Source organism: Rana temporaria, chromosome 4 (assembly GCF_905171775.1).
Source record: "Rana temporaria chromosome 4, aRanTem1.1, whole genome shotgun sequence".
Classification (NCBI taxonomy): domain Eukaryota; kingdom Metazoa; phylum Chordata; class Amphibia; order Anura; family Ranidae; genus Rana; species Rana temporaria.
The window spans coordinates 398748187-398892365 of record NC_053492.1 but is presented as its reverse complement, the minus strand read 5'-3'; the positions used below and the strand labels follow the sequence as shown (position 1 = coordinate 398892365).

General features: G+C 41.0%; 1 protein-coding gene across 1 annotated transcript; it reads left to right on the top strand.

The window, feature by feature from the left end:
• Window positions 1–38671: 38671 nt before the first annotated feature.
• LOC120937731 (bifunctional protein GlmU-like) lies at window positions 38672–117363 on the top strand. The gene is made up of 4 exons (XM_040351177.1): window positions 38672–38776; window positions 44768–44827; window positions 108714–108896; window positions 116494–117363. Exons 1-4 carry the CDS (start codon window positions 38774–38776, stop codon window positions 116752–116754), a joined length of 507 nt encoding a protein of 168 aa, XP_040207111.1. The 5' UTR covers window positions 38672–38773; the 3' UTR covers window positions 116755–117363.
• The last annotated feature ends 26816 nt before the right edge of the window (window positions 117364–144179 follow it).

Below are 144179 nucleotides of genomic sequence, written 5' to 3'. Positions count from 1 at the left end.
AATACTATATAAACTAATAGTTTTTTGAAATTATCGATGCTTCCCGCTGAGACCACCACCTGTGGAATTCCACATCCTAACTGCTCTTAGAGTAAAGAACCCTCTATGCCAGGGGTGCCCAACCAGTGGCTCACGGAGCCCGCTGATGTGGCCCGTGACCTCCTGCACAGGGATTGGTGGTTTGGCAAGCCCAGATCGCAGGTTGCTGACCCGTCATCCCAGAGCATCAGTGTTGTGAATGAAGTGATAGAAAGAGAAAGAGAAAGCAAGCAGCTGCAGAGCAGAGCCATATAAGCTGATGTTTCCTGTATAGTGCCAGCTCCTGTCACAATCTATACCAAATGCACTCTGCCTGAGACAGCAACAGCCGGGGAAAACTGAATGGAAGATTGTTATTAAAAGGTAAGTTTATTACTGAAATCAGTGCAGTTAGCCATAGACTTCTGTTATTACCTGTGGGTTTGGTGAGCTTTCAGAAATTGCACCACACCTGCAGGATATAATAGAAGTCTATGGCAAAGTGTAGCTAACCTACAGGAAAGCCACAGGTGCATGTGGTGAATCTGTGTGAAAGCAGCCTTTGGACCCAATTGGATCCTCCATTCACATTGACTTCTATGTCCATTTACCCCCACTTGCCTCAAATCGGCAAAAAAAATAAAAAAACAGAAGGGGATCTGTCCCCTTACGTCTGGGTGGATTGAATTGGAGGGCCTATAGAGTAGCGTGGACTGTGTCTGTGTCCGTTCAGCATATGCAGCGTGGATTCAGACCTATCATCCACCCATTCCACCCGTTCCACAACCGGATACCAAGTCTCTTCAGTTTCCCTCGCTCTTCAAAAGATTGGGCACCCCTGCTCTACGCAGTTTAAGGTAAACTGCTTTTCTTCTAATTTTAGTGAATGGCCACGTGTCCAATTAAATTCCCTTTTGCGGAAAAGTTTTATCCCTATTGTGAGGTCACCAGAACGGTATTTGTACATTGAAATCATATCCCCTCTCAAGCGCCTCTTCTCCAGAGAGAATATGTTCAGTGCTCACAACCCTTCCTCATAACTAAGGTCCTAGTTCATTTATTAGTTTTGTTGTCCTTCTCTGGACTCTCTCCAGTTCCAACACATTCTTCCTGAGGACTGGTGCCCAGAACTGGACAGCATACTCCAGGTGCGGCTGGACCAGAGTCTTGTAGAGTGGGAGAATATTGTTTTATCTCTGGAGTTAATCTCCTTTTTAATGCATGCCAGTATTCTGTTTGCTTTGTTAGCAGCAGCTTGACATTGCATGCCATTGCTGAGCCTGTCATCTACAAAAACACCCAGGTCCTTTTCCATCCTAGATTCCCCCAGAGGTTCCCCCCCTAGTGAGTATATTGCATTCATATTTTTGCCACTCATTTGTTCAAATCTTCTTGCAAGGTTTCCACATTCTGCGGAGAAGTTATTGCCCTGCTTTGCTAGTATCGTCCACAAATACAGCGATTGAGCTGTTTACTCCATCCTCCAGGTCGTTTAAGAATAAACTAAATAGGACTGGTCCCAGGAAAAGAACCCAGGGGGACTACACTTTTCACCCCAGACCATTCCGAGTACTTCCAGTTTATCATTGCCCTCTGAACTCACCCTTGTAGCCACTTTTCAAGGAAAGTATATTATTTTTACTTGTTTTAAACTACCGTATTTTTCGCCGTATAAGACGCACCGGAATATAAGACGCACCCAATTTTAAAGGAGGAAAATCTAGAAAAAAAAGATTCTGAACAAATACTGTAGTAAAATATTTGCCCCCACTCGTCATCACCATCACACCACCCCCACATTAGTAATACTCAGTAACATTGCCCCCACATAATAATAGCCAGTAACATTGCCCCCACATAATAATAGCCAGTAACATTGCCCCCACATAATAATAGCCAGTAACAGTGCCCCCACATAATAATAGCCAGTAACATTGCCCCCACATAATAGCCAGTAACAGTGCCCCCACATAATAGCCAGTAACAGTGCCCCCACATAATAATAGCCAGTAACATTGCCCCCACATAATAATAGCCAGTAACATTGCCCCCACATAATAGCCAGTAACATTGACCCACATAATAGCCAGTAACAGTGCCCCCACATAATAGCCAGTAACATTGCCCCCACATAATAGCCAGTAACATTGCCCCCACATAATAGCCAGTAACATTGCCCCCACATAATAGCCAGTAACATTGCCCCCACATAATAGCCAGTAACATTGCCCCCACATAGTAGCCAGTAACATTGCCCCCACATAGTAGCCAGTAACATTGCCCCCACATAGTAGCCAGTTACATTGCCCCCACATAGTAGCCAGTAACATTACCCCCACATAATAACCAGTAACATTGCCCCCACATAGTAGTCAGTAACATTGCCCCCACATAGTAGCCAGTAACATTGCCCCCACATAGTAGCCAGTAACATTGCCCCCACATAGTAGCCAGTAACATTGCCCCCACATAGTAGCCAGTAACATTGCCCCCAACTCACTGTTGCAGATCGCTCTGGTAGGAATAGAAGATCCCACGCCAGCCCTCTGCTCTGCTCAGCGCGCACCGCCGCCGCCGCCGGGTGTACCAAGATGGCCGACAGCTCCGGAGCTAGGCCAAAGCCGCGGCCTTTCCTAAGACTGCAGCGGCGGTGCGCTCCGCGGATCGGATCGGTCTGATCGGTGAGTCAAAAAAGGTATATTCGTCGTATAAGACGCACCAACTTTTCCCCCCCAGTTTTGGGGAAGAAAAAGTGCGTCTTATAAGACGAAAAATATGGTATATTTTTTTTACATTTCTTTAGTTATTTCCTGGATTCCAGGCCTAGGCAAATAATGCAATAAACAAACAAAGAGGGCATTCCAGCATAGTGCATTATCCCACAGCAGTTATTTAAGATCAACAAGAATAAAGGCCTGTACACACGATCAGATTTTACGACAATAATTGTCTGATAATCCGACCGTGTGTATGCTCCATCAGACAATTGTTGGTGGAATTAACGACAACAAATGTTGGCTGTTCATGCTCACCAACTGTCTGACAATAAATCGGTTATGTCTGATTATTCGATCGTGTGTACACAAGTCCGTCGGACTAAAATCCAAAGTACAAACACGCATGCTCCGAACTAATGCTAAACATCAGATAACAATAGCAGAAGTTGCCCAAAGAGCTGAAAAACAACAAAGTTTGGTGTGTGTTGGCTGAAAATGTTCTGCCGTGTATAAGCAGAACAAGTTCACGGACAATGCCCTTCAGACAAAAATCCAAGGATTTGAAGTCCGATCATGTGTACGAGGCTTTATACTCAGAAGAATGTGAATTACACATCGCTAATCAAGCTGCTCATCTATAGCCCAGTGGTCCTAGACTTGGCACACTCCAGAGTGCAGGGGGACCTCACTGGGATCCTTAATGGCCTATAAGTTTAGAAGGAAACCCCTTCTTCATAAAAGATCTTGGAAAGCATTCCTTCTAAACATGTTAGCCATTAGGATCCGGGTGAGGTCTCCATGCACTGGAGTGTGCCAAGTCGAGGACCACTGGGTTATAGATGAGTTTTTATTCGTGCAAAGAGAGATCGCACAAATACTTATAAGTATAACATTTGTTAAAGATAATAACAGATACAGATAAAGATAAAGAAAATATGACAAGAATACTTAACTAAAGATGCTGTTTCCGCCATGGCATGGCACCATAGATCAGAACCAGACACAAGCCGGATGGCAGTTCTGAGTGGGACCAAACCTACCAGTTCTAGCTAGGGTATATAGGTCATTGTGTGTAGGAAATGGTCAAGCCCACTCTCAGAACAGTATAACCTTCTAAGGAAAATGGCACAGTGAGTTGGCATGTCCATTTTGTCAGCTTACATTTACATTCCTATCACATGAGTCATTCAAAGTAATCAGGCAAACTAAGATATTAGAGGCTTTCTAATGTCTTGTATGGCCCATTAACTAAGTTTAGAATTCATTAGTAGATATAGTGAGCCATAGAAAATATAACATTTCCCTATCAGCTGGTGGGCCTTCTTTTGTTTTTTGTAGTGGCTTCAAAACATCCCCAGCCCCAGAGGGCAGCAAGGCTTGAAGCATTCCCCAGCGATGTGGTGCCATATTTTACACCTGTACCAGGCTATCACACTTATGCACAGGAGACACTCTGTCATTCTAGGCAAATAATGTCATACATCCCAGGAGTCTTCAGGAGGGGAGGAGGGGTTTTCTTAGCGAAGCACACCCTCTGGCCTGCATGCCTGAACAAAGGATAGATGGATTCCATGGAAGTAAATGCTACGTGAATCATCGTCAATCATGCCCCAGGGGAAGTCATCTAAGACGAAACATGAAGGGCTGTGCTGCATGCTGATGTCATTACGTTTACACCGATCCTGGAAGCACGAGTGTATTGTTTTCCAGCAAGATAGACTGTACAGTTGACATATATATCTCTTATTGGATGTAAGTGCACTTTTTAATTTTTTTTAATAAACTATTAAACAATTTTAAACTATTGGAGCATCTCTTTCCCTTTATACGTCCGTCCATGGGAATTGACGTGGCTGGTCTGGAGTTGAGGAGAGACAGTCCAAGGTCCATAAAGATACAACATCTCACCGATGGTGATAATTATGGCTCGCTTGACCTTTCTGGAGATAGAAAGTCAATAGGATCTAGTAAGCGCCCTTATTATCAGAGATGGTTGTATTCACATACTTTTTCACTTGAGGTGCTGGAGCTTTGAATGAACTTTTAAAGATTTATTTAATATTTGTTCACTATTTTGCGTGGACTGTATTTGATATATTGCATTTTTTAAACACATTTAGCTAGATTCAGGTACAATGGAATAAAGTTACGGCGGCGTAGCTTAGCGTGTTTAGGCTACGCCGCCGTAAGTTAGCTAGGCAAGTAATGATTCTCAATGTACTTGCCTGCTAATATACGGTGGCGTAGCCTAAAGTGGGCAGGCGTAAGGGCGCCGAATTCAAATGTGTGTTAGGGGGCCGTGTTTAATGGTAATAAGGCTTGACCTTACGTGTTTGACGTTTTTTTGTTACTGCGCATGCTCCGGGCGCCTACATTTCCCAGTGTGCATTGCGGCTAAGTACGCCGCACGGGCCTATTGATTTTGACGTGGACGGAAACGACGTAAATCCCGATTCGCGGACGACTTACGCAAACGACGTAAAAAATTAAAATTTCGATGCGGGAACGGCGGCCATACTTGACATTACTATTCCAACTAGGGCCCAGCTCTAACTTTACGTGGCATATCTCTTAGGTAAACGGCGTAAAAGTACTGCGTCGGCCGGGCGTACATTCGTGAATCGGCGTATCTCCTCATTTACATATTCTACGCCGACCGCAATGGAAGCGCCACCTAGCGGCCATCAGAAATATTGCAATCTAAGATAGGACGGCGCAAGCCGTCCTATCTTAAGATATGTTTAAGCGTATCTCTGTTTGAGCATACGCTTAAACATAGGTTGGCGTAGATTCTGAGTTAGGTCGACTTATATATATGTAACGTGACTTTGTTGATTTATGCATGAATCATTTGTCCTTACTCAACATGACCACAGCCATAAATGATAGCGTTTTTCAAAGAGATTTTTTAGCACAATCAAGCATGGAGACATGGATGGCTGGATGAGTTTGCTTTGAATATAAAAAAATGAATTAAATAACATTTTTGAATTGTGGTGCTCAGATACAGTGTAGTTCTGCTTTAAGTAGTGGAGTTGCATAGATTATTTTGGAGTTCAACAAATAAATTTAGTGTCACTTTAATGATTTGATTAGTGACTGATAATATTTATACACTTTTATCTCTGTGTGGTCATTGACACAACTGATATCTAAATCTATGAATGTGTGACCAGCATTACTTAACCTAGCCTCAATAATGCATTCCCTCTCACTTTATCAGTTTGAAGGTTATCTTTCCCTGCTCTATTTTCAGTCATTTGCCAACTAGTATGTATCCGAGCCGCACAGAAAAATCGAAGTTATCATCTTCACTTTATTCTAAACGCACCATACTTGAAATCACAGGAAATGATACAATGAGTTCTTGCCACGGGTAATATAGTTGATTGTGGTTTCTCTTCTCCTTTGCTATACAAAGCAAGCATGCTATCATCTCTGGAAATAACTAGGTAACAATTCAGCAGCAATTGCCCAACTTTCTGCACTGAAAAGAAGAGAAAAATGTATTGTTATGTGCTGATGGAGCTTTTACCGTGTAATGTGATCAGATGACAACCTGTTTATGTCTCACAATAAAAAGCTGGTACTTATAGAGGAAATTCTATGTAAAATATAAAGTATTTACATGTTTTACATTGAATTAGATATTATTTTGTTAAGCTCAAGTCCAGCCTTTTCCAACCTCTTTACCCTGAAGGAATCCTTTATATCTAGGAAAGGGGAACCCCTGCTAGAACCAATTCATTTGGTAGTTAGTGGGAAAAAGGTACCTTATAATAGTGGCCATTTTAAAAAATGCTACCTCCGCCCCCTTCTCTTTCAGCGGTGGTCAGAATGCCACCTTTACAGACCGCCAGAAAGATCATTGTTTTCATGCTACTAAAGCCTCGTACACACGACCGAGGAACTCGACGGGCGAAACACATCGTTTTCCTCGTCGAGTTTCTTGTTAGGCTGTCGAGGAACTCGACAAGGCAAGTTTCTCCATTCCCGTCGAGGAAATAGAGAAACTTGCTCTCTTTTTGGCTTGTCGAGTTTCTCAACAGTTTCCTCGATGAAAATGTACACACGACCGGTTTCCTCTGCAAAAAAATATCCCCCAGCAAGTTTCTTGCTGTTTTTTGCCGAGAAACTCGGTCGTGTGTACGAGGCTTCACTCTTTCAAGTGGCATTGGCCATGGAACTTTGCCAGCACTATTGAATTGTAGGTCATCTTGCCACTGCTCAAAGAACCCCCTAGCAAATTTTGGAGGAACCCAAGGTTCCATAAACCTTTGTTGGGATTTGCTGCCCTGGTGACTAAACTGGATATATATGTTTCAGGATTCTTAGCTGTCATTACTGCACAATATGGAAACCAGGAAAATGTAGTTCATACGGCATACAGCTTGGGGAGCAATGAGGCAGTAAAAAGAGTCAGGTTATTTTTAAATATATATAGTCAACCTTTTATTTTTATTTTGGATAGAGTAGAGGAGGGTTCAAACGGCTGCCCCCCCCCCCATTTTCCAATCTCATTATAGAGATTTCCCTTTAATTCCTGTCCTCTAGACTCAACAGGGAGTGCAAGTTTTTTTTACAATGTAATAGAACAGGTGTCACCATTGGAAGATTCTCCATCTATTCCTGGTCCGATGACAACCAAAAATGTATACCCTCACTTTCATATCAGGTGACAATCAGGACAATTCAGCTACAGTATGTCTTTTTTTGCGCTGTACTTACCGTTTAATCGTCCAGTTTCGTTTCAGACTCCCGCGGGGAGTAGGCGTTCTTATGAAGAGGGGAACATGATTGACTACGGCTATGGCGTGTCACGCGTTCCGAAAATATCCGGAGTAGGACTCGGCTCTTCACAGCGCTATACGGCGCCTGCGCACAGACTAGGAGCTGACTGCGCAGGCGCCGTATATATCCGAGTCCTATTTCGGCTATTTTCGGAACGCGTGACGCGCCATAGCCGGACGTCAATCATGTTCCCCTCTTCATAGGAATGCCTATTTCCCCGCCGGAGTCTGAAACAAAACTGGACGATTAAACGGTAAGTACAGCGCAAAAAAAAAAAAAAAGGCATACTGTAGCTGACGCTAGTATGCTGGATAAGATGGTAGATAAAGAAAACATTTTTTTAGGGTGAACCCCCGCTTTAAGTACATAAGGTGTTATTTTGTTTTTATGTATTATTAAGAAAAACTAATCATTTTCTGTTTTTACCAATGGTAGGTTTAAAACAACTAGAGCTGTAGATGAAAAGTCCAAAAATATTCTGTAGTTTGTTCCATTAAGCATGCCACTAAAATGATACTACGGATACAAATCATAGTAAAGTTATGTATAAAGGATATATAGTACTCCTTAAAAAATATAAACTGAAGTTCAGCTTTTTTAATTTGTTAGTCAACTTCAACAAAATTTGCTAGTGCAAAAAGGAACACAAGACCCAAATAAGTGCAGCATCAATGAGTGTTTAATCAGATTAAAATGGCAAGTGCAAACTTGCAAGGATAAAAATAGTAAGAAATTATCTGCAGCCATATCAAATATGTTGGTACCTGTCCGCCTGGGAGGACCGCATATAGCATTTATAACAGTTGGAGAGCCAAGTCCTCTGGTCCTGGAAAGTCAAAAGAACTGGAAGAACCACAATGGAACGCAGAAGCGGATGTGACATGCTGTGGGTGAACTGGTTGCTATAGTTATGCGTTGGCTCCTTTTTCAAACCAATGGCCACTTTTTTCAAACGTCGCTGGCTATTATATGTGGTCCTCCAAGGTGGACAGGTTAGGCCTTTTCTATTTTTCTATTTGTGAGTTTGCACTTGCCATTTTAATCTGATTAAACACTCAATGATGTTGAACTTGTGTTCCTTTTTGCGATTTCAGAGATTTGTTCTTGTTGCAGGTGGAGCTGCCTACTGAAGTACAACACCTAATGGGATTTCATGAACTTTTTATGTCTCAGGTGGACTCTCACTCAACTCAAGCTAAGAAGTCATAGGAACAGACTGTTGTATGTTCTCTCCCATTGGTAACTTTTTTAGCCTTTACAGATTTTTAGGGGGGTTGTATGTGGTCAGTGTCTACACCATTTCGCGGCATAATTTCATATTTCGTGTCTAAATTTAATGGGGCATGGGGCATGTAACACTATACTTTGGAGACACCCTAAGCAAGAAAGTGCATTGCTGGCAAGATCACCAGGTGAAAATAAAGGGAAAAAAAGCCTTAAATAAGAGAAATAATGCAACCACCGTATTAAAAGTGGGGTTCCACCCGTTTTTTGAACTTGGAATCAATTGAATGCCCATCCTCATTTATATTTAAAATGGCAAATAGTTTATATATTTTTTTAGTTACCCTTTTTTCTTATTGTATGGAGCACTTCTGGCCCTGGCAAAATGTAACTAGGCGATTCCCATAGACTCCTGGGATATCGGCGTCATCTAGCCCAGGAATCCATGGGAACCACCTGAAAAAAGCGCTGTGATACGTACAAATCTCAAAGCTGAAACTAAAATAAAAATAAAAAATAAAAATAGTCCTTCTGTATTAGTCAAAAAACCCACAAAAAGACCAATAATCCAACTCAATAGGTGCGAGAATATTCAGCCAATATAAGGAATGAAGGCTTACAGGAATCATTGGCTACACAATTAAGTGCAGCAAACACACATTGATTATGTCAATCGTGTGGGGTTGGTGTGTCCTCTCCTTTATCCTTATTAGTAAAACTAATAGTATGTGAGAAAAAACGAAAAAACATATATGGTGTAATATTGTTACAATTTCAATAATTACACCCAAGTGAATATCACTCTATGCAAAATAGATGTACAAACACCGATCACCAGCCTTCACCAGCTTTCACCCCTATGCAATGCGTACTCACCAATCAAACAATCAATGAAATTACGTGAACCGGAGGAGTTAGGTGCCATTTTCAAGGACGAGTATCTATAGGAAGGAAGTGGAACCTCTCTGCCCAGGATTTTCTTTGATTGACAGGTTGCTATAGCAATGGGATGGGAACTTCCGCAGTCATTCCTATAGCAATGTGTCAGGACGAAATAGCAATGCGCAGAGGCATTACTGTGCAGACGCAAGATCAAAAGATGCATACTGGGTAGCCAGCTACACCGAATCCTGGAAATGAATACAAGAGGTCTTCAGATGCCCACAGCAGAGGTGGACCCTGCCTGCTTCTGAGATCAGGTTAGATTAAAATGCTTTAAACATTAAATAAGAGGACAACATTAATTCCATTTTCTAAGGCTGAGTTCACACTGATGTGTATTGGATGTGGGTTTCCCCGCATCGGATTCGCATGACAGGAGAGTGTGACCGGCTGTCAATGGAGCCAGTTCACACAGTTCTGGGGCGGCCGTGGACCGCATTGAAAAAGGGTCCTTTGCGTCTTCTGGTCCGATTCAGGTGGGAATTTGGACCTGATTTGCACCTGAATCGGTGAACAGGGATGCACCAGACCCCATGCTGAGGGCCGCAGCATGTGTGAACAGAGCCTAAATGTTGCATTTGAAGTGGACACACGACGGAGTATTTAAGAAAAATTAATAGGGGGTTGTAAACCCTTTACCTGTAGATACCGTGAATTTCTCCTAAACTTGAACATGCGCACTGAAGAAACGGCTCGTACGTGACAGTTCTTCAGCTGCTGTGCCGTGACCGGTGGCTCCCGCGTGAATGCGAATTAGCCAGAGACGTCATCCCGGCTCTGACTAATCACAGCACCGAAGCCCGTGAACCTGGAAGTAACATTCTGGAGACATGTTACCCATCACAGCGGTGTGCAGGGACCGCTGCATACTAGCTCATTATGCCTTTGTGTTGCAGGTTGTTGTTTTTTTTTTGCAGCTTTTACAACCACTTTAGGAATCGGTAAGCATTTTGTTTTTGGCTTTGGATTAAGTTTAATGATAGGACCAGTTTAATTACATAAACGAGACACAAAAAAAGTTAAAGGTAGAGTGTAGGCACATACCATTGGATTTATTTTTCGGATAGTACTGTTGTGGCAGAATAGAATCACAATTAATCCTCAACACTTTGCAGTATAGAACAGCTCAAGCTATTAACAGTGACGTATATGGGGCCCTCTGATTCCTCCTGTTTGAGTTGTATTGTAACTGTACTGTCTGCCCTCAAGTTTTAAAGCACTGTTGGCGCTATATAAATCCTGAATAATAATAATAGGATGTGGCATTTGTATTTCTCTGTAGATGACACAACATTGATATAGACTACTTGCCAACTGCTCCAATGAAGAAAGTGAATGTGTTGTCTTCTGTCTGAGTACATAGGAATGACAGACACATGATATAAGCCCAGCATCTGATATTTGTCTATAATAAAAATGTAAAATGCTTTACATAAGCTTTACTGTGTATTGTGACATGCAATATGTTTCTATAGACTAAAATAATCCATGTAAAGAGTGCCAATAGTAGAGCAGCTGTGAATGACGTGATATAATTCATATACAGTATTAGAAAGAAAAAAAAAACGCTGTTGACTACTATAGCTGTAATTACGCTGTAATCATCATCTCATCATTTCACACACTAATTATGTTAATTATGTGCCAAATTTGTTAATTTTTTTAATGTGCTTTGCAATGGCCACTGACATAGCTGAATACAATGATTGTAGATAACATCGTGATTCTAACTGTAGCAATGAAAGCATTTGTTAACAAGCTATAATTATATTGAATCATTTTGTGTTTACACCAGGTAAACGACTACTCTCTGCTGCAGTTGTGGCTGCCTGTGTATCTGTCTCTAATTGTCTTTGAATCAATATTGACACCATACAAATTTTTCTCCTCCATTCATTCACCCTTTAGTGCCCAATCTAATCCAGCCAGAAGATGGCAGTATAGACCATGGTATGGACACTGCATTACATACTTTATATGTGTTATATCTGTCTGTTGCTCAATAAAATGCATTAACAAGTGCTAGTTTTCATGTAACATATCTAATACACTAAAGTATAATCTAAGCCAAAAAAATAAAAAATCTAAGCCCAATTACCAAAATGTTATATAATCGTCAAATCGGTTCTAGGCAGATTTCAAATACACAAATGAATGCAGGTCTATACATTTTAAAATAGTTCTGAAGTCTCAAGGTTTTTCACCTTAACCACTTAAGCCCCGGACCAAAATGCAGGTAAAGGACCGGACCCCTTTTTGCGTCGCTTTAACTGACAATTGCGCGGTCGTGCAACGTGGCTCCCAAACAAAATTAGCGTCCTTTTTTTCCCACAACTAGAGCTTTCTTTTGGTGGTATTTGATCACCTCTGCGGTTTTTATTTTTTGTGCTATAAACAAAAATAGAGCGCCAATTTTGAAAAAAATGCAATATTTTTTACTTTTTGCTATAATAAATATCCCCCAAAAGTATATATACATTTTTTTTCCCCTCAGTTTAGGCCGATACGTGTTCTTCTACATATTTTTGGTAAAAAAAATTGCAATAAGCGTTTATCGGTTGGTTTGCGCAAAATTTATAGCGTTTACAAAATAGGGGATAGTTTTATTGCATTTTTATTATTTTTTTTTTTTTTTTTACTACTAATGGCGGCGATCAGCAATTTCTTTCGTGACTGCGACATTATGGCGGACACTTCGCACAATTTTGACACATTTTTGGGACCATTGTAATTTTCACAGCAAAAAATGCATTTAGAATGCATTTTTAATTGTGGAAATGACAATTGCAGTTTGGGAGTTAACCACAGGGGGCGCTGAAGGGGTTATGTTTCACCTAGTGTGTGTTTACAACTGTAGGGAGGTGTGGCTGTAGGATTTATGTCATCGATTGTGTCTCCCTATAAAGGGGATGACACGATCGATGCAGCCGCCACAGTGAAGCACGGGGAAGCCGTGTTTACATGCGGCTCTCTCCGTTCTTCAGTTCTGAGGACCGATCGCGGGACCCCAGCGGCGATCGGGTCCATGGGTCCCGCGGTCCTGGAGCTTCGGACCGGGTCGCGGGCGCGCACCGCGGGCGTGTGCCCGCAACCCACGGCTGGGTAGATGGACAGGACGTGCCGGTACGTCCATCTGCCCAGCCGTGCCATTCTGCCAACGTATATGTACAGGCGGCGGTCCTTAAGTGGTTAATGCATTCTATGTATTAAGGTGAAAAACATGCTGTGGTGCATCAGCCCCCCAGAGCCCCCTTTTTACTTACCTGAACCCGACGATTCCAGAGTCGAGGAACGAGCAGAGCAGCTCCAGACGCTGTTTCATTGGCTCCCGCTGCTGTCAATCCAGTGACATAGAAGCCAGGGGGCAGGGCCGAGTCTTGCTGTCTGTGTCAATGGACGCAGCAGCAGAACTCGGGAGCACACCTGCATAAGTGCCCCCATGAAATGCGGCTCTCAGTGGGGGCCCTCGAAGAGGAAGAGAAGCCAGGAGTGCCACCAGGGGACCCAAGAAGAGGAAGATTGGGGGCCACTCTGTGCAAAACCCTTGCGCAGAGCAGGTAGGTATAACATGTTATTTAAAAAACAAACAAAAAAAAACTTTACAATCACTAAATGTATTTTAACCTGCCTAGCGGTATTCCCGAGTCTGGCTCGGGGTGGAATTCCAGTAGCGGTATCCCCGAGCCAGACTCGGTATCGCATTGCAGGATCCAGGCAAAGTTACTTACCTTGTCCCCTGGATCCTGCGATGTCTCCCCACTGTGTGTCTCCTCGCTCGATTTACACAGTGCCCGAGTGCCGCCGAGTTCAGCACCAAGTTCAAAAAAGTAAAAACACACAATACATACAGTATACTGTAATCTTACAGATTACAGTACTGTATAAAATAATTACACATCCCCTTTGTCCCTGGTGGTCTGTCCAGTGTTCTGCATGCAGTTTTATATTATAAATACAGTTTTTTCTGCCTGGAAACTAGAGATTGTCCATAGCAACCAAAAAGTATCCCTTTATGTCAAAAGTGCTTTTAGACCAGCTAGAAAACAGCGATAATAAATTAGAATCACTTGGTGAATTGAGCGAAAGCGTTTTGTGGGGAAATTCGTCTTCAGACACTGAAAGTAATGACAGCGACAATTCTGCAACTGAGCAAATTTCAGTCTTTTTGATTTGATTACAGTATTGAATAATTTGTATTATTATTATTATATTATTATTTGTTACAATTATTTATAGTTATTTATTATATTATCATTTATGATTTTGTGTTTCAAAATGTATCATACCCGGGATGTCTACTAGACTCTTGTTTGGACAGATTTAAGTGAGTTATTGCTAAGAATTACAGGCCTACAATACAAAACGCCAAATTTCCATGCAAAATAAGGGAGGTTAATATACAAGCAACGTAAGTATCAGATACTGTCCTGGTTTCAGCCCTGTGCATCAGGCCTGGAGTGTACTTGTGCTGAAAATAGGCATGCTGAGGAGAGAACAGAGTGACATAGAGATGAGCTCATCACTGTGCTGCTTCTTTCACTTTCCAATCACAGGCTGGGGTGGGCTCGGAGGAAGTGGGTTGAATGATGCTTAGCCATTAAACCGAGGACATCCAGCAAAACAAAAAAGCACTGCAAGGGAGTTTTTTGCAATGAAAGTGAATGTTTTTGGTACGTTATCTTTTAATGGTCTATTTTTTTTTATCTTATTATTGGATGGAGTTCTGCTTTAACATTTTAAATCAAACCTGGTATTGCTGACATGAAGGTCGTTGTTCATACTCTTCCTGTTTTGGAACAGCAAGACTTTGTTATCTGCCATCATCACTATCAGAACACAAGCCTTGAGCAATACATGAAGCCCCCACTGAGGCACATCATGCATGTTGTCAGGAAGGGGCAGAAATAGATGAGCAGCACTAACTTAGTGTTAGAGTATTTTGCTATATATTTGTTATCTTCTTGCCACTTCAATGATAGAATAATAAAAATTCTGCTGTAACCAATTTTGAATCATCAGTTTTGTCTTTATTTTGGGTGAGGTTTTGAAGTAAGGTAGGGGAAAAAACAAGGGCATATTTGAAGTCATCCCAGACTATTTGACTACTATGGGTCCACAAGCACATGCAGAGTTATCTGGCCACACAGTGTTTTATAACGCAATAGCATCTAGCAAACATTTGGATAAAATTAATGTAAATTAAATTTGTCAACCACTATACAACTGCTATTAAAACAATGATTATTCTGTAGCTCTAAAGTTGGGGTCTGCAAGCAGTCGATGGGTAGAGATCGTGAACACAGCCCTGCTTTCCACCAGCTTTCACTGCTCATTTTCACTGAAGAGTGGAGATCGAGAGGCAGCACAGTAATGGATATAGGGGGAGGGGGAGCTGCCTTTGTTAACCTGTTACGTTAACCAGCATGATGATGGGTTGCTAGGATGCTGTGTGGCCCTAGAAACCAATCACCAGCTTGTTAATATGAAAAATTAATTCCAGCAGCTCCTGCTACCACCCTTTGTCCAGTAGTGAGCTGCCTCCCGCATTCTGCTCTACTGTACACATTGTGTCAGGTAGAAGAGTCCTACCTACACAGTGCTGTCTGTTTGTGTGTGGTGGGGAGGATGATGTGAAGGGGACAGAGGACACTTTTGGAGGGGGGGACAGAGGACATTGCTTTGGGGGGCAGAGGACACTACAGTGACGGTGGAAGGGGGTGATGTGAAGGTGACAAAGGACACTGCTTTAGGGGGGCAGAGGACACCACTTTCAGTGGGCAAAACGGCAGAGGACACTTTGGGTGGACAGGACACTGCTACAGGGGGGCATAAGATGCTATAGTGTGGGGGGGGGTGATGTGAAGGGGGACAGAGGACACTACTTTGGGGGGCACAAGACACTATTGTGGGCGTGGGGGGCAGAGGACACTGCTATGAGGAGCAGAGAACACTACACTGGGGAGGGGGAAGTGTGAAGGGAGCAGAGGACACTGCTATGAGGGGGCAGAGGACACTACTGTGGGGAGCAGAAGAAACTGCTATGAGGGGCAAAGGACACAGGACACGACTGTATGGGAGGAGGCAAAGAACATTACTGTGTGTGGGGGGGAGTCAGAAGGACAAAGGATACTACTATAGGAGGGCAGAGTACATTACTGTGGGGGATGATGTGAAAGGGGGCAGGAGAATCTACTGTAGGGGGACAGAAGGGCAGATGATACTACTGTAGGAGGGCAGAGTACATTACTGTGGGGGATCATGTGAAAGGGAGTAGGGGACTCTACTGTAGGAGGGGCACAGGACACTGCTGCGGTGCTGATGTGATGTGAAGGGGGGTAGAGGATACTACTATGGGGGGGGGGAGTCATGTGAAGGGGGCAGAAGACACTACTATGAAACACTATGGGGGTTATTTACGAAAGGCAAATCCACTTTGCACTACAAGTGCACTTGGAAGTGCAGTCGCTGTAAATCTGAGGGGTAGATCTTAAGTGAGGGGAAGCTCTGCTGATTTTATTATCCAATCATGTGCAAGCTAAAATGTTGTTTTTTATGTTCCTTGCATGTCCCCCTCAGATCTACAGCGACTGTACTTCCAAGTGCACTTGTAGTGCAAAGTGGATTTGCCTTTAGTAAATAACCCCCTATGTGTTCTGCATGCCGTCTTTTTATTAGGAGCTTGATATTAGCCAGCCAGTTAATAAACAATATGTCATAAATATTGTTATACCAGGTGTTTATATAGCGCTAACCATTTAAGCAGTGCTTTACATACTGTACATTTACATCGATCCTTGCCACAAAGGAGCTTAAAATCTAAGGTCCCTGTCTCACAAACATACATACACGTACATTTTAGAGACAATTTGGATGGGAGTGAATTGACTCTCTAGTAAGTCTTTGGAGAATACCCACACAAGCATTGCAAACTCAATGCACATAGCGTCATGACTGGGATTTGAAGCAGGGGCCTTAGTGCTGCAAGGAAGAATCACTTACATGGTTTATTTGTACTTATTACTAATTTCAATAAATATATTTGATTGAATTAAATATAACATATGCTTAGGTATTTACAGTCTATATGCTAAGGCCACAATTTAGTGCACTCAAAACAAAATTCAAGATGTTTCGGATAAATTCTGGTGTCTCTTTCGCAGACTTTGGATATTGGGCTTTGGGTGTTGGTGGTGCCTTCACACCATAACCCTATAGGGGTACTTTTGATGAAAGCAAGAATTGTCCTTGCTGTCAAAAATTGCAATGATATGCAGGGCCATCTTAATAACATCATGGGCCCCTGGGCAAAGTAATGCTCTGGGGCCCCTACAATGATGACAGTGCAGGCAAACAGACATCAAGTAGGTAGGAGGCAGACTGCCTCCCCTGTGTATCTATCACTCTCAGTGCTATCATGGGGCCTCCAATTAAAGGGCAGCGTGGGCTCAAGGACCAGCTGCTTTGGGGAAAGTGCAGGGGCCCGCCATGCAGCTAGGGCCCCTGGGCAGTGCCCGGGTGTGCCCTCTCATTAAGACAGCCCTGATGATATGCACCTGTCAAACAGGTGTTGAAAAACTGGTCTTTCGTTTCATTTTTTTATTTTATTTTTTCGTTATTCAGGTCATTTGTTATGATCCAAATTCGTTATGTCGAATAAATTCCGAAAAAACGGAATGTGTTATGTTGTATTCATTTAGATGCGGTATTGGAAAATACGAATATCTGAATATCTGAAATAATAACTAAGTAATAATAACTAACTATTAAATTATAGGTATTGGAATTTCCTTTCAAATTTGGCTTCAGTGTTGTCACATGAAAAGATATAATAAAATACGTAACAAATACAAATTTATCCGAAGCCTAGACAGTCTTTTCGAGATTCGAGATCCAGAAAGCACTTAATCAGCAACATCAACATCAGGGGCTTGATAGCTGCTGCTAATCCAGGACTGATTCATTGTGATAAATTTCAGCCGACCCACGGAGTCTGTGGACAGACCCTCTCTCTTATCTGTCACAAAACTTTAGGCAGCACTAAATGCCTGTTTGGAAAGCAAGCAGCTCTATTGCATACTGGGCAAGTTCTGACCAGTGGTCTATTTTCATGACCCAGTAACCCAGTGGATCATCAACTGGGAAGCTCTCCATATCTGTTTAACCCCTATATAATCTCCCACCATATGATGAAAATGCTGCCAATGGAATGTGGAAGCTGACAGCCCTGGGCACTGAGGACTAAAACATTTTTGAAAGGCATCAGTGAGGCAACCCCCTCCTCCACAGCTCATCTCTTGACTCTTGATGTTTTCCACCAGACTGTAACCTACCAGAGCCAGGAAAGGCGTTACATAAATTCCTCTTTAAGGTGTCCTCAAGAGATTTCATCTTCTGCTCCCTCTGTGGGGGCGGAATGAGTTCCAAGACTTTCCCTTTGTAACGGTGGTCCCGGAAGGTTGCCAACCAATAGTGATCCTTCTCCTTCCAACTCCTCCATGCCTGATGCTGGGGCTATGGCAGGAGTACCTGTGGATAAAGAGGCAGAATAAGCATCTGCAGTGTACTGCGCACTAGTCTCTGCTTAAGCGACAGAGGATGAGGAGGATGATGATGACTTTGCTACAATGTAAATTAGTGAGTGTACAGCTTGTATAACAGTGTACATTTTCTGTCCCCTCAAAATAACTCAACACACAATCATTAATGTCTAAACCGCTGGCAACAAAAGTGAGTGCACCCCTAAAAGGAAATGTCAAAATTGGGCCCAATTAGTAAGTTTCCCTCCTCGGCGTCATGTTTCTTGTTAGTGTTACAAGGTTTCAAGTGTGAATGGGTAGCATGCGTGTTAAATTTGGTGTTATCGCTCTCACTCTCTAATACTGGTAACTGGAAGTTCAACATGGCATCTCATGGCAAAGAACTCTCTGAGGATCTGAAAAAAATAATTGTTCCACTACATAAAGATGGCCTAGGCTATACGAAGATTGCCAAGACAATGAAACTGAGCTGCAGCACGGTGGCCAAGACCATACAGTGGTTTAACAGGACAGGTTCCACTCATAACAGGCCTAGCCATGCTCGACCAAAGAAGTTGAGTGCACGTGCTCATCTTCATATCCAGTGGTTGTCTTTGGGAAATAGACGTATGAGTGCTGCCAGCATTGCTGCTGAGGTTGAAGGGGTGGGGGGGTCAGCCTATCAGTGCTCAGACAACACGCTACACACTGCATCAAATTGGTCTGCATGGCTGTCGTCCCAGAAGGAAGCCTCTTCTAAAGATGATGTACAAAAAAGCCTGCAAACAGTTTGCTGAAGACAAGCAGACTAAGGACAGGGATTACTGGAACCATGTCCTGTGTTCTGATGAGACCAAGATAAACTTATTTGGTTCAGATGGTTTTAAGCGTGTGTGATGGCAACGAGGTGAGGAGTACAAAGACAAGTGTGTCATAGGGCAGTAATTCACATAATAACGACCCCAAACACACTTCCAAGACGACAACTGCCCTGTTAAAGAAGCTGAGGGTAAAGGTGATGGTCTGGCCAAGCATGTCTCCTGGCCTAAACCCGATTGAACATCTGTGGGGTATCCTCAAACAGAAGGTGCAGGAGCGCAAGGTCTAAGGGACTAAGAGCAATGAGCCATGACTGGATAGAGTAATCATTACTTTCTCCAATCATGTCTCTGACAGTGCTCTGTGCTCTGATTGGGCAACGTTTTCATTGCTTTCATTGCTTCAGCCAATCAGGGCTTCCAATGCACCATGCGGTGGAGCAGTGAATTGTGGTAGTTCGGTGGGCCGAAAAAATGGTCGAACGCCCTAATAATTTGAGTATTCATCGAACGGGCAAACAGCCAATGATCGGCCAAAACTCATGGCCGAAACCGCTTTCCCAATTCTACTAATAAATAACCTAGGCATGTAAGGATCACCTGTCACCATTTTTTGTGTAAAATAAACAAGACTGTTTCAATAGTATCCGTATATATAGAACAATCTCTAAAGGAAATATTTTAATAAAAAAAAATACGTAGAAATAATATCTAACACTTGCCTGTAACATTTCCAAAAAATTTTTCACAAGTTAAAAGAGCCCGAAAGAGTGTTCAACATGCGCTAATGTTAAATAAAAATTTAAATGGCACTGCACATTTAAGCACATTAGCTGCTATATTCATGAGCACTAACATTTCATGTTGCCTATGCTGTCCTAGGGTTCTTGCTGAGATCTTTGGGTATTTATTGTGTGAGTTTTAGGACATTATTTATTCCATAATGATATCTGTTGAAAATCCATCACTTTCAACAACTTCACATACCGCTAAACCACCATGTCAGCAATCTAACAACAAAAGTCCCCATTTATTTATTTATTTTATGGCGTACTGTAATGAATGACCACATACTGTGAAAAGGGCATAGGAGCAGGGAAAGAAGAAGCAAGAGATGAAAACAAACAAAATATATTCCTGTCTGTTTTTGCTGATATTAAGAAATATGAGATCTAATAAGTTTATTTCTGAGTTGCCAGGGCTTAAACCTACAGAGAAAAATAGGAGCTAGGAACCTTTTGTTTTTCTTTGTACTTTAAACACAGATCTGGAAATATATATTTATCTGTATGTACAGCTCTGGTGTGTGGAGTTATACAGCTGAGAATGGTTTGATAATTTGACACCAACAAAAATGAAAGAAAATAACCAAACCAGCTCCTAATTTTTAAAATGGAATCAACATTTTCATGGGTTTTGTTTGCCTCAAAGGGATGTATAGATTTTAATTGGCCATACATTAAGATTGCGGATGCTGGCTCAAATTTTTTAGCAGCGGGAAACTGGTTGGGTATCCAGTAGTTGTAACTGTTGTTTTTACTAAATAACCTTGGAGTTCAGCATTTGCTCACAGATAGGCATGCTTGCATGTATTTGAACCTAGTTTTGATGTCTATGGACAAATCCGTTAAAAATAAAATATCTCAGCCATTTAATACAAAGGCTTTCTTAAGGTAAATATACAGTATGCACAATCTATGAAAATTCAGGTATTGACATATTCATATGAAGTCATAATTGACCTGTCTAGCTGTAGGCACTTTGGTGCAATTCATCCTCAAAGTTTGCAGCTGAAACATTGTTTAAGTCATTCTTCCAGTAGCTCAGCTCACCTGCCTGCTCCATTCTCCCAGCACTAACTCAGCCACCTTCCAGTCTTTTAATCCCTAAATTTACCATGGAACAAGTGCTCTGGAAGAGAACAGCAGAGTTAACTGAGCTGCTAAGAGGAAGATTTGAAATTTCTGTTTCTGCTGTGAACTTTGAGGACTAATTGCTCTACACTGCTTGCAGCTACACGAGTAAAATAGGGCTTCATTTACTGCTTGTTATGAACATGCAAATACTCGAATGCCCATAGCCTGGCCAAAGGTTTACTTAGTGCCTGTTCTCACATTTAGCAGATTCCCTGTAAACCTGATGTTCCGTTGTGGGGTAGATATTGAGGATTCCCCCCAATCCCCAGTTGCTGAAGCTGGCAACTCAAGCACCAATAGCTTGATTGTGAGAGGCATGTGTTTAAGAAAATTTGTTTAATTAAGGGTGCTCATGCTCATGCTGCTGTGTGACACTGGGCAAAATACATTTGTAAAGCTGCTTGTAGGATGCAGGTCCAATGACATGGCAGTGATGATGTAATTGAATTGTGTGAGCTGCAGTTATATAATAGTGTTCAATATGTCCCTGTCATCATATATATCAACAGGGTGACATTCATTTTTGTTTTTGCTGTACAGTAGATCCTGAGATTTGTGGGTTTTTAGTTAATGTACGGGCATGGTGTGGTGTTTAGATAGATTTAGATGTATATTTATTTACCATTTACTTTTTTGTGAATAATGAGTAGTGGTGCTGAATACTCCTTTTGCCTTTTAATTGCGTGGGGGGGGGGGGTAGGGACCCAGGGGTGCCCTTACCAACAGACCCTCACAGCCACTGGGCAAAGGTTATGGGCAAGAGGCCCTTGTCTTGTATCAATATCACTGAATGGCTGCTGAGGAAAAATATCCAATATACCTTGACCTGACTGCTGGCACCCTCGGTCTGGGGTGGGACCGACACCCCAGACAATGATAGTGGTTTCCCACAGTACAGCCATAGCTGGAACAGAGGCCCCAAATTTGGCAAAACAATCCAGTCAGAGGTAGCTACATCTCTGACTACCCTCTAAATTCAAAGCAGGGCCAGCTAAGAAAAGTAGCAAGCCGCTACACACTTCCCCCACTAAATTAGACACTGTCCCCAGTGTCAGAACTATGGTGTCTCAAAAAGGGGAGAAGAGAAAAGTATAAAATATTACAATTGTCATCACATCACAGTGTTTGTACAAGTTTACATTAATATTCCTATATATATAGGCTGCCCCATTCTCCGGCAGTCTGTATAGAAGGTCAACTGGACCTAAAAAATAAAATAGAAAACACACACATAATATCAACAATATACATTCTACAAGGCAGAGCGAATCTGCATCTTCTTTAAAAATGGAGCTTCCTCCTAGTCCTACCTCCCTAAGAGCATTTTAAATCCTAAGTGCGGAGCAAGTTATGAGATAGAGAGAGAAAAACTCAAAGTCTCTCAAAAAGTTACGGAACACTGCCCTCTAGCAGCAACGTTCCTAATCAGATTGCACACCAAATTCTGCCAACGAGTATATTCTTTTCTCTTTTCTTTTCTTGACCACAAAGTCCTCATAGGCCCTAATCTAAATTGGTTAGGTTCTTATCCCCCCTAGAGTCAAACACACCTAAAAAAAAATGGTGAGGAAAAGCATAGTTCCTGGATGGACTTCTTGAAAAGGGAAAAACCCAGGGAAAGAAAAAACAAACCCTGCAAGCAAGTTCTGCCGATTCTACTTTCCTGTCTCACAAGTAGAACCTGGGTTCGGGCAAGTTAGGGTTTTTTTTCCTTGGTTGTCTACAGTGGTGATCGAGTAGGTCCAGTCATCCTTCCCAGGCTGTTTAATGACTACCCGATCACTGTAGATGTGCTGACCGTAACTCCAAGACTCCTGACAACCTTCAAACCGGTGAGTTAAAATGAAAGACAAGTTAAAGTCCCGGGACGGCTTTGGCACTTTGAGGTAGTCCCAGGTGGCTTCACAGTACCATCCTTCACGGTTCTCCTCTATCTCCTTCATGGTGGCCTCAGTAACATAGGGGAACTCCCACCCATAGTCCAGTCCTACCCTTTTCATCAAAATTCTCTGTAGGTGGGCAAGTTTGGGTAGCGTGCGGGAGTGTCACAATCCCGGCATCACACAGGCCTCAGGAGACCTTTTCAGAACAGGGGTCATAGTTGGAGGCACATCCTTCCCTCCGGTGACGACACCCTTGTCAAAAACCTCCCAGTTTGTCTTTGGGATATCCGCCCGTGGCATTGTATCCCCAGAATTTATCGGTGAGGATCTCCCTGAACTGCAGGTAGGAGCTGCACAAAATCCTTTTCCCCATGTTAGTTCAGGTAGCTTCGGCTCAAACCAGTGATCATCCCCCACATCAGAGGAGGAGTCCAACTCAGAGCTTGCGTACTCCTCAGCGGGCAAACAAGTGCGCACAACTTTAGGTATATTGTCCACAGCCTGCTTACCAGTTCCCTTCTTGGCCTCGACGAGGGCAACATCCTCCTCAGAGTCCGGTCCCGATATATATGCTGGGGTAGGCCTCGACCACGAGCCGTGGGAGGCCTTCACATAGCCCACCTTTTTGGCAGCGAGACGGGCAGGAACCATCGCCATACATGTGGTCTCCGTAGCAGCATCCACACTCGGTCCAGGAACACTCCCCTCACTCTTATCACAGTCACTCACAGTAAGGGATGCAGCAGCCAAAGTAGTAGCGGGCCATAGAGTAACTTCCTCCACAGTAATGGTCCTGGTGACCCAGTCTACCCGGTAGGCACGGGGCGACTCTGTGGGTTGATCAACATACTTGCGCACAATCCTCTCTCCAGGATGGGCAAAGTCACACTGTCCTTTGACGCCAGACTCACTCACATCTCACGCAGGGCTGGGTAACTCCTCCCACTTTCTGTTCTTTTCCGGGAACGCCACTTGAACACGTCACTCCGCTGCACGTGCGGCCAACACCCTTAGCCAAACGACCTGACCTTAACCCCTTCTTCACGAGCACAGTCCAACACAGTTTATCAGGGATCTGATGGCATTTTCTGGTAGTTATAGATCCAGTTGTGTAGTGCAGAATAGATAGGGTGACTCTGACTTCCAGTGTCACACCACAACTTCTGCTGGCAAAAAAGCTGCATTTCAGGCTGGTTAGACAATGGCTGGAGGGTCTCCTCATCTGATCTTGTCTTCAGGTCTCTAACACCAAGATGAATGTTGCATTGTGATCATCCTCAAGAGCCTTGAACTGGACTGTGCTGCAATATTCTTCTGGAGGTATTAATAATTATATATACCTGGGTGCAAGGGCACAATTTCACCAGGTTTATTGTTGAGCCCTTTGCTAATAATACATTTTTTACACTGCATATACAGTATGTACTATAAATAATGATTTCTTATATAAAGCATCTATTATTACCATACTGGTGTGCCTCTATATACTAATGTTAATAGTAATTACCAGGAAGGGTTCCCAGAGGCCCTGTGCTGGGTGGAGTCACTGTCGGCTTTATTATAAAACCCACTCTATCACTTAACAAAGGTTTTGGTTCTCTCATTTACCTACAGGTTTAATGCAGTATCGTGTCTGGGGAGGGCCATTGGTCATACCCCCTTCCCAAAAAAAGGATACAAGTACATAAAGTCAAAAGTTTTTATTTTTTTTGATAGAGGGGTCTGTTTTTTTTATTGTTCTCTGTGTCTTTTTAAAGAAAGTTTACTTTGATTTGTCCACTGTCTAAAAAGGAATTTCCCTGAATATGGAGATAATTCCCTTTACTTCTTGTTCTGCCTACAGGACAGGATGTGAAAGAAAATCTCTGCGATTAAAGTAAACACAGGCTTAAGACTGGCCCTAAAAAAATAATAAAAAAGGCAAATTATGCTCTTTATCTTTTGTTTGTCCTGTTTACCGTTATCATCGAAAGTCAAAGTGGAAGAAATTCACAAAATTTGGGTTGTCCTCAAAACAGTCATAGAGGAGAAATCTTCCAATGGGGTCAGTAGTTCTGGTGACCCTGGTGGCAACCAAGGATTCCCTCAATTTGCTTCATTCCCTCTTACTTCTCTTGGGTAAGGGATAGTAAATAAAGGGAAATCTCCCCAATGGAACTCACATGGCAAAAATAACCTCCCTTACTCTATTCAAAATGCCTTTAGTTTTTGTGCTGTTCCAATGTTTTATGGAATGACTGTTCTAGTTTTGTATATCTACATGTACCTTTGTTTGTTACCATATGTGTCAATAAACATCCTTTTTGAGAAAAAAAATGCCTTTAGTTCTGTTTTAACTTTGAACATCACTTACAATTATTAATCCTGATAGGCTGGGGGGTGATATCACGCAACTCATTGGGTTTATTTACCAAAGGCAAATAGGCTGTTTACTTTGGAAGTGAATTAGGTGGAGCTCTACAAACTGAACAGCCTACAGTAGTTGCCTTTAGTAAATCAAACCTCTTGTCTCTGGGATGCATTTTATTACAGAGGTGAATTTTCCATCTTTTCGTGGACCATGGCAATTCCTTTGCCTATTCAATAAAATTCATTAAGTAATATACACATTTATATTTTCTTAAAATTATCTAAAAGAAGAATTATGTTTGCATTTAAAATAGGAATATAACACCTTAATAAACAGCCCTATCTAAATCATGTATCAGAGGTATTTGGGCTAGTTTGAATGTTTGAGTCCCCCCTGTAACTCAAAGCGGTTGAGTCTCTAAAACAGTTTGTTTTGTTAACAGACTGTTGTTTTGTGAAAGTGAATATTCGCTGAGTTTAGAAATGCTGTGTTCATGTGAATCATCTAATCATGTGAGAGTAAAAATTTATTTTCTCTTGCACATGATTGGGGGAATAAGCAAAAAAATTTGTTTTTTTTATGCGTTCTAGGAACATTCACTTTGCTAATTAAACATTTTCTTCATCCAAGTAAAGAAACTCCAATTGCCTATAAACTTTTTGGTAACATATCCTTTTCTATTTCAGAAAGTTAGGTATTCATTTTGGAGAAGAACATGAAATGGTTGGACTTGAGCTGGGCATTCATATTACGATTTTCATTCTATTATTTGTAGAAAAATAGTTTGTGGAAAAATCATTCATCAGAACATTTGTTCCTGTCATCATGTCAAGTAATTTAGTTTGAAAGCCCCTTCAATTTTTTACAGACCTACTATTTGAAAGGAATCCCAGACATAATAAAAATGTTTCATTAATGTATTCATTCATTAATTAACTCCACTAACTAATAGAAAGTTAGACAACACTACAAAAACATTTTTTTTAAGGAAATCCTGCTTGTGTCCTGCTTGTGTTTTGCCAGCTTTACAGATAGACTACAGCAATCTCTAATGCCTTGTACACAGGATCGGAATTTCCGATGGGGTAAAATCCGATGGAATTTTCTGTCGGAATTCCGTTCAAGCTGTCTTGCATGCATACTGTCAGACCAAATTCCGACCGTCCAAAATGTGGTGAAGTAAAATACTACGACGAGCCAAGAAAAATGAAGTTCAATGCTTCTGAGCATGCGTCGACTCGATTCTGAGCATGCGTGTTTTTATCTCCGTTGGAGTTCCACACAGACGATCATAATTTACGATAGGATTTTTTTTCATTGGGAAAAAATAAAACATGTTCTATTTCTACACACTGATGGAAAAAAGTCCGATGGGGCCCACACAAGGTCGGAATATCCAATAAAAAAAATCTGTCTTTTTTAATCGAAAATTCCGATCGTGTGTACAATGCATAAGACACGTTACAAGAGGATGTGTCTAGAGAATACAAGGCTGCAGTATAACTAGAAAACAGCTCACTTCCTTGTGTTCAGACTGACCCTTAGTGCATGGTGCTCAGCAGGAGAGTAGCCATTAAGGAAAACGATAGCACTGAAGAACAGTTTTAGAAATGCCCTGTTCACACTTGTGTATTCTTGGTGCAGTTAAATTAATTGACTGCATTTTGCATTCAGCTTCACGTTCATTAAATAACACCAAAAACAAGCAAGAGCTTTACTCTGTCCGCTCAGCTATTTCTGATCTCTGAGCTTTGCTCTGCAGCTGCTAAAAAACATTTTCAGCTCCACAGATTTCTGTCAGGTGTAGCTCACCCATTAGTGTTTACTTTATTAAGTATGTGGTTAACCTGCCTGGCAGTATTCCTGAGTGTGGCTCGGGGTGAGATTTCAGTGCTATTATCGGTAGCCTCGAGTCACACTTGGGATTGCCTCACTGGATCCTGGAAGAGGTTACTTACTTTGTCCTCGGGATCCAGCGATGTATTTTCGCAGTGCACAGCGGCCGGATCTTCCACCCGATGCACTGAGTGTTCCCCTAAATTCCCTTCCCTGCGAGTGTCGCGATGCAGGGGGGCGGAACGGCAGCAAATTCAAACAGTATAAAGTGAAAACACACTGATACAATGTAATCCTATTGGATTACAATAATAAATAAATAAAGTGACCTTAGATTGCCCCCCCAGTGCTTTCTCCAGTGCCCTTGTCTGCAATTTTACTGTACTTTGTGACTGAAAACTGCACAGTGACCATGGCATCAAAAAAGCGCGCCTCCACCTCAAAATTGCTATGTGACCTGCTGGAAAACAGCGACAGTGATACAAAATCGCTTGCAGAGGATTTGAGTGACAGCGACTCGTGGAGAAGTTCGTCATCGGATGCAGAAAGCGATTTCAGCGATGATCCTGTGACTGTGCCCAGGGATGTGCGGACTTGGTGCTCAAATGATTGCGGTACGGAGCACGTAGTTCCCCCAAAATTTACTTTTACAGGAGCACCTGGGATCAAAGTGGATGTTGAGGATGACAACCCCTTGGCATACCTCCAACTCTTTTTGACTGATGAAGTTATCGCCAAAATAGTTTTGGTGACGAATCGCTACCAGGAGCAACAATCTGCTACCCATCAGTGATTTTCAAGAAGCAGAAAATGGGAACCAGTAACCAGAGAGGACATCAGGAAGTTTCTTGGCTTTATAATTTTACAGGGAGTGGTGGGGAAACCCCTGCAGAAATGGTACTGAACAACCAACAAATTACTGGCCACTCTTTTTTTTGCACCGTTATGTCGGAATATACATTTTTGCTCATAATGAAATATTTGCATTTTGCAAATAATGAAGACTTTGATGAGAGTTCTCATCCAGCTCCAAAACTGAATTTTTTTTTCCAGAGAGAGACATAACTATTGACGAAAGTCTTATGGCCTACAAAGGTAGGCTTAGCTGGATACAGTTTATTGCATCAAAGCGCGCTCGATATGGCATAAAGTCAATTATGCTATGTGAATTCAGCTCTGGGTACATCTGGAATTTAGTCCTGTACACCGGGAAAGGGACCAAATTATGCCATCGATTCAGCAGTTTTGGAATGGCAACCGCTTCAGTTCTTTCTTTGATTAAGCCATTGCTGAACCAGGGCTACTGTGTCACCACAGACAATTTTCATACGTCCCCAGAACTCTATGAGTTCCTTCTCCTGAACAAGACGGAACGCATATGGGACTGTGAGGCCTAACCGACGTGACATGCTGCCAACCTTTGCCAATAAAAAGCTCGGGGCAGGAGAATTAGTTGCCTGGTAGAAAGGGAAAATGATGGCACTGAAGTGGCGGGACAAAAAAGACGTGTGCCTTATGAGTACCATTTATAACACCTCGACCACACCAAGTTGGAAAGGGGGTGTGGACAGAGCTGGCCAGGCCATGACCTTTTATCCAGCCATGAGAAAGCAACAAAAAAAATATTATAAAAAAATCTTCAGCCATCTTCTGGAACAGTAGCTGTGGAATGCCTTCATTCTTCTGAAAAAAGGCCTATGGTCCATGCAGACTTTGTGTGGAAGGTTGCCAAACTCATCTTTCTAAAGCACCAGACGCCAACGGTGATAAACCGATCCGGACGTCGGGCTGCTGGTGTTGTGAACCCTGAACGACTAACTGGTCGTCACTTTATGGACCACATTCCACCCACTGAAAAGAAGACAGCACCCCAAGGATGTGTGTGGTTTGCTGCTTCAAACATGACGACAGCAGAAGAAAAATCCGAAAAGAAACCCGTTTCTATTGTCCCGACGTTGGACTTTGTGCTGTACCTTGTTTTAAAATTTTCCATACCCGAGACGTTTACTGAAGCAATATGACTACTAATATTGCACCCTTGTTTGACCAAAAAAAAAAATCTGTGTTTTTGATTATATTATTTACTAAAATGTATTGAATAAAAAGTATTGTTATTATTAAATTATTATTTGTTATTATTTATTATATTATAATTTATGATTTTGTGTTTCAAACTTTATCATTTCCGAGATGTCTACTATAGACTCTGATTTGGACAGATTTAGGTGAGTTATTCCTAAGAATTACAGGCCTGCAATGTAAAACGCCAAATTTCCATGCAAAATAATGGTACTGCTTTCAGCACCTAATATCTGAAAGAATCATACCACCAGAGAGGTTAAGGTTCCTACCTAAATCTGGCCACACCCTCAAAATCCCATTACACAACAAAGTAAACAATTGTAAATAATAGGCAGAAAGTGCAGAAACAAAATTACCTTGACTTACAATATCAACAACTTCGAACATATATTCAATCATTAGTAAAAAAGGGGAATATTAGATAGACCGATTACGGAATTTGAGCAGTTATTAATACGGGAGCAAAAACCAGCACATGCATTATCTGTAATATATCAATACCTTCTCCCAAAAAATATCCGGGGGTCTGAGGGCCTTGGCCCCATCTCAATTTGGTTAGAAGAAGAATTCATATTTATAACCAGATGGGAGGAAGAACTGGAAAGGATCATCCCCAGATCGGAATGGGAAAGAGCTTTCCTTATAGCACACAAGCTATCAATATCTAGTAGATACCAGGAAAGAATCTACAGAATTTTAACAAGATGGTATAGATGCCCAGTAGATATGGATAAAATGAATAGTGAAAATGATGAGATATTCTGGAGATGTCACAATGCAAATGGCACAATGTCTTATATATGGTACTACTGTCCGGAAGCGTTGATATTCTGGACTAAGATTTACAATATACATCATAAAATCACGGGGATTAATATTCAACCAGAGATACTAGTCTCTCTCCTGTCTATAATTCCAGGATCCATAAAAACTATAAAAAGGGACATTCTAAGACATATTTTGGTAGCAGTATGTACAATTATAGCCCGGAACTGGAAAAAAAACTGGAAAATTCTCAATTGGAGAATGGATGTGCGAAATGAGCGAGATGCATACTCCGGAGACGACTATAGAATCAGAAGCGGGCTTTAAAGAACAAACTTTAAAGACATGGCAGCAATGTCAGGGAACTCCCCCTCCATTTCCCTTGCCCCCCTCTCCTTCCCCCTTTTTTTCTTTTTCGTCTTGTTGTGTAGTCGTTATGTCAGGATATAGGGAATTACGAGTGGAGGATATGTATTGGGATGGGTGTGATAAATTATAAGGGGACTTTTTAACCACTTGCTTACTGGGCACATATACCCCCCTCCTGCCCAGGTGAAATTTCAGCTTTCGGCACTGCATCGCTTTAACTAACAATTGCGCGGTCGTGCGACGTGGCTCCCAAACAAAATTGACGTCCTTTTTTCCCCACAAGTAGAGCTTTCTTTTGGTGGTATTTAATCGCCTGTGCGGTTTTTATTTTTTGCGCTATAAACAAAAAAGTGAGACAATTTTGAAAAAAATACAATATTTTTTACTTCTTGCTATAATAAATATCCCAATTTAAAAAAAAAATAACATTTTTTTTTCTCAGTTTAGGCCGATACGTATTCTTCTACATATTTTTGGTAAACAAAAAAAAAAAAAAAATCGCAATAAGCGACTGGTTTGCGCAAAAGTTATAGCGCTTACAAAATAGGGGACAGAATTATTTTTTTTTAATTATTTTTTTTACTAGAAATGGCGGCGATCTGCGATTTTTAATGGACTGCGACGTTATGGCGGACACATCGGACACATTTTTGGCGCCATTCACATTTATACTGCGATCAGTGCTATAAATATGCACTAATTACAGTATAAATGTGACTGGCATTGAAGGGGTTAACACTAGGGGGTGAGGAAGGGGTTAAATGTATCCCTGCTTAGTGTTCTAACTGTAGGTGGAGGGGGGGTGACTGGGGGGGTGACCGATCTATGTCTCTATGTACAAGAGACACAGATCGGTCTCCTCTCCAGAGACAGCACCGCTGTCTCTGTGTAAAACGGCAATGAGAGATGATCTCATATGTTTACATATGAGATCCTCTCTCATTGGCCGCACAGATCGCCTCGCGAACGGCCACTCTGATTGGCCGTTCGCGGCGATCTGTAATTGGCTGTGTCCGAGGGACACGGCCAACACAGATTTTCCCCGCAGCGCGCTCTGGAGCGCGCGCGGGGAACGCCCAAAGGGGCGGCCGTCAATTGACGGCGGTTTGGCTTTTGGGATCCGCACTGTAGCCGTCAATTGACGGCAGGCGGATCCCAAGTGGTTAATTAGCGGTTATGTAACTAGATAAGACCAGATTTATACATGTATTAAAATGATAAATGGGTGGGTAATGGGTTATGTTAGATGTTGTAATATTTGTATTGTTTTGAGTAAAATGAAAAATGTATAAATAAAAATTATAAACAAAATTACCTTGACCTTTAGTAATTCTGCGGCTGCGACGCTGACGCTAATTAAAAACCATAAATGCAGTGGTGGTACGAGCCCAGGACCTCATCCTTCAGCAAGCTCCTGCTTAAATCAATATAGCTGTGTGCATGAGGCCTAATGCAATGCGATTCCTAAAAATTGGAGAGACATTCACTGTAGCACAAGGAACTTCTTTGCAGAGAGCAGGTGGCACTTACTACACAGCAGTCAACTCACCTTAGTCCTCTTCAGCAGTCACATAGTTGCCAACTGATCCTGATTTTGAAGGACTGTCCCTCCTTCCTTCTCATGTGTCCCTTATTTTGTTCTGATCTATATAGTTGTGTATAAAATTTACTTTTTATCTTTCAAAAAGTGCTAAACCTTTCATCCAATCTCTAAATTGCTGCATTTGTAATATTCAACAGTCAGTATAAAGGAATAGTAGTGGTAAAATAAGCACTTGTGTGTTTAACATTTTTTTTTTTTTATTGTATAAGTCTTATTTAACCACTTAAGGACCAGGCCTATTTTTCAAACTTGTTGTTTACAAGTTAAAATCAGTTTTTTTTTTGCTAGAAAATTACTTAGAACCCCCAAACATTATATATATATATATTTATTCTAACACCCTAGAGAATAATGATTGTTGCAATACTTTCTGTCACACCATATTTGCGCAGAGGTCTTACAAGCGCACTTTTTTTGGGAAAAAATACACTTTTTTGAATGAAAAAATAAGACAACAGTAAAGTTAGCCCAATTTTTTTATATTGTGAAAGATGATATTACGCCGAGTAAATTGATACCCAACATGTCATGCTTCAAAATTGCACCTGCTCATGGAATGAAGACAAACTTTTACCCTTAAAAATCTCCATAGACGACATTTAAAAAAATTCTACAGGTTGCATGTTTTGAGTTACAGAGGAGGTCCAGAGGTCTAGGTTAGAATTATTGCTCTCGCTCTAACAATCGTGGTGATACCTCACATGTGTGGTTTGAACACCGTTTTCATATGCGGGCGCTACTCACGTATGCGTTCGCTTCTGCACGCAAGCTCAGCGGGACAGGGCACGTTAACATTTTTTTTCTTATTTATTTTTTATTTTTCCACTTCAAAGAGCTGCCGTATAAGATGTCGGACGATCCGTAAGTGGTTAAAGTGGTTGTAAACCCTTACACACCCCTTTTACCTACCGGCTAACCTATTTAAAGGCTTACCTATAGGTACCGTGAATATCTCCTAAACTTGCACCTTTTAGGAGATATTCATTGTATCAGCATGTGCCAACGTTATCGGCACATGCGCACTGAAGAAAAAGCTTGCTTGTGCCATTTCTTCAGCTGCTGTGCCATTACCGGTGGCTCCTGCGTGCATTTGCGGGAGTGATGTCATCGCACCTCCGGCCAATCACATCGCTGAAGCCCGTGATACCCGGAAATAACTCTGGGAGATATGTCGCCGGCCACAACGGTGTGCCAGGCCACTCCGGGGGCTTCGATCTAAGGTAAGTGTTTCATAATGAGCTAGTATGCTATGCATACTAGCTCATTATGCCTTTGTCTTGAAGATTTTTTTTCATGGGTTTACAACCACTTTAACCCCCTTGGCGGTAAACCCGAGCGTGACTCGGGGTTGGTTTTCCATGTTAGGATCGGTATCCCCGAGTCACGCTCGGGGTGGACGTGCAGAGTGTGCAGCGGCGCGGCTTGCCTTCTCGCTGGATCCACAGGCAAGTTACTTACCTTGTCCCTGGATCCAGCGATGCCTCCCCGCTGTGTGAGCGAGCGGGTCCTCCTCGCTCGATTCACAGTGTCCCCGTGTGCCGCCGATCTCCGTTCCCTGCGACGTTACGACGCACGGGAGCGGAGATCGGCGCCAAATTCAAAAAAGTAAACAAACACTTTACATACAGTATACTGTAATCTTATAGATTACAGTACTGTATGTAAAAAATACACACCCCCCTTGTCCCTAGTGGTCTGTCCAGTGCCCTGCATGTACTTTTATAAAATAAAAAATGTCATTTCTGCCTAAAAACTGTAGATTGTCCAAAAGTGTCCCTTTATGTCAAAAATGGTTTTAGATCAGCTAGAAAACAGCGATAATAAATTATAATCACTTGCAGAAATGTGCGATAGCGATTTGTGGGGAAATTCGTCATAAAAAAAAAAAAAATAATGACAGCGACAATTCTGCAACTGAGCAAATTTCAGTGATTTTGAGTTGATTACATTATTGAATAATTTTTATTAGAATTATATTATTATTTGTTATAATTATTTATAATTATTTATTATATTATAATTTATAATTTTGTTTTAAAAAAAAAATCATACCCGGGATGCCTACTAGACTCTTGTTTGGTCAGATTTAAGTGAGTTATTCCTAAAAATTACAGGCCTACAGTATAAAACGCCAAATTTCCTTGCAAAATAATTGTACCATTTTTGGTACGTAATTCCAGACAGAATCATACCGCCAGGGAGGTTAAGGGGCATGGCATGGGGTGTGTCCTATGCTTACATACTTTTGTTTTTAGGTGTCTCTCGTTCTCATCTCAAAAAGTTGGGAGGTATGCAGTCAGAAGAAACAGGTGGAAACCTCTTTAATTTCTTTGCAATGTGCAATTTGCAACCCGACTGAAGGTTGCCACAGGATTCTCAGCTGCCTTCTTCCAGAAATCTCTTTCCCTCTCTTCCCTCCCTGACATCACATTCACACTCTAAGCTGACACATTGGGGTACATTTAATAAAACTGGAGCACTCAGAATCTGGTGCAGCTCTGCATTTTGGCCAATCAGCCTCTAACCTCAGCTTGTTCAGTTAAGTTTTGGCAATAAAATCTGGAAGCTGATTGGTTTCTATGCAGAAGTGAGCCTCATTTTGCACTCTCCAGCTTTAGTAAATAAACCCCATCCTGTCTGTAAAATATTGAATTAAAGTGGAGTTCCACCCATAAATATAACATTACATCAGTAGTTTTAAAAAAAAATCATTAGTCCTTTAAGAATTTTTTTTTTTTTTTTAGATGCCTTCAAAGTGTTGTTGCTAGGCAGAATAGTTAATCTTCCCTCTTCCTGCACCTAGGTGCTTAAGCTTCCTAACCTACACCGCACAGACTCCTGGGAATGTAGTCGGTGTAACTTTCCAGGAGTCTGTGCACTCCCCAGTCTCGAAGAATCATGTGACTTGGACAGTACAGGTGCTGAAACCTGATCTGAAACCTATTACACTGCTTGTGCAGCACTGAGCATGTGCGAGATCTGCAAGGCTGAAATCCAGGAAGTCATACAGTCTGGCTTCATGATTAAGATGGCCCCAGTCAATTTCTATTTTATAAAGTGTCTAAATGCTGTAACAACCTAACAAAACGGACCTTAGTTTACAGACTAACTTTACTAGAATACATTAAGCTTGTGTATTACAGGGGTATTTATATTTAAAAAGTGAAATTGTGGCCGGAACTCCGCTTTAAATTAAATTGTGCCAGCCATTTTGGATAGTCTGAATTACATTGGGCTACATTGTTAGCAAGCTGTCAATAACAATGATCTCTAATGGCAAGAAACATCTGTGTGAATACAATTGCTGCCACATAAATGTCAGTTTGCAAAGTAAAACAGTTCAGTTGAACATCTATACAACAAGTAGCAATGCAAATGTCTCTGAGCTGGGTGCACAGAATTTGTTAGACAACTGCCCTGGAAGCAGAAGTGTGCTGTTTTGGCACCTTGCCTGGTGAAGATTAAGGATGAGCTTCAAAAAGGCAAAGTAAATAGCAAGATTTGTTCAGTTTGCTCACTTGCCCGTCCAAACATTTGGCTGCTGCAGCTGCAAGTCATTCATTTATCTGCAGAATCTCGATAGCCACTAAATGACAACTTCCAGCTGTCTACTCACTGCCTTGTTTCATATTTCATTTTTGGTCAAAGACAACAGCCAGCATCCCGACCCGTTTGTTGACATTTAGCTGCTGGCCAAGAAGCTGTCATATGTGGAAAGAGCCTGGAAACGTGTTTGTGTTGGAGGTTGTTGGGGCATTTTGTTCATTTTGATTGACGTGGATGATGTCATTGATGATGGATCTATATTTTGGGACACAAAGGAAAGTTTACGCCAAGCACAATGTGACCCCACCAACCTAGTTGCTCAGGGTAAAAAGAAGTGGAAATGATACAAAGTGCGGTTTAAAGCAAAGAAAAGTCCATGAAATTCTTTAAAAGCAACTTTTGAAGGCAGCCCAGTGGAAGAATAAGAAGGGTCTTCTGAGGTAGCTGGAAATGAAGCACAAGCGCCATTCTAAGTGCAGTATGTTGATAAAAAATGTTTTCATTTCACACATAGATAGGGTACTCACAAAAGTACGATCATAACAGGCATGTAGGCATAGGAGCCACCCCAGATGATGCAAACTATTGCGAAACGCGTCGGGACTCTGCTGCTGCCATGCGCTACTTTTTATTGATGCCCTTTGTTTTCATCAGAACTGTAAGTGTTTTTAACCGCTAATAATTTTTCACTAATATTACGGTATTACACTATGAGACTTCGTTTTCTTTTATGTGCTTTGGATACGGTTTGATCTCTTGGGAGTTACCATCAAGACGCTGCCACCCCCCCTGCTCTGGTCTAAAGTGATGCTTTCAAGCCATCGTTTTCTCTGTGTATCCAGATCCGATTGATGTGGTTCCACCAACTCACATACAGTCTATATTGACCCTCTAGGCATATGCTTATCAGGGTTCAATATCTCTGGTAAACCTCCCCTCCTGGTGATGGTCATCTCTTCACATATTTATCCATTTCACCGTGGTGTTCATAATTGTCCATTATAGGAGATTATTCATCGGCGGTGCATCTTTTCAGCGACCCACTGCCTTTGGATATATTATATATGGACTTTTTATTGGTTCACACTGTTATAAGATTCAGTTTGTCATAATATTTTTTACATTATCATCTTTTAGCGCCACTTAATTGTTTTTGTATATTGTATCACTTTCTTGTTTCACTAGATTGTTTGTGGCAGCTTTTCACACAGATAGCGCAGATTTATGCTTGTTTTTTTTTATAGGAGCCGAATGTCCGTGAAGGCTGTACATCCATAGGCTGATGGCTGCGGTCTCTGTGTGCAGGCTGCACCGGTGGTTTCTGACACTTCCTGGAGTTTCTGGAGTGCACGCAGATGGATCCATTGGAATGTCGTCACTTCTGGGTAGCGGGGGACCAATAGGCGGCACGTTTACGGCGCTCCTTCTTCAGACCTAACGGTGGCCATTTATGCACAGGGAAAAGGCGCTGCTGGGTCCTAGTGTCTCTTGACTTATATTCAATTACGTTTGTATTAGTCATTAGTAGCATTATAAATGAAAATACAATTCAACTTATAAACAGTATGGCTGTTGGAGCATAAACAATTAATACAACAGCAGTAATGCATGCCCTACAATAGCAATGCATACTTTAAAAAAAAAACATTAAAAGCATCAGCAGTATTGCACAGTACAAAATGAGACATGCACCCAATTACACACACACACACACACATCCATCACACGTGGAAAAAAGATTTGTCTCCTTTACACTTCAAAGGGGTTTGGGTGCTAAGTTTGTGGTTTGCTGATTTTAGGCTGTGTTTGCGGATCCTCCAGGGAAATAAAGCAAAGTGAGTTTGTTCATCACTAGTGAAGATACTTAGATAGAATTCACATGTGCATGTATTTTTGAGACATGTCCATTGGCCGTGGCAAATACTTTTATTTATTGATAATCTACTATGGGAAAGTTAGAAATAGAGGGTTCTTAGGGACTAAGCGATTCATTAAAATAACAATACTTATTACAAAATTAGGTTAAATTATTATATCCATATAAAATGCATTGTTATGACCCATTTTTTTATATTCCTTTAGTCCATAGCGGTATTATTGTGGTGAATCCCAACATGTTTTGCCCGCTGGACTTCTTCAGGGATTTTACCGTCCGCTAAGGGGTCATGGCACTAAACAAAGACAAAATATAAATATACATGGGTCTCACAATAAATGTGTACATATATTCAGAAATGCTGATCCAACATGCTTACCCCATAACTATATCCAAATATAATACTTAGGGTATAGTTATGGGGAAAGCACGTTGGATCAACATTTCGGAATATATGTACACATTTGTTGTGAGATCGATGTAAATTAATATTCTGTTGTTATTTGATTTAGTGCCATGACCCCCTAGCGAGGAGGCCCAGTGAGCAAAACGTGTTGGAATTCATCACCATAATACCGCTTTGGACTAAAGGAATACAGGAAATGAGTCATGAATGTATTCGATTTTATATGGATATATTGTTTTAACCTAATTGTGTAATAATATTTTTATTTTAATGAATTGTTTAGTACTAGTGTTGCACCTTAAAAGTCCCTAGAAACCCTCTGCTTCTACCTTTTTCAATTTAGGGGATGTGGTGCTTTACTTAAATTACGACACACCCACACTAATCCATATCGTACTATGGGAAAGTACATTATTGCTGTGGTCGAAAATTAAAGATCCAAGAAAGTAGTAAAAAACTGCACTGGGTGGAAAATCGGAACATGCAGTGTTCAGGAGACTAGTAGCCACATTTGGGCACTTGGGGTTATTTCTGACACCTGCAAAGGGCCCTCAGCTCAGAGTTCTGACAGTGTTCACTCTGTATATTGACCCGTGCTTGCCAAATTAAGTTGCTGGTCCAAATATTGCACACAAAATTCTGTCTGCTCCATCCTTTCTGCTTCTGCATGCAGGACTTGTGAAGAAGCCTCAAAAACTTTCTCTTCCAACTTCTATAGGTTGGTTGAAAGTGCTATGATTTGCTAGGGAAATTGGTTAATTAGGAGGGATTATTAGGTGGTTTATCACTGTAAGTAGGACACAAGTTTTAGGTCTGTTTAGTAATAAAAACGGTCTGAGATCAATTTGGCAAATTTTGATCCTTTCAGAATGTAAGGGAAATATAGTGAGTCAAGATGAAGAAACCAATCCTTACCATCTTGCTGGTTAAATAATAATCAGTTTTCCTCCAGCAGAGGGCGCATGAAATCATTTATTAAAGAAGCCATCCTGTGACCTGGAATATATCACGTCACTCGTGACCTTTAGACCACAACTAATGGTCTTTTATAAGAAAACAGTGCAGCTACAAGTGTGTGTCATCCTAAAGAAAACTCTGGGCGCTGTTCATTAGTCATGGTGAGTTTAACTTGTGTGCATGTGTTGTAAGTGGAACTAACCAGCTAAACAATAAATTGTGTATTCCATGGTATAAAAATCTAATCGCTTCATGAGTTTAATATAAAATGATATGTACTTTTAGCAGCATTTTATGCATTTTATTTCCCTATTCAAACTTTGCTGTAAAAAAATAGATTTTTAATGTGTGCCTCTAAAATCAGCAATGTATGTTGCTTTTTGCTTAATAAGCAGAAGGCTGCATGGATTTTGAAGTTTGTTAAAAAAAAAAAAAAAAAAAAAAAATTAACCTACATACAGGGGGCAGGGCATAGGCTATCATTTGCCTGCCTCCTGGCCGATATATGGGACGCTATTTGGTGATCCCCGCCTCTCTCTCCTGCGGGTTCCTCCTAGACATGCTTCTGATGAAGCGGCCTTCGCCGCGAAACTAGTAAAGTCTAATGTCGTGACCTTCAACCCATCATTTTTCCCTCCTTGGGATCATTGTATTGGTGTCATGTATGGTCGTCACCGGTTTTAATTTATATTGTGCTTGTTGATTTAATAAAATTCTCTATTTTTTTCATATTTTAATCGCAATTTTATTACCCTAGTTTATCTGTACCGCAATAGTCCTATTGGCCCACCCCCTCCTGGTTCTCTGGTTTGGGGACCTTAGACCCAATCTGTTTATAACAACACTGTCTTTAGAAAATACTAGGGCTGTGGAAATTAACTATTAATTCATTGATTAATCTTTAATTTTTTTGATCGATCGATTTTTTTTTGATCGATCAAAATTATTTTGATTGGTACTCACATCTCTGCTGGCTTCCGGGCCTTCAGGGAGTTCCGTCGGAGATCTGGTGACGTCACAGACACCGGCGGGGCTTGCTGTGTCCATCTGAAGCGCTCCTTTGCTGTGCCTTCATATCTGCATGCCGGCGGGACCTTACTATCTGCCACACGCAAGGGCTGTTACACTTCCCTCTATCAATTTGGGATTCTACAACTATCCACTGGGAGTTGTGATAGTTCCCTTCACGGGACAACTACATGCCGACGGACTGATGTTAACCTCTCCTCATCTGGATTCAGCAGTGGCATCGTTGTACACATTTTTATACCAGTATCATACTTAGCTACATGTTTTTATGACTGCTTTTGCTACCGTTTGGTATTACTCGCACCATTTTTACAATTTATGTAGCTACATCGATTTTATTGTTACCCACTTGAAGACTATAAAAGTTTTAATGCTATTCCCATTGAGCGCTGCCTTTGTGTGTTTTTTGTATCCTGCTATGCATTTTTCCAGTGGTTGGTAGCTGCACTGGGAATCGGCCTGCAAGGAGGAGATCTGTATGTGCGTTATAATAAATCAAAATTAGTCGATTAATCGATTAAAAAAAATATCGATTAATCGAACACAAAAATTTTGATCAGTAACAGCCCTAGAAAATACAGTAAAATCTCATAGCTCTCCTACTGACCAGTTCTAATTTTGACGTCAGATTTCGATTTAGTTTTAGTCATAGTCTTTTGACTAAAATGCAATTACCGTATTTATTAGTATAAGCCAAATTTTTCAGCCCTTTTTTTGGGCTGAAAATGACCCCCTCGGCTTATACTCGAGTCAGTACCTGCCAGTTCATTGCCACCTGACCTCACATTGCCCATTGCAGAATCCGACCTGTGTACCTGAGTCTGTGACATATTCAGGCGGCGGCCGTGCAGTTTTAAAAACTCGCGCTCTTCCTTGTGCTGTTTCGTGATAGGCGGAACACTCGGTTTCCCAGCAAACACTGTGTTCAGTGTTTGCTGGGAAATAACGATCGCCCTCTCGTCCTCTCGTCTATCATGAACGAGAGGGCGATCGTGATAGGCGGAACACTGAACACAGTGTTTGCTGGGAAACCGAGTGTTCCGCCTGTGTTCAGTGTTCCGCCTATCACGATCGCCCTCTCGTTCATGATAGACGAGAGGACGAGAGGGCGATGAACACAGTGTTTGCTGGGAAACCGGGTGTTTCGCCTATCACAAGGAGGAGCGCAAGTTTTTAAAACTGCAGGGCCGCCGTCTATGTCACAGACTCGGGTACACAGATCGGATTCTGCAATGGGCACGGTGAGATCAGGCTGCAATGGGCACAGTGAGATCAGGCTGCAATGGGCACAGTGAGGTCAGGTTGCAATGGGCACAGTGAGGTCAGGCTGCAATGGGCACAGTGAAGCTGCAAATGGGCACTGTTGACCCTCTTTTCCGCTTACAGTAGCTGCTGCATTCTCACCCTCGGCTTATACTCTTGTCAATAAGTTTTCCCATTTTTTTGTGGTAAAATTAGGTTCTCTGCTTATTCTCGGGTCGGCTTATACGGTAGTCGTATTTTAGTTAACTAAAATCTCCAGTATATTTTTGTTGACTAAAATCCAATGCGTTTCGTTAAATTGTAATGCATTATTTAAGCATTTCTGAGGAGGCCTGTAATGGCTTTCACAGTGCTCTGGACAGTGGTCTAAGAAGGCTTGTAATGGCGCAAACAGTGTTCGGGATTGTCATCAGTCTGTGTCTCCCTCACATTTTCATTCTGTTTTCGTTCATTGGAATCGATTTTTGGCATAAATGAAAAGTAATATACCGCTCCAGGTAGCAGGTCCAAAATCTCACCTTGCCTGCACAGGCTGGGTGCTGGCTCTGTGTGTGTGGAGCACATGCAAATGAGAAAGTCCGGACAGCCATACTCCAATCAAAATATCTTTATTTAATAAAACTCAGTCCATACAGCATAAGGAGACAGTGGAATCAAAACCCTGACGCGTTTCACATCCCTTACTGGTAGCTTAGTCAGGGTTGCTGTTTTTGATTCCACTGTCTCTGTATGCTACTGACCTTCTGTGTAGCTGTATATGTTCTATGCCACAGAGGATTACATCAACTAAAAGAAAAACATATTTAGTAAACTTTATGACTATAGTATATATGCAGCTTTTCATTGGATAGCATTGGTAGCTTACTCAGTTACCTAGAATTAAGTTATAGCACTGCTTTTTTGTCTGGGCACTCCAGATAATTTGCCAAAAACTTTCTGAAATGGCCATTTTACCGAAAAAATTATTGGCTGAATGCTTAGACAAGGTGTGGGCCTAATCTAGATCTGCAAATGAGGGCAAAAAGGCTGTTGCCTTCAGAAGCTAAACACCACATTGGGATGCAGCATACAGTAACTTAGTACTTGGTGGAGAAACCCTTGTTGGCAAGCACAAAGGAAAGACTATTCTTGTAGTTGGTTACCAGGTTTGCACACATCTCAGGAGGGATTTTGGTCCGCTCTTCTTTACAGATCTTCTCTAAATCCTTATGGTTTCTTGGCTGGGTTGACATTCAGTCTCTCTCATTTAAAATACACCTATGATAACAATTATAGGCCCTTAATTTCTTTGTAAATTGGCAAACTTACAAAATCTGCAGGGGATCAAATAATTATTTCCCCACTGTACTTGTGACTATCTTTATAGACAATGGGGCAGATCCACAAAGAGAGTACGCCGGCGTATCTACTGATACGCCGGCGTACTTTCAAATTTCCCACGTCGTATCTTTGTTTTGAATCTTCAAAACAAGATACGACGGCATCTGGGTTAGATCCGACAGGCGTACGTCTTCGTACGCCTTCGGATCTAAGATGCAATTCTTCGGCGTCCTCTGGGTGGCGTTCACATTGTTTTCCGCGTCGAGTATGCAAATTAGCTATTTCCGACGATCCACGAACGTACGAGCGTCCGTCGCATTTTTTTACGTCGTCTCTAGTCGGCTTTTTTCGGCTTATAGTTAAAGCTGCTATTTGGTGGCATACTCAATGTTAAGTATGGCCGTCGTTCCCGCGTATAATTTTAAAATTTTTATTTTATTTGCGTAAGTCGTCCGTGAATCGGGCCGGATGTAATTTACATCCACGTCACAAAAAATGACGTCCTTGCGACGTCATTTACCGCAATGCACGGCGGGAAATTTAGGAACGGAGCATGCGCAGTTCTTTCGGCGCGGGGACGCGCTTCATTTAAATGAAACACGCCCCCTACTCGCCGATTTGAATTACGCGCCGTTACGCCGCGAGAGATAGACTTACGGCGCGTAACTTACGGCGCGAAATCTTTATGGATTTGAACCAAACTGCAGTAAGGTACGGCGGCGTAGCGTATCTCAGATACGCTGCGCCGGGGCAGATCTTTGTGGATCTGCCCCAATGTCCCTCGCAATGAATTCCAGAGTAGCTCTGGTAACACAGACATACAGCTGGAGGGATCCAAACCCCATGGACAAAGGGTCACTCCAGTGGAACTAGAGTACAGGGGTTTTGGAAAAGCTGCATATAATTAGGCTCTGGTCTGACTGCCCACACACCAGTTAAGACAGTAGAAAGTCGCTCACCTGGCTGCAGATAACTTGTATGTTTGTCTCATCTGAGATGCTAAGGGAGGGAAGCAGAAAAACATCTTCACGGGGAGTGCTGACACTGATAAACAGGCTGCATGTAGAGGGACATTACAGTAAGTATTGCAATGTTTTGTGAACTGCAGGGCTGTCTAAACAGGCACTGGATTTAGAAGGGCATCCAATAACATGGTGAGTTATCTGATTTGTGCACTCTTGGGCCCCGTACACACGATAGAATCCATCCGCTGAAAAATCCCAGCGAATGGGTTTCAGCGGATAGATCCTATGGTGTGTACACTCCAGCGGATCTGTTTCCGCGAATATTTCTCCCCTGGGATGGATTCCAGCAGATCGAATATTCGCTGACATGCAGAACAAATCCATCTGCTGGAGTCCATCCCAACGGATGGATCCGCTGGTCTGTATAGACTCACCGGATCCATCCGTCCGAAGGGATCCCCCGCATGCGTCGTAATGATTCGACGCATGCGTGGAATTCCTTATATGACAGCGTCGCGCACGTCGCCGCGTCATAATCGCGGCGACGGCGCGACACGTCATCGCCAGAGGATTTCGGCGCGGATTTCAATGCGATGGTGTGTACACTCCATCGCATGAAAATCCGCCAAAATGCTCGAGAGGATTTATCCGCGGAAACGGTCCGCTGGACCGTATTCGCGGATAAATTCTATCGTGTGTATGGGGCCTTGGGCTTGTACACAGAGGCGCTAGATGCAGAAGCACATCCACTCTTGTTATATTTAATTACCATTTTAATCTGCGGGTTTCCTGTTTAGGAGAAGCAGTTTTAAAGGAACCATCACGTTCACTATGTAAATTATATACATACAGGCATACCCCACTTTTAAGCACACAATGTTTTTTTTTTTTTTTACTAACGCTGGAAAGTGGAAAATCAGGCTCACTTCTGCATAGAAACCAATGAGCTTCTAACCCCAGCTTGTTTGATTAATCCTGATAATAAAACCTGGAAGCTCATTGGTTTCTGTGCAGAAGTGAGCCTGATTTTGCACTTTCCAGCTTTAGTAAATAAACCCCATTGTGTACTTAAAAGTGGGATATGCCTGTACAGTATATAGGAGCGCTACACAATTTTTTACAAAAGTTTATTCTTGATTTGAATAGATCCTAAAAAGTATTTTTTATTATAAAAAAAATTTGGTGAATCATTTTGAATGAAAGGTCTCAACACCTCTGAAAGTCCCGTTGCTTCTTTTTTTTTTTTTTTTTAATTACTGAATTACAGCTGTTTAGTATATGTCTTTGTTTTTAGTTTTCTTTAATTTAAATTGTTGTTCTTTAAGAGCTGTTTATTAAAGAAAGCTGATGTGTATATCATACAATCACCAAATCAGATTGAGGGGAATTATTTTCTACTGCACCTAACCGTATGATACATAAACAGGTCCTCTGGCCCTATGTTTTAACTCACCCTATAAATGTGCAGCAAAGATAGTAAAGCGTTTACACGTACAATATTTGAGTTAGAAGTATACATTCAGTATGAAAACTTTTTACATTTAAAGGTGGTAAACCTTTCTTTTTTTTTTGCAGTCTCCTGTTCAGTGCTTCGGGTTGTTACTGATGACAACGTGCGCATTTGCCTATATTCAGGTACGTCTTCCAAATAAATGTTTTCAGCCTACTTAATTGTCAGATGGTTCCCTATTAGGTGCTCCTTAGGGATGGATGAACTTTGAGGTTTTCCTATCCTTGAAATTTCAGTAAAAACATGAGATTTTAGCTAAATTTTGGTGAACTGATGGTAGTCAATAGAGAGGGCAAAATAAGGTTGTTTTTGAGGGTGAAACAGGCTTTAAATGGCTCCTTTAAAAGCTAATTTCAATTATCCGTAATCTGTTCTTGAGCCAAAAACTCATGGAGAGGTGAGAATGCCTCAAAACACTGTCCTGCCTTTGCATGCACCACAAGTGACACGGACATGGTCACGGAGGAAATCCCTATTGTCATGGCTGTACTTCTAAGTTTCATATGCCAACTCAAGGTATCTTCAGCAGTGTTGATGTCTGGGTCTCATCAATCTCCCTTTGCATGTGGTCTGCATCCATCCATACCCCTTTCATTAAGCCACTTTTGTAAGTGCATTTTAATTGGTTTAATACATTTACATGGTTTTAATATTTACTACACTACTTCCGGAATTTCTGCGCTGTTTTTTCCTTCTTCGTTTAAACCAACATACAACCTCATTATTTTACCTTAAAAAAAAAAAAATGTAACAAAAAATAGGTTTTTGGCTATTGTAAAGGTACCTCATTCATCTTAACCATTATCTACATAAAACCTATAATAATCAGACTTTACTGGTACCAGAGAGGAACGACCACACAAAATCATATAAAAATCTAGGGGCAGATCCACAGAGATCTGCACCCGCGCAGCGTATCAGAGATACACTACGCCGCAGTACCTTACCTGGCTTTATTTCGAATCCAGGAAGATTTTGCGCCGTAAGTTACGGCGGCATAGTCTATCTCTGGCGGCGGAATTCAAATCGGCGATTAGGGGGCGTGTTTCATTTAAATGAAGTGCGTCCCCGCGCCGAATGAACTGCGCATGCGCCGTCCCGAAATTTCCCCCCGTGCATTGCGCTTTTTTAACATAGACGTGACTTATGTACATTCCGATTCACGGACGACTTACGCAAAAAAAATAATAATAATTCAAATTAAACGCGGGAACGACGGCCATACTTAACATGGCAAGTCTAACTATACGCCGCAAAACACCAGCTTTAACTATACGCCGGAAAAAGCCGACTAGAGACGACGTAAGAGAATGCGACGGCCGCGCGTACGTTCGTGGATCGTCGGAAATAGCTAATTTGCATACCCGACGTGGAAAACGACGCGAACTCCACCCAGCGGACGCCGAAGTATTGCATCTAAGATCCGAAGGCGTACGAAGCCGTACGCCTGTCGGATCTAACCCAGATGCCGTTGTATCTTGAAAATGGAAGAGTGGGTATTACCGCGCTATCAAGGGGGGGTGGGGTAGGGGAGGGGGTTACAGCTGCGGCACTGAAAGGTGTGTCAGACCATAGGATAATAATAAGGAGAGGATAGTGCTGCGCTGTGAGCGGGGGATGGGAAAGGTAAAAAAAGGAAGTGAAGGGTGGTCTGTCTGTGGTAGGGAACAGTACAAACAAAATGGCATCGAAATGATCAGTGAACTGACTAACAAAAGTATGGCAATTCTATGTAAATGTGCTAATACATAACTTCATAAAAGCTTCTTGATATAATGCAATAAGTGATAAAAGGTGCAAATAAAGATATACAATGTGTGTCACACAACACCCAAATAACTGTGATAAGCTCAGCAGTAAGCTTGTGATGAAAGGTCCATAGAGCAGAGCTTAAATAGTATGAACGGAAATCTGAATAATAAACAAAAATCCAAAGATAAAAAGTGCTGGTGTAGATCCAAACATATAATGTGAAGAAAAGATGGATATCCAGTGATCCTTTTAAGGTGAGTGAGGATGTCCCCTTACCTTACTACTGTAAGGTAACAGCATATAGATCCAACCGCAATTTCCAATCGTATCTGTATGGGTGGTCATCCAAATAGACTCTAGTTCAAGGAAACACAGATCCCTCTTGGGAGTCGCGTCCCAGGATGGCCAATAGCTCGCACCCAGAGGGATAAAATACCAATAGTGTGATACCGTTTTAAAAATTTTAATCAGCAGAAAAAATACACAAAGGTACTCACATGGTTTAAAATAAAATCAGGCATGTAAAAAGAGGGGCAGTAGTTCGCCAACGTCACCTCCGGTACCTCTCAGTGGACTCTTACGCGTATTCGTCACTACACGTGACTTCCTCAGGACTTCCGTTGTATCTTGGTTTGAGGATTTCAACTAAAGATACGACGCGGGAAATTTGAAAGTAGGCCGGCGTATCAGTAGATACGCCGGCGTACTCTCTCTGTGGATCTGCCCTATACATTTTATTTCAAAACAATAAAAATATTGTTGGTAAAACCATCAAATACAATTTCCTGTGCAATGTTGACCATACTTAGAAACCGTCATTAATTAGCTTTGCAAAGATGATCCAAGAGGTCAACGCTTAAAAAAATAAAGGCAATGAAAAAGAAGTACGTTGTAAAATATAAAAAATAAAGCAACAGTACACAACTAACAATCAAATACACTCAAAAGAAACAAAAACATTGAGACAAAGAACATTAAATGAAATAAACTACCTTAAGGTTGGGTTCACACCTATGCAAAATGGATGCGAGTTTCCCTGCATCCAATTAGCATAGCTGACGATTGTGACGCATCACTGCAGTGGCTCTGGTGCGAATTGCACAGGAGCCCTGTGCGTCTTTTGGTCCATTTCTGGTCCGAATTCAGCCCAAAATTCAGGCTGAAATTGAACCTGAACCTGTAAATGGAGATGCAACCGGATTCCTGCTGTGAGACGCTGTGTGTTCTAGTGTGAACCCAGCCTAAATATTTCCCTCACAAGAAACTCACCCTTTAAATAAAGAAAAAATTTAGAGTTTTTACTTTTGCAAAATTTCACTAAAATCACTACGCTCATTCCTAGTGCCCCTACTAAGTTATGTGATCTTTCATGATAACATATTATCAACAGAAATACCATAAGAAGACCAATTAGATAGCAACTTTTATTTATTTTTATTTTATTTAAGCACTGGTCCTGATGTATAACTGCAGAGATTTGCTTTAGTAAATTATTTAGACAAATAATCCTTGTACAAGCCAGTATTTAATGTTTTAAAATATAGGTTTTGGTCTATTCTCTATATACAGTGTTTTATGATACTTTTTAATTTTGCTCAGCAGTTTATTAGAACAAACACATTTCCTTAATATGATTTTTTTCCATATATGTTGTACTATGTATAAAGAAACATGAGAGTATTAGGAGGAGTTGCTTTATACACATGGCCGTTGTTTTCCAACTTTAGTTCTTGTAACCTGGATTTTTACAAAATGCATTGCTTTCATGGATTACTTTTTTTCAGTCGGTTGGAGTTATATAGATTGGAATTATTTCATCCACACTGTTTTTATTTTTCTTATTCAGGTTATTATTATTATTATTATTATTATTATTATTATATACATTAAAAATAATAATAATAATAATAATAATAATAAAAATCTTTTTTATATTACTGGCATCTTCTAGAGGTCTGTGCAAGTCATATACAAACAACAATGAAATCCAACCCTTAACAAAAAAAAAATATTACTCCATGTAAATAGTGTGTTTTGTTCTCCTAAACTCATTATTTAAAATTAACCCAACATACTCAGTTTCATATTCCCATACTTAGCATCATGTTCCCATTAGGTATTTTACAGTGTGATTTTCACTTTAGGAGCTGCCATGTTGAAGTGAGCAGATGCAGAGTAGTGCTACAATGTCTATCTTCAAGCAGCTTTTCTGCGAAGGTGGTAAAAATTTCAAATAGGCACCAAAATCAAACATCAAACCCCTGTATGTACATGCAAATTCTAGATTTTCTTAGTATACATTATAGCTCTGTATTTTTACACATAGGGTAGCTATGCAGGGCTTAAATGTTTTTAATAAATTGTTATAGGTAGAACAGGACTGTATTCAAGGGTATGATATTTCATATTGACAGGCTCATGCTTTTATTTATCCTTCAATATTTAGTTAATATAATGTTGTCATTTATTTATTTATTTTTAACTGAAAAAAATATTAATTTAAAATGTTTATTTTGATAATTTCATATATATTTGGGGGCAAGCATCTAAGTTTAATTTAAAAGATACATGCAATGTTCTGTGACGTTTTTTGTGAATTTTAGATTTCTGCAAAAAACAAATTGGTTGTTAAATGAGGAGTTACAAGAAATCAATATTTTAAGCATTCTTAACTATTGTACTCAACTGTATTGTGAAAAAAGTGTCTAAACACAAAACTCCAGCTCAAATACATTGTTTTAATTTGCATAAGTACAGAATACAAATAAAAACTCTGTACTGTACTGTACAATACAAAGATGTACAGTGCGTCGTTCAGGTGGGGAGAGCTGGTCGTAAGTCTGAACAGTGGTTAAACAGGTAAGTCGTTAAATGACAAGCATAGCCAATTTTCATTTGTATTCTGTATTTCTGAAAGAGAATAGCCAATTATTTTCTATGTTAACTACTCAGCATTGGCAAAAAAACAAAAACAAATACAAAAACATTTTTTATGCTGTGCAATTCTGTAATTTTGCCTTATATATCAGATGTCCTTTAAAAAGAAAGAGCGTGTACTACCTGCAACTACAGATTAGGCGCAAAGAAATTGGCTATATTAGCAAAGTAAAATATTTTTATGGATTAAAGTTTCAGAATAATACTTTTTTACTCTAATGCCGCGTACACACGATCATTTTTCGGGTTGTAAAAAACTAAGTTTTTCAGGCTCTAGAAAAAACGATTTTTTTTTCAACTTGATCATTAAAACGGCCTTGCCTACACACGATCGTGAAAAAAAAAATACTCTAGCAAAGCGCGGTGACGTACAACACGTAAGACGGCACTATAAAGGGGAAGTTCCATGTGGTTGGCACCACCCTTGGGGCTGCTTTAGCTGTTTTGTGTTAGTAAAAGACGATTCGCGCTTTTCAGTCTGTTACAGCGTGATGAATGTGCTTACTCCATTACGAAAGGTAGTTTTACCAGAACGAGCGCTCCCGTCTCATAACTTGCTTCTGAGCATGCGCAGATTTTTCACATCGTTAAAGCCCACACACAACCATTTTTTACAACCCGAAAAACGACAACGTTAAAAACGTGAAAAAATAGAGCATGTTCGAATTTTTTTTGGGCAGTTTTTCAGAACCCGAAAAATGCTCTGAAGCCCACACACAATCGTTTAAAAAAAAAAAAAACATAATTTTTTACAACCCGAAAAATGATCGTGTGTACGCGGCATAAGAGCCAGTATACGGAATATACTGTACATCTGCTGGGACAGTCCCCAAATGTCAAACCACTTTTACAGGTTAAATACATACATATATTTTTTAATCTAATCCTGTAATTTCAAATGTTCCAGGTAAAATGTTATCATTTGAGAAAAAAATCTTATTTATAATAAAAATAAATCGGCTACAGTCTTTGCTGCCTGGAATGTATCTCCTCAATAGAAATAATGTTTTCCCAGAGGTCTCTTTTTTTCCTCCAAACCATATCAGTGTCTTTCATATGAAGAAATGTGATCTGCATCCTTTCATATTCTGTATTTAAAAAAAAAGAAAAATGCTATCTTCTCACATATTAAAACTCCAGACAATGCTACATGGGGTTCAGTTATCAACATTGATTTTTTTTTCTTCTTTGCTATGAAAGCAAGATTTCTTTTCTATATGTATGTTTTGTTATGAACTTTTAATTATTTGTGCATTTTCCAGAAGAATTGGAAAGTTGCACTGATGAAAGATTAAAAGCCTAGAGTAACTTCAAGGCAAGAAATGGAAGAAGGAAAATCAATTTTCCCAGCCACTGAGATTTATATAGCGCTCTTTGTTATTTAGAATCAATAGTGCAGTCTCTGTGAATAGCTGAATAATCACTTTTTGTATAGTGTTGGTATACATGTAGACTGAGTCACTGAACCTTCAGTTGCAACACTTTTTGATCATTAACAGATTTTTACTCTTATCCTGATTTCTCTACATCTGTGAATTTCACTTACTGCCTAGAGCAGAGCAATTATTCCACGCTGTGTGTCCATCGTGCCTTGCTAAAATAAATTGATTCTTCAAATACACATTTCCAGTAAATAGAACATGAAATGTAAAGCACAATAGATCTCGTAAAATGAGCGTGAACCCCCCGGTAAGATGTCCTGGAGTAAAAGGCGTTTTGTGACGTGATTATATTCACAGGGGATCCCAGTGATCTTTGCTTTTATGGATGCCGCTATCACCACAATTTAACTTTGAACTGACATTTTCAACTTTAATCAGGCAGTGTTGGGAATTTTTTCTTTATTCCTGCTTAGAATGCACTGTCTTGCAGGATTTTTTTCAATCAATTGCCTTTTTGCTGCTACCAAACAAGTTTGTGGTCTGCTAGGTGGTGGTGGTGGTTTTTGGCGTTCTGCAAGAGATAAGGGACGGTCGGGCTATACAAGGCGGCACACATGTGATGGAATTTTTGGCAGAGCTGTATTTATTGATTGTGTGCCAGGAACATCGAAATGATGATGCCTCTTTGTATAGGCTCCACCCTTTGTGTCATGTGATTATTGGAGTGAAAAATGTTGCTTAAGTGTACTATTGGAGGCAACTAGCCATCTGCTTCAGATGTAGAGATCCTTTTCGATTGTATAACCACCAATCAAGAGTAAAAATGATTTAATGTTTCCTGAAATATAAGGAGTGCATTGTGTTAACATATTGGAGTGCATTAAAAAAAAGGTATGGGCAGTACTCAAGTGTTTCTGTCACAAGTGCACTATACGACTACAGTCACCTCCAGCAAAAAAAAAGAACACACAGGGCCGGATTCAGATACATTGGTGTATCTTTCCTGGTGGCGTAACGTATCTCAAATACGGTACGCCGCCGTAAATTAGGGCGCAAGTTCCGTATTCAGAAAGAACTTGCGCCCTTACGTATGTGTGTCGGCGTAAGCCCGTCTAATTCAAATGTGGATGATGTGGGCGTGTTTTATTTTCAAATTCACTGTGACCCCACGTATTTGGCGTATTTTACGAACGACGCATGCGCCGTTCGTGAAAAAATCCCAGTGCGCATGCTCGAAATTACGCCGCAAGTCGTCATTGCTTTCGACGTGAACGTAACTTATGTACAGCCCTATTCGCGAACGACTTACACAAACGACATAACATTTTCAAAACTCGACACGGGAACGACGTCCATACTTACCATTGGCTACGCCTCATATAGCAGGGGTAACTTTACGCCGAAAAAAGCCTAACGTAAACGACGTAAAAAAATGCACCGAGCGGACGTACGTTTCTGAATCGGCGTATCTACCTAATTAGCATATTCATTGCGTAAATATACAGAAGCGCCACCTAGCGGCCAGCGTAAATATGCAGCCTAAGATACGCCGGTCGGATCTTAGGGAAATCTATGCGTAACTGATTCTATGAATCAGTCGCATAGTTACGACCCTGCACACTCAGAGATACGACGGCGTATCCGGAGATACGCCAATGTATCTCCTTTCTGAATCCGGGCCACAGTATTTTTCTAAAACAAGGCACCACAGTGCAGAGTAGTGCTATTTCATATGTTGTGGTGTTAGTCGGCAGCAGTAGTGTATTTAGGTTTTGTGCTGTCCTAGATTCGTGCACCCCCTAAAGTAAATATGAACCCACCCCTTCCTGTCAAGGCCACATCCCTTTCTGTTTAAGACCCATCCTGAAATTTTCAAGTAGGGACACTAGTTCTTAGGGCCTGGGGGGGCAATGGATTCCCTTAATTTTAGAGCTGTTACTGATTAAAATTTTCGTGTTCGATTAATCGTTTTTTTTTTTATCAATTAATCGATTCATTCTAATGCACATACATTTTTCGGATCACCACCATATATAGTCCCCACTGTAATATCCACAGACATCTCCCCCACTGTAATATCCACATACATCTCCCCCACTGTAATATGGTCCACATCTCCCCCACTGTATAGGAAGATTAGTGCTTGCTTAGTCTTACCAGAGAAGCCGGCTGAACATGATCAGTTGAGGCCGGGTGATGACATCAGCGCGCCGCTCTAGGCTCACCTAAGCCACCGTCGGGTGGACCAAGAAGGCCACCGCTCTGGGAGCTAGCCATTCCTATGGTCGAGGCGGCAGCGGAGCGCTGCGGATCACGTGGTGTGCAGATCCGCATATGGTGACCCGTTCGGATCACGGATCATTTACGATCCGTTGCACCACTAGTACCGATCAAAAGAATTTTAATCGAGGAATTAATCTTTAATTTCCACATCCCTACTTAATTTGCATATATTTCCTCTCACTTCCTGTTTGGCTATGGGGCAGGAAGTGAAGGGAAATCTCTGCAATGGGACAGGGATGGTAAAAAAATAAACTGACAGGGGTTATATCCCTCCCTTTGCTCTATACAAAATGAAAAAAAAGTGTTGCCTTTAGTTCTACTTTAAGCACAAATTTCTGATAATTTTATGGAGAGGACTAAGACGATATAACCATGCTAATGGTACAGCAGAAAACATATAGCACAGTGAGGAAGGTTTGTGGTCCAGGCCGATAGGACAGTCAAAATTAGAAGCAGCTTGCGTTACACTAACAGTGTAGCAAAAGACGGCGGGGACTCTTTCCATGCTGTCCCCTTGCAAAGTGCTGCCCTAGGCCTGGGCCTTGTTGGCCTAGGCCAGGATACAGCGTTGGTCGGCAGGGCTTTTTTTCTCAAACAATAGGTGCTGGAACTCAACCACGACCACCCAATCCCCTCCCCCCACACATACCCTCCAAATCACATTAAACAGTGGGTATGGTCAGATTTCACAAACAGTAGGAGGTCTTAAAGGGGCATTATATGCCATGATTGCATTACATACAGAGTGCAGAGTTCGGGGGGGGGGGGGTTACACACAGAGTGCAGAGCTGGACATCTGTGTTTACAAGTGATTGTGGTGAGCAGGCACCAAAGGGTCTGAGCCAGAGGTGGTGGTTCCACCAAATTCCACCTGAAAAAAAGCCCTGTTTGTCAGAGATACATGGCCCTAGCATGTTGGGGTACCATCAAAATTGAATTGCACCATAAGATGGTAATGCTTGTAACACGTCTGTTAGCTTGTGTGTTATGGCAGTGTATCACAACTGTGAGGTGTGAATGTACCCTAAAGTGTATAGATCACCAGAGTATCTTAAAATAAATGGATTTTACCACAAAGGTCCTGAAGATACTTATTGCTCAATGAGAAAAAAATCGAAGTTTTTCTTTATTTAGAGAGTGTTGGTGTGTTCTGCAGGCTGTATTTATTGTCATTTACTTTATTTCATTTAGTATTGTTTGTATTTGTGTTAATATTAATATTTGATTGTTATTTGTATAAAACCGCATTAACGTTTTCCGCTTTTTGTTTTATTTATTTATTAAAAAAACTGTTTAAAATAGTGAGAAAATGAGGGGCCATTGTTTTAGCATAGGAACACGTCTAGAATAGTTAAAAGGTACTTCGGTAACCATCAGAAACCATATATACTAATATACTATATTACCAAAAGTATTGGGACGCTTGCCTTTACACGCACATGAACTGTAAAAGCATCCCAGTCTTAGTCCATAGGGTTCCTTTGCAGCTATAAGAGCTTCAACTCTTCTGGGAAGGCTGTCCACAATGTTTAGGAGTGTGTCTATGTTCGACCATTCTTCCAGAAGCACATTTGTGAGGTCAGGCACTAATGGCTCACAGCTCCCACTCTAATTCATCCCAAAGGTTTTCTATCGTGTTGAGGTCAGAACTCTGTGTAGGCCAATCAAGTTCCTCCACCCCAAACTCGCTCATCCATGTCTTTATAGACCTTGATTTCTGCACTGGACCGAATCAATTGGTAGAAGTGGATTATGGTGTGGGGTTTGTTTTTCAGGGGTTGTGCTTGGCCCCTTAGTTCCAGTGAAGCGAACGCTTAAGGCGTTAGCATTCCAAGACATTTTGGACAATTTCATGCTCCCAACTTTGTAGGAACAGTTTGGGGATGGCCCCTTGCTGCTCCAGCATGACTGCGCACCAGCGTACAAAGCAAGGTCCATAAAGACATGGATGAGCAAGTTTGGGGTGGAGAAACTTGACTGGCCTGCACAGAGTCCTGACCTCAACCCAAGAGAACACCTTTTGGGTGAATTAGAGCAGAGACTGCGAGTCAAGCCTTCTTGTCCACATCAGTGCTTGACCTTACAAATGCGCTTTTGGAAGAATAGTCAGACATTTCCATAGACACACTCCTAAACCTTGTGGACAGTCTTCCCAGAACAGTTGAAGCTGTTATAGCTGCAAAGGGTAGGCCAACTCAATATTGAACCCTACGGACTAAGACTGGGATGCTATTAAAGTTCATATGTGTGTAAAGGCAAGCTTCCCCAAACTTTTGGTAATAGTGTATATTAGTAGCTTTCTTAGACTATATACTGTGTGTGTGTGTGTATATATATATATATATATATATATATATATATATATATATATATATATATATATATATATATATATATATATATATACACACACAAACACATAGGGTTTGTATAAATAGAAGCTTCCAGTTAAGACAATTTAAATGCATACTCACCTTACTTGGTTGTTTTACTACTCAGTAATGACCCCTTTTACCTACACAAGTCTCAGAGCAGGTTCCACTTGGAGTGTCCTGAGAAATATCAGGAATTTCATTCTTCCTGGGCAAATACCACAAAAAAATATTATTAATAGTATGGGCAACAGCATATGTTCCTTGTGTGAAAGTTCTTATATGTATATCCTCTAATGAATGTGTTCATTGCGTATTCTGGGCCACCAGCCTTGTCATTCCCCTGGTTGCTGCCTTTCTTGGCCATCCCTTGCCCTCCTCTGCAGTTCCTGATAATTGGGTAATCCCCTGTGATAACTATTTGGTGTGATTAGAAATGTCCATGTTCAACAACATTAAACTCATTGGTCACAGGCCACATCTTGGCTTTCAAGTGTTAATCACTTTTGTGTCATTGTGTCCCCTGACTCTGGGTAAAGCTCAGAGCCCCTGTCAGAGCTGTCAGTAATGTCCCCTACCTCGTAATTGAAGACAGAATCATGCAGAATATTGGTGCGTGTGTTGATGTTCATTGCATACATGTACAAGTTAGGTTCGAATATGGCAATTAGAGAGAGAAGAGAGCACCTGATTTCCACATTGGCTTGGATCGTATTCAGGGTGTTCAGGATGAGACTTGTCAATCATGTCTTACTGAGGGATACATTTGTTTTAGACTCTCCTCTGGGATGGCATTTATTGATGGAACATCCAATTATTTTCACTGAAAAACTTCTGCTATGTATCTCTCAAGCTCAGTCTGCAGAATGCAATGTAGTTGAGCTTGTAATATAACAACTGTGTTCACAATTGTTACAATTATTTCTGAAATGTGGTTTATCATTATAAGAGTCTGCTTGACCAAACTTGTGTCTTATGCCTTGTACACACGATCAGAATTTCCGCCGAAAAAAGGCTGACGGAATTTTTTCATCGGATATTCCGACCGTGTGTGGGCCCCATGAGACTTTTTTCCGGCGGAGTTTAGAAATAGAACATGTTTTATTTTTTTTCCTATAGATCGTCTGTGTGGAACTCCGACAGAGAAAAAAACATGCATTCTCAGAATCAAGTCGATGTATGCTCGGAAGCATTAAACTTCATTTTTCTCGGCTCGTCGTAGTGTTTTACGTCACCGTGTTTTGGACGGTTGGAATTTGGTCTGACAGTGTGTATGCAAGACAGCTTAACCACTTGACACCCGCCCGCTGTCAAATGACGGTGGGCGGAATGCTCTATTGTTCTGACAGGACGTCATGTGATGTCCTGTTATTTAAAGCCTTTAGGGCGCGCGCGCACCCGTCGCGTCACTGGGAACACAGTGCGCGCGCCCGGAGGCCGCGATGGCCGCCGGGCACCCGCGATTGCCCAGTAACTGAGCAGGGACGTGGACCTTTGTGTGTAAACACAGAGCTCCACGTCCTGTCAGTGAGAGAGGAGACCGATCTGTGTCTCTTGTACATAGGGATACAGATCGGTCACCTCCCCCAGTCACCCCCCTCCACACACAGTTAGAACACACCCAGGATACACATTTAACCCCTTCCCCGCCCCCTAGTGGTTAACCCCTTCCCTGCCAGTCACATTTATATAGTAATCAATGCATATTTATAGTACTGTTCACTATATAAATGTGAATGGTCCCAAAAATGTGTCAAAAGTGTCCGATGTGTCCGCTATAATGTCGCAGTCCCGAAAAAAATGCAGATCGTCGCCATTCCTAGTAAAAAAAAAAAAAAAAAATCATTATGTCCCCTATTTTGTAGGCAATATAACTTTTGCGCAAACCAGGTTATTGCAAATTTTTTTTTTTACCAAAAATATGTAGAATAATACGTATCGGCCTAAACTGAGAATTTTTTTTTTTTAAATGGAATATTTATTATAGCAAAAAGTAAAAATAATTGTGTTTTTTTTCAAAATTGACGCTCGTTTATAGCCCAAAAAATAAAAACCGCACAGGCGATCAAATACCACCAAAAGAAAGCTCTATTTGTGGGGGAAAAAGGACGTCAATTTTGTTTGGGAGCCACTTCGCACAACCGCGCAATTGTCAGTTAAAGTGACGCAGTGGCGGAAGCTAAAATCTTGTCTGGGCAGGAACGGGGTGTATGTGCACAGTAGGCAAGTGGTTAAACGGAATCGTGTGTACAGGGCATAAGGCTTGAAAGTGAACCTAACTTTAAACATTTAAAATTAAACGTTCTGTTTAGAAAGTACCTGCTAGGGATTTTACTAAACTTTGTTGCAGAGTCTTACCTGTTTCTGGTCTGAAATAATGGGAGTGCCTTATTCATTATAAGCAGCTGGTGCACTTTCAGAATCTTGATGGAAACAAAGTTGCAGTGTCCGCATCCCTTTAGAAGTGATAAACCCTTAGGGAGCATGTCATTTTTGGTGAGATATTCCCTAAGGGTTAACTACTTGTAAAGGAATGCAGATATTGCAATTTTTCTCATCAGAGTACAGACATTGCACTAGCTGAACCACCTGAAAGTGCACTCTAGCACGAAATAATGCCTCCAGGTTGTTGCCATATTGCACTAAATTTGATAGAAAACAGTAATAGAGGGGGAAAACATCTAATGGGGACATTAGTGACACCGCAGGATTCCCTCACTTTGGAGGCATTTTCTCACACTTCCTGTTTAGGCTATAGGACAAGACGTGAAGGGAAATATTTTGTAATGGGACACGGGTGGAAAAGATCAACTGACAGGGGTTATAACCCCCTTCCAAATAATAAAAATAAAAAAATCCAAAATGAAAAAAAAGCTTTGCCCTTATTAACACTTTAAAGTGGTTGTAAATTCCTGACATAAAATGAGAAAAAAGCATATCCCTCTATAGTGTGTACTTATCTCAACCCAGAGCAGTATGTGTCTTTTCTCTCTGCTGCCTTATTCCTCTGCTATCTGCCTGAGTCACGTCTGACAAGTTTTCATGACACCAAGAGAAAAAGATGACAGGGGAGGGACACTCCAGCACATAGCCTGTGATTGGCAGCCTCAGCTCTGTTCCTGTGTGCTGTGTGAAGGGGGTGTGTCCCTTCCCTCCAATGAGCTCTCATTAATCTCTGCAGAGTGTAACTTCAACTCCCTGCCCCCTGCTTTCTGAGCTCATAAATGCTGTGCAAATTCTGGACTTTTAACGGCTGTACAGAAGGAATGGCTGCAGACGAACAGGTACAACTTATGTTGGAGGTTTTGTGTCATGTCTGTGTATCACCCAAGGCTAGTCACTTCACTGGGTATATGTAAAGGTTTACAACCACTTTAAATTAAAATTGGCTTGTGTAGCAATTGTATATGCTATACTATTATTTTATTTGCTTTTTTTCCCAAAAGTTAAGTTACTCTTTAAAGTGTATCTAAAGTATTTTTTTACATTTCGATACAGTGTCAAGGAGTTAGAACCCTTGTCTGGGTTTTATTTCTGCCTGTATCCCCGCTGCGGATATTCACTCTCTTTGTTTGTTTCTAAAGACCACTGTTCCCAGGATCCCAACATTTTTAGTACTAGAACAGGAAAATAGGGGACACAATGGGGAGCCTTTTTTTGTCAAAACTGTCTATAAGAGGATTTTTCCTACTTTATTTTTACAGGAAGCAAAAGGAAATCTTCCCATTGGGACAGACATGACACAAAATAAAATAAAAAAATATCGGGGTTTGTACCCATTAATAAGTATGGGCCAGATCCACATACAAATAGATTGGCGCAGCGTATCAGAGATATGCTACGCCGCCGTATCTTACCTGGCTTTAAATCGAATCCTGGAAGATTTTGCGCCGTAAGTTACGGCGGCGTAGTGTATCTCTGGCGGCGGAATTCAAATTGGCGATTAGGGGGCGTGATTCATTTAAATGAAGCGCGTCCCACGCCGAATGAACTGCGCATGCTCCATTTCTAAATTTCCCGCCGTGCATTGTGCTAAATGACGTTGCAACAACGTAATTTTTTTAACTTAGACGTGATTTACGTCCATCCCGATTCACGGACGACTTACGCAAAAAAAAAAATTAAAATTTGACGTGGGAAAGACGGCCATACTTAACATGGCAAGTCTAACTATACGCGACGAAATAGCAGCTTTAACTATACGCCGGAAAAAGCCCACTACAGACGACGTAAAAAAATGCGCCGGCCGTTTGTGGATCGTCGGAAATAGCTAATTTGCATACCCGACGTGGAAAATGCCGCCCAGCGGACGCCGAAGAATTGCATCTTAGATCCGAAGGCGTACGAAGACGTACACCTGTCGGATCTAACCCAGAAGCCGTCGTATCTTGTTTTGAGGATTCAAAACAACGATACGACGCAGGAAATTTGAAAGTACGCCGGCGTATCAGTAGATACATCGGCGTACTCGCTCTGTGGATCTACCCCTATGTCTTTACTGTCATCATACAGTGGAAGGGCAGTTGGCAGGGCTCAATCAGAGGCAGTCAGGCCCCAGTAACAAAATATAATTGAATCAGAGAGGGCACAGAAGAAGCCTTCTGTTTTTAGAAGAAAATTTGTGTCAAAACTTTAATATGGCATGTAATTTGTATATGTTTTCCTTATTAGTTATGGTGAGATCTAAAAAAAATCTATTTTTTTTAGTCAAGTAAATCTAAAAAGGTTGCATAGGAATAATATGTTGTCTTTTATCAAATCCCATCAGCTCAAGGCTCCTTTTTCTTACTACCTGTTCTAAAAATCCTAATGTTAACAGGGATCATTATCTCTAAAATCTACAGTAAAATCTACAAGCATAGGTAAAAACATGTTTTGCGAAGGGGTCAAATACTTATTTCAGTAATTAAAATGCAAATCAATTTATAACTTTTTTGAAAAGCGTTTTTCTGGATATTTTAGTTTATTCTGTCCCTCACTGTTAAAATAAACCTACCATTAAAATTATAGACTGATCATTTCTTTGTCAATGGGCAAAAACACAAAATCAGCAGAGGATCAAATACTTGTTTCCCATCCCTGTATATATATATATATATATATATATATATATATATATATATATATATATATATATATATATATATATATATATATATATATATATATATATATATATATATATATATATATATACACAGTATATAGGCACACATGTGTTTGAGCTTTGGTGTGCACATCCTAATGCAATAGGCTGCACCCACTTATGGCTCTGAATTAAGAGAGAAGGCAGAGACACTCTCTTAACCTTATCATTCTTATCATTTGCAAAGTCTGCAAGTCTATACCTGCAATATGGACTAGAATTCCCAAATGTAAAATATTTGTTTGCTCACCTGGTAAATTTATACATGCTGATCCAAAACCCAGGAACACAGTTGTCTTTTTTTGTTTTTTTGCTAAAGCCAAACTTTTATAAGGCTTTATTATTGTATTAATTCTAATTTGTATTTTACCAACGCTTGACACAGGGACATATTTGCCTCATTTAATTATGATAATATTTTGTTACGTAGTGTGTCAGTGTTATAATTTTCTTAACATGTAAATTGTAGGGCAAATCATCCAGTAAAAAGGGTCATTTGAAAGTATAAATTGCTTTCAGAATAAAAATAATTAGATGGCCTTCACACTGACTTAATGAATAATAAATTTGGTTTGGGAATATAACTTTATTTGTACTATGTGTATTTAGCCTATTAGTAAATATGGATGAGGTTCAAGTTCACTTTGAATCCTGTGTGTATGAGTTTTGCAGACCCAGCAAAATAATGTGGGTTTTTGGAAAGTAGTAACCATAATGCACTGCCTGTCTTTCGATTGGCATGTAGAAAGAAAAATGTTGTGTATAGTGGTGGTGCTGGTGGTGGGAGTGGGGTGGGGGGTATTATCTTTTTTTCATCCATTTTATATCCTAATGCTGTTAGTGGCCTGTAGTCTCTGTACAGCATGTTCCTATCCACATGCACTACCACGATAACAGGCTGCATGTGTCTTTCAAGGGGCATATTTCATAACTGTTGATGGCTGCAATTGTTTTTTAAAAGGCTTTCATGAAAATGCAAAGTCCATTGTATTGAAGCCCAAAAATGATTTCCAATAAAGATGTTGCTAAAAACCATTTGAAATTTACTTACTTCATTTCCAAGAGGTCCATTTGATATCACCATGCCTGAGTTGGTTTACAGGCAGGAGATTGTGGGAGGTTGGGCAGAGTATTGTCACCCCATAACACAAAGTGCCTTAACAAGGACCTTTACACCAGTTGTAACTTTCATGAAAACTGGTAAATAAAATAAAAATAGGGGGCCAGATCCACATACAATTAGATAGGCGCAGCGTATATGAGATACTCTACGCCGCTGTAACTTACTTTTTAATTCTTTGAATCCACAAAGAATTTGCGCCGTAAGTTACGGCGGCGTAGTGTATCTCTCGGCGCGTAATTCAAATCGGCGAGTAGGGGGCCTGTTTCATTTAAATGAAGCGTGTCCCCGCGCCGAATGAACTGCGCATGCGCCGTCCCTAAATTTCCTGCCGTGCATTGCGCTAAATGACGTCGCAACAACGTCATTTTTTTAACTTAGACGTGAATTACGTCCATCCCTATTCACGGACGACTTACGCAAAAAAATAAATTCAAATTTCGACGCGGAAACGACGGCCATACTTAACATGGCTAGTCTAACTATACGCCGCAAAATACCAGCTTTAACTATACGCCGGAAAAAGCCGACTAGAGACGACGTAAGAAAATGCGACGACCCACGTTCGTGGATCGTCGGAAATAGCTAATTTGCATACCCGACGCGGAAAACGATGCAAACTCCACCCAGCGGACGCCGAAGTATTGCATCTACGAACCCAGATGCCGTCGTATCTTGGTTTGAGGATTCAAACTAAAGATACGACGTGGGAAATTTTAAAGTACGCCGGCGTATCAGTAGATACGCTGGCGTACTCTTTCTGTGGATCTGGCCCAGGCTTTCTAAGGCTAAGTTCACACTGGCATTAAAAGCAAGCATTTGAGAGGCAATAAAAATGACCCTCAAATGCCTATGCACATGATACATTAGACAGCCTATAGTGATGTTCACACTATAAAAACATGAAGCAATAGCATTGCTTCAAAATTAAAGCCTCATGTCGAGTCAGGAGACGTTTAAAGCCTTTCATTGCCTCCCATTCAAGTCTATAATAGCACTTTGCCAATGCTCTGGCAAGCAGTTGCGGTGAGGTCGTGGGGCGTTAAGATTAGTTTATTTATTGTAATGGAATAGGCATTTGTGGAGCAGTTTTAACGCGCCTTAATGCTCAGCAAACGCTTTAAAACTCTAATAGACAAACTACGCTATAGGAGCGTTTGTTAAGCGTTAGAAATTTTCATTTGTTCACAAATTTTCAAGTGTGAACTAGCCCTAGGTGATATCATGGTAAAGCTAGTCTAATATGAGTTTTTTTTTCAAATCTTTAAACAGGAGTGAGGCAATCAGGTAGGAAAAGATATATCACAGTTGCCAAAGAAAAACAGAAATATACATAGTTAGTTGGGTTAAAAAAAGACACAAATCAATCTCGTTCAACCATAAAAATAAATAAATAAGAATATCAAGCAATCCCAATACCAAGAGTCATCGCAAAAAAGGTAGACTAACCAGTGATATAGATAATATAGGACTGAAAATTACATCCTTCAACATCATAAATAATTTTTCCTATGCTTGAAATTGACTCCTGTAATTTCTAGGTCCAAGACTTTAAAGAGTAAAACCTGATGCTTACTCCAACTTTACTAAACTTATATCTTTCCTAAGGGGTAGAAAAAAAACAGACTAAAGTCGACAACCATGTGTTACTACCATCAACACAGTGGGGTGGGAAGATATGATGTTCGTCTGGGGTATTTAATATAACCATACTCATTTACGTGTAAAGATACTGGTCCAAAAACATAAGGAAGCTAATATGAGCTTTAAGTGTTTGGTTTAACTTCTACTTGCTTGAGTTCAAACTATGAATTCTTTCAATAGCAGTACTGGGGTACATTTTCTTATGTGCCCTGTGTGCCCAGGTCTGTATAACCAAAAATCATTTTAGGCTGGATTCACACCAATGCATTTTAAGTGCTTTTTGCATTTTGCAGCTTTGGACTACAGAACGTGTTCCATAGAAAACCATGGTAAATGGACTGTAGTGCAAATCTGCAAAATGCAAAAAGCACTAAAAGTGCATAGGTGTGAAGCCAGCATAAAGAACCAATATCTTTCTGCAACAACTGATTGAAAGCTACTGTAGTTCTTCAATTGTCAATGCCTTAGCTACTTTTTCTATTAATTGGGTTCTTTATATTTTTTATAAAAAAAAAGTTTTGTTTGGAATGCTTAGTACGTCAGAAAGATGTTGCTGACAGTCTGCTCAAGGTTGCATTTTTTCACAGTACCTTACTGCATCCTTTGAGAAAAAACCCTTCACTTCCGCATAGTCATGGCACTATTTTCCCCAATATCTGAAAGGATAAATGTTTGTGCATTACCAAGACCATTGTCAGTGATTGTGTGCTTGAATAATTACGTTGACCCTTCATAGCCAGTTTGCAGGGCTATGGTGAGATTAGGAGAAGAGGAGGAGAAGGAGGAGAAAAAGGGCGCATTGGCAGCACTTGCAGATAACTGACTACTCTGTGCCTGGAAGGAGAAATAAGATAAAGGCTTTGTCAGCCACTTCACGAGCTTTTGCACGTGTTGTGGCTGAACAGCATAACCACTCTGAAATAGAAAAGACAGACATGCCCTGACTCTAGATGGTGCTGCCTGACCAGCGCTTTGTTAAATTTAATGTCAGCTATGGAAATAGGGGGATAAATGCGTGGTGCTTTGGCGCACAATGGCCACTTTGTACGAAGTTGACAACTTTCGCTTTTTTTTTTTTACGTAAACATTCATATAGCTTTTAGATCTCTTGTGGCTGCTACAGCCATCTGTTAGTTCATACCTGTTATCACTTAATAAAAATCAGGTGCCACAGCCAAAATATGTATTAAAGCTTCTTTTCCAAGTTAAATTGAATCCAATTGGTTTGCTGCTAGGTATGTTTAGGCCAAGCTAAATGTAAAAGTAAAAAAATCAATTACACATCCAAAATATGCGATGGCAGAATAAAGTGTCTCTGATGCTGTCCATAAAAATCATACTGTTCTGTAACACTGCATACAGCTTGAGGGCATCTCCCAAGCATATCAATTAACGTGTTGGTGTTTTTCTGATGCCACCCGCAAAGTCATATTAAAACCACTGTACAGTAAAAAAAAGTTTGGCTTTTTTAAATATCCCTAATAGCAGTGACTAGTTTAAATTTGCACTTATGACAACATTTTGCCTATCATCCCTGGAAATTGATAGAATTTAGTATCAGGATGCCCTCCCCTTAGACTTCAAGCAGGAATTGACAAACCTGTGAATCGAATGCAGGCGGATTTGCTCATCGATATTAGTGACCTTAATCGAATGCAGGCGGATTTGCTCATCGATATTAGTGACCTTTGAATTGTAATGTGTTATTACCATGTGTAACACCATGCATTGTTACCGAGAATGCAGAACTGTATTTATCCACAAGGGGCAGCATTGAGTACTTTTACTTGCCATAGCCTTAACGCAGGTGTTCAGAGACTTCTGAGAATTGTAGGCTGAAAGCAGAACTCCCCTCACAGTAAACCTGAAGCTGAACTACAGAGCCCATGAGTAATTGCCAAGGGGTGGTAAGATATCAAAGGAAAAGCCCGGAAAGGGGAGTTGGAGAGAGACATTGCAGAGGAAGGAGTATGTGATAGTTTGTGCTGAGCTGGGCTGTTCCCGAACAGGCTGAGTTGTTCCAGAGTGTCGAGTACAGCTGAGGAAGCTGAGGAGACTGTTAAGCTGAAAAAAAAACACGTGGACAAGGCCGCTTCAGAGAGATCATGTAGCTTCAGGGGTGTGGGAGTCACAGTCAAAGGGGGCCCCCCACCGCCAGATGACCGTGCCGAATTTAGTTTGAAAACAAATTCATAATAAAGTAAATTGCACATGTCTAGTTGCCTCTGCATGACATCTATTTCTGTCTTCCAAGGGTATTGATCTTGCTTCTGTATGACATCTCTACTCGGTTACAGCAGAGGTTCATCCAGTGGTAAGTCCTGAAGGCAAACCAAGTGTGCCTTAACATATTGAGATGATTTATTAAAAGATTAGAGACTGTTCACTTAGGAGATAGAATATTCACGTTGCAAAGCAAATGTTTAGTGAGCTTAGTAAATAAGGCATATATGTGTTCTATTTTAATTTGCTTCACATATAATTTGATATTCTGAGTGAACAGAATTTATTTCTTTAGTTAATTAATCTCTGAGTTTTACTTAAAGAGCTCTCACTTTCTGTGTTTTATTATACGTTTTGTGTCCCTTGCTTCCATACCAGTCTCAAACCCCTTCAAATGCAATCAACATGTCCCTTCTGCTCATGACTACTGTGCATACCTATTTTTTTTATATCAATTCTTTATTTTTCATACAATTCATCACAGTCTTACAGTGTCTTATTATACCATCCTTAATATTTCCATCTAACTGTTTACATTACCTCCTGAACAGCTCATTAATTCAGTGTGAGTTCTCTTTTTTCTTGTTTAACTCCACACCCATCCCAAAGGGTACCTATTGAGCCAACTATTCAAATGGTTCTGCTGCAATCTTTATTCCATAGAAGCCATGTTTCACTTTTGTGCTGCCATAAATAAATTATTCTACATGTTATAGAGGTGGTGCTCAACAGGCAACCTCCTAGAGCAATCTTGTGACGGTAGAGTTGAAAATAGAAGTTGACTGGACTAAAATTACAGTTTTTCATTGTGGTCTTCTGGCAGCTGGTGGTAGTGAGGTGGTAATAGGAAAGACATTGTAACAATAAAACATGTACACTTTTTGTAAATCAAAGGATTACAAAAGGCTGCAATTTCTGGTCACAATAACCATTAAAATGTGGAAGGATGTGCATTATAATATTATAATAAAACAAACTGAGCAAATGACTAATACAAATAACAACGTCATCTGTGACGAAACGACGTAGGGGGAGCGGCATGCTGACATCACCGCGATACAGCGCATCAGTCCCAGAAGGAACGAGCGGCGAGAAAGAGCCGGCCGGCTTGAATTTTATCACATGCGTTTTAATCTACAGCGTTATTGTAAGTGTACATCCTAGTATTTTATATTAAAATCTATATAGTATCACATTATGTTAGCCTTTTATATTTACATGGGGAATCACTTATCTCGAGGAAAGCTCAGGATCTCGGGCACAGAGGACTTAGGAGTGTCTGCAGTATTCCAATAAGAGACCCAGGGCTGGGGTAATCAGTCACAAGCAGTTACGATCTCCTGATAAGAGATCTATACAGCTTTGATATTAAAGGTGGATGATCCTTTTCTATTTCATCACTTGTTCTTGGGTGCTTATCTGTTTGGAGTCACCGGTGATCAATACATTGAAGAACCTTTTTTAGAACTGTATCCTACCACTTATAGTGTGGGACCCACTGTTTGTGTTAATATTGACTTCAGTGACATGGACATATGGTGGGTCCACTAGTGTCTTGTCAGAATACTTTGGATTCATAGACCAATCAGTTTTTGTTTATTTCATTATGTTTCACACATCACTTATTTTCCTGATTTGATGCCATATTTACAATTACCAACTATATGGTGCATTTTTTATATATTAGCAATTATATATGATTCACTTGTATTAGTAATTTGCAGCGCAGCTCGGTTTGTTTTATTATCTGTTCTGGTGTGTGTATCTCACATTAGAGTTGCAGCAGCAAATCCATTTGTTACATCACTCTATACATTGTATAGGGTGTCACTTCAGACAGCGCAGTAAGTCACCTTGACTTATGTATTATAATATCCCCAAACCAATATTTCTTGCACGAGAACTCATATTCATGTCTTTCATGTTAGAAGTCACTTGTTTCATGATAACAAAATTAGACGTTTCTTAACAAACTCCAAAGGTAACATAAAGTGAGAAAAGAAAAGAAAAGAAAGAGTACAGAACAGGAAAGAGACAAATGAAGAAAGAGGGGAAGAAAGCAGGAGAAGCATCGGAGGCATCCATTCTAAACTATTTGTTGTTGCCTGAGAGATTCTGTATCCAATGTTTTCCATGTTTTGTCAAATAAAAGCATTTTATCATTCAAGATAGCAGTTAAACTTTAATTTACCATAATCCACAACAGTTTTCTTTAAATAAGTTGAACAAAATTGATAAGGATTTCCAAGACCTAATAGTTGCTATTCTAGCTACTACGGGGTTAAAAACTTTCTCACTCTATAGAAAAAAAGTTTTGACTTTACATACACTTTAATGGCTCTCCATATAATAAAAGCGTTTAGCTGATTTGTGTAGAACAAGTGTTTAGAAGAGCATTCTTTTCACATTCTTTAATGGGAAAATGTATTCAGCCTTCATTTTCCTTGCACCTTCCCCCACCCTTTCCCAATAGGCCCCATACCAGAAGAGTGCATGACAGCTGAACTGATTGCAATTCTTTCTGCACCAACACTTATTGAGAGCTCTACCATTTCAGTACCAAAGCTAGATCATACTCATCATTCCTTTTTAATGGTCAGATATTGTCAACTCTATAAAATCTGGAGTACAGTGGAGATGTCCCTTGAGTGCGGTCACAAAAAGGTAAAGGTAATAAAAATCTATTGTTTGTTTTATGTGAAACTTATTTCATTATTGACTGGTAAAGCAACATCAATAAACTGCTCCTTAAGAATGGTTTTCGACTGAAAGAGCCAAATGGTTCAGTCAAATGGATGAGATTGTTTTCTAATGCTGTTACAAAAACAATGGAAACTAGGAAAAAAGTTTAACGTTTATGTTAGGCCAATTTTTTTTTCTGCTATACCCCAAAGTACTGGGTGTTCTCCTCTATTTCAGTGGCTAAACAGAGCAGCAGGGTAGCAGAGATGCAGGTTAATAAATGCAGCTGGGGATCAGCCATGTAAGCCTACCTGTGCTTTTAAAAAATAATAAAGTTTGTATCCTTTAAAATTTCTGTTAGATCATTATTTCTTTCTGCGTTTCCGGGGGCGGACTGACAACTCATGGGGCCCCCGGGCAATTGGAGATTATGGGGCCCCTGGGCAATAGGAGATTATGGGGGCCCCCAGGCAATAGATTATGGGGCCACACAGTATACAGAATACATGCACAGTATACACAATATACACACACAGTATACATACACACACTGAAAAGGTACTGGAGAGGCGGGGCAGCTATAATCTTGGGATTTTTTAAAAGATCTTTACATCTTTATTGTCCCTGGTTTTACTGAGGCTGGCAACCCTGATGGGGCCCCCTAGTGGCATGGGGCCCCTGTGCGTTAGTATTAGGGAGATATTTACCTAATTTTCTGACACTGTAGCATGAAATGCATGGGCAGCAGACTCCGAACTCTCCCCTGTTGCACTAAAAATGTGTTTTTGCTTGTGTCAGTGTTGCAGAGATTTCCCTTCATTTCCTGTCCTGACAGGAAGTTGGGAAAAATCTTCCCATTTTTGACCAGGTTGCATTAATAATCCGATAGAACCTTGTACTTCTGTTATACCCCAAATCAAATAATATTTTACAAAGAGTGTGGGGCTTTTAAAGTAAATATGTTTTTGACATCCCAAGTTTGATTTACTTGTAAATTTTTTATGCTGAACTGAAGAGTAATTTAGCAATTATAAAAACCACAGAATAAACATTGAAGACTCAATACCATAATGGATCTACTGGCTGGATCAAACGGTAATAAAACTATGTTCTGAGGGGACTAAAAAAAGAAAAAATTGTTGCATTGATGCTAGTGACAGAAAACATAATTTATGTTTGAACAGGATACAAAAGATACTCTAAGACCTCTTTCACACTGGGGAGGTTTTCAGGCACTTTAGAGCTAGAAATAGCCTCTGCTAAGCACCTAAAAACTGCCTCCCATCCATTCCAGTGTGCCTTTATACACTGGGATGGGAAAAAAGGTATTTAGCGCTTCCAAAATGCCCCTGCCCATTGGAATGAAAAGCGCATTGAAAGCACAGCAAAACAGTGCAGTGTGAAAGGGGTTTACGAATGAGCAGGGATTTTGAAGATGCCAGTAACAAGAATTACATATTTAATTAAAAATTCTTCATTTTATTCAATCAATTCATGTTATAAAGAGAAACATATGAACAGGCAAAAAAAAAAATTAAAAACACTAAACCATTTGATTCTGAGTAATCATACAGATAGTATTATTGGTACATTAATCCTGACATGTTTCACCAACTTGTAGGCCTCCTCAGGAGATGTATATTATCACACCAGTCCAATAATTCTACCAGATCATCCGTTCAAAAAAAAAAAAAATATGAAGCATCAAAAAACATTTTGGTCCCAGTCAAAATTCAGTGAGGGAAAAAAACGGGGGGTGCCTCCAGGAGTGTTGGGTAATGTGTTATGGGGCTTGCAGCAGGAGGATCCTTATAGGGTGGATGTTGGCTAGAGCACCCTCATAGACATGAATAGCAGGTTAGACATTTGGGGGGTTATTTACGAAAGGCAAATCCACTTTGCACTACAAGTGCACTACATGTGCACTTGGAAGTTCAGTCACTGTAGAAATGAGGGGAAGATCTGAAATGAGTGGAAGCTCTGCTGATTTTATCATCCAATCATGTGTGAGCTAAAATGCTGTTTTTTATTTTCCTTGCATGTCCCCCTCAGATCTACAGTGACTGCACTTCCAAGTGCACTTTTAGTGCACTTGTAGTGCAAAGTGGATTTGCCTTTAGTAAATCAACCTTTTGGTGTGTTATCCCAGAGCCACCCAGGAGACTAATCCCTAAGAGCCATTCCTTGAATTTACTCAGATAGAGAAACATTGCGTGTAGACTCGTATCGTCCTCCTGCTGGTCCCTTTATGTTTAAGTACATTTTTATTATGTTCATACAGTGGTGTAGTGAGTAGCACTCTCTCCTAGCAGTAAAAATGGTTGCTGGTTCGAATCCCAACCATGACACTACCTGCCTGGAGTTTGCATGTTCTCCCTGTGCCTGTGTGGGTTTCCTCCGGGTACTCTGGTTTCCTCTAACACTCCAAAGACATGCTGGTAGGTTAATTGGCTTCTGTCTAAAAGTATATGAATGTGAGTTAGGGACCTTAGATTGTAAGCTCCTTGAGGGTAGGGACTGATGTGAATGTACATTGTATATGTAAAGCGCTGAGTAAATTGACGGCGCTATATAAGTACCTAAAATAATAATAATACCCCTGTGACCCATAAGGGAACTCTCATTGGACAGGTGTATGGCAATTGGTGGTACCATAGGAATTAAAAAAAAGAAAACACATACAATTTGGCAATACAGTGGTAAACCTGCAAAATAAGGGCCAGATTCACATAGGTTAGCGGATCTTTAGATCCGCGTAACCTATGTGATTTAAGATCCGTCGCCGCAAGTTTTTGAGGCAAGTGGGTAATTCACAAAACACTTACCTCAAAACTTGCGGCGGCGGATCGTAAATCCCCCAGCGAAATTCAAATTTCCGCGGCTAGGGGTATTGTAGTATTTAAATCAGGCGCGTCCCCGCGCCGATTTAAATGCGCATGCGCCATCCGCGTATTTTCCCGCGTGCATTGCTCCCAATGACATCGCTAGGACGTCATTGGTTTCGGCGTGAGCGTAACTTGCGTCCAGCGCTTTTGTGAATCGACGTACGCAAATGATGTAAAAAAAAAAAAAATTGACGCGGGAACGACGGCCATACTTAACATTGGCTTTGCCTCATAGAAGCAGGGGTAACTATACGCCAGGAAAACCATTACGTAAATGGCGTAAAGTGACTGCGTCGGGCCCACGTACATTTGTGAATTGGCGTATCTCGCTGATTTACATATTCTCTGCGTAAATCAGCGAGAACGCCCCCAGTGGCCATTTTAAAATTGCAGTTAAGACCTGACGGTGTAACACAGTTACACCTGTCGGATCTTAGGCATATCTATGCGTAACTGATTCTATGAATCAGTCGCATATATACGACCGATGCAACTCTGAGATACGACGGTGTATCAGGAGATACACCATCGTATCTCTATGTGAATTTGGCCCTAAATGTGTAAAATATAGACAGGCTCTTAAAATGTAGGTTTAAAAAAAAAATTAGGCAACTGATAAGTATGAACACTGTTCATATTTTCTAAATTGGAGAGATAAATTATTCTAACATGGTTGTCAGATGATGAGCTTTTCCAGTCCCCCTCAAACTCATGAAACATTCAAGTGGCAAAAGAAATAGTTCGTTTTTTATTCTGTCATTAATTCTCTCTTGAAATCTTTGCAGCACTAGACGCCTTTGTTTAAGTTTGAGATAATGGAAGGTTTTAGTTTGAATTTTGGTTCCTGTCAAACAAGTCGCAGGAGTGAAAAAGAGAGATCCCCATCCCCTCTGTTTGTTTTCCCAGAGATTACAGCAAAGATAAATAAGTGAACATTACAGGTGATTCTGTCTTGGCAGAGAGGTATAGGGCTTCTATTAGGACCTATCGAATGTATTAAGCTGGGAGTCAAAGCCCTCTGCTTTCTGCTGACTGCTTGTCTATGCCAGAAGACAATCAACCCATAAGGGTCATTTTCTGCATGAACTAACCTTTTTCCTCTCTTAAGGTTTGAAGTCTTTGTTGACAATGAGACGCTCAGTGGGAACATTAAATTAACACTTCATATTCGTGGCTGTAAATTTACTGGCAGACTGAAGGAAAGTCAAGGAAAACAAACACTCCATCATTTCTGCTTCATTTAGCTTGTGAATGGGGACACTCTCACCTGCAGAGAAAAGAGGTCAGGCCAGACAGGGATAATTTTAATCAGACTCTCAGACTGGTCTTTAGTTGTAGTGGATTGAGTTGCATTCTGTGTTTAACGGAAAGGTGAGATTGAGGTGAGAGCAAGCAAATAGATAATAAGTACTCGGCGGAATATTTAAAAGGCCTCATTGCGGTAACCAAGGCAAGGAGTCACACTCTAATGGGTTACCAAGGAAACGGGAAGGTCTTAAAGATTGTTAATTTTAATCGCTGGTAGAAGAAAATGTGTTGCAATCTTAATAAGGGTTTCTGATTTGTGTAAACCAGCTAAAATTACAAAAGACATTTCTTTTCTTGTGTGGGAAATAAAAGCAGATTTCTCAGTGCTTCATTAAATAAGTTCTTTGTTTACTCCTTCAAAAGGGAGGTTTATTAGACTTATACCGTAGAACTTTTCAAAGACTACGTTTCATCATTAGGTGTAATAAACTAAACTAAAGAAAAAGATTCTTGTTTGTAAATAGCATGTTCAAATTCAATGGTGATACAAATATGTTTACAAACTTGAGCAACCATTAGTGCCGGTTCACACTACAGCGACTTGGGATCCAACTTGTCAGACCTCAAGTCGCTGGACATAAGAAATTCCATTAAAGTGAATGAGAGCCATCTTAATGTACACTACTGAAGTTGCTCCGACTTCAGAAAAGGTTCCTGTACTACTTCAAGGCAACTTCTAGGCAACTTGTACCCATAGATTTCAATGGAAGTTGCCTCCAAAGTCGGATCTCCATCTTAACTGAAGCAACTACAGGAAAAGAAAATAGTTTACCCAGGCAAACCCCTCCCTCCCACAAAGCTGATTATTGGCTGTGATTGGCCACAACCAAAGTCGCCTGTCCTGGAGGCAACTTTAAGTTGCGTTGTAAGTTGCTCAAAGTCACGCTGAAGTTGCCTTCAAATCGCCTTGCAAAGTCACACTGTAAGTCAGGTTGCCCCTGTGTCAACAGGCACTTAGGGCAACATGGACAACCAATATACGCAGCTTTTTGCCTCCCCTACAAGTTTGTCTCTTTGGAGTAACTACAAGATGGCATTGATAGATATATGTTCAGGGATACATAAGTTAAACTTTTCACCTAAGCTCTATAAACTGCTTGCCGACGGTATAACGCACATATACGGCGGCAAGGCTCTCCTGCTCACGTGATCCTGCACTTCCGGGTCTGGGGCACCCATGCGCGCCACCGGTGATCCGCTACTGCTGTGATTATACACAGTGGGAGCTGATCTGTGGGTACTGTGAACTCAATGTCCACTGGCACCCGTCAATCATTAGGCAGAGAGCCAGAACAGCGTTCTGCCTATGTAAACAAGGCAGATTGCTGTTCTGTCAGTAGGGAAGACATTGATCCTGTGTTCCTGCAAAGCAGGGACACAGATCAGTGCCTTCCACTAGTCCAAGCACCTCCCACACAGTACACAAGCACTGGCTAAGCACACAGTTAACCCTTTGATCGGCCCTGATGTTAACCCCTTCCCAGCCAGTGTCATTAGTACAGTGAAAGTGCATATTTTTTTAGCACTGATCACTGTATTAGTGTCAGTTGGTTTCCAATTTGTCCACCGCAATATCAAGCCCCATACACACTATCAGTTTTCCTGACGGTTTTCTCTTCAGGTTTACCAAAACCATCTAATATGAGGTCAAACCTCAAGAGTTTCAATTTGTATGCAATCAGGCAGGCCCTTGCACTACATGGTTTTGGTAAACCTGATGAGAAAACTGACAGGAAAACTGATAGTGTGTATGGGGCTTCACAGTCCCGCTATAAGTCACTGATCACTACCATTACTAGTAAAAAAAATAAGAATTTCATAAAAATATCCCACAGTTTGTAGACGCTATAACTTTTGCAAAAACCAATCAAAATACGCTTATTGGGATTTTTCTACCAAAAGTATGTAGCAGAATACATATTGGCCTAAATTAATGAAGAAATTTGATGTTTTACATTTTTTTTATTGAATATGTTTTATAGCAGAAAGTTAAAAAATATTTTTTTCCAAATTTAGCACAAAATTAGCACAAAAAAAAAAACGCTAAGGTGATCAAATACCACCAAAAGAAAGCTCTATTTGTGGGAAAAAATAGACATAGATTTTATTTGATACAGTGTCACATGACCGTGCAATTGTCAGTTAAAGTAAGGCAGTGCCGTATCGCAAAAAATGGCCTGGTCATGAAGGGGGGTAAATCTTTTGGAGTTGGTTAATCATGTATAAAAGATACTTGTACTTTTACCTAAGCTGTGCCTAACAGCTCCCCCTTGCCCACCCAATGTTGCTTCTACCCCTTTACCACATATCATTTCGTGACTTATACCATGAAGGTTCAAGACATTGGATTTGGAAAGAATGGACTTACTTACAAGAGATATCACAAAATCTATTTTATTTATAATGCATTCATGGACAGACAATTGATAAAACACATATACATGAGTGAAAGTGATTAAAAACTTCTCCTAGGTCCGCCATCTAGCCAGAATTCAGTCGGGCTCAATGGATACAACTGGTCTACCTGAATGAACCTGAGTAAGGCAGTAAACCCAATACAATAGCATATATAGTAACCTGAACAGGTCAAATCCTAAAGTGGTTAATAGTGGGTGACAGTAGCCAGCTCAGGCGGTGTCATTTCTTTGCTTTTCAAGGTACAGATAGCATGCTCGACTAGTTTTGCACCTGTATATGCGCTTCTTCAGGAGCATACATGTATAACAAAATTTGCTGTCAAGGCAGCAGAACACTTAATTGAACACAGACTCCGGTAGGGCCACAAGGTCAGGCAAGGAGGGTATGGGGACATACTGCAAGCACGGACCAATCCCAGGATTTATAGTATAATTACTATAGATAATTATGTATGTGAGGTAATTACTGTATATAGGTAATTATATAGTATAATTGTGTATGTGAGGTAAGTATTTCTACATCGGATAATTAAGGTAGGTCCCACAGGTCTCGATTGGTATTAATCAGGAAGGTGCAGCCACTGTCCTTCTGCTTATCTTAGATAGCAATACTTTACCTTTACTTCAGACAAGTTGTCATCTTCCTTACCTCAGCCAGTGACTCAGCTACTGTGGCTAAATAAAGCTCCTTGCCCGCTTTTAATGCAGCAGAGTCACATTCTACTATTGCATGCACACCCTATTCTCAATGGACACTATTAGAAGAGCTATCTACTTGAAACCTGGGCATCTGGCTTATTGGATTTACTTAACACTTGGGTAGATGGGCCACTGCTGATCCGTCCCATCATGCTCTGGTAGGTACCCACGTGGTGGGTGCCTACCCACGTGCACCCACTACGTGGGTACCTGCCGGAGCATGATGGGACGGTGATGCCTATATAAATGGGATGCAAGGCGCGCTTCCATCATTACAGCGACAACAGGCGACGAGTCAACATCGGAAGAGGGGAGAAGAACAGAAGACCCTGACGTCACAGAAGACCGCGCCGGCTGCCTGTTTGAAATCGAGCTAACACACAAAGATAGCAGGCAGCCAGCGCTGAAGAAGAAGGCACCGGACATCTGCAGAAGAACCGGGGTTCGCCGAGTCAAGAGCGGAAGAGGGGAGAAGATGGAAGAAGCCCCCCGGAGTCCGGAGAAGCCCCCCCGGAGAGCGGAAGAAGAAACCCCCCCCCCGGAGAGCGGAGAAGACCCCCGGAGAGTGGAAGAAGACCCCCGGAGAGTGGAAGAAGAAGCCCCCCCTGGTAATAGAGCTAATAAAGAAGACAGGGGGGGCATCCGGAGCAGAATAATAAATTATTTTAAAAAGCCTTGTGTTGTGTGTTTACTAACTTTAACTTTTTGCCTACAGGTGAATGGATAGGGGTACGATGTACCCCATATCCATTCACTTAGGGTGGGGGGCCGGTATCTGGGGGCCCCCTTATTTGAGGGGACTCCCAGATTCCGATAAGCCCCGCCCACAGACCCCGACAACCAATGGCAAGGGTTGTCGGGAAGAGGCCCTGTCCTCATCAACATGGGGACAGGGTGCTCTGAGGTGGGGGGGCCCGCAGTGCGCCCCCCTGCCCCAGAGCACCCAACCCCCCCATGTTGAGGGCATGCGGCCTGGCACGGCTCAGGAGGGGGGGGGGGCGCTCGCTCGTCCCCACTCCCTTCCTGACCGGCCGGGTAGCGTGCTTTGGATACGGGTCTGGTATGGATTGTAGGGGGACCCCCTACATCGATTTTTCGGCGTAGGGGGGTCCCCTTACAACCCATACCAGACCTAAGGGCCTGGTATGCTGCTGGGGGGGAACCCATGCCAGTTTTGTCTTTACAAATTGCCGTGGAGTTCTCCCTCGGGAATGCATACCAAATGCCGTCGCTGGAATGGGCTTTTACATGGTGTGACTAGTTTACACTTTGTAACATCAGCCCTAGTTTTACACTTGCAAAATAACACTTACGGCGAAAAAACGAAGCTGGAAAGCTTTGTGGATCGCCTTAAGTGCTAATTTGCATACTAGCAACGGCATTTCGACTCGAAATGCCCCCAGCGGCGGATGCGGTACTGCATCCTAAGATTCGGCAGTGTAATTCAATTACACATGCCTGATCTTCTGCCTAACTTTGGAAAAAGCCTTTTGAGGATCGTTTCCAAAGTTAGACACAGACTGAACAGCAGTTAAGTCTGCGTATCTCTTTTGAGGATCTGGCCCAAAGTTCCACCACAAATTGGGGGCTCACTACACCCCAATCAATAAACCATAAAAACAAGCAAGAGTTAATCTACAGTATGTATGGTAGAGGTCTTGCATTTACCAACCCAAGCAATAAGTAACCCCCCCCCACTCCCGATGCTGCCCTCCACTATCCTGAAGGACAGAGAAAAATAGAGGGCAATGAGACCTGGCCCACCACCAGACATTTGCCTTCTGTAGGCAAAGACTTGACAGTTCTGAACCTTGATCACAGAACTGACCCATAATTCTTTTTCATGACATCTCCATTATGGAATGCTTAAAACAGTCAGTTTCCTAGATTCTCAAAATTTGAGCAGTGCTGAGGGTCCTATCACTTGCAAACTTTGTCTAGATATGATTTGCAAACAATCTAGCACTATTAATCTTGGGTCATCTTTGAGTGGAGTTGTTTAGCTCAAGCCCCAGGGCCGCCATCAGGGGGGTACAGGCATTACACCTGTAAGGGGCCTGATGGTCCCCAAAGGCCCGGCCTCCCGCCCATTTTTTTTCATTTGACCCCCCCACCTAGCAACTCACGGCAGGGTCGCGCCCTGTTTTTTATTCTGTCTGACTTTGGCAACTCGCTGGAGGAGAGAGAATAGAAGACTTGACTAGACTTTGTTTTGTTCGTCAGCACCAACCCCCCGTCCCACTTATCATCTCGTGGCACTAGAGAGAAGAGATGACACTTTTGTTACCACAACCCTCCGCTTATCATCTCGCGTCAGGAGAGAGGAGTGCCCCCCGATTCTCTGCTCCAGGGGGGCCCTGCCTAAAACTGTGTAAGGGGCCCCAAAATTTGTGATGGCTGCCCTGTCAAGCCCTCTCACAGAAAGTCCACTCTTTGTAGTCCTCTGACCCTTCCCTTACGTAAAGAGTTTTTCCTGTTCACGGCTTTCAGGTTTTGTGGTATTTTTGGGGAATTCCCGTTTAACATGGTTCTCCCTATTTCTTCTGCAATCTCTCAGTTCCTTTTGGCCCATCTTTCTGAGTTAGTGAGTCTGGAATCAAAAATCCAGTAGACTCCTAGGAGGACACCCCTAATGGACATATTCTCTTGACAGTTCCCAAGTCGTCAGAGGATCCTTCTGTTAGTCAGTTTTCTGACCAGACTTTGGCTGGACCAAAGATCCCAATACTGAAGAATGAACATTCATTGTGTGATTGCCCCTCTTTCTTCATTTGGATGGATTATCCATGGCTGGAAGACCTTGTACTTCCCCAGGATGATCAGCAGGCAGGACATACTGTTACCCTGCTTTCGATTCTCCCTAAGGGTGATAGTGTAAGTCAAGAACCCTTTGGGAGACCTGATCAACTATTCTCGTGCAGCCGAAAATTCCAAGTTCTATTACTAGAATTCCTACTACTTCTCAGAGGCGCTTGCTCTTCACAGGGGTAGGTCGGATTATTCCTAAAATAATATTTGGTAGCTAGTTAGGAAGGTTTGCAGTGTGGCTTTCACACCCCAGAAGCACCTATGAATGTTGTAGCCTTCATAATCATGGACTTCTCTTTGCACGAAACCCAAGGTTAGGAGTTTTCAGCTCAAGCCTCTGGTTGTTGACTGTCTGGTCCTTAACTGAACATGCTATGTCTGTCCGACTTATTTTCCCTGGAGTTAAGGTTTAGGTATGTTATGCCTAACTTTTCTTGCAGTTAACCTAATGTTTTTTTTCTATCAGACATGGTATATCTATTCGAACTTGGTTAATCCTTCACTTTGCTGATTGAGGCCCATAAGGCCTTAAGATAGCCCTCCCCTTGGATGTAACAATTTCCATAATTGGTTTGGCCTTTTCTTCATCTAGCTTTGATTCAGGTGTTGATGCCTTCGGATATTATTTTTGTAATGACTCCACATCTGTTTGATCTTCCAAAAGGCTATTGCCCACTTCTCAGTTCAACTGCTTTTGGACATTCAGACCCTTGGTTTAGGAATTCCTAAATTATAGACTTCAAGAAAATAAAATGTTGTACTTACCATATAACCGTTAACCTTTATATAAGTCCATTGAGGGACACATGCCTTGCCTCTTCTGTGTTATTGACTGTTCGTATTGCTTGTTAAAAATTGAGAGGAAACTGTTAGAGACAGAATTATACCAGGGCTGACAGTGTTTGCCAGTTATTCAACTTACTTTTTACAGCAGTATAACCCGACTGTTTAAGTGTTCCTTGATGACTGTGTCCATCAAGGATGACTGTGGACAAGAAAAAGATTTTGTGGTTACTGCAAAACTTCTGTTATTATTAGGCAGCTAAAGAGCTTTAAAACAAGCCTCTACTGTAGCTATAGATCCCAGCAATGTGATTTAAGTTATTCTCTAAGCAGCCCAGCTGACCCTGTTTCTCCCTTCCAGCAGTGAGTCAGCAGCAATCTAGTCCTCTAATCCCTAATGCAAAAACAATGTAAGAGCTCTTGGAGAAGTAGCAGGGGGGGAGCTGTGCTGCTAAGAGAATAACTTGAAAAACTTCAGTGCTTCTGCTGTGAAATTTGAACATGAATTATTCCACAGTGCCAGCACCTAAAGTGATCAGTAGAGGCGTGTTTTTAAACTCATCTACTGCTTGTTAAGAATATGTAATTGATTTAATATCTGCATCCCCACCACAGATTCATTTAAAAGCATCCCTGCTTGAACCAGATATGCGCCGCCATAGATAAATTGGTATCAAGTGATTAAATTAGGTTAGTAGGAAAGTAGTTCCTTTTCATTTGGGCCATATGTTTTCACATGCACAAGGCGTATAATAAAATTATAAGGTAGCCATAGATGTTATAAACCAGGCTAATGCTCATTCTGACTGTCATATTCTTTGTCTATGCATAGTCATATATCCATAAACGTGCATGCATATACAATATGTGGACGTCTTTGGTACTATGCTTATCTCATGGGCAAAATCAAAGTTGAAATTAGCTAAATTGAAAACTTTTCTAAGCAATGGGCACAGATCTGCTGTGATTTAATGATGTGGCTATAGGGTTAAGGCTACTGCCTCCACTGGTACACACATAAACAGATTTTCTGATCTGATCCTACCTATATTTTGTCTGTTGGTATTGGCAGTGAATAAGGGGTCTATGTGTAACTGTTTAATAAGTAGAAATCTTTCTGTGTTATTGTATTTTTTTCTGTATAGTTAGACAATACACCAGTGGACCAGACAGTGCTCTAAACAATGATACCAATTGGTCACTTCTATGCAAATTATCATGATGTCCCAGATCTGCATATGAACAATCCTATTAGACTAAAATATAGGCAATTGCTTATGCAAATCTGTCTTTTCTAAATCTCCATTCATGTTTGGCATTAAAATGTATCCCTCTAATTTGCTTCACAAAATGTTCTTTAACTAAATTGCACTTCTGTGGAGACAAATTATCTACATCTGTCTAAAATATACTTGCCAATATAAATATGATTTCTATTTGGTATGAATATTTGTCACACGCTCTTCTTTTCCATTTTGCTTTATTTATACAAAGAAAATTACCCGTTACAATATTAATTTTCTGAGGAGATCTACATTTTTCTAATCTTGTGTCAGTATACCATGGTGATTTGTTTTGGATGTGTGCTAGCATGCCATCACCAGCCACTTCATTTACTTAAGTCTTTAGCTTATGATGCACACATTTTTTTTTTATACAAACCACAAAACCAACTTTGTAGATGCGTTAAGAAAGGACAAATAAAAACCTGTTACAATGCCCAAGCCAATTTCACAATCTGTTCAAAAACATAGAAGTCATTTTTGTCCTGTTCAGTGGAGTTAAAAAATCTTAAGCTGGATACACACTATACAAATTTGGTTGTTTGATTTCCTTTAGATTTACCAAAACCATGTAGTGCAAGGGCCTGCCTGATTGCATAAAAATTTAAACTGTTAGGCCCTGTACACACAATCAGTCCATCCGATGAAAACGGATTGAAAGGCTGAAGTCTGATGGTCTGATGTGCCTACACACCATCAGTTCAAAATCTGATCGAGTCCAACGCGGTGACGTAAAACACAACGACGTACTGAAAAAAACGAAGTTCAATGCTTCCAAGCATGCGTCGACTTGATTCTGAGGATGCGCGGGTTTTGAACCGATGCTTTTGCGTACTAACCATGGGTTTTGACCGATCAGTCATCAGTCCATCAGTCCGATTTTAAAGCAAGTTCTAAAACTTTGGACTGAAGGACAAAAGTCTGATGGCCCATACACACGATAGGTTTGGACTGATGAAACTGAACTCCAGTCCGTTTTCATCAGTTTGGACTGATCGTGTGTACAAGGCCTCAAGGTTTTACCATTTATTATATGGTTTTGATAAATCTAAAGGAAAAAATCGAAAGAAAATGGTATAGCGTGTATGGCCCCTTAAACATAAACACAGTAATTCAAGGCCCCTGGCAAAATTACAGAAATGGCATTACTCACCAATTCTAGGAATATAGGGCCAGATTCACAAAAGAGATACGACGGCGTATCTCCTGATACGCCGTCGTAACCCTGTTTCTAACTATGCGACTGATTCATAGAATCAGTTACGCATAGATAGGCAGAAGAGCCGACAGGTGTAATGGACTTAAACTGTCGGATCTTAGGATGCAGTACCGCCGCCGCCGCTGGGGGGAGTTTGCCTCGTAAACCAGCGTCGGGTATGCAAATTAAGAGTTACTGCGATCCACAAAGCTTTTTCCCGTTGTTACGTCGTTGCGAGTGTTAGATTTCCGTCGCAAAGATATTGCATCTTTAACATGGTGTAAAAGTACTCCACCATGTTAAAGTATGCCTGTCTTTCCCGCGTCGCTTTTGAATTATTTTAAACATTTTTACTTTTCCCGGCATAACTCTTTTTTCACGTCGCGATTCACAAAACGTCGGCGCGTCGTAATTTCACGCAAAGCACGTCGGGAAATTTGCGACGGGTGCATGCGCAGTACGTCCGGCGCAGGAGCGCGCCTAATTTAAATGGTACCCACCCCATTTGAATTGGGCCGCCTTGCGCCGGACCTGTTTACGATACACCGCCGCAAATTTCCAGGTAAGTGCTTTGTGGATCGGGCACTAAATCGGAAAAATTGCGGCGGTGTAACGTAAACCGGTTACGTAAAATTGCGCCCGCTCTACGTGAATCTGGCCCATATTTTACAAGTTATTTTTTATACTCTGAATTTTTATGAAAAAAAAATATATATAATTATAAATACTGTGCATACATATATATGAATATATATATGCATACATATATATGAATATAAATTAATTAAAAATAAATATAACTATACAAAGTTAATTTAAAAGTGCCCTTGCAAATTATTATATTTCAGGAAAGAAGATATATAAATTATAAATGGTAAAGTGTACATAAATATTGTTATGTCAAAAATCTTTTCTAATGCCTTTTTTTTTTTTTTACCACTGATACGTTTTTGCTTGAAGTGACCAAAGTGCACTTTACCCTGTCTCCTTCTATAGGCTAAACATGGACAGTTACATGATTCAGTTACTGATGTTTAGAGACTCATCAGCTGACTTAAATGTGCGAGGGTGTTCGGACTTTGCATATAATGTCTATGGCAGCCTTAAGAGTATTCAAACATTCTCTGAAATTACTGAAAATTTGAAGAACAGGTATGCTACCAAATTGTTAAATAAATATATTTTTGTCAGTATGCACTTGATCTGCAATAGGTAGAAAAAATATGAAAGTCCGCCAACAATTTACCTGAATTTTACAGATCTGTATGGAAGTATTTTTCTACTATTATGTCTGCGTTCTTCATAGCTTTCACATAACTGGTTTTCTGCATATTATACATATTCATAGAAACACTTCCTGGGAACCAAAGCATTTGTATTTTGATGTTTTTTTTTTTTAAGTGGCATGCAACTTATTTTTTGTCAATTGTTTTTATTTCGGCTGTGGGAGAGTAGAACCAGCACCGTGTTAAAATGAGCCTACCAGGTGGTCTGTGAAAGTAGACACACTGTGTTAAATAAACTGAAAAGCTGCGGCTCTTTGCAGTTGGCTGGCTGCTGTAGAGCCTGGCAAATGTTGCACACTGGGGGTGGCACTGATGTAGCTATTGAGATCCCAGGGAATTCTCTGTCAGGCATGGTTTACTACAATCAGAGCAGTGATTAGATTTCTTTTGATCGCAGGGTTAGTGTTCATCCTATCAAGGGACTGGGAGAGATGGGATACATATTAATGTCTAGCAGTGGGCCCACCTAATTTCCCAGAGGGTCGCAAGGTCAGGTTTGTATTTAGTTAGCTGTAATGATCTCGTTAGGGATCTGAATGGACCACCGTCCAAGCCCTTTCAGGGCTATGAACGTGCCTCCCCTTCCCCCTCTTTTCCTTACCTTGTGTGGGCTTACACAGGACATGAACTGTGATTAATGGACTTCCAGTGCTTAATAATTTGCAAAACAGTATTAAACAAGGAGAGTTAAGGACAATTGGAATTGGACACAGGAGGGGCAAGAGGTTGTTGTAAACAGAACCAGTACAATCCCAGCGCATGGAATTAACTAAGATGGATGCATACAATGACACAGCTGGCAACTGGCAGGGAGCCAGTCCAAGGATAAAGCCCCATTGCTGTGTCCAGGTGGTCAGGCTGAGCTGGGCCTTTTAACTTTGCACGTCTTGAAACAAAAATGGCAAGGGGGAAAAAGAATACACTTGCAGTGGGAAAATAACACAATGGGAAGCCATTGAGCACAAGAAAGAAAGAGATTATGAAGCAAAGAAAGTGACAAGCTGATAATAGAAAACACGTTCAATAGTGCTAATCCTTGACATACAGGCAGAAATATGAATACTTTCTTCTTGAATTTAGATGAACTTTCACTTCAATAGTAAAATAAGAGTAGATGTTTAAGTTGGTGCTCACTAAACAAGTGAGGACTTTGAAAAAAAAAAAAGTTTCAAGTTCACGATGTTGACCTGTCCAAGGTTCCTCGTCAGACTCAGCCAAAACAAATAAACAAATAAACAAAGGCCATGGAAAGGAGTCTCGGGCTTGTGCGTGGGTGCGTGTCTGTCCGATCTATGACCTGCTGTGTTATAGATACATGATTTATGGTGAGAGATTTGGGGATTCCTAAATGGGAAACAAATGAAGAGTTCTCTACAAAGTTACTAGACCTTGTTTTGGGACAACATGTATACATGTATTCATTTTACTAACTGCTGCTTTTCCAGTCTTTTGAATGTACTTTTTAAAAGCCACAGAAAAAAGCTGACAGAATCAACATACAAGCAGATACCTACTAGTAGCTGGATTTCAGTTTGCCATTTTTTTGTTTTACTATTAATATATGCCTTTTTATTTTTATTTTTGTAGAAGTTTTTTGTTGTATGTGGATTGTATTTTCCAGTTTAAAGCGGGAGTTCACCCTAAAAATTTTTTTTAACATTAGATTCATGCTCATTTTGTCTAGGGGAATCGGGTATTTTTTTTAAAAACGAAGCAGTACTTACCGTTTTAGAGAGCGATCTTCTCCGCCGCTTCCGGGTATGGTCTTCGGGACTGGGCGTTCCTATTTGATTGACAGTCTTCCGACAGGCTTCCGACGGTCGCATCTATCGTGTCACGAGTAGCTGAAAGAAGCCGAACACCGGTGCGGCTCTATACTGCGCCTGCGCACCGATGTTCGGCTACTTTCGGAAAATCGTGACGCGATAGATGCGACCGTCGGAAGCCTGTCGGAAGACTGTCAATCAAAATAGGAACGCCCAGTCCCGCAGCCCATACCCGGAAGCGGCGGAGAAGATCGCTCTCTAAAACGGTAAGTACTGCTTCGTTTTTAAAAAAACTACCCGATTCCCCTTGACAAAATGAGCATCAATCTAATGTTAAAAATGTACATTTCCGGGTGAACCTCCACTTTAATATCTACATCAAGCGATGTGGAACAAGCACTTCATAGAGCAGTAGGAGTAGAATAGGACAATCTTTAAATAATCAACAGGGATGGATGGGAAAGCCAACTTGCCCAGTTGATTTTAAGCAATCTGAACTTACACTATATTACCAAAAGTATTGGGACGCTTGCCTTTACACACCCATGAACTTTAATGGCATAATGGCATCTAAACCCTAACTGGACATGTATGTGTGTGTATATGTATATATATATATATATATATATATATATATATATAGGGCCGGATTCAGCAAGGATTTACGCCGGCGTATCTATAGATACGCCGCGTAAATTCAAAGCTGCGCCGGCGTATCTTCTTTCTGTATTCAGAAAGCAAGATACGCCGACATTAGCCTAAGATCCGACTGGTGTAAGTCTCTTACACCGTCGTATCTTAGGGTGCATATTTACGCTGGCCGCTAGGTGGCGCTTCCGTCGTTTTCGGCGTAGAATATGCAAATAACCTAGATACGCCGATTCACAAATTTACGTACACCCGGCGCTATTTTTTTACATCGTTTACGTTAGGCTTTTTCGGCGTAAGGTTGCTCCTGCTATTATGAGGCGTACGCAATGTTAAGTATGGACGTCGTTCCCGCATCGAATTTTGAATTTGTATGTCGTTTGCGTAAGTCGTTCGCGAATAGGGCTGGACGTAATTTACGTTCACGTTGAAAGCAATGACGATTTGCGGCGGAATTTCGAGCATGCGCCGTTCGTAAAAAACGTAAAATACGCAGGGTCACCATTAATTTAAATAAAACACACCCACATCATCCCCATTTGAATTAGGCGGGTTTACGCCGGCCCACATACTCTACGCCACCGTAACTTAGGGCGCAAGTTCTTTATGAATACGGAACTTGCACCCTAATTTACGGCGGCGTAACGTATCGGAGATACATTATGCCCACACATCATTACGCTGGGCTACCTGAATCCGGCCCAGTATATAGTGTAAGAAAGCTACTAATATACATTATATTACCAAAGGTTTTGTGACACCTACCTTTACATGCCCATGTACTTTAATGGCATCCAAGTCTTAGTCCGTAGGGTTCAATATTGAGTTGGCCCACCATTTGCAGCTATAACAGCTTCAACTCTTCTGGGAAGGCTGTCCACAAGGTTTAGAAGTGTGTCTATGGTAATGTTTGACCATTTTTCCAGCACATTTGTGAGGTCAGGCACTGATGTGGACAAGAAGTCCTGGCTTAGATCAGTAAAAAAGGGGATGTAACCTTTTTTCCTAAAGAAACAAATCAGTGGCGGTGCGTCCATTAGGGGTGCTCTGGCACCACCCCCTCTCTCCAGTCACCCCCTCTGTGTACTATGGATAGATTCATGCATTGCATCAGCCAATCAGGATGCCTGGATGTAATACCGGGCACCTGATTGGCAAAACAGGAAGAAGACACGCACGCACGGAGGATGCATGGAGGACACGGAGCCATTACTGCGCTACCCATCCCACAGCTCGCCGCCTGTCCTGCTGCCTGACCCACTACCCCGATGGGGTAAGTGCCGGGCAGACAGCGGGTGGTTGGGGGATACAAAGGCTGCAATTGATGGAGCACAGTTGGCTGCATTTGTGGGCCACAGTGGCTGCATATTATGGGCACAGAGGCTGAAATTGATGGGGCACAGTTGGCTGCATTTGCAGGGCACAGTGGCCATATACGATAGAAACAAAGGCTGCATATGATGGGCACAGTTAGCTGCATATGATGGGCACAGTGGCTGCATATGATGGGCACAGTGAGTCTGCAATTTATGTTTTTGTTTTGGTATTTTTCAGAATTTTTCAGTTTGTTTGCACCCCCAAAAGTTTTGAGCACCAGCCACCACTGAAACAAATGCTGAATGGGTGGAAGGGATGGTAGGAAAGTTTGACCAGAGGTGGATGGATGAGCAATTATGGTTCTTATGACCTTCCCATTGTTAAAGTAAACCTTTCATGAGAGAAATACAGGAAGCACCATTGCTAAGCTTCTTCTAAATATGATAGTTGTATAAATATTAAATTGTCCCCCCTAGGTACGAAATTTAAAGGAATATTTCACTTTTATTGTTTCACTTTTAGCATTATTAAATTCACTGCTCCCGAAAAAATGGCAGTTTTAAAAAAAAAAATTTTGCATTGATACATGTCCCCTGGGGCAGGACCCAGTTCCCCAAACACTTTTTAGGACAATAACTTGCATATTAGCCTTTAAAATTAGCACTTTAGATTTCAAATGTTCGAGTCTCATAGACTTTAACGGGGTTTTAAAGTTCACACGAACATTTGGTGTGTTCGCAAGTTCTGGTGCGAACCAAACAGGGGGGTGTTCGGCTCATCCCTAATAACAGGTTAAAATATTTCTTTAAGTTAATCTAGTAAGTCGAAGATAACATTAGTATCTGATTTTCTAACAATATTTGAATTAGAAAGGAAAGTTTGAGTGACATTTTCAAATGCCACACGATACCTCATTCCTAACAAAATAAATTTTTCTCATTTTTTTGTGTTTACTCTCTGTACAAATTACCAAGTTAGGCAATCTATTCAAAATGGATGGGCTGTATTTCAAATGGTTGGCCCTGCTGCATTTTTTGCAGTGTATCCAAATGTACACTCAAAAAGAAGTTGGAGTACAATAACCCCCATCATTGGTGTCATTAGCAGTAAAAAGCCCCCAGCATTGGTGCCACTGAAAACAATAATAACCCCTATCATTGATGTCAGTGGCTGCAATAATAAATCAGTGGACCCCATCATTGGAGTCAGCGAACACAATAACATTGTGCCAGTGAGTGCAATAATAAACCCTATAAAATGAAAACAAAAAAGTGCAGCTCTAAGCAGATACATATTACTTAAAAACTATATTAAACTCAAACCATGCAAAGTGAAAGCAAATCACAATAATTGTTAATCATCATACATATAACAATTTGTGATCAATCTCAAAGTGCAAGCACATTTTGTGTAGAAATGTGTGTCAAAATGTCCATACACAAGCCAATCTGTGACCAGTCTCAATTAATACAATCTGTGACAAATCTTGTTGTGCTCATAGAAGTTCACACAAAAGGGTGAATAATCAACATAAGTGACTTGAAGGCATAAGTGCGAAGAACTCAATGCAAACATTCTGGTAACCAAAAAGAAGATTAAAAACTAAAACCCAAATAAAATAAAAACTAGATAAATGAAAAAAGGAATAATACAGAAAAATATCAGTACTAATACCATTATCCAGCTACCAGTAATATTTATAGATAAGGACGTGCAATGAACCCTTACATTTTTTGTTGTATCCTACAAAGTATCAATACCGCGTCAACTATTATTAATACAACGATTTTACATCTCATTTAGTATTCAACCTAAATTAGGTAAACATTCTACAATTGTTTATCCAATGTGTCCCAAGCCTGGAATTATCACATTTAGTATGGCTCATTCTCCAATACAGGATACATTTATCAATACCGATAAATAGGGTACACACAGTTATTTTTTATGGTACATAGAAAAATGTTTTGAAACACTATTTCCCAGGAAACAACTTTTAATAGTAACGATATGTTTATTGAAATTTGTCTGGAATCTACATGTACTGTAGTATAACCTCTAGTTGTTCATACACCATCACCAAGGACACTATGTATGTCATTAACTTATTGAAAGGAATATAATGAAAGGGGGGCTACATTTTAGCTACAGCTGACATGGCCTCCTTGTATACTATAATATCTTATGAACAAGGTCTAGCCAAAGTCAGATATTTTCTGGAACAAGATGACAAGTTAACATTAGTCCAAAGAAATTTCATTTTTCAAATATTAAGCTTCTCAATGAAGTAGTTTTGGGGCAAGTACTAGTTGCATTATCAGCATGTTGCAATGGGGGATACATTTGCACCCAGTATGGCCAAACTATTCATTGCATAATGGGAGGAGGATGGCTTATATGGAAATTGCTGACCAGAGGTTATTATCAGGTGAGGATATATTGATACTTTGGGAGGGGGACATGCATTCCCTTAATTTGTTCATTCAGGGCCTTAGTAATAATGATCGGGACATTATTTTGGATCGCAAAGCAAGTCAACAGGAGGTGAACTTTCTAGATTTCAGAATTAAGGCTGTGGGGTAGTCCATACTGACCACCACCTATTTTAAAGATAGTGATAGTAATGCATACAGTATAATTCACTTAATAGTTGTCATCATCTGGTCTGTTCCTAAAAGCTAATTCTTAAGATTGTACTCTCCCAGAGGAATGTTTTTAGACAGGCACATGATATAAAGTTGATGTTTTTGGAAAAGGGATATAGAAAAGATTGTTTGGGCCAAGTTATTATGGAGGTTGGTTTTCATGACAGAGAAATAATGTTAAGGGAGAAGGATAAGAAATCTACTAAATCTGCCATGTGAAGGCACCGTACACGGACAGCTCCAGCTCCTCCTGAGACCACGCCTTCACATTGCACACTTCGGTATGCTGTTTGGATGAGCATTTCTGATGCCAGCACCCCTCCAAAGTAGTGGATCACCAGAGCAGTTTTGTTGGCACTTGGAGGTGCACTCTACGAAGGTTATAACAATTATACAACAACTAAATACAGCTATGTTAACTACATATTCTACCCAACATTATGCATTATGAAGAGTTTTTAAGAAAAATTGGTCTGTACTAAAAAAATTACAAAACACTAGGCCACCTTCTTCCAGAAAATCTGTCTATTTTATATAAGGGGGTATCGTCTTTGAGACATAAAGTACCTTCCAATGGGGTTCACCAGCCGGTAAAACTACAAAGGGTTGCGATCCCTGCTGTAAATGTGTGGTTTGGCACTGCACTTTTACAAGCTTAGAATGGGTAGAAAGTACAATATTGATATATTCATAACATGGTCTTCCAAGAATGAGATTATTTATTGCAATGCCTATGTGGCCTACAATATGTGGAATGTACCACACATACTTTGCAGACATGTCTCAATGAACATATTAGTAATAATAAAAAGAGGTTTCTCAGGACATAGTGTTTCAAAACATTATGCTATGCACCATCAAAAAAAAAACATGTGGGTACTATTTATGAGTATTGATACATTTATACTGCACTGGAGAAAGATCCAAATTAAAGGTGACATTTTCAGGCTAGAGACATATTGGATATATAATCTTAGAATGTTTACCCCATTTGGCCTAAATATTAAATAGATGTAAACTGTTTTATTAATAATAGTTGATGCAGTATTGTTATATTGTAGGATACAACTGAAAAACTAGGGTTTACTTGCACTTCCACATACTATATATGAATAATACTGCTAGCTGGATAATGGTTTTAGTATTGCTATTTCTCTGTTGTATTACTCCTTTTTCATTTATGTATTTTTAAAATGTATTTCTTTTTTTGGATTAATATAAATTGATACATTGGATGTATTTAAAGTGGTTGTAAACCCTTACACACCACTTTTACCTACAGGCCTATAATAAGGCTTACCTGTAAGTACTGTAAATATCTCCTAAACCTGCACGGTTTAGGAGATATTTACCATATAGGCTTGCACCGACATCATCGGCACATGCACACTAAAGAATAGGCGCGATCGTACTGTTTCTATAGGGCCCCTGCCATGACCATCGGCTCCCGCATGCAGAGCCAGAGTCCACAGCCACGTCCATCAGCGAGGATATTGTGAACATTGTGGGCTTCATTTGCAGGTAAGAGCAACATAATGGGCTAATATGCGATGCATATTAGCCCATTATGCTTTTACATTGCAGGGGAACAAAGAGGAAGTAAAACCCATCAGGGGTTTACTTCCTCTGTAATGCTATTCCCCTTTGACTTTTTGACACATTTGATTTTTGTAAGGAGTTAATAGCATTGCTCTCACTTGAGCACATATACAAATATATTGATGACATCTAGTGCCGAAACACGTGGGGCAAAGCCAGATGTCAATCACGCAAAGCAGTCTATAGTTGGCATTTTCTCAGCTTGATATGCAGTTTGGTACCAATCTTTCTTTTTATGTGAGTGCACACTTTACTTCTTAATAAAGCCTGTTTATTTTAATATGCTACACCTACACTATGTAGATTGCTCTCCATTTTGTTTTTATTTGTTTGTGAGTATGCTCTTATACCAAGAGAGGGACAAGTGTGGTCCAAGCGCTAATGACCACTCAATCATGGCAGGTGACTCCATTCTGGTAAGCAGTTTGGGTTTATCGTGTTCACATTGCGTGAGTATCTTTATCCCCTTCCCGACCGCCGCATGTACATATACGTCGGCAGAATGGCACGTACAGGCACATTGGCGTACCTGTACGTCCCTGCCTAGACGTGGGTCGGGGGTCCGATCGGGATCCCCCCCGCGACTTGCGGCGGTCGGGTCCCCTAGGGGAGCGATCCGGGATGACGGCGCGGCTATTTGTTTATAGCCGCTCCGTCGGGATCGCTCCCCGGAGCTGAAGAACGGGGAGAGCCGTGTGTAAGCACGGCTTCCCCGTGCTTCACTATGGCGCTGCATCGATCGAGTGATCCCTTATATAAGGAGACTCGATCGATGACGTCATTCCTACGGCCACACCCCCCTACAGTTGTAAACACACACACAGTGTACACCAAATCCTACAGCGCCACCTGTGGTTAACTCCCAAACTGCAACTGTCATTTTCACAATAAAGAATGCAATTTAAATGCATTTTTTGCTGTGAAAATGACAAAAATCCCAAAAATGTGTCAAAATTGTCCGAAGTGTCCGCCATAATGTCGCAGTCACGAAAAAAATCGCTGATCGCCGCCATTAGTAGTAAAAAAATTTTTTTTTTATAAAAATGCAATAAAACTATCCCCTATTTTGTAAACGCTATAAATTGTGCGCAAACCAATCGATAAACGCTTATTGCGATTTTTTTTACCAAAAATAGGTACAAGAATACGTATCGCCCTAAACTGAGGAAAAAAATAATTTTATATATGTTTTTGGGGGATATTTATTATAGCAAAAAGTAAAAAATATTGCATTTTTTTCAAAATTGTCGCTCTATTTTTGTTTATAGCGCAAAAAATAAAAACCGCCGAGGTGATCAAATACCACCAAAAGAAAGCTCTATTTGTGGGGAAAAAAGGACGCCAATTTTGTTTGGGAGCCACGTCGCACGACCGCGCAATTGTCTGTTAAAGCGACGCAGTCCCAAACTGTAAAAACACCTTGGGTCTTTGGGCAGCAATATGGTCCGGGGCTTAAGTGGTTATAGATACAATAATCTTCACATTGAATTTTTCACGCTTATGCATTTAAGTTTTTTAGGTTGGTTATACTCCCTTATGTTTTAACCTCTATGAGCACAGCAAGATTTATCACAAATTTTAATAATTGAGATTGGTCTCAGATTGTGTATGGACATTCTGACAGAGATTTCTCACATACACAAAAATTGTTTACACGTTGAAATCGATTACAAATTGTTATATGTAGGATAAACACCACTTATTGTGATTTGCTTTAACTTTAAAAGGTTTGTTTTGAATATGGTTCTTAAGTAATATGCATCTGCTTAGTGCTGCACTTTTTTTTGTTTTCATTTTATTTATGTTTAGTATCAGGACTTGTGTGGCAGCAGCTTTACAATATAGTGGACACAATAATAACCCCTAACATTGTGTCAGTGAGTGCAATAATAACCCCTAACATTGTGTCAGTGAGTGCAATAATAACCCCTAACATTGGCGTCAGTGGACACAATAATAACCACTAACGTTGGAGTCTGTGAACTGTAAAATAACCCCCAACATTGTTGTCAATGAGTGCAATAATAACCCCCTCTTAGTGTCAGTGAGTGCAATAATAACCCCACGCCTAGTGTCAGTGAGTGCAATAATAACCTCCAGCACTGGTGGCATATTAATCTCCCATTTTGTAAACAGTGGCAGTGAAAGTAAATTTCTACCCCTCCCCCCATTAAGCAATGGATATAAAAGTTAACCCCTCTTTCTCCTCCATATTGGTGGTCATAAGCAATGAACATTAGCCCTCTATCCTCCATGCATTGGTCTTCACTGGCAGTGAAAATTAACCGCATCATCCTCTCCCCACCCACATAGGGGATAAATGGCAGTGCAATTTCCCACATTGATGGTAAATGGCAGTGAAAGTTAACTCCCTTTCCCTCCATTGATGGTCATTAACTGATCACCAGCTTCTATATGGCTCTCTCTCTGTGAGGCCAGGACTTTACTGCCTCACAGTACAGCCCAGCACTTGTGCCCAATAGCTGGTAGGCTACACGCAGAGGGCTGATAAGACCAAATCGTTGCATGTTGGGCACCAGGGGTCTAGGGGGATTGGAAGTGTAATACTTACCATATTTACTGCTTCTGCAGCAGGCAGCATGTGTACATGATAATGCTGTAAATCATGTCATAGTGAAGCAGTGAAGAGAAGTGTTTTTGTAGCACTGGTCATGCAGCTAGGAGGAATTACTGCTAGGAAAAAGCCAAATATGAATACCTAGGGTCCAACAAGTGGAGCTCAAGACTAATTTTACAAGTTTTCCTACTTATCGCATGTTGCAAAAAGCATGTTGTTTACAAAGTGTAATAACTCAAGCTGAAATCTACCTTGCTAATGAATGTGTCAGAACAGTGATTTTTCCTATTTTCAGCAAGCCTGAATGACTCTTTTTTTTTTTTTTGAAAACCCATATTGCCTTTTTTATTTTGTCATAGCTGTACCCTATGACTGCAGAGTTATTTGTACCTGTATACTTGTTAATGCTCTTTATTATTCATATTGCCTGTCAACACTAAACTATCTGATCATTGCTGGAAATCAGTATGTGAGAATGCACCTTGATCATCCAAGTTAGATTTTTCCAACAAATCATTATTGTGCCTCTGAGATACGGTTGACATCAGGAGTACCTGCACTGCATATAAACATTCATACTTGTCCACTGTTCAGGTATAATATTTTACAACCTCTATCTTGGGTCCATTGGCAACCCACCAGGCACTGTCTAAAACCAGCACAACTGAATAACTCAACACACATCTGTACTGCCTTGCCTCACATTGAGCATTTTACTCTGCAGTTTACACCATTTGAACTGCTCTGTACCCAACCAGTTTAAAGTTGGGTTTGGGTCCTAATAATACAGCAGCAGAAAAACGACTCTTGTAAGAGACATTGCCCTGGTGGAATCCTATAGAGATGTAAGATGCCAGTAGTTGAGTTGACCTACCAGCAGCCGCCAATTTGAAAATATTAATATCAGTTAGGAAAGATAATGCTCCGTTACAGGCTGCACTGCTCTCTCTTTTCTCCCAACTGCAGGAGCTGGCTCTCCACTGTTGTGAACAACCAGACAGTACATTCAATCTAGTAGTCTATGTTATACCCAGAACAAATAGGAATTATTGGCTGAGAACCCAGAGGCTATTTAGATGAGGAGGGACAAGGTGCTCTTGCTGTAGTCTTTGGAGACATCCTTGTGACATAGTCTACACGATATGTAATATAATGTATGTCATTACATGTGAAGAATGTGGGTTACAGACTGCAAGATCGCCTACAGAATATCAAGGTAAATGAACGTACCAATGTAGAGAAACATTTTATAGATTCACATTCCAAAAATGAAAAATGTTAAGAGTTTTAAAATACAAATGATTGAATGTGTACAGAAGCCAACAAGAATAGGTCATAGGCTTCTAAAGTTATGCCGTTGGGAATCGTTTTGAATTTTTTACTTGGAACACTTTTATTCCGGGTGGTATTAACTAAAAAGGGACATTTCCAATTAATATGGATAAGTTATTTATTTTTGTTCCCATCCTCATGTTGTGTTCAGGAATGTAGATTAAAACAGAATAAAAAGTAGGAAGTAAAAACAATGATTTTTTTTAAAAACATGGATTCGTGAGTTTTATGAGTATTTTGTCCCATTTCTTGTCTTTTGAAGATGAACTTTGATAATAGTTTTTTTAGTGAGTTGGTAATAAATTGTATGTTTTAATTTATTTTCTTGTTGATAGTGATGAGATGAATAGATAATTTTATGCTATAAGGCATTTTTTTGTACATGTGTTCTTTTTGGCTTAGTACTGAGATGGTTACACTGGATGTGAGTTTTTCACATTCTTTTTGAATTGTATTAGTCAACCTTCATTTTATTTGATAAACATTGCAACAGTGATTTAAAGATAATATTTTTTCTATTTTGGCTATAAAATTAGAATGTTATAACCCCTTAGCTAAAGTAAGAGAGGGTTTTAACCCCTGTCAGTTTTTTCTTTTGGCCTTCTGTGTCTCGGGGGATTTCTCTTCACTTCCTGTCCCACAGCCAAAACAGGAAGTGAGAGGAAATCCCTACAAAATAAGGGAATACCTTGGGGCCCCTCATGTAACCAGAACTAATATCCCCATTGGAAGATTTTCCCTTCATTACTTTTCTGGGGACAACAAAAAAATTGGGATTTTCTTTTACTTTCACTTTTGGGTGATAATGGTAAAAAGAAAAACTAGGGGGTAAATCTCATTTTTTACCGCGTTTTGCCACGATATTTGTGGTGTTTTTTACCACGATTTGTCGCTGCGTTTTTTACCGCGATTTTGGACAGGTCTAGGGTCACCAATGTTAAAAACAGAAAATACGCTCAATTCGAGTGACAAAAAAGGGTCCAGAACTTGTTTGAGCTTCAGGCGTTCGGCGTTTTGGAGTGGAGATGTGAACCATCTCCATTGAGAATAATGTATTTTTTCCCCTCTAGCGTTTTGGAGCTTCAGGCGACAAAACGTTCAGGTGTGAATGCAACCTTACAGGGGCACAGACAGCAATAAAAACCTAATGGTTGCTTAATATATCTCCACTCTATCCAAAATGTTTTGTCTTTAGTTATATAGTTCAGGTTCCAATTATTTGGATACATCTGTGAGCCTAATATTATTGTTGCAGTGTTTCTTAATGGGGGGTCTTCACTGCACTTTGTCTATTTGCTTTATTTTATGTTACAATAGTATTGTGGTTTAACCACTGCGAAACTGCTTTTGGTATGCAATGGAATTGTCCACTTAGCTCATGATAATAATAATAATGATAATAATAATTAAATTAATAATTAACCTGTTACATGTGTAGCTGTTAGATTTGGATATACGGATTGTAACTCCATGTACTTTTACTTTATGATTAAGCTCCTGTGAAGAGTGAAATAAGTCAGCGCTGTTTTGGTACCAGATGAATTGTCAGTGCATCACTTTGCATCAATGAACTAAAATGAGAATTGTTAGGACATTGGGAGTGGACTTTATAGGTACCAGAAAAGGAATACAATGTAGTATAAAATATATATTTAATTAAATTTATACAAATATATTTATATATTTTCTACTGCATTGTATTCCTTTTCTGGTACCTATAAAGTCTGCTCCCAATGTCCTAACAATTCTCATTTACAGTATATATATGGATGTGGTACCCCTCTGGCCCCTTTTTCTCATATCAATAAACTAAAGTAGGCTTTTATAGTGGAGTATCAAAGTGTTATTATGTACAGTAATGCTATACAGTGCACATTTACCATGCCTTTACATGGCCATGAAATATCCTCCTTCATTTGGTTTTGTCCCTTAAAAGATGTATGAATAAAGTCTGTCATTCTGTTGGTCTACTTTGTCATGGAAGAACAATTAAAGCCCCCCTCATGGGTCTCTATGTATGCTGTTAAATGTCACAAAGGGCTATAGACTGTGAGCTTTCATTTAGAACAAATCCCATTAAAAACATATTCAGTGTATCTAATTTAGCTATGGATTGCTAACAACATGGGTAAATTGGGCAGCAGCTAAAGACAGAGTGAGGGATGGAAGGGACAACAACTATCTATTTAGTTAAACATTTTAAAACAAATGGCACTTGTACGTGGAATGGATAAATAGGTTGTAAATTAACAGATGCTTTAGATGCATTTTATTACCTATTGTGCTCTGTTTTACCCATTGTAACAAATAGAACATGCTCTCACTTCAAAGGGAAATAAATGTTTTCCCAGTCCATCTAAGCTGTCATGGGATTCAGTTATTTAAGATGAAATACAGTGTGTGTGTATATATATATATATATATGTATATATATATATATATATATATATATACACAGTGCCTTGAAAAAGTATTCATACCCCACATTTTATCACGTTACACAGGGCCGGCCTTTGGGGTGTGCGAGCTGTGCAGCCGCACAGGGCGCCATGGGCACCAGGGGCGCTGTGCAGCCATCACAACTTGCAGAATGTGAGTCGCAGTCAGTTACTCACATGATCATCACAGGAGTCCGCCTCCTACAAGTCACAGCAGCAGGAGCTGTCAGGTCCCCCTGCCCTGGGACTGGGTGAAGAGCAACGCATCAGCGGCGGCACCTGAAAAAAAATGACTGCTGCCGGCCTCGACAGGCACACTGCGCCGGCACTGCTCCGGAAAGCCCGAAAACGCTTGGCTATTATCAGGAAGATGCGGGATTCAGGAACAGCCCAGGATTCGGTGACCCCTGGCAAATTGTCATTTGACCCCCAAGGGGGTCCCGACCCCCAGGTTGAGAACCACTGTGTTAGAGGAAGAGAGGCGTGTATATACCAGAGTGTATATACTGTAGGTTGTCCCAATCAAATTGTTCAAATTACCCTGGGCATCCCATATTTCCCTTACCCCATCCAAGTTCAATTCCCCCAATAAACATACAAAAACAAAGCATATGGACTGTTCATTGTCTTAGAGTGTCTGAGGATTGAATGCCAGGCTGGGCAGGGTGACAGGTGGGCCTCATCACTTAGCAGTCCCTATGGCAGAACACTAATATGTTGATAAGGTCATTTCAATGCCTTTCCATCCTGTAAGCTAGCTATCCTAGACCTGTTATTGTGCCCAAAGGCAGCCCCTGAATACACAAAAAGTGTAGATTTTGCCAAAGAAGCTCAGTAAGATGCATCTGGTAATTTTGCAGAAAAATATTATTTTTTTTCTTTTTCAGAACAATACTTATCCCTAATTCCAAATACTCCTACCACTTTAGATACAAAAGAAACAGTGCAGACACTACAATAGACTCTATGGCCCAGATTCACGTAGGACTTACGCTGACGTATCTTCTGATATGCTGCGTAAGTTCCCGGATGCGCCGTCGTATCTGTGCGCCTAATTCTCAATACAAGATACGCCTGAATTTTGGCTTGATCTGACCGACGTAAGTCTCCTACGCCGTCGTATCTTGGGCGCATATTTACGCTGGCCGCAAGGGGCGCTTCCATTGATTTACGCGTTAAATATGACCTAGATACGCCGATTCACGAACGTACTTGCGCCCGTCGCTTTAATCTACGCCATTTATGTAAGGCGTACGTCCGGCGTATAGTTATTCCACTTAAAGCAGGTGTAAGTCATGTTAGGGTATGGACGACGGAACAGCCGGCGTATTTTACGTTGTTTACGTAAGTGGTACGTGAATGGGGCTGGGCGTAGGTTACGTTCACGTCGTTGCCATTGAGCCGGCGTATCTTAGGGAGTAAATTCGATGAGATTCTGAGCATGCGTGCGCATGCGCCGTTCGTTCGGCCCTTCATTTACATGGGGTCACGCTTCATTTTAATAGATCACGCCCACTACCTTCCTACTTTTAATTAGGCGCCAATTTACGTTACGCTGGCGCAACGTAGGGGGCGAGTGCTTTGTGAATACTGCTCTTGCCTCTCAAAGTTACGTTGGTGTAGCGCATATGAGATGCGCTACGCTGGCACAAAGATGTGCCGCTCTACCTAAATCCGGCTATATATCTTTGCAGTCTCTTCAACAACTATCTATCTATCTATCTATCTATCTATCTATCTATCTATCTATCTATCTATCTATCTATCTATCTATCTATCTATCTATCTATATTATTTATCCATCTCCCTATCTCTTTCTTTAATTATTTCTTTCTTTAACATAGGAGGTTGCATATACATTTTAGCAGCTGTCTGCCCAAATATTCATGTTTATCCTTTATTATAGGTTCCTTTCCATATTAAATGTGTGTAGAGTAATACATTAACAATCCCAGTAAAAAGGACAATGTTACATAGCACCTCTTCTATTTCTATCCTGGCCTGAGAGGTTTTAGACATGGAACCTGACACTTTCTGTGAGGCAGGTGCATGGAAATTAAATCTCTATGCATAAAGGATAATTGTGCAATGTGTAATGCTTAGATGCCAGTTCCAACTCGGCATAAATGGTTAATTAATGTGCAGGGTATAATACTAAGCAGCGTACGCAATGCCATTCTTTTTTATGTAACACTTAATATATTTAACAGGCATTTTTTTAGTAATAGTCAAAGGTTGTATGAACTTTTTTGTAGTCTGAATAGGTAGATTTTAGGATTAGCCCATGTCTAACCAGTTTTAAGTTTGAAAATAGATCTTTGTGTTACCTTGGCAAAACTATGTGTAAGATACACAATGTGACTCTGTAACCTTTAGTTCTACTCTAATTAATCAATGTAAATTTGGAAACATGTATGGAAACACCAACTTTAGGCATTTGCTTCCTGTGTGCAACCCAAAAAGTGGTCACTTACCTCTAATACATCTAATTTTTTGTAGTTGTTTTTTTTTTTCTTTTTTTTTTCATTTTCCTTATATACATCTGCTGTATAATAGATATTTTTCAATCCTGATGTTTGTGACCAACTTTGAGAACCTGTATATTTTGTTTGTCTGTGTCATTCATTTCTATCACATGACAGCCAATGATGCTCTTATAAACACCCCATTATGCTCAAAACTCCCATCCCCATGATTAAAGGGGTTGTAAAGGTTTGTTTTTTATTTTCTAAATAAGTTCCTTTAAGCTAGTGCATTGTTGATTCACTTACCTTTTCCTTCGATTTCCCTTCTAAATGTTTTTTTTCTTTGTTTTCTTTGTCTGAATTTCTCACTTCCTGTTCCTCCTCAGTAAGGTGTTCAGTAAGCTGTTCTAAACTACTTTCCACCGCACGGATGATGGTGGAAAGCTTACTGAGGAGAAACAGGAAGTGAGAAATTCAAACAAACAAAAGAAAAATTTAGAAGGGAAATTGAAGGAAAAGGTAAGTGAACCAACAATGCACTAGCTTAAAGGCACCTATTTAGAAAATAAAAGACGAACCTTTACAACACCTTTAAGCTCCAAGGGGCAGAGCGAAACATGTTTGGGCATGGCTTGGCTGTCCTAGAGTTTGTGCCGAGACTACCATTCATCTCACATGAAGCACATCGGTCTGGATCTTTTCCTTTGACAATAATGAAGAATGGAGTGTCGACTGTTGTGATCTATTCCTGCTCGTTCCCCCACACCACTGCGGGCATTGGGGTACCGAGGGAAGGGCATCATTTGTGGGCTGCCTTCTCCTTCTTTCTGACAGTTCTGCACAGGGACTGGGGCTCTGATCTGATAGAGGCAGCTGTTCTTTGCTCCATCCCTGCTCCCTGACTTAAGACCCAGGAGGAGGGAGAGGAGGATTTTGTTATCAAACTGCCTGGGAAAGTGACTTTTTTGCTCAGGATCCTGAGGACTAAAGCTCTCTGCCAGTCTGCTCCTCACACCTAAGAGCCAGTTAGAGAGGGAGACTTGGCACTAGACCAGGGAAGGAAACAGATGTCCTAGCTCTAGTGATGGGTCCATGGGCACTCGTCTTACAGTGTGGCCTAAGCAGCAGAATCCTCAGCCACTCAGAGTGGGTTAGTGGGCCTACAACTGCATCTACAGCCACACAAAGCAAGTTCGACAGAGTCATCAAAGTCATCGATTCATGAGGGGCCCTCCACTGTTGATACTAACAGCTGAAGCGCAGGATTGGTGAGAGGGTTGCCAACCCACCAAACACTCTGCACCACAAAACAAGGCAAGACACTAGCTAACACAGTTTGCTATCCAGTTCCTTAGATACTATCATACTTATGCAATTTACAACATCAAATGTTCTGGATTACCCTATTAGCTTAGATCCACTTAGCCCCTCCCTGCACTTGTTGTTTGCCCTGTTCATTACTGTTAAGCCTTGTTAAAGTTGTTCCTGCCAGATCTCTTCGTCAGGTTCTCACCTACTTGAACTGGAAGTAGAGTTGGATGAACGGTTCGGCACAAGCATGAGTTTGGGCCAAACATTGGCTGTTTGTCCGTTTGCATGGTGTTCTGCAGGTGTTTGCCCTGCTGAATGCCCTGAAATTCCTTGCAAGCTGCACAGTCCATTCTGTTCCCAGATTGGGCAAAGCTTTGTCCATTCAGGGCACAGTAAAAGCTGGTTGTTTTAGAGAGGGGTTGGAAGTCGGCTGACCGATGAGTCATCAGCTGTCAATGGGGTTCCCCGCTGCCAGCTGAATATTAAAAAAAACATTTGTCATAAAAAAAAACTTACCAGACACTTATGGCAGGCATGTAGTCTGTCAGGAAAGGGGGGAGGCGAGCAAGTCCTCCTGAACTATACCAGGCCACATGCCCTTAACATGTCCCCTCACACTGGGCGGTGGTTGTGGGGGTCTGCGGGCATGGGGTTTATTGGAATCTGGAATCCCCCTTCAAGAAGGGGAACCCAAGATCCTGCCCCCCCCCCATGTGAATGGGTATGTGTAAGTGTAAAAGTGTACAAAAGTGTAAACATTTAATAAAAAATACTCAGATTTAAGTTACACCGCCGCAAAATCTCTACCTAAGTGCCCGATCTACAAAGCACTAACCTAGAAATTTTGAGCGTGTGATAGGTAGGGGGCGCTAGTGACACAAAAGATTCCTTTAAAGTGATAGCAATTACAAATATATGTGATAACAATTGAAAATAATAAACAGCACTTCCGCTCGTTTCCAAATAAATAAACGTGACCCCAGTGACCAGGCACGCCCCCCTGAAGACGTTTAAAAATGTAAGGGTAGAAAAAAAGTTTATGTCAGGCGACCAAAAGTACTCCAAAAGAGGTCCCAATAGCGAGTCCGGGATTGGTAGCCAGCAAATCTGGATAGCTTGTAGGCTTGTAGAATAGCTTGTAGGCTAAATATCCAGCGAGGCATGAAAGACCGGTACGAGCGGGAGCCAAGAGGAGTATATGGTGTCAGTGTCGCACTAGACATGTGCATTAGCCCAAAATTCTTTACACGCATATACCCTGATGTTTTAAACAACCTGTCACTAGCCTACCAGGTAGGTCAGGCAACATCACTGTAGATGCCATATGACTATTCTCGATGGTTTGTTCCACACATTCCTGCGGAGATTTATCGTACTTACCATTATGCTCCTGATGAAGCGTTTTTTCAACACGAAACATGTACATTTTCTACTTTTATGAATAAATATACCCATAGTATTTTTACTATAACTACTTGTACCGTCTAAAGTCCATTTCATTAGCCCAGCGCTATTCCTAGTTACACTGATAATACATTTAACACTACCCTCCCCCAGACTGACAATGCTGCTGTTTGCCGAGCCGCCTGTGCTCATTCATCCAGAGTTGTGTCTTACTAATACAGGTGTTGTATTACTGGCCAGATAACCAGGTGAAAACAGAGGGAAAAAAAGCCTAAAATAAAGAAAACTAATGCAGCCACCGTATCTAATGATTGGTAAGCTGCAATATATTGAGTGGTTTTGCAAATAGGAAGTGGCGAAACTCCACATTTTCTCCAGGATGGGTGTTTCTCTAGGAGGAAGGATGATGTACAGTAACATGAAGTTAGGGTTGGTTTATTTAGACTGAGGAGAATAGGATTAGCTTGTGTATATCGTGAGTGCATAACCCACATGACTTTCTCATACAGAAAGTTTCATAGTCTATATACCATTTAGGGGGCAAACATTTCTGTTTTTTAGTATATTTAGAGCAGGGGTCTCAAACTGGCGGCCCTCCAGCTGTTGCAAAACTACAAGTCCCATGAGGCATTGCAAGGCTGACAGTTACAAGCATGACTCCCTCAAGTAGAGGCATGATGTGACTTGTAGTTCCGCAACAGCTGGAGGGCCACCAGTTTGAGACCCTTGATTTAGAGTGATAAGACTATACTGTATTTCTGAAAGTGTTAATAATAACTATTACCATTTCACTAAGCAGTCTGCTACTTGTGTGAAGATTTAATTTTCAGCACCAAAGTTAGCAACTAAAGAGCAAAAATACAACGTCAGATTCTTCAGCCAACAAAAGTAGCGACATCTAGAGAAATTAAGTTGGCAGAATATAAAATCTCAGTAGGGCAAAGATGCGTCAACACTTCTTCCTGTCTCCCAGCAGGGTAACTCACAGGCAGCGCTTGGAGCTCAGGGCAGCTAGAAAACTTAATGCTAAAAAAGCTTATCTTATCTGCATAGCATTTTTCAAACTGTTCATATAGATTTATTTTGATTCTTATCGCATATCTAATTACATACTAAACAGCAACCAGCTCCTGGTTGCCATTTCTTATAAGATATTAGAGTTATCTGCCAGAGGCAGCCTGTTCAGGCTGAATGTAATTTTTTTAGAAAATAAATTTTCTTATTTTTTTTTTTTATCTGGTGGAATGGATTTTAGTGTTCTACAGTTGGATTAATATACTGCTGTTTCTAAGGTCAGTGCTTTTCTAGATGTACAACTTGGATATTAATAGTGTCTTAGAATGTTAGTGACAAAGAATGGATATTTTAAATCTATTACTTTATTTTCAAACACTCTAAGGTTCATACAATATCTCTTATTCTATAAGGCTGTTTAATTTTAGTGTGTTGATGATGATGATTTTGTGTGTTCACTGCCCAACCTTTGATATATGCCCAGACACTATACAAATATCTGCCGTTGTAGCTGACATATAATGCCGCGTACACACGATCGGTCAAACCGATTAGAACGGTCGGATAGACCGTTTTCATCGGACCAAACCGAACGTGTGTGGGCCCCATCGGTTATTTATCCATAGGTTAAAAAATAGCATTCTTGTTTTAAATTTAACCGATGGATACCTAACCGATAGAAAAAATACGATCGTTTGTAGGCACGTCCATCGTAAAAATCCACGCATGCTCAGAATCAAGTCGACACATGCTTGGAAGCATTGAACTTCATTTTTTTCACCACGTCGTTGTGTTTTACGTCACCGCGTTCTGACACGATCGGTTTTTTAACCGATGGTGTGTAGGCACGACTGACCATCAGTCAGCTTCATCGGTTAACCGATGAAAACGGTCCATCAGACCGTTTTCATTGGATGGACCGATCGTGTGTACTGTCAGGGCTTTGGACTTAAACCTTAATGATCTGAATGTAGAAATAAACAGAGCCTGAAGGTTACAGGGAAGGTAAGGCCGCGTACACACGGTCGGACAAAACCGATGAGAATGGACCGAGGTTCAGTTTCATCGGTCCAAACTGACCGTGTGTATAGCCCATCGGTCTGTTGTCCTTCGGTCCAAAATTTTAAAACGTGCTTTAAAATCGAACCGATGGCCCGCTGCCCGATCGGTCCAAACCGATGGTTAGTACAGAAAGCATTGGTTCAAAACCCGCGCATGCTCAGAATCAAGTCGACGCATGCTTGGAAGCATTGAACTTTGTTTTATTCAGCACGTCGTGTGTTTGACGTCACCGCGTTCTGACCTGATCGGTTTTTGGAACGATGGTGTGTACGCACATCAGACCATCAGGCCACTTCAGCGGTGAACCGATGGAAATGGCCCGTCGGACCATTCTCATCGGTTTGGAACGACCGTGTGTATGCGGCCTTAGTGTTAGGGTTGGGTTTACAGGGCAGGTTGGGTGTTGCAATTACAGGGAAGGTTAGGGTTGGGATTTACAGGGAGGTTAGTGTTGGGGTTAGGGAAGAAATTAAAGGCTAAGTTCATTGTTGTGCACCAAGCTCTCCTATGTACCAATATAGCATTAATGTACCTCTTTTACAAAAAATAAACAGCTTTCCATTTATTTTACACAGGCTTACCTCACTCTCTTCATGGATGTTTAAAAACCCTGCTCCATTACTTCTGCCTTACTTCATGGGCAGACTTTAGGTCATGACACAGGAAGGACTTGACCAGCTGATCTCATTATTTCACACCCTGCATCATCTACCCTCAGCTGGTCAACTCCTTTCTGTGTTATGACTTAAAGTCTGTTCAGGAAGTAAGGCAGAAGTAATGGAGCAGGGTTTTAAACATCCATTAACACAGTGAGGTAAGCATGGGTATAATACATAGAAAGCTGTTTTATTTTAGCAAAATAAGTATATTAATGCTATATTGGTACATAAGGGAGCTGGAATAAAAAAATAAAAAAGTGAACAAAGGTGAACTTAGCTTTTAATGTTAGGGTTTAGTAAGGATTAGTGTTGAGGTTCCTAGGTGGGTTAGTGTTAGGGATTGCAAGGAAGGTTGGGGTTTGAACTACAGGAAGGGTTAGTGTTGAAGTAACAAAGTGGGTTAGTTTAATATTATACAGAGGTCATATTGCAGTTATGGGGAACAAACTAGGGGTTTGTGTTAGACACACAGGGATTGTTAATGTGAGAGGGTCGTGGTGTAGGGCATTGCTCTCTTTTTCCCCAAAACTACCAACCTTTGTACCATGAAATTAGGTTTATCTCTGACTGAGCAGCCCCCCCCCCCCCTTCTCCAACTGTTAACGTGCATACTCATCATGAATGTTTATTACATATAAAAATAAAAAAGTAATAATCATACACCTGCTGTATCTACTACAGTCTATTGAAAGTATTAAATGTAAGAAGTTTAGAATAAAAATAATGGGCATTTCTTAAATAGCATAAAAATCTGAAGCTCTGTTGGCAAGTTTGGATCGGATAGGCTATACGGGATATAATACTAGGGTAATCTAATTTTAACACATGGGTCATATTTTTTTTATAGAATAGTTCTCTATAAGTACTTATTGTATTTTGTATATATTTGATAAAAATGTCTTTACAGGACTGAAAAGATAAAATAAAATAAAATAAGGCTAATAGATTTAATTTAGCTTAATATGACATCTTGCATATAAATATTTAGAGCCAAACTCTGGCGAACTTTTTTTAGTGTTAATTCTGCACCAGCTACGTATGTAGGAAAGAGGTAATAATAGGTATGCTGCATGTGCAGCACAACAACAAACGGAATAGCAGAAGGTGCCACCATCACTGTACGGTGCTGATATATACGTAGTAGTACAGGCCTGTTCCACTGGATTTCTCAGTGCTGCAGACACGAGAGCAGTGCCTAATGGTAGTGAATTTCTAGGGTCTCCTACGCACTTCATGTCCATTCATGAAAAAACAAAAAGAGGGGTGTGGATGCACATGAATGTAATCCTCCAATCACAGAACACCTTGTATCCTGTGAAAAAAAACAAGACTTTTTGTGCATTGGCATGGAATAAGGAGGGGGCTTGGTACGACCTGTGCCCTTCACTGTTGTTTGCCGCAGCTCTCACGCCTGCAACACATGGAAATCCACCAGAGCTGGCTTTTAACATGTTATTATTTTACTACTACACAGCAGCACTGCACACACAGCACACCTATTATTGCCTCTTTCCTGCATAGCTGGTGGAGGATTTACAATCATTTTTTTCCCCAGAGTTGGGCTTTAATATTTACTGTTTGGAGACAGCAGGTGGAGCTCCAGTTTTTATTTCATTTGTTACTAGGCTAATCTTTATGGTTTTTCTGAGAAAAAGCTTGTTGCTTACAGAACTAGATAGCTTAAGCTCAATTTGTATACAGTTTTGGAGACAGTCTACATGGAAAAATTTACCCTGTAAAAATAATTGCCATGATGGAACTCTCTATTAAATGTTCAATTGTAAAATAAAAAAATATATAGTAAAGATATAAAAAATTTACAAACAACACTTCAAGAAATATGTAAAAAGGAGTTGTAAAGGCAGAAGTTTTTTTATCTTAATGCATTCTATGCATTAGGATAAAAAACCTTCTGTGTGTAGAAACCTCCCCAGCACCCCCCAATTACCTACCTGAGCCCCATCTCTCTCCAGCGATGTCCACGAGTGTCTAAGCCGTGGCTGTCAATTAAAGTCAGTCAGCCAATCAGGGAAGAGAGGGGGCGGGGCCATGTCAGGGCTCTGTGTCTGAATGGATACACGGAGCTCTGATTCTTGGTTTACATGGTTTATATTATCTATTGTATTACTGCTGTTGCAACAGGCCAGGCATCCTAGGCTGTGTCTTAGTTTGTCATATCCCCTGTCACTTTTGTGTCTGTGTGAAAATTTGAATAAAAACTATAAATAAGGGAATATAAAGGAATGAATAAAATCACTATAATCATTACATATATTGACAATGCAGTTTATCAGAATACAATAATTTTTCGTGATAATGGTTCTTAATGATAAATTACAAAGGTACATGGGGTCTTGCTTAAGGGCCTGTTCACACCACTTGTGGTGCAGGAAACATGCATTATTTGTTAACAGCACCCCAAATGCATCTAACAAACTGCATGCCACCAAAGGGTATGGTAGAATTAATGGCTGCCATACTTTTTGCACGGTATTTCCGGGTTCGCGGATTTACCGGAGCAGCGATGACATCACAGCTCCTTAGGAAATGGCACGAGTGAGCCATTTCTTCAGTGCGCATGTGCCGATGACGTTGGCACATGCGGATACAGTGAATATCTCCTAAACGGTGCAAGTTTAGAAGATATTCATGGTACCTACAGGTAAGCCTTATTGTAGGCTTACCTGTAGATAAAAGTGGTGTAACAGGAGTCCTGTATCCATCCAGTGCTGTGCTCATGAGTAACATTGCTACTCTCTCTCTCCTCGCATGCACAGAGGCAACAGCAGGAGACAATGACTCTTGCTGCTGTCTATCAAATCCTGTGAGGAGGGAGGGTAGAGGGGGCAGGGCTGAGATGTGCTGTGTGTGTCTATGGGCACACAGAGCTTGACTCGGGAGTGAGCCTGCATACCTGCCCCAGTAGCAAGTTGTTTTCAATGGGGGCCAAACACTGAAGAGGAGTAAACATCACCAGCGGAGGCTGCCAGAAAAGGAGGTTCGGGGCCCCTTTGTGCAATACTATTACACAGGGCAGGTGAGTATAACATGTTATTTTAATAAAAAAGATTTTAATAACGCATTAAAGAAGATTTTGGCTTTAGGTCTACTTCTCACCTTAGGAAATAAAAATGAGAACTCTGAAATACTTATATATTTGCTGGTGTGGGCTACCTCTGGATCTGAGTGACCGGACACTTCTGGTTCTCATCCGCAGCCAAGGATGCATTCTGTGTGCAGCAGAAGCACTGATTGGCTACAAAGCCATGGGACAGAACCAGAAATGGCAGATCAGCTGTGGCTGGCTAGATTCAAAGAAATTCCACTCCAGCAAAAAAAAAGTATTTTTCTTTTAGGGCTCTAGCTTTTTATTTATTTATTTAGTTTTTATACAAGGGAGAGTAGCATAGCAAAATCAAAAAAATATGTAATGCAATCTTGCACATTTGAACCAAACTTAGATTGCATTTTTCATTCATATCTAACTGTCTGTCTTGATATGCACGGGTTATACTTTTCTGACAAATACATAAACAATTATCTCTTTTTCTCTTCTCTCACTCAGGGGGGACCGAGCTCTCTGTCAGTCTACGCCCTGCGATTGGGACCGGGAGAAGAAATAGTCACATCACTGTTTAAATTTGTTCAAGAGAAGGAACTGAGAGCGCCGTTTGTTATTACATGTGTGGGCAGTGTCACCAAAGCAACACTTAGACTGGCTAATGCAGATGCGGTGAATAGGAATGAGGTACCTGACAGGTCTGCTTGATATACTGGATCACTTTAAGTCATGCATAGATACAGCAAGATGGCCGTGGAGTGTTTCAAGAGAAGTGTACTGTTCCTAATTATGTAATTATAAGATTTTGGTGCCACACTACAAGCTGTTCCTAAAATCTGTTCTTTGTGTCTTGCTCCAGAAATGCAGAGAATGAAATGCATTTCCCCTGAAGGTGTCCTGTCATCTTTAATTTGATATAATCTTTAATTAAAGACATTGGCAGTGCTGAAATGATAAAATATGTAGAATATTTCTTATGTCACAAAGGAAATACCTCTCTTCGCACTCCTCATCTCAATTACTTGGCATGCATATTCTTTCCAAGCTCCGGCTGTTGAATAGAATTACTGTATAATGGTTCTGGTAGACACAAGGGCTACATTTATGTCTTTCACATTATTTTTTTATAATTCTCCAGAAGAATGGCTGTTTTGGTAATGTGCTGAATATTATATAGCAGTGTGGCGAACCTTGGCACCCCAGATGTTTTGGAACTACATTTCCCATGAAGCTCATGCACACTGCAGTGTAGTTAAGCATCATGGGAAATGTAGTGCTAAAACATCTGGGGTGCCAAGGTTCGCCATCACTGTTATATAGGATAGGCAGGTACACAGGGCAGATTATAATTAGAGTTGGTGTGGACTACTAAATTCACATTTAAGCAGGGATACCAGTGAAGGCACTAATGGCATTGTTTTGAAGGTTAATGGTGAATGAGAAATTGCTGCAGTCTGTAGAAGCCAAGTAGATGATAGATTTAATTTACTATACTGTCCTAGAAAATTACATCTTAATGACCAGCTATGGCTATATAAAAGTTGCATAAATAACCAGGGCTGCATGCGATCTTAGGTCACATATAGGCTAGGACTGCATAGTCAGATCAGTGGTGGCTAGCAATATGTCATGAGGTGTGTGACTGTCATCTAAGCAGGTTCCAATATAAAACCTGGGTCCTTTCTGCTGCCACTTGGCACAAACAGAATGTTATTATATTGGTTTTATATGCTGCGACCGGCCAAGCACTCTGTCTGGGTGCTTCTGCCAAGATACAGCTTCCTCCAATCTGGAACATGGAACCAGGTATTATAACTAAATATATTGCACCCAGGATATATATATATACCACACAAAATCAGATAAGAGCCTGATCACATTATCCTAAACAAAGCAAACTGTAAACAGTAATATCATTAGAAACATCTAAGGAACAGCCAACATAAACATAACCAGTAATCTAATTAAACAGTAAGATAATTAACAACTAGTCACCTAGACAAGCCTAGGTAACTTAGGTCACTGGCCACCCAGACAGTTCGGCACCAGTATTTAAGAAGACTCGGGGCTGTCCAAATCTTATTAACCAGTTTTCTTTTCACATACATATTCTCACTGAGTTTCAAGTTGGCAGAGATCATCATGGCTTCCTTGACTGTTAAATGTGGTAATGTCATATTGCATTATATAACATGACATCTTCCTGAATGCTTGTAGCTCCCTCAAATGTCGGGGCTATAGTCAGTATGCAGGAAGTTACCATGCAGTCCCCTCCAAAAGCCCCTGTCCTGGCTGGGTCTGTCACATATGCCTATAAGCAAACCACTAGCACAGCATTACAACAGTTGCAGATATACGGTGACAAAGCTGATAAACTGTAATTTCTGGCATTTTCACCTTGCCTCAGCATGCCAAATGCAGCCTGATGTCATTCTGCCAGTCAGTACTATACTGGTAGTATGAAAGTGAAAATAAGCTACAAGGCATCAAAATTAACCAAGTAGAGCTTTAGGAAACATTGGTATGTTAGTTTACAGTACTGACTTATTGGTGCTGGTGTTTTTCTGTCCTGATAACATGTATAAATGCGTGCCTTTCCCCTAACTGACCATCTATTCTAAACAGCCCCTAACACCAGCGAATCTCCTAACACTTAACTCTCCCCCCACCTGAACACTCTGCACTCAATTCTAAATCGTAAAAAATGTGTTAGCTCTTAACCACTCTCAACATTTAATCTAATGTGTGTCTTAACAGTTAATACCCAATTGCACTTTCAGTTTAAATTAGTTAAAGTTGATGTAAGTCCTCACATATACCCAGTGAACAGCCTCAGGTGATACACAGAGATAAAACAAAACCTCCTGCGTAGGTTTTACTTGTTTATCTGCAGTCTTCTCCTATCTGCACCCTTTCAAATGTGCAGATCGTGTTAAAAATCTCTCTTCATCTGTCAGCAGCACAGATGAGGAGGCGGAGAGGATGCAGTTACAGTGTGTGAGAGATGACTAAGACCCCCTTCACATAGCAGAAAAACTGTGTCGTGAATAGACTAGCTCTGTTTTGAGCTCCCCCCGACACAAATTTATCTTGTCTGTTGGGAAATCTTCTCAGAAATGACTCATGCTGATAAAAGAGGAACAAAGCGTCAAAGAGAAACAAAACTTAGAGCTTTGGAGAGAGATAAGTAAACACTACATATATACTGTGCTTTGCTCAAGCTCCATGAGGTTTACAACCACTTTAAATACATTCTGACATGCTTCTATAGAAAAGGTGTCTTATAGTATATTTTCTTTAGAAAGCCACAGCCTAAATAGAAAAGCTGATCTCCTGCTAGCATGCTGCAGAAAAGGGGCCATTGATGTCTGTGTGGAAGGAGTGGTCGCTCTGCAGAGCTTTACATCCAGCATGGAGCAAGTACTTTGCTGATTGCAGAGCTATTGTAAGGAACATTGCGCAAGCCATTGGGCTTTTGTGCATGGGCATAAACATGCACATGTTTACTCATATAGAACCCTAACTGGATGTGTGACTTTGCACACACATACGCGCTGTGACTTTTGATCTTGAAACTTATGCTGACCTTGTTATTGACCCAGCTTTCACCTGACCTACTTTTGAGATTATCCTTGTCTGTCTGTGATTTTTGCTCATCTCTGTTACTGACTTAGTGCTGAACTTCTGACCAAGATTCTGCCTTCGACTTAGGCCCAGATTCACAGAGAGCAAGGCTCACATTACGCCGCCGTAGAGCACACATTGTACGGCACGCCATTGTAGGTGGAAGTGGGTGTGACCCCATGCAAATAATGGGCCGAGAGCCAGACAGGTACGTATCACAAACTGCGAATGCGCTGTGACATGGACGCAGGCACAGCACCCCCCTGCTCAAAACCACGCCGGCACAACTGCCTAAGCTACGCCGGATCACGCTGTGAACATAACGTACGCCCAGCCAGACACACGTCCAACGCACAATACGCCGGCTTGTGTTCCCTGGTGCAGACCTGTGCATGTCTGTTGCCAGGTTGCACCTCATTTATGGGGAATAACTTTACGCCAGACGTACAACTTACTCGCATCTCGCGTAGCATGCGCCGGGCATGTGCACGTTCGTGAATCGGCGTATTTCCCTCATTTGCATGTTTGAATGGCTAATCAATGGAAGTAGCACCATGCGCCCAGCCCATATGTGCACCCACCCTACGCCGGTGTGTGCAAGCTACGTCGGCGGGGTGTAGCCTGTTTTTAGGCGCATGTTGGTTCGTGGGTCTGCCGCACACATACGCCGACGCACATTGGCACTTACGTCGGCGTAACATGTTATACGTCGACGTAAGTGCTTTGTGAATCTGGGCCTAAGTACCCCGCTGCCTGCACGCTGCTAACCTCTGCTTATTCTTGACTCTGATCCTGCATACAATTCAGTGCTTTCTTGCTCAGCTTTTACTGGACTCCAATGAGCTAAGCTCTTTGTTTTGGATAGACAGTTTACCAGTCAAATAATCTTATTTGCCTTGGGGGGCTTTGCTGTTGTGGGATTCACTAATTTTGTTTTTTCACATTCAACATTAAGTCTCCTGGACGTGGCGAGTATAAGTTTAATATCACAGTCTACTCCACTCCACTCATAACTTAACTTAGTATACCACTAGCTGTACCCCTACTTATTCGATTACAGCACTCACAATATCCTGTTTTTATTGTCTGCACACTGGCATATGTGTCCTTCCATTGCCCATGCAGATCTTCTCTCAACTTCCAGTAGTGATGTTAGGGCTGGGCTCAGCCCTTCCTTCTCAGAGCTCTGTGATCAGCTGTCGGTTGATTGCCAGCCCTCTTCATTCCACAGTGACTCACCTGGTCTTGATTTCCCGCTCATCAGCTAGCTCTGCTAGCTATTTAAACTGCATGGATCAGATCTTCTGTGCCTTCGCCTTGGTCAACATATCCAGGCTCTCTTTGCTGTGTTTTCCTGCGAAAGACTTTTGCTTTGCTGACTTCCCTTCTGGTTCCTGATCCTGGTTGCTGCACCTGACTTCGCTGATCTCTGGACTTGTTCCTCTGGCTTGTTCTGATTACCCGTGCTGGTTACCGAACTCTGGCTATTGTAACGATGAGGGGTGATTAAGCTCTAATGGTGCATGTGAGTTGAAGAAGTTGTGCCAGTCCCGACTGCATTTTCAAGGACATGGCAGCCTATTTTTATCAAAAAGAAACAGAAAGTTCAGAAATAAACAGCAGATTCCCTCAGGGGTATTCAGCATTACAGTCCTGCTTCAGAACAACCAGCATTCAGCCTTCCTGGCTAAAAAACGCAGCACTCCTGCTCAGGCCTTACACCTTAGGCCTTGGTCTGTCTCCCCCAGACCCGACTTTCAGCACCTCTGTGCTTGCAGCTTCATGCTGCACTGGCTCCCTCCTGACTCCTAGGCCAGAACTCCCGTCTGCTGGGCGGCACTATCTCTAAGGATGAGCACTGACCTCTATTCCTGGGAGGATTATGAAGCCAGCACACAGGTGTGCATTTAGCAAGCATACCAAACTCAGGCATACATCGCTCATATGGACCTGTGACATGGGGTTGCGTCTCCACACTATGTTTGAACTACGTTTGTTCTGTTTATACCATTTTACCATTTTATTAAATAGTGTGATTTTTACTGCACTTCTGTCTCAGTCTGATTTATGGTTCCTGACAAGTGCTCAGACAGGAATTGTGCAAGAAGCCACACTCATCTCAGGCTCCTCATAAAGGTATGTGACCGCTATAGCTCTGACTCAGTATAGGGTGTATCAGACCTCTGCAGATAGACCACTGCTTCTACACAGAAAGCAAGTAAACTCCTAGCAGGGAACAGGCTTTTCTACTCATTGAACACATTTTGTTTTGTTGTAACCTGGAATTTATTTAGCTGATTTAAATTGAGGGTTCAATTAGGCTTCAACCTTCAGCCTATCCCCAATGCTTAACATTACCTACAGTACAAGTCCCTAACTGTTACCCTCCTGTCTAAATGAAAAACACAACCATAAACCTTACATCTAACCTTAAATTAATTTTGTGCAAGGAAATACTGAGAATGCTTTTGGTGACCATTCATGCTAGTTTCAGATTGTCATGATGATACAATACATTTTTATGTTGCTGGCAGATTGGAAGCTTTGACTTTCTCAATTTGCATGGTTGTTTGTGGTCAACAACCACATCCATGAATGAGTTTCAAATTACTTGATGTCCTGTGATGTCTTTTGGCTTACCTGGAAGTTATTGGGCATTTCAGAGAGTCAGAAACCCTTTTTGTCCTCCTTTCTGGTGCACATAAAGGTGCCCAGGCTTCCAATTCTCTATGGCCAGATGGATCAGACAGGCCATATGCGAAGCATATTGGATCATGCAGACGTCTCCACCATTTGTGAATGCGCATTCAACTTGTGCCTTGTCTACCTCTTGGGCATAGAGAACTGGTGAAAGTTGTGGTGTAGCGCTAAAATAATAATAAAAAGTTCATATGTAACATTCCAATAAATGACAATTGAAATGTGGATCCAATCCAAAGTTCATATGTATCACTCCAATAGATGACAATCTGAAATATGGATCTAAGCCAAAAGAAATCCAGAAGACAGGAGGAATCAAGTGCAAGGATAATAGCCCAGCCTCCACCAACACCCAAACACACTGACCCTCACCGTCAGTACATAAAATGCACATGTAGGATATTCCAACCCAAGGAACAGATGGAACTCTTGATTCACAGGATAATAGACCATTCAAAGAAAAAACATCCACCACTTCTCCTTCTATGGACTTGTAATTTCAAAGTGAGCTTGGGGATCAGCAAGGCATATAACCCAATAGGCTCCAATAGCATGAACACATGTGTAGGAAATGAAAACAAAAACACAGCTCATTGCGCAGACATCCCATTAAACAAAGGTTTATTTTAACCACTTGCTTACTGGGCACATATACCCCCCTCCTGCCCAGTGAAATTTCAGCTTCCGGCACTGCGTCGCTTTAACTGACAATTGCGACGTGGCTCCCAAACAAAATTGGCGTCCTTTTTTCCCACAAATAGAGCTTTCCTTTGGTGGTATTTGATCATCTCTGCGGTTTTTATTTTTTGCGCTATAAACAAAAAAAGCGACAATTTTGAAAAAAAACACAATATTTTTTACTTTTTGCTATAATAAATATCCCAATTTTTTTTTTAAAAAATTAAATTTTCTCAGTTTAGGCCGATACATATTCTTCTACATATTTTTGGTAAAAAAAAAAAATCGCAATAAGCGACTGGTTTGCGCAAAAGTTATAGCGCCTACAAAATAGGGGACAGAATTATTATTTTTTTTATTATAATTTTTTTTACTAGTAATGGCGGCGATCTGCGATTTTTATTGGGACTGTGACATAATAGCGGACACATCGGACACTTTTGACACATTTTTGGGACCATTCGCATTTTTACATCGATCAGTGCTATAAGTATGCACTAATTACTGTATAAATGTGACTGGCAGGGAAGGGGTTAACACTAGGGGGTGAGAAAGGGGTTAAATGTGTACCCTGCATAGTGTTTCTAACTGTGGGGGGAGGGGACTGACTGGGGGAGGTGACCGATCTGTGTCCCTATGTACAAGGGACACAGCATCAGTCTCCTCTCTCCCTGACAGGACGTGGATCTGTGTGTTTACACACACACAGATCCACGTCCTTGTCTCTGTAACCGCAGATCGCGGGTGCCTGGCAGACATCGCGGCCGCCAGGCATGCGCAGCGGCATCTCAGTGATGCGGCGGGAGCGTGCGCGCCCCCCAGTGGCCGGAGGAGCCAAGGACATCTAAAGACGTCCTCCCGGCAATTGAGAGCCACCTTGTGGCGGTCTTTTGTTAATAGGCAGGATGCCTAGTGGTTAAATGGTGTAAGGATGCACTCACATGTAAAATCTAAAAAGCAGGCATGTAGTTATGAAACCGACCTGCGCTTCCTACCAGTAAGATGGCGCTCTTCCGTTCAGCCCTCCAATAGCAAAATAGCGTTAGTTTTCCTCCACTGGCCCGACGTTTCTCCACCAACGTGTGTCATCAGGGGCATTCATTTTCAAATTCAATTTCACTTATCCTTCTAAGATGAGACATTTTGCTCACAGTTTTATCTAAATGAACTGGAGTCAATTTGAGGTGAATTTATCCTATTGTCTGTATTTTTTATTCTGAAACTATGCTGGGGATGCATGTATTGCTTATTTATAAATGTTTTTCCCTGTTTTGTTTTTCAGATAATATATCTAGATCAAAAATTTGAAATTGTTTCTTTGGTTGGAACACTAAATGAGCATGCTCACCTGCACATCTCCCTGTCTGATAAAGATGGAAGTACCATCGGTGGCCATGCAATAGGAGATTTGGAGGTCTTCACCACTGCTGAGATAGTGATTGGGGAACTCAGTGACCTTCAATTCACTCGGGAGATGGATGAACGCACGGGCTTCCCAGAACTCGTCATTAGTCCGCGAACGGAAAACACTACCTCTGCCTAGCTTCTAAATTATTTACCATTTTTCCTTGCCAGCCACTGAATGAGATAAATTTGCTTCAGAGCATGTCCTTAGACTGCTCTTTGCATTATTGTATTGATTTCAACCATCTGATCACTCACAACAAAATCAGTCATGTATGAAATACACACGGCAAAATCATCTCAATAAATTCTTTAAATGTCTTGTCATTAATTTCCGCTGTTTAACAACATGGGCTGCCTTTAATGTTTGGGGATTTTTCTTCTCATGCCAGCCGTTCTGCTGGGATTTTATGAGACTGATTGCCCCAGAGAGGGTATAGGACAGTGACAATTGCTCAGAAGGCTAATGAATGTACCGTTTGCTCATCTTTATACGGTTACTAGAACACTAATTGGGAGGGACAGGGTGAACAAATGCAGAGGAGCAGTTATCTGATATGCGTGACTTGGATTTAAAGCAAAAGCTGTAACAATGTACTTCCTAGTCCTGCAGTTTACTGTTTACGAGTACAAACTGTGCTCTTATTAAAGGTTAACAGCTGCTGTAACCTAATAGATCCTGGAAGAGAATTTCTACCTGTTCTTCATAATATGTTACAATGTAGAAATAAAATGATTTTAGTTGTGATATGATTTTAAAGAACATGCATGTTTAATATATTTGGTATTAATAACAATTATACATGTAATCATAAAAATTGAAATAATTACTATTATTATAAAAGCTGGAATTTGGGCAGATATTATTAAAGCCCTTATTCTATGTGTTGAAGTAATGCAACATGTTACCTTGTGTAAAGGTGTGCTGCACTCATTAATTTTGCATTAAGTCACGTACACACTATTAGTCCATCCGATGAGAACGGTCTGATGGACCGTTTTCATCGGTTAACCGATGAAGCTGACTGATGGTCTGTCGCGCCTACACACCATCAGTTAAAAAAAACGATCGTGTCAGAACGCTGTGACGTAAAACACGACGACGTGCTGAAAAAAACGAAGTTCAATGCTTCCAAGCATGCGTCGACTTGATTCTGAGCATGCGTGGATTTTTAACTGATGGTTGTGCCTAAAAACGATCGTTTTTTACCTATCGGTTAGGAATCCATCGGTTAAAATTAAAGCAAGTTGGCTTTTTTTAACCGATGGTTAAATAACCTATGGGTCCTACACACGATTGGTTTTGACCGATGAAAACGGTCCATCAGACCGTTGTCCTCTGTTTAACCTATCGTGTGTACGAGGCCTTAGTTGGCAGGGGACTTTTTCTTACCATGTCATGCGCAGCATTATGCACTTGCGTGTGAAATCAAAACTGCTGACTGGAGCAGAGCGACAGCCAACCATGAAAGAGAAATGGATTCAGGTCAAACTTAAATTTTCAGCGTATTTTCAGGCTATGAATTTGATTTGAACTTCAAATTCCAGAGAAAAATCATGGGGCCAGATTCACAGAAAAAGTACGCCGGAGTATCTGCTGATACTCCGGCGTACTTTCAAATTTGCCACATCGTATCTTTATTTTGTATTCACAAACAAAGATACGACGGCATTTGGCTAAGATCCGACAGGTGTACGGCTTTGTACGCCTTCGGATCATAGGATGCAATACTTCAGCGCCCGCTGGGTGGAGTTTGCGTTGTTTTCCGCGTCAGGTATGCTAATTAGCTGTTTACGGCGATCCGCGAAGGTACGCGCGTTCGTCGCATTCTCTTACGTCGTCGCTAGTCGGCTTTTCCCGTCGTAAAGTTGCGATTGCTATTTAGGTGGTGTAATATTAGACAGCCCATGTTAAAGTATGGCCGTCGTTCCCGCGTCGAATTTCAATTTTTTTTTTTTACGTAAGTCGTCCGTGAATACGAAAGGACGTAACGCACGTCGCCGTTCAAAACATTACATCAGGGCGATGTCATTTCACGCAAAGCACGGCGGGAAATTTCAAAACGGAGCATGCGCAGTACGTTCGGCGCGGGAACGCGCCTAATTTAAATGATACACGCCCCATTTGAATTAGGCAGGATTTACGCTACGCCGCCGCAAGTTTACAGGCAAGTGCTTTGTGAATCAAGCACTTACGCTGAAAACTTGCGGCGGTGTAACGTAAACGGGATACGTTACGCCGCCGTAATTCTACATGAATCTGGCCCCAGGTTGGTAATTCTTAGACTGACATTTAATGCCTTTTACCCCAGTAAAGGCCTCACAGAAGCCTATAGGGCATGTCATAAAATAAGGATATACAGTGTAAGTCCCTTACTATAAAAGGGGGTGCTAAAAGCAGCCAAAGTGTCAAAATGTTTGAGCTGACAACAGTGACAGGACAAGTTCATTCAATAGGAATCAATAAGTGCAGGTAATTTAGTACTTGAACAATGTATAACTTCTATGCAATATAAGTACTGCAGTGGCAGGGTACTTTATTCTTTGTGCCCCTTGTCTTCTCAGATCTTTAGTGAACCCTACAGTCTTTTATAATTATTAATATCTGTCAGTAAGAAGTGTTTTTTCTTTCCTAAGAATTGTCTCTTTTCTTTATTAAAAAAATATCTCAGATTAAAGGGGTTGTAAATGTTAGTTTTTTTATTTTCAAAATAAGGTTCCTTTAAGCTAGTGCATTGTTGGTTCATTTACTTTTTCCTTCGATTACCCTTCTTTTTTTTCTTTTTTTTTTATCAAAAAAGTTTTTATTGAACATATGGCAAATCACAATAGTGATTTCCCTTTTAAATGTTTTTTTTTCTTTGTCTAAATTTCTCACTTCCCGTTCTCCTCAGTAAGCTTGCCCCCATCATCCGTGCCGTTCTGGCTGGGGGTTAGTCAGCGTGCTCGCCCCCTCCCTTGGGACTAAATCCCTGCGGGGAGACGCTGTGAACGTTCTATTTTTGGAGGGGGGGGGGGGTTGAGGAGGTAATTTGGTGATTGTGTATTTTTTGGTATGATGAAATTATCTTTTTTTTGTTTGGAGTCACCGTCCACTCGGAGAACTCATTCTGCACTTTGTGCATTACCATTTTCGTAGGAGAGAGAAGGTAATTTGGTGAGTGTGCATTTTTTTTGTATGGTGATAGAGTTTTTCTTTTGTTTGGAGTCGCTTGCTGGCTTTTTTCACAGCAACCCACAGCAAAGTTTGAAAAGTGAAAAAAAATAAAATAAAAATTAAAACAGTGTGCACGCTTAATTCTGCACACCTCACTATCCCCATATATTCAATAAAAAAAAAAACTATGGGCCAACAAGCCTATATACAAAGATGCAAGCATCCTAAATTACAGATGCAGCATTTAAGTATTGGTAGATTAAAGCTGACCAGCGGCACCACAGTTTGACAGCAGTGGACAAGCAAATGTGAAAGCAAAAGGCACAGGTAGACAATTTCCTTAAAGAAACTGCAGCTACAGCTCTCAGAAACATGATTGAGTAAAATTGGTTAGTGTCACCCCAGTTTGGTGGCAGCATGAAAACGCCTAATAATGGCGGCATTAGTGACGATGAGGGTTAAAAAAATTTGATCTTCAGTCCTTAGGTTTGAGAAGATAAAAATTGGCCATTGGCACCCCAGTTTTATGGCAGTGCCAGCAGGCAAATATAAAGACCTAAGGTAAAGACAGCCATTTGAATAAACAAATTAGTGCTTCAGCCCAGGAGTGTTTTTTTCTACACTGGCAAAGGCCCCCTACAGCTGTGTCTGGCTGCCCATGCTATTGGAGTGAAAATAGCTTGTCCAGGGTTAAGGGCCAAAATTCACCCTGATTGACTTTAATGCAATTTGTATTCAAAGTTCATAAATGTTTTGGAAGAATTTAGCAGATTTGTAGTGAATGAACATTTTACAGATTTGCTGATTACTGTCATCAGAACAGAAGATGCTTAAAGGAACTTTAGTAAAACAAATTAAGTCCTGGTAGATCACTTCAGGCTGACCCATTTTGCAAGTAAAGCTTTGTAAAAAAATAAAAATAAGTGCCTATTCTGTTTAAAATCCAGTAATACACCATCTTACCCTGCTCTGCACATCCTCAGTTGCTCTCTATTCTCGGCACTGTGCCTAAAATCAGAGCCAACATAGGTTAATCAGCTGACAGCTTTAGGATTTCCTGTTGCTGAAGGGGGAAGAAAGCAACATGAATGACAGACTGTGCAGAGGAAATACAGGGAATGCAGAGGGAGAAACAAAAAGCAGAAGAAGTGACAGAACAAATTGATATTCTTTATTTTTTCCTCTTTGGCATCCTTTGAAAGTCAGCACTGTAAAGTTTCTGTCAACCTGCTGAGCCAAGTCACACAATCAAGCCTGGAAATGCACCTATTTTAATTGCAGAAAGTGATATATAGTTTTTGAAACCAAGGAGAGGCGAAACTTTTTCATTAAGGAAGTGACTGCTCTGGGCTTCAACAAAATGGAGGCCTCCAGCTAGAAGGAACATGGGCAATTCTGGAGGCAATTTACAACACACACTAACATTGGTACAGCAGTGCTGTTTCTCTCTTTCTTCATTTCATGAGTCTCTGTTGTAAGTCAAGTCCTGTAAGGAGCAGGGGTGGGGAAGGGGGCCGTGCCGTGCTGTGCTGTGTGTGTCTATGCATGCATACAGCCTGGCTCAGTGCTCTTTCAGCAGCTGGCATTTTTTTTGGGGGGGGGGTCATTTGGTGATTGTGTTTTTTTGTATGATTATAGGGTCTTGTTTGGTAGATTTGTGTATCAAACAGTCTCTGTGTAAATGTAAAATATTAAATAGTAAACTAATATATTAGGTAATAATGAGTCATTTGATTAGTTTGCTGATAGGTTTATGTTTTGTTTAAGGTATTTAATAAATTATTTAATTAGTGTTAGTTTGATTAAATCCATTTTTTGTTAGGAATTATGTGCCAGATTCTCGTAGGAGCGCGTAACTTTGTGCGGGCGTAACGTATATGATTTACATTACGCCTCCGCAACTTAGACGGGCAAGTGCAGTATTCTCAAAGCACTTGCTTCGTAAGTTGCGGCGGCGTAGCGTAAATCGGCCGGCGTAAGCCCGCTTAATTCAAATGTGGGACAGGGGGGCGTGTTTTATGTTAATGTTCTGTGACCCGACGTGATTGGTGTTTTTCACGAACGGCGCATGCGCCGTCCGTGGAAATCTCCCAGTGTGCATTGCTCCTAATACGCCACAAGGACGTATTGGTTTTGACGTGAGCGTAAATTACGTCCAACCCCATTGCGGACGAGTTACGCAAATGACGCAAAATTTTCAAATTTCGACGCGGGAACGACGGCCATACTTAACATTGGTACGCCGCACTTACGCCACCATATAGCAGGGGTAACTTTACGCCGGGAAAAGCCTAACGTAAACGGCGTAACTGTACTGCGTCGGCCGGGCGTACGTTCGTGAATTCGCTTATCTAGCTGATTTACATATTTCTAGGCGTAAATCAGCGTACACGCCCCTAGTGGCCAGCGTAAATATGCAGTTACGATCCGACGGCATAAGAGACTTACGCCTGTCGGATCTAAGGGAAATCTATGCGTAACTGATTCTAAGAATCAGGCGCATAGATACGACGGCGCAACTCAGAGATACGACGGCGTATCTCGAGATACGCTGTCGTATCTCTTTTGAGAATCTGGCCCTATAAGAATTAAATTGAGAACACATTACTGAAACATGTCCAGTATCTACAAATCTAAAATGTATGCATCTGCTTAACGATCATGCAGCACTGGCATATACATCAATACATATTTGGGTTTGTATTCAAAATAAACAAAAAAAACAACAACATATTAGGAATAAAGAATAGTAGGTCAAGAAAGTGATTGTGTCGTTTCAAGCTGGGATGCCTATCTTGCAACAATAGAAAGTGAAGATTAATAAAACGCTCCTGTATAAGAAACTGATCTATGACCACAGAGACTGCTCATAAAAAATTCTGAACATTTGGGGTATTTGCAGGCACAGTCTTTGGTCTATTAGCACAGCTTCTACTTGATTTTAAACAGTGGCTCTTGTATGTTTAGGTCCAGTGTACTCTGGCCATATACTCTTTTGTGATCAGTGTGCAGTGCCATATACTCTTGTGTGATCTGTTATGTCTGAGGGTACTACTCACCAAATATTCCTATATTTAAGATTTCACACTTCAGTTTTGATTTAAGGTTTCATATTTTATCAACTGATTATAATTATATGGTCTTTGATTTATTATTTTGCAGCTATTTCTTGAGCATTGTATAATTAGGTTTCTCATTTCAATTGTATTCAGTTTTTTTTTAACTAGCCAATTGCCTATACAATACATTCCTTCTGTGTTTGCTATATTGCAGAGACCTTATTATATGTATTCATTTGACTGAATATGTGCAACTTAGGTAGATAGCTTTGCATTTGACAGCCTCGATGTTGTTACCTTATGCCTAACTCAATGTTAATAAAAACCCTCTTGGATTAAAAAAATATTAAAGATGAATTTCAGCATGATATATTTTTACATAGTTACATTGGTCCAGCTTGGACCATGCAACTATGTTTATACCATACCTGGCCGATGTCCTTATAGGCTAAAATTCACTGAAGCAGGCACGGCTACTTCAGTGATCTCCACTTTGTTCTGGGTCCCATGCTGAGTGTCCAGCCTGATGCATTCTGAATACAGGAGGTTGGCTGCTCAGCATGGGCCCCATTCAGAGAATGCTTTAGATTTTCTGAATAAATGCAAACCATTCTCTGATTTGATGAGGTGAAGAGTGTGACTTCACTGCCCTGCCTCTCCTCCCTGTCCAATCAAAGAATACTTTACATTCTGAGCCCGTTCTGAGTGTGCAACTTCCTGTGTTCATAATGTATCAGGTCAGGCTCTCAGCAATAAACCTGGAAGCAAGTGGAGATCAGTGAAATAGCGGTCTCTACTTCAGTGATTTCCAGATTCATGGGTCATTGGCCAGGTATGGTATATACATAGTTATATTATTTTGAGATGGATCAATGTAACTTTGTAAAAATATACAATGCCTGGAATTCATCTTTAAGAAAATGCATTATGCTTTAAAAAAAATCTAATACAAGATTTAGAGAAGAAGTTTACCTGCAAGTTATTAAAAAAAAAGTATTTTTAAAAACAAATGGACAATTGAAGGCCTCATGCTGTATGTGCATAAAATGGTGTGAAATAATTTTAGAAGGAAAAACAGTTATAACATTATTGTTATAAAAAAAAATTACAAACAAATATGATTTGAAGTGCTAAACTTGTATTAAAAACACAGGTACAGCACTCACCATAGACAATGTGTTGCATTGTGGAGGGAATTAGGGAATGTCAGGTGAATGTGCAGGGAAGGTAACACTCAACTTTTCCTTACATATGGTGAATATTACAGTAAAGAACAGATGTTGCCAAATGTCAGGAAGTGTCATTTTCACTGGGGGAATCTTGGGCAAATTTCTACTGATTTGACCTGATACGTGTGGTGAGTAGCTAATACTGGGCAAATTTTGGGCAAAGTAATTGTTAAATATACCCCTTTAAGAATATATACTGTGACAGAAAGCCCCTGTCACTTGTCTATGGTGCGTATCTGCCACATAGAATTTAAAGGTTCGAAAGGTAAATGGGTGGCAGTGAGAGGTCTGTAGCAGGACGCAAGAGGTTAAGCACTGGCCATGCTTGCTCCTAACCTGTGGTATATTTTGCTTCCCTGGGTTAATTAGGGTTGGTGCTGAGAAAGTAGACAAGCAGACTGTGAGGGAACATGTCTGCGGGACTGGAGCAGACCCAATGAGATCTATTTACTAGCCAGGAGGCTTAAAACTGTTTTGCTGGACTTCTGTTTTTGGACTGTGTATTTTACCCCTGTGCGGGAATCCTTTCGTTTGCCGTACACCCTAACCAATAAACACAGGCAGGAAGCCATTTAATCTAACATGTGACTTGGATTACCTCTCTGAGAACTCCCCACTTGAAGCTGAACCCCACAATACACTTAACAAAAAAATTTAAAGTGTGTCTCTATTAGGACAGAAGTGTGGATAAAAAGTAACATTTAGCTAAATTTCTGCAGTTTGAGAAAATTCAATAAACAGAAGATATTTTATATAATTAGAAGGAATATATCCCGACATTATTATATGCTGCACACAATGGCACATGTATATATGCACTCAAATAAAGTATTTATTTTATTATCCGTACTGTAAACAATACTTTTGATTAATTGTACTCTACAGGCAGAACATTAGTCAGTTTAGCTAATAAATTGTCATTAGTATAAATCTGGCATAATCGTTTTGCTCTGATAGCTTTATTTAATAAAGGGTGAAAAGTGCCAATTTAAAACATCTCCATTCATGTCAATTGAAAAATGAAGAGCTTTCAATAAAGACTTCACTTCTTGCTGTGACCCAGATTTCTCAAAAACACTCTATTAAATAGATCTCTTCTCTATGGTCACTTTAGGTCTGTGCAGCTTTAGAGGACCAGTAAGCCTGCGCTAGAAATTCACAAATGTGCAAGCTAAGGTGTATTTATATAGAAGAAGCAATATACGGCATTGTCTCGTCTTTAAATCTGATGTGTGACCAGCTGGTAATTGTTCTTACTAGAATATCTACTAAAGATAATTATCTCCACTTACTATTTAAAAAAAAAAATGGTCTTGTTCATTTTGAGTAAGCGTTTGTGGTGCAAGGTACATGTGAAAATAAAAAGCAGTGTGGCTATTGGTTTGGGTTGAGTGCTAAAATTGGGCCCTGGAGAAGAGAAAATGGATGGAGGGTTGGCATGACTAAAGAGAGGAACAGGTCAGAGAAGGGTTAACTATGATGGTAGTGGGGAAGGGGTATGGTTCTTACCTGATGGGGGCTGAGGTTCAGATGGGCAGGATTGAGCCGCAAAGGTGGTGCTTGCAAGGGATGCTGGGATTCATTCCAGAAAGTTCTGACAAGGAGGAAGATTCCCCTCTTCCCACCCTGTATTCTTGGTTCCTGGTGTACCTGGGATTGTGGGGCAATGTTTTGTTGTAACAAATTTTATTGAAAAAAAATATTTATATTAATGAATAAAAATTGACCATTTGTACATTTGTCACAGCAGCTTGGCAGGTCAGGGTGTCTTTGGGGGGTCAGTGTTTAATTATTTTGTTAGATAAATTGGGGGTCCAATTTAGGGTATGGTGCTTCCAATTGGTTATTGGTGGTTCTCCCAGGAGCTAGGCCTCCTGGGGGAAAAATGTAAGAATGTTGACTCTGTAATAGTCTTCAAGCCCGTTGGGGTGTGGCTGAGGACCTGTGAGATTATGGTTGCGAAAGTGTGCCTTAGGGACACTCAAAGAAATTGTTGTAGTTTATGTTTTTTATTAATTTGTTAATAAATTTACTGCTGTGGCCATTTAAACCCATGTCACGCAGTCTGTGTCTTTTTAAAAAAAGCGTTGAGGGGACTGAAGTGGACGTATCCTTTAGTCAAGAACTTGTCATAGGTTGCAGGGGACAACTGTCCATATCTAGCATTCTTGGAAAGTCCTGGGGTAACGGAACTTGATGACTGGACAAACATTTAAATACTTTATTGCCAGCTAAGAGCAAATGGCTCTTTCTGGAGTGCAGGTACTTCTTTAGAAGTGCTGAAAGTACAGATAGAGTTGTGCAGCAGTATTTGGCCCATGGCATATTCTAGATTTATGCATGCACAAGCACAGACTGGAGCAGACAAAATGCCAGTACAGAGCAAACAGACAGTATTAGAAGTGAAGCCAAAACAGGTGGGAACAGGTTATACACACAAATGCAGCAACAGATACAAGCTGTGGTGCTAGGGTTAGTAGAGCTAACTCAGAGAGTTGCACCAGAACTGGTAAAAAGCTTTTAATATTCCTCCTTCAAAACTCTGTCACGCCTCACATATTCAAATTCAAGCCTTCCTTCAAATCTCTTTTAAACACTGAAATTTGCTCCTCTTGAAATTATTTTCATCTCTACAAAAATCTATAGCCCTTGGATGCCAAAGTAGATGTCTTGAACACAAGGAAATTTGGTCCCTCTGACACTCTGTCATGTGCTCCACATAACATAGACCAACTTTGACCACCACTAACCTTGCATGTCCTTATCTGCTCTTCTGATCTACACCCCCCCGCCCTGTTTATCACACACGCCTATACTGTCCTGCATACATTTAGATGAGAGCCCCATGTGTTCGTTGCCCCCCTTCTTCATCATCAGCTCCCAATCCTCAGACGCTTCTTCCATCAACTTCCACCTTTCCCTCTACTTCACTTCCACCCAATATACCACCAATTCCCATTGACCACCAATAACTCTAATTGAAATCCACCATCCCCTGTCTCCCACACCATTCAACATCTTCTCATATTCATTACCTCACCATCAACTTCTACTCTCTATCCTTCACCATCATCACCCAACCCCCGGCACTCTAATCACCACTTTTTTCTCCTAAAAGGACTCCATCACATTAGAAATGCACAGGGGTATTATTTGATCACTGTTAGTTCTCCTAAGGTCAAAATGAAAAGGAAGTGAGTGAACAGGTTGGAAAGATGTTAAGAGTTTTCATCAGGGCTCTTGCATTTGTTGAAATCAACCAACTGGAAAATGTTTGCAACTGGAATTAGAAAATGAACCATCAAAAACACCAGTAATAAGGCTCATCAAATTGATTAAAAAAATATTTAAAAACATCACTAAATTGTTGTGTATTTTGCAAGCCTAAGCTTGCTATTTGTCACAGGACAAATATTATCTGAAACAGGCCTAATATGTTATAGTGGTGTTATAGAAAACATGTGCCTACTTACAAAATTACTTAGTCCTTGTACACACGATAGGATAGCCAGAGGACAACGGTCTGAAGGACCGTTGTCTTAGGTTAACCTATGAAGCTGACTGATGGTCCGTCGTGCGTACACACCATCAGTTAAAAAAACTATTGTGTCAGAACGCGGTGACGTAAAACACAACGACGTGCTGAAAAAAACGAAGTTCAATGCTTCCAAGCATGCGTCGACTTGATTCTCAGCATGCGTGGATTTTTAACCAATGCTTTTGCATACTAACGATCGGTTTTGACCTATCGGTTACCAGTCCATAGGTTAAATTTTAAAGCAAGTTCTCATTTTTTTAACCTAAGTTTAAATAACCTATGGGGCCTACACACGATCGGTTTGGACTGATGAAAACGGTCCTTCAGACTGTTGTCCTCTGGCTATCCTATCGTGTGTACGAGGCCTTATACTGTTCATGAATTTGCTTGTAATACAATATTCTATACAGTACATACTGATGTTGTAAAATGGAAAGAAGATTAAAGAAAACAGGATTGAACATGAAGCGTAGCTTTAAATGTCTGATCTTTTTGTTATATAGTACATTTAATACATGTTGTAATACAGTGGGGGGTTTGGTTCTGGTTTAAAAACAAAACTTCAACTAATTGTGAGTCCATGAATAATGTGTCTTCTTGAAAAATCGGGAAAAAAAAAAAAGGAATCAAAGTGACAAGACATCATAAAGTGATTTTTTATTTTTTTATTTTAACTGTAGTTCAGAATAGTGGCAGAATACATTCCACTCTTGCTGCTATGGAACTGCATGTCAAGAAACTCATTCTAGTGATAAACGATCATACTTAATATATCTGGAAAAAAGGAGCAAGTTCACAGAGTTCATCCCTCTTTACACAGCCATACAGTCTTATGTTAATCCTTGGAAGGTAAGACATGTCGTTTAAAAGCCCATTGGTTAGAAGGCCATAAAACAGCGCTGGTAAAATCGAAAGGACAGTAACTCCCTGTGCTTGAATGAATTACATGCTGTTCTTGTTTCCTCCTCGTATCTTCCATAGAAGAGCCTAGTATTTCTTTTTACTACACCATGACACAGTGATAACAAATTCATGACAATGACAGTCTGGCACCAACATAATGCTGCACTGTAGTACTGCATTTTGACACTGATAACTGAAGACAATCATCAATTGTATTTTAAGAAGCACAAATCCTGCTCTCAATATTTCTTCTAAACAAGTTAAAATGCAAAAAAATACAAAAAAAAATGTAAATAAAGGTTAGCTAAAAACATGTTGAAAATATTTACAACGTGTAGACTAGAATAAAACAGAATATAGTACATTGATGTTTTCCTTGAAAAGATGCCTGTTATATAAAATTCAAATAATCATATAAATTAGACCGAATTGTATAGGGGTGGCAGTATACTACTATATTCTTTTAATATAAGGGAACATAGGTTTTTAGCATGTATTTATTATGGCTTTAAACCAAAACAAAAAAACATACATTTTAAAAAGGGGTTCCCTTTCTAAGACTATTTTCACACTGATTCGCATCATAACTGCCTGTAAAACGCCAATGCGTTCATGGATAGTTTTTGCTGTGCTTTTGCAGAGTTTGCTTTGTGTTTTTTAAAGGACATATGACTCATAAACTGCAACAAAAACGCTTCTCATTTGCCTTTTTGAGGCGTTTTTGACGAGGTTCCCATTTATTTAAATGGGGAAGAGAGTTTTGGGAGCGTTATTTAACTCACCAAACTTGCTCCAAAAATACGGCAAGCATGATTTTTTATACTGCAATGGAAGCTCTCCACCTTGGTGTGAACACATAAATAGAATTTAAAAAGAAGCATTTTTCTTGAGCTTTTCAGGTGCTTTTTAAATGTAAAGGCGCTTCAAAAACTCCTCAGTGTGAAAGCAGCCATTAAGTGGCTTTGAACTGTTGGTATAAAGATATGAAACCGCCCCTAATATCCTGTACCACCACTGCGCCAAAGAAGAAAATGTGAGACAAAAGCTGGCACTTAAAAAATAATAATGATAAACTGAATTTCAACCTATAGATCACACTGTGAAAATAGGACAAAAAGATCAGTACCCAAGTACCAATCACTAAATAACTGTAAACAAATCACTAGTGATAAAACGAATACATATATATATATATATATATATATATATATATATATATATATATAGTCCCACGTGACATGTAGCTAATTAACAAATAAATGAATAGTCCATAAAGTGAAGTGATATTCCAACAAGATTCAATCTTCTTAAAATCTTCCACCACACCGCCGTGCTTGTCACACCACCCCTCTGGAATCGCACTCACCAGCTAAACTTGCCTCCCACTCTCGTGTTCGGCTCAATATCTTGTTAATTAGAACTCCAAAGGGTTAAACGACCATCCACTGTGTGTTTCAACTCAGGACAAAACGACCATCCAATATACAACTGTGTTTCAACTCAGGGTTTATCCACACATGTAAATAAGAAAAAGTGCTCCAATAGGGTAAAATAATACTGACCAATTTATTAAAAACCAGCCTTGAAAAATCACAGCAAACATGTGTATATGATGGCTCTGCAGTGCTTTGCAGGCACAGCGGACCTGAGATATGCGCTAAATCAAGGTCTCTCACCCCCTTCTGGATCCCAGACAGTGCTGATCGTATCCCGTGCTTAGCTGCGGCGTCTCATGTCAGTCTAGATTCCTGTCATGCAGCCACACCCCCGACGTCTCGTCACTTGGACTTATTCATGGGATTGGCTGCCTGTTTCACCACTCCCTCTCTTTATACCCACCCCTATGCCTATTACACAGGACCCGATCCAGCACCTGCGCACACATCATGTCCCCGCAAAGCGCTGATATCCTATATGCAAGTGTTTTAGACAGAAATATCATCTGACTCAAGCACAATGCATCTACATGGTTCATAGTGTTACAACATCACTGATTAAAGTGCATTGTACAGCTTAATACAATATTCCAAAAATACAATTTAAGTGGCTTGACAAATATTTCTGGAAATGGACTTCACTGCTCCTGCTTTACCTGGCAGCCAAAACTCATTATTAGCGAGCCTTACAGTGTGAGATCACCTTAGTCACAAGGGTCTAGTTGCTAATACCTATTTTATTCTGTAGAACTATACCTCTTGCACCCCACCTGCTGCTTTTTATAATTGTAACCCCTAGAGGCCTAATAGTGACCTCCAGATTCAGGGAGAGCTGACATCCATCGTCACAGTGTGGGTTACTAGGCTTAGTGGGTGTGGTATAGATAGAGTAAGTTGGGCGCCAGACACTTTGAGAATGCAAAAAAAGAGATTTATTGTCTATTAACAGAACTAAGGAGAGAGGGTTAGGGCCTAAACACCCTTAGGCAGATTCTTGGCAGACTCTGAGACAAAAATAGGAATAGAAGAACAGTTATACAGTCCAAGGGCCTTTAAGCTGAATTGCAGCAAACTGTATCTGTAGACCGCTGTCTCCTATAGCAACTGATCTGGTAATTTCAATATGGCTCACAACTCACAGTCTCCCATTGTAGATCCTGAGCTCTCAGTCTCTAACTAGACTCTTCAGATCCCAGCCGAAACTGGATCCTTTCACAACTATGCAGTTGTGGCTTTCAAGTGTCACCCACACTGTTCTGCTGGGTCCCTGACTTGGCTCTTTAGCTAACCTGCTGAATACTCTGCAAGTGTCACCCACTGGGTGACACTGTTCCGCTGGGTCTCCTAGCTTGACCCTGTAGAAGCTTTCCCAACTTCTTCACCATCCCCGGCTAGTGAAAAAGGCTGCTCTAATACTTCTTCAGTCTCCACAGAACCTGGCCTCTGATAATAGGATAGATTGTCCCTTGCTGGCAACTGTGTGCCTTTTACGTCTGACTCTAGTTCTCGCCTACCTCTGGCGACAGGAGTGGTCATCTCTGATGGCAACTGCTTTCCTTCACCTGTGGCAAATACTTAGTTCTTCAGCTGGCAGAACCATTTGCAACTTGGTTGGACTCCAAGCCTGAATGCCAGGCGGGGGGGGGGAGTCGAATTGAAGTTGTTGAGCGGGGGGGGGCGCATTAAGGTTCAGCGGGGGGATGCCACTCATCTGTGCTCTCTTCCCTTCAACATCTACACGCCACACACCGCTCCTCTGTTCGCATTAAAGTTGTTGACAAGGGGGGGTTGACACTGACCTGCTGCTGTGCTGCTGAGTCTGTCCAGTCCATGCTGCAGTGTACAGTATCCAACTCTCGTCTCCGCCTGTCCTCCACCACAGGAATGTACCAAGGGCGATGCTGAGACTGTGACTGTCTGGGGAGAGAGGTGGCCAGAGTGCAGATGCCGCTGTCATCATCCCCATGGCTCCAGAATAATTCACTCTTCTAAGCGAGAGAGGCCTTGCCTGTAGCTGCATTAGGCAGCTGGGTAGCAGACGGCGGGAGCCGGAGAAGTGGAAAAGGTGGGTGGAGCCAGGGTAACACTGACACAGCCTTGCTCTGGAAGTCTCTGTGTGTGAATGTGTGACGTCACTGGTTGTTAGACACCAAGCGGGGTGGCCCTAGCAACCAGTGATCAATTAGGGTGGCTGCAACTCTGGTATGTCAGGGAACCGCAGTCCAAATGCGGAACACTGCTGCACCTCGCGGGAGAACTTAGGATATCTGGTGACAAGATGTCACTCACTTGTTCTGGCACTGGGCTGCGGGAATTTAGCTATGATCGTGGGACTGCGGGACACACTTCAAATCGCGGGAAATTCCCACAGAATCCGGGACGGTTGGGAGGTATGGGAGTGCAGTCCGTTCTGCACTCCTGGGACCTGTTTTCAACAGACATCGGGCTGAAGGCTGATGTCACAGAGCTCGTCCATGCTTGGGACAGATCACGACCATATGGTCCGGATCCACCCAGAAGCCTGAACTGGCAGGTGGCTCAGCCTCTCAGCCACTCCCACCCCCTCCACTGTCCAGTGTACCAGTGAGCGTGGGGGGGGGGCACAGCAGACACCGGTGACTAACAGTCATCGGTTCTCTGCTCACAGAGCACTGAGAACTGAGTGATCACTGGTGATTGATTGCTCTATTGTCAGTCTTAGAGCCGGCTAGAAACAGATGCAACATCAGACCAATGCTGTATCCACCTAGGTTTGTGTGATTTAAAAAAAAAAACCTTCTCCGTGAAATAGAATTTTGTTGAAACCTTAGTGATAAAAATATTCAAATGTACATAATGAGTGTGGCCCATATTCTGGCTAAATGTCCGCGGGCTGCGCGTAAGGCATTTACACTCCGCCGCCCCAACCTACAGGAGCAAGTGCTGTATTCCCCAAACACTTGCTCCGTAGTTTGGGGCGGCGGAGTGTAAATGCCCCGGCGTAGCCACGCGTATCTCCAAGGGGGAGGCTTCTATTCGAATTAAGCGCGCCCCCGATTCTAAGTAACTGCGCATGCGCCGGGCTTAAAAAAGCCCAGTGCGCATGCTCCAGTTCTCGGCGTAAAACGTCAATGACGCCGACATGTGCGTCATTGACGTAAAGTCGTATTCAAGAATGACTTACGGAATTGACGTAGCCGACGGAAAAACACGACGCGGACCCGACGCCATCCGTAACATGGCCTACGTGGGACTTGCGTAAACTTACTCCTCATATAGCAGGAGTAAGTTTCCGCTTACGCAAACGACGTTAGCGACGGGTACGCGACGCGAAATCGTTCGGGAATCGGCGTAGCAGGCTCATTTGCATAAGCAAATGAGTCCTTCACGTACATGCCATCTAGCGGCGGGCGGCGTACTTACATTTAAGATCCGACAGTGTAAGTGACTTACACATGGCGGATCTTAAGTGTATCTATGAGAAAATGATTCTAAGAATCAGTCGCATAGATACACGGGCCAAAAAAGGGAGATACGATGGAGTATCCTGAGATACTCCATCGTAACTTCTCTCAGAATATGGCCCTGTATGTGGAGACTGTGTATGATATCTGTGCTGTGGGCTTGCCTGAAAGTACGCAACTCTTTTAAAGCTTGTATTAAATGAAGCTGCAAAGTCTCTCAGCGTGATTCTTGGCAACTGGTTATAAAAAACATTATTAAAAAAAAGCATCTAAATGTGAAAAAAGAAAAGTCCATGAAAACAGCAATGATTACAGAAGTCATTCAACCAGAGCTGAAAAACAGGCAGTAGCTGGGTCTAAACAAACTAACTGGCAGAAGATATACTGCCAAAGAACCACATAGAGGGTCACAGAAATAAAAAAATGATCGTGGCCAATGAACAAGATCTATTTACCTGCAGGGACCTATTTCCTTAACCAGTTCCTTACCGAGCCATTGTAAAATGACGTCGGCAGGAACCTTCTCTCCCTCCGGGTGGACGTCATATGATGTCCTGGGATTCCCGGCCGTCTTGGGTGCATCGCTCGAGACCCGGTGCGCGTGCCGGGCACCCGTGATTGTCTAAAATCACGGCAGGACCGTGGATCTGAAGGAATGATACCGCTCTAAAAGCTGCTGACCCCTCAGATTGCTTTCGCACAACTGAAACCGACAGGAGCTGGCTCTGCACAGGTGCAAGGAATTGAAAAAAAATCCTGAACTGCTGCACTCTGTTAAACAACGTCTTTTTGGATAAAATCAGATCAAAACATAATCCAGAATGGTGCAGTCAAGATAAAAAAGTGGACATCAGGACAAAAAATGGATATCGGTGCAGGAAGCAGTAGACTTGAGCAGGAAAAGAAGAAAGGCAAAGTCCAGGTAAATGAAATGAAGGAATGATACCGCTCTAAAAGCTGGTGACCCCTCGGATTGATCCACCCTACTGAAACCGACAGGTGCTGGCTCTGCACAGGTGCATGGAAATGGAAAAAATGTAAACACACATGTCCTGTCAGAGGTGAGGAGACCGATGTGTGTTCCCAGAACAGAGGAAAACAGATCGGTCTCCTCCCCTTGTGAGTCCCCTCCCCCTACAGTTAGAATCACTCACTAGCAAACATATTTAACCCCTTTGGCGCCCCCAGTGTTAACCCCTTCCCTGACAGTCACATTTATACAGTAATCAGTGCATTTTTATAGCACGGATCGCTGTATAAAGGTGAATGGTCCCAAAAATGTGTCAAAAGTGTCCAATATGTCCGTCGCAATGTCACAGTCATACTAAAAATTGCAGATCACCGCCATTACTAGTAAAAAAATAAAAATGAATAAAAATGCCATAAATATATCCCCTATTTTGTAGACGCTATACCTTTTGGGCAAACCAATCAATATACGTTTATTGCGATTTTTCTTTACCAAAAATATGTAAAAGAATACAAATCAGCCTAAACTGAAGAACATTTTTTTTTTTATTAAATAAAAAATATTGTGTTTTTTTCAAAATTGTTGCTTTTCTTTTGTTTATAGCGCAAAAAATAAAAACCACAGAGGTGATCAAATACCACCAAATGAAAGCTCTATTTTTGGGGAAAAAAATATATATTTAATTTAGGTACAGTGTTGCATGACTGTGCAATTGTCATTCAAAGTGCGACAGCGCTGAAAACTTAAAATTGGTCTGGGCAGGAAGGGGGTGAAAATGCCCTGTATGCCCTGTATGCCCTGTTAATGTCAGTCAGCCTTTGACTTACTTTGTGCCTTTAACCACTTAAGGACCGCCTCCTGCAGATATACGTCGGCAGAATGGCACAGCTGTGAAAATGACAATGGTCCCAAAAATGTGTCAAAATTGTCCGATGTGTCCGCCATAATGTCGCAGTCACGAAAAAAATCGCTGATCGCCGCCATTAGTAGTAAAAAAATAATAATTAATAAAAATGCAATAAAACTATCCCCTATTTTGTAAACGCTATAAATTTCGCGCAAACCAATCGATAAATGATTATTGCATTTTTTTTTTACCAAAAATAGGTAGAAGAATACGTATCGGCCTAAACTGAGGAACATTTTTTTTTTTTATATTTTCGGGGGATATTTATTATAGCAAAAAGTAAAAAATATTGAATTTTTTTCAAAATTGTCGCCCTATTTTTGTTTATAGCGCAAAAAAAAAAAAACGCAGAGGTGATCAAATAACACCAAAAGAAAGCTCTATTTGTGGGAAAAAAAGGACGCCAATTTTGTTTGGGAGCCGCTTCGCACGACCGCGCAATTGTCAGTTAAAGCGACGCAGTGCCAAATCGCAAAAACTGGCCAGGTCCTTTACCTGCCTAAAGGTCCAGGTCTTAAGTGGTTAACAGTTAGATATTCCAGAGCAAGAAAGAGGAGTAAAAGCCAACGTAAACCAATGTAAAAGCCAACATTCTAGTTTATTCAAGTCAACCGATGCACATACAAATTCTCCGGTGCCAAGACAGCCCCAATGCAATGCACACCTCAGAGGAGCTTAGTCAAAAGGTCCTTATGACATAAACAAATCAGAATGTTGGCTTTTATATGAGCATCTCCCCCTTCCATGTTCTGGAGTATCTAAATGTCCTATGTGCAGTGGCTCAGAACTGTGGAGAGTCAGCTCCTACAGTCAGGGGACGAGAGAGCCAAGCACTGCCTGTAGCGGCGTATCATATGTTTATGGTACTTTGTGCCTTTGCTGCATTTTGATAAATGGCCTTTGCATAGTAAATACCTATCCAACCAAGCACAGGAATATATATCTATATAAGTATAGATAGTTGGATAAAACCTTACAAGCCCACAAACAAAACAAAGGTTGACATTGACTTGTGTATGCATATAATTATAAAGCTTCTCTTCACACTCATTTCATAAATGCTACACATAATAGTTCAGTATAATTGTTTTCCTTTATTGACAAAAAACAAAACAAAAAAAAACTGTGTCATTCTTTTCAATTTTTTCTTCTTTCTTAGTACTTGGGTAGAATGGCTTCTGTTGTACCCTGAAAGCTTTTAAGCAATGGTGCCGTACAGGGCAAGTACAATGGCCCCTTCACTTTTGCATGAATGCTTTCTGTTATTTTCCACACGCCCGGAAGTCATCTATTTTGTCCTCCTGACATCTGTAAGCCTTGTTTGTTTATAATGCTTTCAGGGCACTCAGCTAGAATAAAAATGTTGTAAAGCTTGTTTATTATCAGTAAAGATGCTCTATATACTGCATTGTTTGTAGGACATTGTCCTTTACCCATTATTAAACAATGGAAGCACATGATATGGTGCATCAAGGCCAATCTAGAACCAAAGTGTACAAATGTAATATAAGTATCAATCTATAGGAGTGTAAGGCACTGATAGACTTCAACTAATAAAATAGATGTTAACCCTAAAAGACTGATATTTAATTTGCTAAACCCTGTATACCATAAACAATAAACATTTGTTTGAAATAAGCTTATTTAACAATTTTGCATCTAAGTACTGCAGCCTCTTGCAACCAGGGCCGGCCTTAGGTGTTAAGGCACCCTGTGCGAGCTAATCCTGTGGCTTGCCCCCTGGTCACCTAAACATACACAATAAGGCTGTCTGGGGCCCCTCTATCCTCTGCCGGGAGCCTGGGGAGTGACAATGAGGAGGAAGAGGTGAGGCAAGATTTAGCGGAGCCCTTAGGTGGCAGTGCGCCCTAGGAGGCTGCCTTCCTAATCCGCCTAGTGGTAGCGCCGACCGCCCGGCCCTACTGCGACTCACATTTTGCGAGCTGCAATGGCCGCACGGCGCCCCTGTTGCCCATGGAGCCCTGTGCAGCCGCACAGCTCGCACACCCCAAAGGCCGGCCCTGCTTGCAACCACTTCCTATCTACATGCACTTCATTAATGGCTGCATCCAGGGCATTTTTCTCAGGGAATAGGTGCAGGTCCCCCCCCTTTCCAAATCACCCCTTGTCTCCACTTCATATCCACCTTCGAGCACCGTCCCTTGATTCCCCCCCATGCCCATCTCCCAGTGCCACCCCTTTTAAAGAATACAGAATCAAGTAATTTGTATGGAAGTCATTTGTATGGAATTTGACACTGATAACAAGAAAAGCAATAAAATAGATCCCCTGCGGCCAACAAAAATAGACCCCCACATCTTCCATAGACCCCCCCAGCAATAAAAGATCCACCCAGCAACAACAGACCCCCCCCAGCAACAATAGAGCCACCACAAACAATGACCTCCGCCACCCCAGCAAAAATAGACCCCCACTAGCAACAATAAATCTCCCAGCAGCCAGCAACAATAAACCTCGCTATCAAAACTAGACTCCCACAACAATAGATCTCCCAGCGCCAATAGATCTCCCAGCAGCCAGCATCAGTAGACCTCTGCCTTCCTGCTTTAAAAAAGCATTGGCTGCATCACAGCAAATTTTCTGATGGTGACCATAGCTGCATAATTTGTGTTGAAATGGTCACAATATAGAAACACCTCTGGGAGACAGGGACAGACTGGTAGTAGCTCACCAAGGAAAGTCATGGCAGGATCTCCAGATATTATCTTGATTAAAGATATTAAAACTTACATTAACACGGTAAAACATATGTGGGGTTGTAATGAATAGATTTGTATAAACTTTGACTCATTTAAAGTGATACTAAAGTCTCGTATTTTTTTTGTTAAAAATAACAAACATGTTATACTTACCTGCCCTGTGTAGTGGTTTTGCACAGAGCAGCCCTGATATTCCTCTTCTCGGGTCTCTCTTCGGTACTCATGGCCCCTCCCTCCTGTCGAGTGCCTCCACAGCAAGCAGCTTGCTATAGGAGCACCTAAGCCGAGCCTCAGCTCCCTGTGTTCATTCCTACACGGAGCCGCGGCCTGGTCCTGCCCCCTTTCTCTCCTCATTGGTTCACTGACTTTGATTGACAGCAGCGGGAGCCAATGGCGCCAAGTTGCTGTCTTAGCCAATGAGGAGGGGAGTCCCGGACAGCTGAGACTTTTGTTCAACATCGCATGGACTTCAGGTAAGTATTAGGGGGCTGAGGGGGGCTGCTGCGCACAGAAGGCTTTTTATCTTGGAATCATAGATTTTTTTATCATAGAATGCATTAGGATAAAAAATTAAGATAAAAAACCTTCTGCCTTTACAACCACTGTAAGTGTAACTGCACCTTTACTGAAGTTGGGCTTGGTTGGGTTGAATCAATCCTATGGAGAGTTTTTACTATGTGTTCTGATGGATATTTTCATCATAAGCTTCTACTTATTGGTTCCTACTAGTAACAAAGAGGCTCCAGTGAAATGTTCCACATAACAGCATATGATCATGCTTTTTGGTGGTCAGGTCCAGATTCCACATTAAACCGCAGTTTAATCTCTGTGAGTCAATTATAGTGAAGTCTGTTAAAATTTTTTTAGATACAACTGATAAAGAGTCAATTAAATTTGTATCAATACATGTTAATACCTTAAAAGCTTTTTTTTTGGTGAGACGCAATTTTACAAAATGGTCATGGGCTTCATAGGCACGTTATTTTCACATAGCTCAGCCTACTGAAATCAATGGGCTGCTCTAAACGCAATGAACGGGAACACACAAGCTCTCGCTTGCACCTGCATAGGTGTGAACAGAGCCAGTGAGTGAGCATTGAAAACAATGTACTTTTTGTATGTCTTTTATATCTACAGCTCTTCAAGTGGAAGTTCCCCCTAATACTAAAATCTCTGAATCTACTGTCATCCACAATATAAGGCTAACCTATCTAATCCTGTAAAGAAGAAATCACTATACGTACCTTTTCTGAAGCTGCTCCAGTCCGGACTCCAGCGGCGGAAGCTCTGCAGAGAACTCAGCCGACACCAGCTGTGAAATTAATATGGAGTGAAGTCACCCATAGAGTTACTATGGGGCTTCCGTTGTCGGCTGCCTCATTGTGGGATCGAGTCGGATGGGCTTCAGAAAGGGTATTTATAGTGATTTCTTCTTTACAGGCTACATAGGTTAGTCTTAGATTGTGGATGTCGGTAAATTTTTAGATTTTAACATTAGGGTGAACTTCTACTTTAATAGAAAAACAGACTACTTGCATTAAACTTCTTCACAATCCCTGGCTAGTGAAAAAGGCTGCTTTGATACTTCTTCGGTCTCCACAGAACCTGGCCTCTGATAACAGGAGAGATTGTCTCTAGCTGGCGACTGTGTCCACTTTACCTCTGACTCTGGTTCTCACTTGCCTCTAGCGACAAGAGTGGTCGTCTCAAAGCTCCCTTTGTGGCTAATCTATAAACAATAACAAAAATATAGAAGAACAAGTATATAAAAATGTAGAAGGCATATCAAAATCACTTTAAAGGGATTGTAAAGGTAATTTTTTTTTTTTTTTAAATAACAAACATGTCATACTTACCTCCACTGTGCAGCTCGTTTTGCACAGAGTGGCACCGAACCTGGTCTTCTGGGGTCCCTCGGCGGCTGTTTCGGCTCCTCCCCACAAGAACTAACCACCTTTAGGCAAGCTTTGTTGGTTAGTTCTTGCGGGCGCGCTCCCGTGATTCAGCCGGCGGCTATAGCCGCTCACTGTATCACTGGGCCCCGCCCCCGAAGTTTCACGTCCTTGGATGTGATTGACAGCAGTGCTTGCCAAAGTGGAATCTTTCAAAAAACAAAATACCCACTGAATAATTTAGAGTAGTCCTCAAATTTTCCACTCGCATTTTGCAAGTGGAAAATGAGGGCTGGCGAGCGTGGACTGACTGATAAAGTTGTTGGTAATATTTATTTGTATAACTTAATTATGCATAAAACATTTAAGTGTAATTTCTTGAGATAATTTATGAAGGCGTGTTTAGGGGCAGAATTACGGGTGGAGCTGCGGTGGCTCAACGCGATTGGCACTGCGCTGACAAGCCATTCACCTCTGCAGCTAGGGGTTCGGATCTCGGTCTCGGCTACATGTGAATTGAGTTTGGTGGTCTCAGCCCGGATCCCGGTGGGTGTGCTATGCGAGGTAAGCCTGCGCTTAGTACGCCCACCCCCCTCCCACAAAAATCACCACACTTACACGCACTCGAAATTGGGTTAACATGCACGCAGTCTCTAAAAAAGAGAGGCAAAGGACTAACGGGGCTGGTTGAGCGGGCAAAATCCTCTCACTCCCTTATAGGGAGTCCCTCTGCCCCGTTGGGCTTCAAAGCGGAGCAGGTAGGGCGGGCTGTGTGGGAGGACCCCCTCACACACCCGCCATTGCCACCCGGGGCATGGAGAAAGGTGGCAGATTGCCTCTGGGGGAGGCCTGCCTACTCCCAACTCATGCAGTCCGGCTCCTCTCTCGAGTACACGCACAAAATACACTTAAAAAAAAAAAAAAAAAGAATTACGGGCGGGGCAGGGTAGGGGTTGGGTGCCTGCTCACATCCCTGTGAATGTCCATTAATACACAGAACAGGGCTCAGCCCCACCCCCCACTCCCTACTCACTGGCTGTGACTGTCTGGGCCAGTGAGGAAGAAGAAAGCTGGAAGAGCAGCTGCTCTCGTGCACATCGCTGGATCGAGATCGGGCTCAGGGGAGTATTAGGCAGGGCTGGGGGGAGCTACGGACAGAAGTTTTTTTACCTTCATGTATACAATGAATGAAGTTATAAAACCTTCAGCCCTTAAGATTTATCCCTATTGTCCATTATTATTACTATCTGTAATGCCGCGTACACACGATCGTTTTCATCGGACCAAACTAATCGTGTGTGGGCCCCATCAGTTATTTATCCATAGGTTGAAAAAAAGCAATCTTGTTTTAAATTTAACCAATGGATACCTAACCGATAGAAAAAAACGACCGTTAGTTGGCACAACCATCGGTTAAAAATCAACGCATGCTCAGAATCAAGTCGACGCATGCTTGGAAGCATTGAACTTCGTTTTTTTTTCAACACGTCGTTGTGTTTTACGTCACCGCGTTCTGACACGATCGTTTTTTTAACCGATGGTGTGTAGGCACGACTGACCATCAGTCAGCTTCATCGGTTAACCGATGAAAACGGTCCATCAGACCGTTCTCATCGGATGGACCGATCGTGTGTACGCGGCATTAGTCAGTTCCTGTATATACAGAATATGCAGCCATTTTCTATAGCTGCTAAGCACCTTATATCTTTCAAATAAAGCAAGGAATTTGAGTGGTTTCTATAGGCAACTGGTACCTTGTTTCTTTGTCTAAATGTGTGAAAGGTCATTGTGTACTTGGTGATGTCATAGCAAATACTATGATAATGTAACTGAGCTGCATTTATGGTGAAGATGTTGCATTATGCAGACACAAAGGAACTAAGGTACACTTATATTTCTGATTCATAAATACAAATCTTTGATACAAAAGCCTGCCAGAATACCTTTCCATCTTTTTACATTACCACTCCACTCCATCTCTAAAATAATACAATTCTTTTTAGTGTTTGCTTAAGTGTCCACTTAACATGATGAATTAATTTCAGATTTATTATCCCACACCAGCCAAGAGAATTGTTTAGTATGCATGTCCATGTAACATGCAGTTTTTAATTTTGCTACATAATTTAGAGCACGTTAATAGGCATTATAAATAGCCACTTGTATGCTGTGCTTTATCTGTATTTAAAAATAAGGATAGGACATGGAACAAATTAACATTATTAGAACCTGGATAAAAAATAGTTTGGTTTGAAATCTTAACTTATAAATTGTAACTGTACAAAGTCAGCAAGAGGACTATTTATCTTCTGAAGTCCTTCTGGGTTTTTTTTAAGCAAGTTCTGTAGGATTAAAAAAAGGCTATAATTTAATTTTAGGAACTTGGCTGCTACTAGGCTGTACTGTCAGTACCCTCACTATATCTCCTAAACCAACATATAAAGGCAAAGTGGGTTTGCTAACGCCAAGGTCTTACTTTCTAGATGAGTGTTCCAGCTGTACTAGCAAATTTCAATGCCCACCTAGTATTGGATAATCATACTGATTCCAATACCATAGCTACTGACTGTCCCTGATTTGGAGGGACTGTCCCTCTTTTGGAACCAAATCCCTCTGCCCCTCTTTTATAAAGAAATGTAATATTTAGCTACCAGAAGGGTTATACTGCAGTAAACTGAACATCCAACCACTGAATGATTGGATTTGTTTGCTCGAAAAGGCAATTAAATTAGCAGTGGAGAAAAATATCACTTATGGGTTAACCAATCTTTTTTGGGTATAAGTTCTTCATGGACTATATAGCTTGAAGCATCACAGGGATGCGTGCCTTCCTACAGTATACTAATACGTGCGTCTTTGGTATGCCCAATACCTATGTTAAGTCACATGAAAAAAAATTCTGTGGGAGAGTTGGTCATAGGAAGATATACTATTTTTGCACCCTGTACTGCTCTACTGGGGACAGTAGAGACACAATTGTACATTGGTGGAGCAATGTGAAATGTTATTTTAAACATGATATGTGTTCTCTTTATGCATACAATTAAAAAACACTCCTATTCACATTGTAATCACTGGAGAATTTAATTAAAATGTATGAACGCTTTATTAATCTCAACTGAACACAAAATACCCAACTGCTTTAACCAAACGCCTTTGGTGTTTAACCACAATGATCCTCCGAATATCGCTTTGTAAACTTAGAAATCGAACTGATTTGGTCATATATAAAGGACATCTGACACTCCATAAAGGGCTTAATGTGTTACCAACTGCCACCCATTCACTTCCACCTCCCCCGCTTTTTACATTTTGTTTGTTTCTGTGATATATACTAATTAAATATTATAACATACAGTATGAAGTACTGGGTATTATTTACATTATTCAATCAAAAAATGTAAACTAAAAAAAATACATCATGATGGGAAATGTTATAACTGGATAATATGTAGTTGTTCTGGTTACTGTTCAAAAGACACTTCAACAAACCAGATACTACTTGTGACAAAATGGAAAGGGACATCAGATAGTACACAGCTGGTGGGAATGGAGCACTCAGTGGAAGAATGTAGTAGAAAAAGGAGATAAAAAGATTTTAAATTGTAATGGGTCCTGAAATGAGCAATTGATAGTGATCCAAGCTGCATCCTGCCAATATGATGCACATGGAAGTAAGTCCATTGTTATAGATTTTAAAAGGGCTCAAAGTAATCCCCCAGTATAGGGGTTCAATCCAATTGGTAAGTGTGTATCTACAATTACAGAAAAACTGCTCCAAAAGCATGGGCCTGCTTGTTTCCTTGTGAAGATTTTTCCCTGGTCATAGGACACAACAATACATTAACTACTGTACTTGTGCTTGCTCCATGTAAAAAGTGTGATGTTTTCAAATCAATATCCCTGATGCCCTGTACACACGATCGGTCCATCTGATGAGAACGGTCTGATGGACCGTTTTCATCGGTTAACCGATGAAGCTGACTGATGGTCAGTCGTGCCTACACACCATCGGTTAAATGACGATCGCGTCAGAACGCGGTGACGGAAAACACAACGACGTGCTAAAAAAAAAGAAGTTCAATGCTTCCAAGCATGTGTCGACTTGATTCTGAGCATGCATTTTTAACCGATGGTTGTGCCTACTAACGATTGTTTTTTTTTCTATCGGTTAGGTATCCATCGGTTAAATTTAAAACAAGATTGCTTTTGTTTAACCTATGGATAAATAACCGATGGGGCCCACACACGATCGGTTTGGTCCGATGAAAGCGGTCCATCAGACCGTTCTCATCGGTTTGACCGATTGC

Bases quoted from the DNA above. Each gene is read 5' to 3' on its own strand.
- LOC120937731 (XM_040351177.1), top strand. The intron at 44,828-108,713 runs GTACGTCTTCCA...TCTCTCACTCAG, and splicing joins GCGCATTTGCCTATATTCAG to GGGGGACCGAGCTCTCTGTC. The intron at 108,897-116,493 runs GTACCTGACAGG...TTTGTTTTTCAG, and splicing joins ATGCGGTGAATAGGAATGAG to ATAATATATCTAGATCAAAA.